The following is a 144,179-nucleotide window of genomic DNA, read 5'->3' as shown; positions in this document are numbered from 1 at the left end:
TGCCATTCCCCTCACCGAAGACTCAATCCAAAGACTTCTGAGTTCAGCAGAGCTCTTTTCAGTAGCTTTTTTTTTTGTCTGAGCTGTCCATTGGGAACCTGACTGAGACACAGATGTAGATCACTGAATGCTACAAGTTCTTTTAACAGCTTTGGAGAAATAAAACATGCTTCTGAACCAACTGGCCAAAAGACCAGAACTGCAAAAAACAGGTGCATGTATTTGCAAGGGAGAAGAGCACAGAAGTCAAGCACAATCAGTCTTTCAGGTACAGAGTGATAAATCTCTGCTATCTCTATTGTCCTCTCAGTAAACACAACCACTGAATTAAATAAGTAGATATTATAACTATTCAAAAAAATTACTCAGATACAAAATATGGTTTCAGTTAAAAAATTATCATAATGAAATCAGGTGCTCTCCTGAGTACAATGAATGCAGACAATAATAAAGACAAAGTTGAGAATGGCTGCCTTTCCCCCACTCTGGCTGTGCTGGGGTACTAGGGATATGTGGCTAGCAGAGTGAACTTGTGCAGGAGGGAGGGAGGAAGTGTTCATGGTGTCACTTGGCAAACAGAGGTATTGGGGAGCCCCTAGGAATGCCATGTCCTTACTGGTAGTACTGGGAAGAAGGGTGTTGCGTAGGGTAGAGAGCCTGGCAGGGCAGAGGGTCCCAGTTGTGCCACGCTCAGGCTGCTGGTGCTGGGGGGCAACCGACCAGTGGCTCTTTGTGCTGCAGGGCTACTTTCCAAGCACAGCCTGTTTCTTGCAGGCTGATCCCAAGCAAAGGCCTGTGATGGCCCCATTTGGCAACAGAGGAAGACACTGACGCTCACCAGGTGAGTTTTGGAAGGAAAGGCAATGCTGGGCTCAGGCCAAGCCGTGCTCACTTGACTCCTGAGTGTCATGCAGGTGTGGCACCTGGAGAGAAATCACCTGGACGAGCAAGGACACCCGCTGGGCAGCAGTCAATGGACATGGTCCTGCAGGGACAGAGAGCCTCTACTGCTGCCCATAGCTTGGAAAAGGGCAGGGCAAGGTTTGGGACAGGCTGTCCTGCTGACACTCCAGCTCTCAGGAGCCTCTCGGATGGATCCACAGTTGCAGTTGCAGGTTCCTTGCCTGTCCTGCTGCATCGCTCAGTATGGCACGGAAAGCAGGGCAGAGCAGGCTGTGGGAGAGCATTGTACTCAGGAAGGTAATAATATATGTGAGGATCTTAAAAATATACAATTCGATCTTCTTTATTAACAAATTTTATGACAGTGTAATTATGCAGAATTTTCTACATCTGAACGTTTTTTGCTTTAAAGACATCAATACACATCTTGCATATCTACTCCATACAGGTAAGAAATTCAGACTATAATTTATTAAACAAATTTGATTAATAATTTTTTGTTGCTGGAGTATAAGATGATGGGAGGTAAAAATAAGAAAGGATTTAGAGATGCTGAACTGAGCAGAGAGGTGTAATAGGTTATGGGTTTTTTTCACAGAATATTTTGCTATGGATGCAATATCAGCCAAAATCTTACAGGCTATGATTTAGTTCACAATTTCTATTCAGGTAAGTTTTCAAGCACATTTGTAGTCAACAAAACTTTTAAGGATGTGCTTAATTCTCACTGCCTTAAAAACTGTAGTCAGTCTTTATTTCAGCTCAGTATCACTATAAGAATCTCACTGGAATGCATCACTTTTCATGCCCTAGATAGACGTTGCAAGATGAACTTCTGAAAGGATTATCCTTTGAACTGGTTGAACTTTGTGTATGTTTGTACTCCTCTGTCTGTGCCAAATCTAGCCTTGCAGATCTGACAGAACAGCTGACTGTCTTCATGTATCTTTGTTCTTTCTATACTAAAGCATCAGGTATAGTCAAAGTAGTGATTTAAAAAAGGTCTTGGAGGTTTAGGGCATAAGAAAGGGTCCATTATTTGTTTCCCTTTAGTCATGTTTGGATTTTAACATTGAATTACAGGGGCGGTATGACAGATGAATTTAGTCAGCTATTAGTTTACTGAAGTTAGAGGGAAGTCAAGGATTCTGCTTTTTCCCCAGAGATGACATGTTAGCTTTAATAAAAATTTGATACTCAATATAGACACCTGACATAAGTGAATTTGAAGTGCTTGCCTTGAAATGGCATGAATTGGCATTCTCATAAGGAAAAATTAAACTAGTGTTAATGACTGTAGCCCCAGATAAGCTGATGGTGCTAAATAAAACCTTAGTAGCTGAGCATAGTGTGTATCTTAGTATGACCTCAGGCATTTCAGTCAAGTATCAGACCTGAGAAGATGAGTTCTGTAACTAATGGTAGGTGCTTCCTGTTGTAGGTTTGATTGGTTCATGAGTGTATTGACACCAAAAATAGCGGAAACTATGAAAGGCCAAAAAACAAATCCTGCCAGAAATCCAAAAATTGTGACCAATCTACACATATCCTGGAGAAAGATATCAGCCAACTGGCCTAAGCCTCATCAAATACTGACCGTTTATTTATCTTAGCCATTGATAGGACTGTTCAAGGCTTCTGTTTTCTCATTTTGACTTTTATGCTTTCTCATTATGATATTCCTGAATAGATTATAAGAATACAAAGAGTTAGATACAATAGCCCAAATAAGCACTTTTGTAACATGAAAGTAAGCTATAGAGCAAGCTGTTAAATCTCCCTTGGTAGGGCCATTGTTCAGACTCCAAAACATTCTTATGCTTCTTTCCTAACCTCACACATTTTCACCATCCATTTCAATGCGAGAGTACCTAAATTCAGTGTAACCCAAGTCACCAGAACAACCTAAATGAGTAACTGTGGCTTACAGGCAAGGCTGCTGAGGGTCAGGCAGCTGCAAATAAATACTACCACACTACAGACAATACCTGCAATCTCCACAAAACCCTAAAGCAAACAATGGCCACTGCAATACAGCAGAGTGGCATATATCCAAAAAAGTGAAGCCCAAGAAAGCCACTGTACTTTTAATCAACCTAACCTGGGCTCTCAAGCAATTTAATTAAGTACATTTGACAAGGCCGATTTTATTTTAAGCCCTATTGACTGTCATTAATTCTGCTTCAATCTTTCAGCCATTCCATCTTTTGGCCACAAGTCAATGAAAGGTTGACCTAAAATTACTCAGGTCATTTCACTTAACTTTCTAAAAATATTGTCATGACTTTCATTCTGTCTCTAGATTCTTGGAACATATGCGGTTATAACTACAAGAAATTGTAGGCATGGCCCAGATACATCTACTGCAAATACAAGCATTTTTCTGTCATTTGGTACCCTAGTTGGAGTCAAAAGGATGGAAAAGGCTGGAGGAACTTGGATCTCCAACCTGTGCATTTCTGTACCTAGGGGTGTTTATCTGCTCTAGCTGGAGGTGGTATTTCATTAATCCCTACTACTCCCATACATCCCTCCTGGCTATGCTCTCCTCAAAATCTTAATGCATATTAGGGTGCAGTTTCCTTATACTAAGGAATTTGCAATGGGCACTTCTACAGAATTCCTCAGGCTTGTCACTTGTCACATTAGCAGAAAAGTATGCCTTTCAAGTAGCCAAGAAATAGAGTAAAAAGAAAGGGCTAAGAGCAGGGGGGCCCCATGTTCCTTGGCAGAATTTGCAGATCACCCGAAGAATAAATAGGGAGTAAACCACACTCCCATACTCGATTGACATGTGTTACATCGTGACCCTCATCCGTTTACTTGCTGCGTTATCAGGTGATCGAGTGCCAATAAACAAGGGGAATAAACAAGGGGTCTGTACACTTGTAGACATGGGGGTGGAGGTCACAATAATACATTGCAATCCTGACAAAATGCAGAGTCAGAGCACCCCCGTGTGGGCTTAGGCAATCAATCCATAGTGGGGAAGCTTAATAAACTGAAAATGCAAATTGGTGATTGAAACCCTCATAACTATTCTGTTATGGTTGTCTCGATTACTGAATACATCCTAGGTATGGATGTGTTGTAGGGCCCTACATTAGAAATCAACAGTACCTATTGGGCTTTCAGTACCATGCCATGGCTACATGCCAGAGCTATCACTGTGGGACTGATACAGCAGGAAGCAGATATTCCCATAGCTACAGAAATTGTAAACATAAAACAGCATAATATTCCGAGAGGAAATGCAGAAATCCAAATGACTATTAAAGATTTTCTACAAGCAGGAGTTTTCTGTTAAGCACATTCCCCTTTCAATAGCCCCGTCTGGCCTGTGAAAGAAAAGCAGATGGCAGCTGGAGAATGACTGTTGATTTTAGGGCAGTAAACAAGAAAACACCCCCCCATAACTTCTCCTGTTCCTGAGGTTGCTACATGAGTACACCAAATTCAGGCACATCCAGGGACATAGTATGCTGTAATTGATGTGGCTAATGCATTTTTTACAATTCATATTCCTTGTATCACTCAAGATCAGTTTTCTGGGGAGGAAACCAGTACACTTTTACATATCTTCCCCAAGGCTGTAAGCGCAGTCCTGCTTTTTGTCACTACGCAATACATCACACTTCAGTGCAACATACCTCACCTGCTGAGGTACAAATTTTACAATATGTAGATGATATTTTGATTCAAGGATTTTGTTTGGAACAGGTACAACCAGAAGTAGATGCTATTCTGTCATTATTAGAGCACTCTGGGTGGGCAGTCAACTCCCAAAAAATACGGGGTCCAGCTCAGAAAATTAAATACCTGGGCATTACATGGACTCAGGGAGTTCAATAAATCCCAGAGGAAGCGCTAACTAGTGTCCAAGCCTGGCCCACCCCACGGGATAAGAAGGGGGTACAGCGCTTTTTAGGGTACTGGCAATCATATGTGCCTGGTCTAGCAGTGTTACTTAAGCCTTTGCACAGAGTAACTCAAAGAAGGTTCAGTTTGAATGGGGACCAGAACAGCCTACCCATTAGATTTCCAGTCACATCAATAATGTATACTAATGGTGAGGTATATCAGGGCCAAGCAGAAAACAGATATCTATCTGTGGTGCAGGAACCTGCACTGACATTTCATCCAGGAGAAGTAAAGTGGTTAAAAACAGACCTGGTGATAAAAACTTCAGAGGACCAATAGGTGTTTTTGTATTTTCTACTTACCCCTGCTTTAGTAGCAAGTGAGTTTGTGGTGTTAAATCCTGTACAACCACGTCCTAAGGGACCACTCTCTTTAAGTGTTCAAAACACTGTGTAATCTACTCATATACTTTCCAGTGGAAAACTTCGATCAATTTTTTTAGGGGTTATGCCCCCCATCTCTATTCAAGGTCCTTCGCAATTTCACTTTTCCGGTGCAAAATATAGTATCAACCTCCTATGGAACCCGGCCCCATTGCTGTCGAAGTTATAGTGGCAGAAACGAATCCGGCAGTTACTATCACAGTTCCAGAGGAGCGGCATTGGTGCCGAGTACCCACTCAACACCTATGCTGGCGAGAGTAAAGGAAGGGAGAAGAAGGTGGGGGAGGGGAATAACAACTCTTCTGTTTATATCTTAACAGATTATTCCAAACTCATACTCCTTTGGATCGAAATGTCTGGGTTACTCTGGCTAATGTGACCAGACAGGATACCTTATGCCTCAGTACCGCCATGGCCCAGAACCTGTTCATGTGTCTGATCAGCGTCCCACTCACCGCGCTTGAGCTGCAGCAGTTGTGCAGCAGCACCGCTGCATCTTTGGCTTGTCCAGACACCAGACTGTGGCCACAGCTATCGTAACTTGGGAAATACCGAGCCTTACCACCACAGGAGTTGCACCTGTAGTGTACCTTGAATGCAGATGACTGCACCACCTTTATCTTTACCAGCACAAAGAATAACACTCTGTCTTTGTGGGTCAATGCCATGATACCATGGTATAAAAACACTTCACACTGTGTAATTCAGCCACAGAAAGTCCAAACATGAGTTTAACACACATATGCAACTCCTGCCAGGTATCTTTTTAGTCTGTGGGGACCAAGCCTGAGTCAGAGTACCAGAAGCAGTCAAAGGTGGCCCATGTACTTTGGGAAAATTAACCTGCTTATCTCCAAACACAGTTGTTGTAATATAGCTTCAACAAAACTGAATCCACCATTGTAACACACAAAACATACATGCTTTTACTCCTGATTGCAAAGATACAGTCGAGTTTTGGGATGCTGCCAAAGCAATCACTGCCTCTTGGCTGGCTCCTGGGGTAGCAAGTGCGCAGGACCTCACTAGCTTAAATAAACTTGGTTGTTGGTTAGCAAAGTTTAGCAATGCCACTAGTACAGTTATATCAGATTTATTAATCAATGTAGACAGCATTAGACATGCTACTTTACAAAATTGAGCAGCAATTGATTTTTTGCTTTTAGTGCATGGACATGGGTGACGATTTTGACGGATTATGTTGTATGAACTTAAGTGACTATTTCAGCTCCTTCCGTGCACAACTACAACACATGCGGACACTCACTCCACACCTCATCAAGAATAACGGCTGGAATCCATTTGCTGGTTGGACATGAGGCTGGGATTGGCTAAAGAAAGGACTGGTATTGCTTTGTGCCTTAAGTGTTGGGGTTTTATGTATTATATGTTATATTCCCTGTTTAGTGTCATTAATATGATCTTTAATAGTTAGTATGTTGCATTATACTGTTGTTCATACAGCAGAATATCGACGTGCTCCAACCATGGACCGCATGGTGGCATGTGTCAGGGACCTGAGTCATGTGTGAGGCCCTACCACAGTTGGTCCGTGGTTGTGCTCATCAATGTGGCATGGGAAAATATAGTATAGTTTCACTGTTGGGAACTAAACCTTGGAAGGAACAACAGGAGATTAGGACAGGAACTGAACCTTGGAAAGAGAAACAATAGGTTGGGTTTACTGGTGGCAACTTGACTTTTGGAAGAGAAACAACAGAGCTGTTGTTGGCACTGAGTTGTATCACAAGCCATTGTGGTCTTGGTTCGCACGCTGGCCACGCGTAAGCCAATGTCACAACTGGAAAATGCCACTCCTGTGAGGATATAAGAGGTGGTTGTGGGTTGGACGGGTGAAGAGGACGAGACGCACACTGCTTTGATCCAGGGGACGCCCTGGAAGGTGCATTGCCTGCCTGTCCCTCCTGCCGAGTGCCATGCTCTGTGTCCTTCTCTGCTCAGCGGCTTTTCAGAAATCCAGGGGTCAGTATGTACTAATTGCTATCGTGAGTAATAGAATAAAGTCGCTTTGCTTCGTGTCTCGGTGTCTGTGATTTTGGGAATCCTCACGAACCTAGAACAATGACTAACAGGGAAGCTTACATATTCATTGGCCAAACTGAAAGTATAGCATGATATTTTCAGGAATATAAACCTTCAGGAAGCACTTCAGCCTTCAGAGCAGTTTTTTACAAGAATGAAAAATCATCCGAGGACACTAAATACTTAAAAGGCATCTCAGCAAAGTGAGTGTCTCTATCCCATGAATCTTGCTCTATCCATAAAATATTCACCTTTGGAAAAAGGCCCCAAAGATACAATGCGAAGTACATCAGCAAAGCACTAAGTGACTGAGATGAAGTACTGAAAAGCGCTGCAGCAACCCATTTCTGAGCATGATTAGGCAGGTGCTTGGTACACACAGGCATTTGATTATGGTACTACAGTCTAGTGTTTGTCTAATCTGAAATACAGTCTCTTGTATTTGAGATGTGAATATACTCATTAAGAAACTGATAGGGATCAGTTGTGCATTTGTCATTCAAAAAAAACAACATCTTTGTGAAGTCTTTCTTTGTGGAAGCAGTACAACACTGAGTGGTGTTGGGACACAATTGTTATTCAAACAATGAACAAAGGTTTATGATGCAAGATTTATTTTTTTTTTAAATATCCATTTTTATTCCACTTACCAGCTACTTTCACAGACTAGTAACATGATAATATCAAGTCCTGAAGCAGAGAAATAACATAATGTTTATAAAGTCTCCTTTGCCTACGGGTCTGGAATTAGAATTTTCCGATGTTAACTGAATGGTAGCAAATAGCCCGAATTGCTAATGGAAGCAATTTATAAACTAAGGATCATTATGAAGGCATCTTTATAAACAACCAAGAAGAAATACATCTCAGGGAATGGTTTTCTTAAGTGACACACACTTATCCTCACACAAATGTGCATATTAAACGTCTGCATTTATGTACAATATCTGCAACTGTGTAAGAAAATTTGGAACTTGGCAAGTATTTTTTTGTTTCCTGCTGTTTTCTGGCTGTAAGGTCTCATTCGTGATGTGTGCATGTGAAAGCGTGGGGATCTCAGAACCGTCCTGAAAAAGAAACCCCACACTTCTATGCAAAGTCCCACACTGAGATGTTACAGGTCAAGCTTACTGAATTTTTCTGTTGTTTTACCTCTCTATCACACATACTCTGAATGAACCTTGCCCTCTTGTGGAGAGTGAAAAATCTCTGCAGTATGACATTAACTGTTGCTGCCAGATTTCCCAGAGCCCTGTACCATAACTGTCACTCTCTGGTGCTAAGGCAGTGCTCCCAGACAGGGTGGCTTCCTGCAGCCAGCCTTGTCCAGCCAGCACTGACACAGCCACTCTGCTACCGCTGCACCCAGGAGCCGGCTGACTCAGTTTACTCTGACTTGCATTGGGTAGGCAGGATTCCCTGGGAAGGCACCTGTAGAGGATTATGAGCTCTTCTGCCGCTCTGTCAGGACTATTTTAGTTATACTTCCGAGGTAAAATAACTACTCTGCTATCTGTGGAGGATATCCTCTGCTGCACCCTGGTTCTGAAGCAGACACAAAACTGTAACAAAGTTTTCCACTACTTGATGAGTTGGCATCAGCAGAAGAGTTAGCAACACAGCGCTAAATATCACTGCCAGAATAGACTTTCAAAGCACCTATAGAATCAGTTAGGCGAGTAAAATTATTCCCATTCTATTGAGTAATATATAAATACCTATTTTTAATTAGATGCTGGACTTTCAGGCTGCTAGAAGGGACTCTGGTCTGAAGGTCAGTGTTGATCACTAGATGCTAAGGCTCCCAGTAGGCTGACTAGTGTGGCTATCAGAAAATTGCTTATTTAGTTAAATTACAGCATAATGATGAAGAGAATTCCACAAACCTGATAGCAATGCTTATAGGTAAAGACAACTAGAAGAGATCAGAATATAAATAAATCATAAAAAAAAAAATGAGAAAGAAGAAATCACTGCATGCCTGTACTGGTACTTGATTACAGAGTAATTTGCTCATAATTGCATGTTACATTTTCATAATATGGTTTCATGTTCAAAAAGGTTTACCCTTTCCCATAACACATTGCTCATTCTCATCCATTCAGTATCAGTCACCATCCCTTAAAAACAGTTGGCTGAGGGTGTGATAAAAACAGTCAGGCAGCTGGTGGCAGCGTGGCCAGAAGGATCTTAGATCAGCTTTGCTGCTTAAAACTGTAATACGGGATTACATCATTGTTCTTTGCACAAAATGTCACTTAGCAGCCTTGACCTGAAACAGATCCCTTCTTCACTTAATCATGACACAGCACTGGTGGCATAATCCTTAAATAAGACACAGATGCTTCAGGGAAACCGGTGTGCATGTGTCAGAGAGGAAAAGATTACTACAGTTTCTGGGCTGACTGTAGGGTAAACTCAGGATGCTACTAAGTGTGGCTAATGTAATAATCCACAAACAAAAGCACAAAGACAGGAAAAGCAGGTAGAACACCTAGGGAAATAAAGAGTCAGCATGCTGGGTCCCATGGAAATGGCATAAAATAGCCAGGGACATTGCAATAGCTGAACTTGTTGAAACAGTCCATTCTTCTGCCAGGACCCTCGTCAAGCACACAGTTTACAAAACTAGAGGGTATAAAGTCCTAAAAGGTGTGAGAGTGGCTAAGTAATGCCAGGTGAAAAAACAGTCTTCTGGTCAACACCTTCAAAAATGATAGTTTTATAACTTCGATGCCTCTAACTAGTTAGGTTTCTGCACTGCCTCCAGAGAAGCAGTTTCCTTCTTACATTAATTTTGTTTCCTTTTTAAGAAAAATAAAATATATATATCTGCTGAAACTTACAGGCAAGAAGTCAATAAGTTTGGGAGAATAGGGACATATGTAATTCAAACTTTACCCCACACGCTTGCATATATGAGACATGTGAAACAGTTGTCTGCTGTAGATTAACTTTTGAGGCTGTCTTTCCTTAAAAATAGGAGCTGCTTGAGAGGGTCTTGGTGAGGGTTGGGGAAACAATCAACAAACTAGAAAGCAAGACTTTTAAAGACTGAAGACTGATAAAGAAGTTGGCGCAGAAGATCACACTTAAAAAAAAAATTACAAAGGAGGAAGGGATGTGATAAAGATCTTTAAAAACTCAGCACAATCCTGAATAGAAAAGAGGGTGATTTGTTAAAGTCCATTATATATAAAATTTTATCAGGCAAGCCATACTGCTGCAGGAGAGGGTGACTCTACCAATACTGTCTAGGGAGTCTGTGGAAATTCCCCTGTGAGGGCAGGTTCAGGGCACGTTAGGTAACCCTGTGTCAGGGCATAGTCATTAATGATCACCTCACAGCATGGCACGGACCCTTCTGCATCAATTATTCTGGTATTATGAAGGAATCATTTACTGAGCTGATCAGGGGAAAAAAATTATCTCCCCTGTGTTGTATAAAAGAAAGTAAAAAATTCAAAAATACTCTTGCTGTTATACTTGGCAGTAGACAGTACCATGATGGTGTCCTTTCCAAACTTGAATAGTTGTACTGCTTAGGAGGAGATTCGGAGATTCAGATATACAAGGAAGTGCTTTAGATGCCTACAGCCCCATCTAGACAACAAATTTAGAAAATGTTCTCTTGCCTGAGCAGCCTGCAGTGTAAATGGGTTCTGTGTCATCTTTTCTCCTATGTTTTCATTACCAGTTTAAGAAATGGTAGTGTGGTCTTCTCTAAGCTCTTTGGTTTTACAGTTATTTATAGTCTTGGACACACAGTGACTGCAAATTGAGTGTTCAGTATTAGAACAAGTTGCATGGCCTTCTGGGAACATAGTGAACATATGCCAAGAACAGCCTCCAGCTGAGACAACCAGAGCTCAGCCAGAGGAAGGCTCCACTTTGTTTCACCTGGGGCACCTTGCTGCCCACAGACCATATTGTCCCCTCTGCACAGGCCTGGGGGAACAAGGCAGTGCGTAGGCGTTGTAGGAACAGTTGGCACCAAGAACAGGACATGATCTCTTTACTACAAATGTGGGAGGGATGCAGAAGAGAAGGTAGTTGTTATCTGTTCAACTTTACTCCTAAGTGGGAAAAAAAAATGGTGTTTCAAAAGCTTACTCAGAACTCAGCACTTGCAGGAAGAGAAAGAACTCAGCACTCTTTCGGGAAAAGATGTGCATGCTTGTGTACTCACACAAGCAACCCTGATCACCCACTGATCCAGCAGTTGAGAAAGCAGATCTGGTGCCCAGTGCAACACTCCATTTTAGTTGCTCCTGCATATGGTGGCAAAAATCTGAGTTATTTAGGCTTTTCTAAAGAGAGCACAACTGTAAGTCTGAAGCATGTTTTCTAGATGCCTTAACCAAATGCAGGTAGGAATCTCTTTTTCTCTTCGTAGACCTGATCCTCAGCACTGCCAGGTGATCAAATTTCCTTCATTATATTTTACTGCATCTGTCTTACATGTTCGCCCACTGGGTAACCTTTAAAATCTCACTTTATGAACTAGTAGGGCACAGGATATTTTTAACGCTGTATGTGCCTAATGTGTACAACCTGCCTAGTACCTAGTGTATATCTGGTGTATACATCTCAAAATTTGTTCTTGCACTTTGCAACAGCTGTCTTAGTACCAGTGCAACAAAAGCAGACAGAGTGCAGGACTGGTAATCCTGCATCTCCTATCGCACCTAGATGGCCCACCAGTGTCCACACCAGGGCAGTGACCAATTTTGGCCAGCACTGCAGAACACAGATTCACTGTGGCCCTTCTGCACGGGGGACCCGGGTTAGCCAAGATTTGGCTGCTCTTTGGCAATCCAGCGGTGACTTGGCTTTGCTCTCTTCTGCTCTGCTCGGGAACCTGCTGGCAAAGCAATATCTCTTCTGCTTCTCAGCTCTTGCAGGGGCTGAAGGACTCCCAGGGACTGCCCATCAAGGTCGAGATCTCTCCAGGCATCCGGCAAAAGCAACTGTGTCCGCACCTGTGAGGCTTTGCGAACCGCTGCCCCCGCTGCGGCCTGCCAGCTGCGGGTTGGTGCGGGCGCTGCTCTGCGGGCACAGCCGATGGGGTGCCCCGGCTGTATTCCTGGGAGGTGGAGGCGCCTCTTTCACTCCTGGCAAAGCTGCCCGTGAGAGCTCCCGCATCCCCGCGGGCTCCGCGCTGGCCCCGCAGCCGCACCGGCACCGCGGGAGCTCCGCCGGCCGAGGGAGTGCGGCAGAGCTGCTCCCTGCCGGCAGCACCGCGGCACGGCGGCAGCCAGCCGGGAAAAGGGGGCGGGATGGTTCTGGTCGTGGGGTTTTGTGGTGGGTTTTTTTCATGGGGGGGTGGGGTGGGGTGGCTTGGTGGTTTGTAGTTCTGTTTTTTATTTATTTTGTTCTGTTAGTTAGTTTATGTTCTGGATTTTTTATTTGTTCGTTCGTTTCCTTTTGTGGTTTGGTTGGTGGGTTTGTTTTGGGCAGTGAGGGTTGTGTCAATAGGGGCTGCTGTACCTTGCTGCTGGACAGGAATTCCCACTATGCTTACAAACCTGCCGCTAGCTCCGATTATGGCAGGATTTCATTTTGGGTGCTACTCAGCAAGATTCATTTTGAGTCACACCTATACATGCACTGTTCACATGACTCCTTCCAAGGTCACTGGGAGGGTCACATTCCTAAAAAATCCCATGTATCTCAGATGGATGGCCAGATACACTGGAATTGAAGCAAATATCTTATGCTTTAAAGCAACAGAGTTTTAAACTGATTGGTACTGTGGGTGCTTGAGACCAGACATCCCTTGGCATGGAGTATTCAGACATTGTTAGTCTTTGACCTTCTTTTTTTTTCCTCACTGACATTTAGAAATGCTTTGCCTTTATAGCAGCTAATTTATATTTGCTTGCATTGAAATAGACCCTAACAGAGTGTATCCATACATCACAAATTAATACATGTATATCTCTACAACCTGCAGCAATCCCATAACTGACTTTGAGCAGCACAGTGTATTGACTGCAGCTGCAGGTTTTCAATTTACTTCCAACTTTCCCCTTTCTTAACCCGGTCCTGTTGCCTGTCATGGCACCCCAAGTAGAAATGCATGTTCCTTGGCCTTTTACATGATCTAATCCGACTTTTTTTTGTGGCCTTTCGGTCTGTCATCAGGTCAAAAAAAAAAAAGGAGACAGATCTGAACCTCTGTTGCTTATCTGCTCAAATCCACATCCTTCCTTTGGATCTCCAGGTGGCCCCTGTGTGGGTGTCCCTGGCCCCGGCCCAGCAGTGCCCCTCAGCTGGCCATGCAGGAAGGGCCCCACTAGTACTGTTGCAGAAGGGTTCCCTGTGCAGTCTCATCTAATCTGTCCCTAACAATTCATCCCAGGCATCTTCCTCACAGACAGTCTGGGAGGGCATCCAGTATAATCCCTCTTGCCCAGCGTGTCTGGACAGCTCTTCCCCCTGTTGACCTTTAGATTTGGTAGTAAAATGGTAGAAAAAAACAAACCAGTCAAAGGGCTGCAACTTTTGTGTGCAAGATGCAATGGACAAGAACCCTGCCAGTGTCCCAGAAAACAGACTCTGTTGCTATAGTTTCATGCATTCAGTGGATCTCCTGCAACTGACTTCGCTGCTCGCTTTCCTCAAAAACTAGGAAAACTAGGAGAAGGCACTATCTTACAAAATAGGGGAAGGCACTAACTTAGACCTTCTACTTATTGCTTTCCAGTGTTTAATGAAAATATAAGACCTCTGAAGAACAAGGAACTGAATGCTTTATGTCATTAGAAATTCTGTTTAAAAAGGGTTCTGGCTGCACTGTACCCACAGCAGTTCACAAGAAGTGCTGTGACCATCAGCTGCATGGTTTAATGGCAATATCGTAAAGGAACTAAGTTCATGACTTAATGATATTAATTTTCATATCTGGAAGACTGCAGACTGCACAGTGCTTCTTCAGCTGAAGAAATCCTATTTCAAACTGAATCTGAGCTTTTAAGTAGAAGCAGAGTGATCATGCTAACCACCATGATCTCAGAGGTTAAAAGTCCAACCATGTGATATCACTGTGTTTAAAAATGGTCATGCAATGAAAAGAAAGCATGCAGGTGAGTAAGAAGAGAAACAGAAGAGATTTCTTTGCAACAAAAAGAAGCCTAAGACTATTTCTTTGCAGGAATCTAGGTTTTCTTCATAATACGCTATATATGTGCTTTCACATCTATTGTTATGATCTTCATCTTTCTGTGGGCATACACTTGCATCTCTCCAGCACAAAGCTAATTTGCAGTTGAACAAAATGTGTTGTTCTTGGCTTCTTTTGGGGTCTGTTCTGGAATTTATGAAGCTACGGAAGTACAGTGATGGGGTCTTGAAACTAATACAAGAAAGACGGGTTGAAATTACGTTCTCAAAGCTGGCTTTGTTCTGTTTGCTTGGCTTTATCTTTGACAGCCTTTTTGTGTGGAAGATATTCTGCAAAAGGAAATGATCAGTCAATGTTTTGTCAGTAGAGTACACTTTCTTAAACACAGGAGAGCTGAGCTTTCCTGGAGGGGATTAGCTATTTCAAAATGAGAAAAATTATTTGGTATTTTCCAGCTGAGGCTCAACACATGTTCTTCTTTCTTCTATTGAATCCAGCAATAGGTTTTAATAATTAAATGTCCAAAATTTAGCATAAAACTTAGATAATCTCAAGCTTGTTAGTGTTAACTGTGTCAAATGACAGCTACGCAAGGATCAAATCAGGGCTTGTTAATGAAGGTGTAGAACAGGGCTTTCCTTCCACTTCAACAAATAGTTTGGTACTTGCAATATTGTAGTCTTAGCACTTTGCTAAGATAGAAAGCCCTAGCTGTTAAACGAAGCAAACTAATATTAACTACCTGTTAAATATTTCTGCCACTATCTATATCAGCATATAAATTATTTTGCAAGCATTTAGACTAAACTTATTATATGAAGTGGAGGGGCAGAGAGATAAAAATGTTCCGGTAACTCAGTTACAGAAAAAAGAATTAAAAATTGTCAGGCTCTTGTAGGATGAGGTTACAACACTAATTTTTTTTGTTTTTTCCTTTTCCAATATCTTGACTTAACGCTGTTTTGCTCTGATTTTTTATTTGCTTCAGCAAACCTTGGAACAAAGTCCATTTCATAGCTTCAACCAATTTGGGGTTGAATATGTTTTGGCTTAGTCACACATGAAGTAAACACATGTGAATGAATCCTAAACTTGCTTTGGGCACTGGATAAATTCAGGCCATAAAACCAGATATGCCGGGTTAAAGAACATGGTTAAAATCCTGTCTGCACTAAAAAGAAGAAATAATTACGTCTGCATCAGACATCTACTTTGTTAGTTCAGGAACACAGAACCCATAGGTCATTTAGAGTTTTGTCTTTTTTAAAATAAAACTTAATATTGTTTTATAATTAGAAAAAGTTGTAGATTTGTTTTTTGGGGATTTTTTTTTTTTCTCAGTACCACTTGCTTTCCTTTTTGGTATCATTAACAAATGAGGGAAGCACAGGGAGAAAAAAAAGTTTTGTATCATTTTAAAAGGAAATAACCAAGTGTAAGAAGTTCAGATTTTGCTAAATCCACAAAGCAAGCACAAATGTCAACTAGTGATTAAAAAAATCTTTTTTGTATTGATAAAGAACATTCTTCTTAAATCAGAGTTCACCCTACAGACAACTTAAGAACTTCCAGCAGATTTCTCAATGTTGAAGCTGGCAGAGCCAAACCTAAATTTGTTATAGCAAACACATTGCAAATGTGAACCATATTGATGTCAACTTTGAAACACAGTATGATCATTCACTGAGTCATACTGGGGAGGTGCAAGCTTTTAACTTAATTTCCAACAAGTTGTTCTCTGCAGACCTACTTGTTGAACTCTGTTTCAACAGGCTGTGCATTGCTTAGCATAACAGCCATGGAAAATACAAATATGTTCTCTCTCCTTCTTTGCTTTTCAAAGCCTTTTGATTGTTGCTCTCCAGCATACATTTGCATTGTATGTGTCATATCAAAGGGAACAGAATGGCAGCCACTGAAGCAGTGGCTTTATCTTTGGGTTTGCATTTCAAAGCAGAAGAACCATTTCCCATATTTACTTCAAAGCAGCCACCCCTTGTGCCTTAACACTTCTTGTATGTTCTGTTGAGGACAGCCCGATGCTACCAGCAGCACTGGAAAATACATTAAAGCTTAGGTTGGTCCCATGTCAAAGAGCACTTTGTGCAAACTTAAATCTTTCACTTCTCCCTTGAGAAGTAAATGGGTATTTGTGATACTGCAGACTGTACAAAGCAAAGCACACACTCACTATACATGAAGCAGAACAAAGCAGGCTCAGCCTGTCTCCCAGGAAATACTTCCAACAGCTGTGTGAAACCACACAGACCATCTCTCCCAACTATTTTAGTTTCTACTTATCCATCAGTATGTTTTGAGTATGCATTCTTATTAACACCAGCATTTCTTCCTTGCTGCCCTACTGCATGTTCCAGGCTCACCAATACATGCAACTGACTTTATTAGGATGAACCTGGAGCTAGCTCTGGCAGCAGTGTCCTGGAGCAGAGGATCACACCAGAGCACCAGGGGGAGTTTTCCTAAACCAGCAAAACCTCAAAGTTAGCACTGACAGAGGGACTCTAGACCCTGGGCAGGGAGAGCTGAAGCTCTGAGGGACAGCAGCTATCCCCCTCATGGACAACAGCCCCCAGTGGAGCATGAATGAGCAGGATGGGCAGCCAGAGCATCTGCTCACTCTGCCTGAAAAAGCAGCTTCTGAGACCCAACAAAAAATGGTGGCAGGGCCCCAAAGAAAAGCCCACCAAAATAATGTGTGCTGTTGTACTGACTGGTCTCACTGAAAGCTAGAAAAAGTGTGCTGGAAGATAAACTCATGTTCAGTTACTCTTGAATGCATTTACACCACAAATCTGAATACTGTATGTTACTGCCCTTTGATTACAGCAGTAATGCACCAATATGGGTGCTGTGACTGCTGGGTGCTGGCTGGTGCATGGGGAACTGGATGAGGCTCAGAGATGGCCAGCCTGCTTCCGTGGACAAAACACAAACTGGATAAAGTAAAAAAAAAAAAAATAAAATAAAAAAATATATATCTATAAATGAGCAATAGTATTAAAGTATTGGAGAACAAATAGGATTTGCAAAGAGAAATCTTATTGGTACATCCTTTTCTCTCTAGTGTCTTGAAAATAGATTTTCCATCCTTTTTTATGATGTGACCGTAACAAAGTGCTCTGAAAGAAAATTAAAATAATACAAACCTGGTACTATACGTGATTTTTCTCTCATAACAACTCCTAGTCTTATCCTTCTTCATCCTCATTTTTCTGTCTCAATAGCTTTCTAAAATGGACTCTATCATCATTTTAAAAAAAGATAAACAAACAGTTTGAGTTACATTTACTTTGTGTAAGAGTTCGCCTGTTCCCCTGTGAGGCAGGAAGGTTTTAATAAAACCAGCATGAATGAATTCACACCTGCATAAACACCCTGAAGTATCAGAAGGTGCCTGATATATAGCACCTTCTAAATAAGGGAAGAAGTGACAAATTCAACTCGGGCCTGGAATGTCTGTGCAAAACCTGCTTCCTTTGCTAGTTATCTTCTGGGTAGTCTGTGAAGAAGGGTTCTTCCCCTTCTTCCCCACAGTAGATGCTGTGGGGGTCCACACCCTGAGTGGGTATCCTGTAGACATGGCCATGGAGTGTTCCTGCCAGGGCAGAGATACAGGAACTGGGCTTGAAAGGTGCCCCCTAACTTCATTCCCAACTCTAGATCCTTATAGTAAGTCCCAAGAAACAGTAGGGAGGAAGGTGACAAGTGTCTGTGTTGTCTACAGATTTGGTGAGGAAAAAAATGAGGAAAAGTAATCCTGTCAGCTCCACTGGAGCACGTCACATCATCACATCTTCTTCTGACTTAGTGTTTGCACATACAGGAGATGTACCATCAGCACCGGCACAGGTCCTTCTATCCTACAGTAAACAAGCCCTTCAGCCTGTACACTTTTGGGTGCATAGGAAATGACCATCCCCTGCTACCTCAATAATCTAAATACCTGGATGCAATGAGCACACTTAATCCAGCACTATGCAAAATCCTGAATAAACTGGTCCTAAGAACCATTCTCAGTATTATTTGAATGAGTCTCGGTGTCTTCTGACCTTCCTAAAAATTTCATGAGCAGTCAAGAAACTTTCTGGAATAAAGATACATGCACTAAAGCACAAATATAAATGCATATATCCAGATGTCTATAATATAGGTAGATTCAGTGAGGAATTAAATGAATCGTTTTCCCCAGCCAAGTAGTTAGTTCAAATTCCTGCAATTCTCTTCTGAAATGACTTCTCAATGAATTCTCAGTTTATAATCATCATTCATTGCTTACCTCAGTTTTGAAGGAGTATTTATGAGACTTTTTCTTAAAGGAAATTTTTTCCTTCCACCAGTTCAGTCATGGTGGTTTTGCGGCATACTATATAGCAAAGTAGGATGACTCACTTAAATTGCTTTACTAAAATTTCTACCCTTAGAAGCTATGCCACAGTTCTCTTTTTAAGAAAGGATAGATAGATATGAAGACAAGAGTTTTTTTGAGATGGACATCTTTTAAATCAACACAGAGTCTAAATATAATCTTTTTTTTTTTTTTCTAAGCTCAGGCAGAAATGAAGTCATTTGCACATCGTGCCATTTAGGAAGAAACTGGGAGAAACACACTGAACGTTCCCCTGTTTTAGCCCACCAGGTAACCGTGGTGGGCTGCACCACCCCCACCAATCTGAGCAACGGCCACTTCTGGACCACATGCCAAGTGGTTCTGCAGGGTGTCCATATTTAGCAGCACCAGTGGGAATTTCCTCTGCCTGCCTGGCTCCCTTCCCTGCTCAACCATCCCGGGAGAGCCACCAGATAGTTGGAGAAAGAAAATAGTTCTTTTTCATTTTCTCTGATTTTTTTAATTTTTTTTTTTTATCCCAATGTGAGTTTTCTGTCTACCCAGGGCACTTTCTCTCCACCTTCATCTGATAGGTTGTATCTCTTCAAGTATAAAAGTATAGCTCTGTATTTTTTTTAATTCCTTCCCATATCATTACAGTGAACAGAGGAGGAGAGGATACTGCTGCTGTAGTTGTTTTCAGGTCTGAGAAGAGAGTAGCAGGAAATCCAATAACTGCACCAAAGCTGAGCTGATATGGGCATGATAGAGAGAAAGAGAGGCAGAATTTAAAACAGTGACAGCAGAAAATTAATTTCGAGAAAAGCAATTTTTTAGACTGCTTGAGCCCCCCACTTTTCCATTGCTAATGTCTTATGGGAGACAGCAGGCAGAAGGAATAAAAGGGTTAAGAACAAGGACTAAGCCTGTCAAACCAGGCAGGCTAGCTAGAACAAATGGATCCTTTCAGCCTAAGTTGAATTTGCTCAGTGCAATGTTTATAGTTGGGCAATAAATAAACAAAAAGCCTTACAATTTTGCCAAGGAGCTAGAAATATCCTTCAGGCCAAGTCAAAGCCTCTTCTTTCTAATTTGAGACTCCAGTGCAAACTGAAATTCCCTCTCACACAGATGCACCGTTTTTTTTTCTGAATCTCAAAATAAGCTTTCAGGAACTTGGTACTGAATAGGAGCTGAGCCAAAGACCATCTCAGCCTTCCCCTGATGGCAAGCACCCCAGAAAGCAGGAGACAGCTCTGCATTCATGTGCTGATGGGGCACTCAGAATATTCTTCAGCACAAGCCTTTTTCGAGAACTTCCTCAGCCACCCTTCTGTCTCTATAGTGGCAGTTTTACTATGCCTCAAGCAATAAACAAACCTGTCATTTATACCTTCGAATTACACACTTGAGGTTGGCAGTCAAATCAAAAAGTTGCTCGTGACTCTCTGTTAAGGAGCACGGAGGCACTCATCTGCCAGCCTGATAGAGAGGCACAAGAAGTATGCTGCCTACCAGGGCCTAAGATCTGTGATGCTGCCAAGAGGGTACCCCAACCTGTCAAGACCATGGGCTACTACCCACTACTACTGTTTCATGTGGGTACAAATGGTGTTGCAGGCCAAGAAATGGCTAGGATCAAGGAAGATTACAAAGCCCCAGTGAGGCAGGTGAAAAATATCAGTGCCCTAGTCATCTTCTCATCTATACTACATCTATATACATCTATACTAGAGAAATGGGGACAGCCAGAAGTAGACACATAGTGCATTGACTGCTTTAACTGCACTAGCACAGCTCACAGGACATTGCCCGTGAATACAGCCTCCACTGCAGCTCACACAGAGGCTGGAACTTCAAAACATCCTGCAAACAGCAGCATTGACAAATGCAAACACTGAATTTTTCAAAGGTATGCCGATTTAAGCACTGGTACTAATTTTCAGAACTGCAGTGTAAGGCAGGTCCATCCAACCCAACGTTTCTTGGCAGAGCTGCTCAGGTTGGAGAGCCAAGTACCATCTGCTTCCTCTGTCAGGGAATGTGTAGGTCCCCCTGAAAATGCCCAAGAGCCAAGTTCCTTCTGGATGCACATTTTCTTTCCCCGACTGGGGAGGGAGGCTCAGGCAGTCAAGTTCCTAACATCAGCATCTTAAGTAGAAGCCTGGTACTTAGTCCAAACTAGACTCCTTAGTCCTCCTAAAATCAGAGGTACTGGTGTATGGGCAAACACAAGAAACAAAAGCAGTGCTTTCTCCCCTCAAGTAAGCTATTGTCATGTATTGCAGAAAACATTATTTCAACAAGGGTATTTCAGATGTAATAATGTGAATTACTAAGATACTGTATTTTCAGCTTTTATTAAAAAAAAACAAGACATCACTTTTACATTTCAGAATATGTTTTAAACAAGGCCCTTCTGTTAAAGCTTTAGATTATCTAAAACGTGTTTACACGATTCACACCTGCATGAAGCTTTGCAAGTCACACCATAGTCACCAAACAGCTATATTGCACAAAGATCCACACATTATCACACTATTTTTAGCTTAGTCTACATTGTAAAGTGCTGTTTCATAGGGATAAACTTGAAAAAATAATTATCTGGATAGGCAAGTACTGCTGAACTGCATTTTTGAAAGTTGACGCTTCCATGGTAGTGGAAAAAATATCACAGCATGTTGTCAGTGCCTCTTGACAGTGTGTTTTTTTATTTAATAAGCTGAAGTAAGCACCGAAGAGTACTGTCTGGAATGCATACTAAGTATTCAAGTAACACCAAAAGCCAAACCAATTTTTAAACTCAGAATGAGATAAATTCAAACAGATATATCAAAAGGTAGATAAAGGTTTAAAGCAGCGTCAGTTTCTGTCCCATAGAGTAAGTAATTGCATAGCAGAACACATCCTAAATGAATTTAAAACTATAGTAGGAAAAAAAAAACTTAAAATTTTAATTTCTTACTTCTGTATTCTCAACCAGTAATCCCCTTTTTTAAATCAATGAGTCTGAGGCACTGTCTTCATATCTAAGATAGAGTGTTCCATTTATGAATATTTCCATAAAGTAGCAAAAGGCCTGGTGATATCGATCCAGATGCTTATAAAGAATCTAAATGTGGAACTGCAGAGTGCTAACCACAACATAAACCCTCAAATTTAGACCAATTTCTGAAACAGAGGAATCAAAAGTGAAACATTTCTCTAAGGAAGGAGATTTGGTCTGGAAACAAGAAATCAGAAAGTTCAACCCTATGATATAGCTTTAAGCCAATGTTACATTTGGTAGATGAACCAACAAATGCCAATTATACAATAGGAGAAGTCACAGCTACTGAAGTGAGAATCCCTTCTCCGGGGTCTACTTGACTGCTGCACTCAAGTGTCACCTACTCAACAGAGTGTATCAGTATGTAAGAGTTTTCAGTGTTTGACTCGTGGTTTAATAAATATTGAAGGGTAAAAAAAGTGGGAGGAAGGAAAAGTTTTAAAAGTAGATAGACTTGCTGTGTCTCATTACAACTTTAATTTAATCCAAGACCTGGAAACAAACAAACAAACGGTCATGTTTGTGTTACCTATGAAGCTACTCAGGAACATCCAGGTCTAGAAGTGATTGACGAGCTGCAGAAGGCCCTCAGAACTTTGTGACTAGGTAAACAAGCATTATCAACATTAACAAATGCAAAACAACACACCGGGTGGGGAAATCCCTATGTGCAAAGCTTGTTTACAACTAACCATCAGGACTGCATGGAAAACAAGGGAGAAGCTTCATCAACATCAGCTTAGTATCAACGAAAAAAGGCAAATACAATTTTAGGGCTATGGAAAGAAGGAAAACTCAAAATGTTTTCATCCCTCACAGCAACAGTATCTTATGGAGGGCTTCTTCAGTCAGCCTCAGAAGACGAGAAGAGGGCAATGGCTTCAATCCAGCAAGAGGAAAGATGAAGGAGAAGGAATGACAGAAATGAAAGGCTATGATGATAATCACCTATCACAAAAGAAATTACCTAAAGGATAACTAGTGGGGGACAACTTGCCTTTTCTCCTGCAGGAGAAAATTCCAGAAGATATCCTCTGCTTCACATCTGCTGCCTGGGACAGGAAAGTGTTTCTCACACAACCCCACACTGAAGCTGGGGAGTGCACTTCCACACAGACTTACCAAGATAGAAATACTTGCAGATGGACCCAGACAAGAAGTTGCCCTTGCTGGGCCTTTCTAGCCCCAAGTGGGCTGTTATGCTCACCTTGGAGCAGATAACATTTCTGCCAAGTTTTTCTGACAGTGGCCACCAGTTAGAGGCTTAGGAGAGAGAACACTGGAAGGGGTGGATCTGTACAGATCAGATTAGTACAACAGTTCAGACAGTAAAGCCTACAAAAGTTTTGCATTATGGCCTACATTCATTTAACTGTATTGTGATTTTCAGGTCTCATTTCACAGCTCTATACACAGCTCTCATTTCACAGCTGTATACATGTACTTAGTAAGCATACTTCACACACATTCATCAAGATGAAACACTATCCCCAAATTACAAAGCATATCCCCAAATTACAAAGCATATCCCCAAATTAGAAAGCACCAAGTATTTATCAGAAACATCCTTCACTTTAGATCCTTACTTTTCCACAAGTTGACAGTGCAAGCAACCTATTCTTTTATATATAGGTTTCTATAAATAGAGGCAGTTCACCTCCATGTCTCGTAAGATCATGTAACAGATTCACCTGGAAGATAAGTCAAAACTTATGGAAGACAAGAAAGTAATCAGGGACAGCCAACATGAGTTCACATGCCTGATTCACCTGGTGGTCTTCTGTGACCATGTGACTGCATCAGTGGATAAGGGAAGAGTGACAGAAATCATATACCTGGACTTCTCTAAGGCTTTGATAGGATCCCCCATAACATTCTTACCTCTAAACTTGAAAGATATGGGTTTGATTGGATGGACTGTTCAGTGGATAAGTAATTGGTTGGATAGCCACATCCAAAGAGTCACAGTCAATAGCTCGATGCCCAAGTGGAAACCAGTAATGAGTAGTGTCCCTCAAGGGTCTGCACTGGCACCAGTGTTCATGTGGATCTCATGAGGTTCCCCAAGACCAAGCACAAGGTCCTGCACCTGGATCCAGGTAATCCCCAGTATCAACACAGACTAGGGGATGGAGAGCAGCCCTACAGAAAGGTCTTGAGCATCCTGGTGGATGAAAATTTGGCCATGAACCAGCAATGTGTGCTTGGAGCACATAAAGTATCCTGGGCTACTGGGTGGCCATCAGGGTGATTCTCCCACTCTGTTCTACCAAGATCCCACCTGGAGTACTGCATTCAGCTCTAGGGCTCCCAGTACAGAGGAGAGACACAAAAATTGTCAGAGGGCTAGAACACCTCTCCTGTGAAGACAGGTTGAGAGAGCTAGAGTTGTTCAGCTGGGAGAAGAGAAGGCTCTGGAGAGACTTTATTACAGCCTTTCAATGTACAAAAAGGGCTTAAAAGAAAGATGGAGGAAGGGGGAGAGAGAGAGAGTTTTTACCAAGGCCTGTAGAGACAGGACGAGGGACAATGCTTTTAAACTAAAAGAGCTTAGATTTAGATTGGATATAAGGAAGAAATTTCTAACAATAAGGGTGCTAAGACACTGGAGAAGGTTTCCCAGAGAAGCTGTGGTTTCCCATCTGTCATAGTTTGAAATTGGCCCCCCCTGAGAGTTCAGGGGCTCAGAGGTGATTGGGTGCCAGGGCAGTGTTCCCTGGAGAGTAAATCACCATTCATGTTGTTCGCTTCTGCTGAAAAATCATATATCACAGCACCAGAAGCTGCTGGCAGTGTTTCTGTTGGTGTCTGCTGCATGTGGGTGGAGAAGGCCAGGGGGTGGCTGGGCTCCTTCTTTCCCCCTCCCGGGGGGAGGGGGAGGCCTGCAGCCCCCAGCTCTGCCTAGGCCAGAGTTAGAGGCAGCATTTGGAGTGAGTGTTTGTGAGGGACGCGACTCACAGCACCTGAGGTAAGAGGAGAGAGGCAGGCTTTGGAGCCAAGCCCTCTCCCCTCTCCTTTCTGCAGTTAAGCTGTGGAGGGGGGCTTTTTTTTCTTTCCCTTTGCTGTAAAGTGGAGGAGAGGCTCAGCATTGAAGCTGAGCCAAGAGATGGGCCAGAGAAGGAGGCTCGGCGCTCGGGAGAAGAATCCCAGGTGAAATTGGAGATGGGCCAAGAGCTCGGTAGTTGCCCCGCCAAAGCTGACCGGGGGCAGCTGAGAACTGACTCGGAGGACGCTTGATAAGCTGAACTACACTGCAGCAGCCTACAGACCCGAGGTATGAGACTGAGAAAGAGAGATCACGCAGCAGACCGAGGAGAAAAGACTCAAAGCTATCTTCTTGGACTCTGTGAGGAGGAAAAACTTCCACAAACAGCTAGAGCTTGGTGAGGGGGGAGCGTTGGGGTTCCCCGAACACTCCCACAAGGGAGAGACTGGTTACTTAGCAGCCTGAAAAGGCTTCTCCTGGACTAAAGTTAAAGAGAGGGGCTTAAAAGGACTGATAGAAATGTAATATATATATATAGTTGGCGTTAGTTTGTATAGTATTTATTTGTGTAAAATTAATGTATATACTTCCCCCTTCCCCTATAGAAGCCTCTGGCCTGAAAGTTTCTCTCCGGTGTTGGGATAAATTGTGGGAAGGGGTGGGGGGAAGCCTGGAAATTGGATTTTGGATTTCTAACGTGGCTCAAACTGCCATCCCTGGAAGTGTTCAAGGTCAGGTTGGACATAGCTTTGAGCAACCTGGTTGAGTGGAAGGTGTCCCTGCCATGACATGAGCACTGGAACTAGACAGTCTTTAAAGGTCCCTTCCAAACCAAGCTATTCTGTGTTTCTATGATTCTAGGAAAAACTACTGTGTGATAAAGTTTTTAACATTACAGGAACTGAAAGTTGAAGGGAGACATCCTTTAAGGCAGAAATTAGGTCTCAAAACTTAATCAGTGCACTTTTAACATTCTTACTAAGAAAAACCCAAGCTGCTACTAGATAAAAAAAATTAACCTATAAGAGTGAGTATTAAAAGAAATACCTGATTTTTTTTTCAAGTTCACATATGATTACTCATGTCAATAACCCCCTTGGTTTTGCTTAAATACCAGGTACTATTATTCACAAATGCAAATACTTCTGATTTTTTACTCCAAATTCTGACTTTTAAGGTTAAATTGCACTTTATTTTAAATAGCTTATAGTAAAAGCATGGAAGAGTAAAGAAACTTACCATTATGCCACCAACTATATGACACCATGTGTCAGAACTTGAGTTTCAGCTTACAATCACATTAAAGGTATACAACATGCAATCATATTCAAGTTTACCCTCCTCTTTCCAAGTATAACTTAAATGTTCAACAGCATTCCTGATTTCTCATTTCTTCCTGTTTTATATTGCATTTTTTTAGAATGCTATTTTGTGCTGAAAGGCCCAACTGGTGCTCAGGGGTTAACAGGAAAACATTTGACCCCTCAGAGGCATTCAGGTAGATTTCTTAAAAGAAGAATAGCAATCACTCACTGTCAGCTTTGACTTCATTAAATACAAAACTGACTATGTAAGGATTTAAGTTAAATAAAAGGCAGATTTCTACCCCTGAAGAGTAAGTTTTGGTTGCTAGTCCTGAAGAGCAAATTTTGGTTGCTAGTCAAACTTCTTCCCTGCTTCCCCCAGGAAAAAAATCTGTGGAGGACAGCATTGCACAGATCACAAGAAAGGCAGGAGAATTCCTTTAGTGCGGAAAGTGCCTGGACTGTTTATCTCAAAAAAACATGGGCCAGAGGCTTGTGAGCAACACGTAGGTAGAATATAATTAATCAGGACTGAAAACTAAGGTAGAATTCTTCTGCTTTCATTTTCCATCTCAGAACAGCAATGGGAAGAGATCACCGCACTAGATGTCGTCATTGTACTCCCTGTACTTTGCTGTGGCAGCTTCCTCAAGATGAACTGCAGCACCACCCATTAAAGCAAATGCTGGGTACATTATGCCAGAGCAATCCACCTCACACTCATAAAGGCATTTCATACGGCCTGCATCATAAAACCCTACCCTGCCTCTGTCACAGTCAAGGCAAATGCCCAAGCATGACGGCAGGGGAAGGATTCTGCTTGCTGGATCCTTGAGAGCAGCAGGTGTAGTGGGGATAAAGAACTTCTTCATGCCTAAAGTGACCAGTGTGCAAGGCTGTGATGAGTCAAAGAAGGCATCTTCACTCCCACTGTCATGACCACTGTCTTGCTCGTATCTGGAACAGAAAAACAACCATGTGCATTTGTCAAATTCTGAAGCGATGTGAACTGGAGAAAACATGTTTGTAAGAAAGGAAACACCACACGATCACCCACAAAAACCTCAAAGAATATCAGAGAATCATAGAATACCCTGAGTTTGAAGGGACCCACAAGGATCATCAAAGTCTGACTCCTGGCCCTGCCCAGGACAACCCCAATAATCAAATCACGTGTCTGAGAGCATTGTCCAAACACTTCCTGAACTCTGTCAGGCTTGGTGCTGTGACCACTTCCCTGGGGAGCCTGTTCCAGTGCCTGACCACCCTCTGGGTGAAAAACCTTATCCTAATATCCAGCCTAAACCTCCCAACACAGCATTATGCCGTTCCCTTGGGTGCTGTCACTGGTCACCAGGAAGAAAACATTTGTACCTGTCCCTCCGCTTCCCCTCAGTTTCCTGTTCCCCAGGCTGAACAAGCCAAATGACCTCAGACGCTCCTCATACAGCTTCACTTCTAGACTCTTCAACATCATCATAGCCCTCCTTTGGATGCTAACAGCTTAATGTCTTTTTTGTATTATGGTGCCCAAAACTGCACACAGGACTCGAGGTGACACCACAGCAGGGCAGAGCAGAGAGGGACAATCCTGTCCCTTAACCAGCTGGCAATGCTTTGCCTGATGCCCCCCACGACACGGATGGCCCTCCTGGTTGCCAGGGCACTGCTGACTCATATTCAACTTGTTGTTGATCAGGACTCCCAGGTCCCTTTCCATGGCACTGCTTTCCAGCATCTCATTCCCCAGTCTGTCCGTGTATCCAGGGTTCCCCCATCCCAGGCTTAGAATTCAGCACATCTTTCTTAACCTTCATAGGGTTGGTGATTGTCCAGTCCTCTAATTCGTTGAGATCTCTCTGCAGGGCCTTTAAGGAGTAAACATCTTCTCCCAATTTAGTATCAGCAGCAAATTTACTTAATGTACCTTTGAGTCCTGCATCCATTTGAGAAGATATTGAAGAGAACTGGGCCGATGAGAGAGCCCTGTGGAATCTCACTGGTAACCAGTCACCAGCCTGATGCTACCCCATTCACTAAAACTCTTTGTGCCCAATCCATGAGCCAGTTGCTCACCCAACATACAATTTATTTATGCAGCAGTGCACTGGGTGTTTCATCCAGAAGGATCCTGGGAGAAGCAGTATCAAAAGCTTTACTGAAACACAAAGAAATTACAAGTGGCTTCCCTTGGTCAGCTAGGTGGATTACCTTTGTCATGAAAGGAAAGTAAGTTTTTCAAGAAGGACTTCCCCCTGTGAACCTGTGCTGGCAGTGACTGATGACTGCACTGTCCTTCAGGTTTTGTTCAATAATTCCCAGAAAAATCCTCTCCATAATTTTACCAGTCACTGAAGCAAGACTGACAGGCCTGTGGCTACCAGATTCATCCTTCCTGCCCTTCTCAAAAACCAGAACATTTAACAGCTTCCAGTTGACTGAGACCTCTAAAGACCACTGAAATACTAGCGAGATCTCACAATGACACCAACCAACTCAGTACCCTAAAGGTGAATCCCCTCAAGCCTCACAGACTTATAGAGATTCAGGTGGAACAGAAAATCCTGCACAAGTTTGGGGTTGGTTGGGAGTTGATCATTCTCACAGTCATAGTCCTCAAGCTCTGGGACCCCTAGAGCCCATCACCCTGGTGTTGAAAACTGAGGTGAATAAAGCACTAAAGACCTCTGCCTTATCTATGCTCCTGTTAGTGAAGTGACCATCCCCATCTTGTAATGGGCCAATGTTATTTCTGACTGCCTTTGGGTATTAAATTTTTTAAAAAAAACCCTCATTTTATTGTCCCCCACAATATTGGCCAGCTTCAATTCCAATTGGACTTTGGCCATGTGAATTTTCTCCCTACAGTAGCAAGTGGCAACTCTGTATTTCTCCCATGATGCCCAACCTTGCTTTCATTGGTCTTACTTTCTTTTTTTGCCTTAAGTCTAGAAGATCTCTGCTCAGCCAAGTCAGCCTTCTGCCTTGCCTGCTTGACTTCTGAAATTTTGGAATTGCCTGGTCCTGTGCCCTTAGCAGGTGGTGCTTAAAAAATGATCAGCATCTTCAATAGCATTTTCCCAGGGGACCTTACTCACTAGTTCCCTGAGCAGCCTGAAGTCTGTTCTCTTCCTGTCCAGAGTTGAAGCTTTGCTGGCACTTTTCCAGCAAAAGCTCAATTACTTTGTGGTTGCTGTGGCCAAGACAGCCACCAATCACCAATTCATTCATGAGACTCTCACTGCTAAAAAAGAACAAATCAAGGAGGGCACCTTTCTTAGTCAGCTCCCTTAGTACCTGTACCGTAAGGTTATCATCCATGTGTTTTAGGAGTCTTCTGGACCTGTTTGTGCCAGCTGTGTGATGCTCCCTATTAACATCTGGTAAGGTGAAGTCCCTCATAAGGACAAGCGCAGTTGATGGAGAGATGTCCCCTGGTTCCTTAAAGAATAATTCATCAGTGTCATCATCTTTGCTGGGTGGCCTGTAGTAGACTCCCAGGATGACATCTACTTTGTCCCTTAATCCTTACCCAGAGGTTCTCAACTGTGCCATCACCAACTGCAAGCTCCATACATTCCAGCCCCTCCATTACACACAACACCACCCCACTGCCTCGCCTGCCCTGCCTGTCCCTCCTGAAGAGCCTGCAACCATCCAAGGTGGCACACCAGTCACAGGACTCCTCCCACCAGGCCTTGCTTACACCAGTGATACACACCTAAGCCAGGAAAGAAGACACATTTAGTAGGTGGAGAACACTCACTTGGGCCACTTCAAATAATAAACTCTAATAAGGACAAGACCACAAAAGGCTTTACTAAGGAGCGGATGTGTCTAAACGTAGTTTTGCTGGGCAATCATTAATGAACCTACAGGTATAGTAAATTAGCTAACTTGAGAAGTAATTTAGCAGAAATGACTAATTCTTACAGATAAGATGATGTCCAGTGAGTTTTCCATACTGCTGCTATATTACAGTATCTTTAAAATTCACAACAAAAGATAGTGGCTTAGTGGTTTAATTTTTGGGGCTTTTTTTTAAGTGCTCTGTCTGAAGGCTTTTCTGGACCACTTCCCATATGGTTACTGGATAAGGTCCTAGCCATATCTGCTCAGTCTACATGTTTTTCCCCTGACCTCTGTCCAATAAAGACATACCAGAAAAGCACACATTTTTCAGTGCAGGCAATCCCTACCTAGGGATTCCAGGGGTTTCAGTTTCGGGGGCTTTGAGCAGCAGTTGGATATGCGTTGGCTAAAGTTTTGCAGATATATGTGTCGATAAGGAAAAAGAAATCAAGAAATTTGGATCTAATTTTTCACTTTGCAAAAATGCTCCGACTTTAATCAGCTCAAGATCGAGTTGACACACTTCCAGTGTGCTACACAGGTGGAAGCCAATATATTTGTTAAATTTCTGAAAAAGAGTCCCCAGGAGATAGCCTCCCAGCCTGCAGTTCCTACACACATCCAGGCTTGCTACAACTGTAATTAAGAGATGGATATCTTTTTATTAGTTTGCCCACTGTACTTTGGCTTGTGCTTAGTACTGTAGCACTCCAGTACTGTATGTAAGCATACAGCCTGGGATAAGCCAGTGACTGTGAAGCAAGCTACTGGAAAAATATGCAAATATGCACAGTGAACATTGTACCTCTGAATGGCTGCCAAATCCAGTAAAGGGGATTCCCTAAGGGAATTAAGGCAGAGTCTTACCACTGATAATTAAGCATTGCTTCGAACTTACAACTTTCGCTTTTTTTTTAACCTTCTTGCTTTAACTGACATGCCTTTACATCTACAGGAATCTGACTTCTTTCCTAAAAAGAAACAAAATAGGACTCTGGATATCAGAACATCTTCCTGTTAACAGTAGGGATGAACAGGACAACCTGCTTATACCACATTCTTCAAACCACTTTTCACTGGTTAGGCTCACCTTGCATACTGAGACCAGACTTGCCCTTAATTTACTTTTTAAACAGCCATCTCCTTATATAGAGTATACATTAAGCAGAGTCTGCAATTTACCTTGGACTGGTCACATCAGGGGTACTGTGGAACAATTTCTGTATCTTGTTGCTAGGAACAACTCCCACTTTTACCAGGTATGAATAGGCTTCCACACGAAAGGCCCAGAAGTGCTTCCCTTTGGCAATCCCAGTGTCACCAATGATGTAATCCAGGGTTGTGTAACATCCAACCTGCAGGCGCTCAGATCCCAGCAGTAAAGGAAATCCAGCCCTACTTTCCACAGAAGTTCTTCTTGGGTTCAGCTGGAGATGTTCATTGTTGTACCCACACTTGTCATCAAAAAGAAAACTGAAAACTGAAAAACAGTATCCCAAAAAAATTCTGCTTAGTTAACTATTTGGCCTTCTGTGCTTATAAACTACATTATAAGTCACACTGGCATTAGAATTTCTCACTTTTAAACGCTACCAGGAATGTCATGCAAGCAACCAGTCTCTGTATGTTACCTACTTAACTTTTAATAGTGCTTCTAAACATTTATGCAACTGGTAACCATGTAGTGGACATCTGGGAGCTACTGGAAAGTACTTACAGCTCTTAACACTGACAGACATAGAATCACCACATAAGAAAACCCAATACCTGGAGCTGGAGGTGTACGCAAAATAACTTCTCGGCTCCAAGGGCTACAGATGGACCCTTTATATCCTCGAACTCTAAAGGCATAGCTGCTGTCATCATCTAGATCAGACACTACTTTGCTCTTGCCACAAACTTCAGTCTTCTGCCATGTCACATTCTCCTCTTCTCTATTAAGCTTATGATACTCAAGAACATAGATGTCAGCTGAGTCTGTCTTCCCAGGGCATTCCCAACTGATCAGAGCTTGGTTGTACATTCTGCTCTGCTCCTCATTGATTTCTGGTATTTCTAGACCTGAAATAAATGAGAAAAAAAACCTCAAATTTAGATATACTTTGTTTTAGAATTAACCATCCAACCCATTTGTTGAGTGGCTATAGCCCTGTGTAAGGAGTGAATCTGACTCACTCAGTTAAAGAGAGCAGATGAGGGTGGTTTTCTGTTCATGCACTTAAGTAAATCTCTTAATTTTTGTTTCTACTTTGAAAAGCTCAAGCCTTTATTTCTGGCAGCCAAAAAATAAATGTATTAAAACCTAGTATTTTCTGCCATGCAATAAGAAGCTTCTAGGAAGACCGAGTATGATGTAACTACAATATTTTGGAAGCAAGTGTAAACTGGTACTGAATCTAGTGGCATCTTAGCTTTCTTATGAAAGCTGAAGATAACACTGCTGCCAGGTAATGTTTTCAGGATTACAGACACAGAAGGGACAATGCAAGTCACATCACAAGACTGAGCTCTGCAACTGCTGCCCTGTGTAAGTTTTGCCTTTCCCCAGAGAAGCCCTTAAAGCCATAAATTGAGAAAGATTTGATGCCCTCAGAATTTACCATTGGAATGGAAGGACAAGTCACCAAGGATGTCTTCTTGCTTAGCAATGTCCACCACAAAGTCTTCAAAAGTAGTTTCAGCTGCTGGCCTAAAGGTCTTCAGAGATTCAGTAGCTTTTTGGATTCTGAAAACAGAAGCAGCAGAATAGCAGAAGAGAGAAAAGGGAATTCAAGTAGGCATTCCTTAAAGTAAAAATGCTAGTTTGTGCTTAAAAAAAGTTCCACTTTCATGTACTTACTGATGTCTCCCAGAAATTTTTGTCTCTCTAGACAGAATTCAAATGCAAAATTTAAAGGCCTTTTGTACATCAGCGTAAACATAATGCACAGGTAATTGTTCAGGTGGGAAAGCATTTAAACAGTTTGGAGCATTATGTTCAAAGAACAACATAGATGTGAAGGGCTAGTAGAGAACATAAATATCAAAGAGCTTAAAGCCAGAAGAAACCTGCTAGATTAACTTGCAAGTACCTGATACAATCTCTGAGCAAAGGAATTTGTCAGGGAGCCGAACAGACTACCCTTCCACTGCAATCCCACCAAACAGGGCTAGGCACTGTTTGCAGGACAGAGTTCTTACTCTCCTGTGTGTTGTTTCCTAATGCACACTCTACTGTAGCAATTTTGACTGAACAGTACCAGGACCATTTCCTGAGCCTCTGAAGTGTAAGGTACTGTGTTCAGTACTTTGCTAGCAGGTGCCAAAAGAACACAACAACATGGAAGCCCTGGAACAGTACCTGTATCTCAAACACAATATATTTTAAGGTACCTGACATGAAGTTGTTTTGCTGTTTGAACAAAACAAGAGGGATCAGTTTCTTTAAGCACTTCTTGAGCATATCCTACAAGGCCATTATTTTCCAGGAGCCCTTGATATTCTTCCACCTGCGTTTGCAATTTTTCCAGCCTTATATTCTTAGAAGTTTCAATTGCCCTAAGAGCTGCAGATTTCTTCTCTTCCAGAACATGATATAATTTCTCAAAGCTCTGAGATGCTTCTTGTTTAGCTCTTTCACTGTTGCACTAGGAGCAAACAAAAGACATTTTAGACAGATTCCACAGCACTGTGGCTCTGTACAGAAACATACTTAAGTTTGTTCAAGATATCATAGTGATCTAATCATCCATTTCACAGACAACACTAATGAGCTTTGTTATGCTCTTTAGCACTGAAAATGAGATCAGCACTGCACCCAAGCTAGTCAGCATTTACTGTCTTAACACAGAGAATGAAGAGCAGGAAGGTATTCCTCTGATTATGTCTTGAGTTCTACATTACATTTGTCAAAATAGCTCATGAAAAAGCACTTAAAAACAGGTCAGTCTCTGAAATCCTCATGCACAAGAGCTATGTGCTCTTCCACGTTCCCCAATAACTCTGAACCGAGGATCCAGCTGAGTTTCTCATGTATACCCTCTGAACTGTAATGTCCTTTCCGACTACTGCCCTCAATAAAAGGAACTGCAAAGCACAGAGGCAATCTGTGATCAAGACACACAGGAACTCCTCCAACTTCTCTTTTGCGTTTTTCAGCTTGTGTGTGAGGTTCCAGCTGTGACTCTTCTGCAGGGAGATTTTGCCCTTAATTCTGACCTCCTCAAGGTAAACAGGCAGTCTTAATGGTGCAGCACCTTTAATACACAAATGCCGTAAGTCCAACGCACCTGCCTTTGGTTAAGGTATCAATTAAGCTTTGTTTTATTTACATTTACAGAGGCACGCAAAAATTACCTTTCCTCTGTATGCTTCCCTATTTCTCACATTGACAGGGTTAGGTCTCACCTCACTGTTAACACAATTTGTTCAGAAACTGCTTTACTACTTAACTGAAAAAACCCAAAGTTTGCAACACTTCACTGAAAACAGTTTTGAGTCCTTGCTGTGTCTCTAAGGGGCATCTCCAGACAACCTGCAAGCCACTCTTACCTCTGTTTCTTTCAGCAGCAGATCCAGCTGTGTGATGTGAGCTTTCACCTGGCTTTCCTTACTGATGAGGTACTCGATATCTTTTGAAAGCTTCTCCTGTTGAAATAAAACAGTAAGATGGCAGAATAAGGGTATCCACCACAAAGTGACAACCAGCACAGGCAGGTCATCAAGCTAGTGCTCAGTTTACATAGTCACAAGGACAACAGCCTACAACCAGTTATGAGCAACAACCCTGTGGAGAATTGCTTGGTGACCTGAGGTGACTGCACAAGGACAGCAGGACTGGGGACACAGCCTTGAAGGACAAGAGGTAACAGTGTCAGCAGGCTCATTCCTCTCCAGCCACCCAGGAGTCACCCTCTCTTAGGTTAGGAACTTGAGGCTTCAGGACATTAATAAAACTTACAGAAAAGAGTTGTTAGTTATTAACTCACTTGTAGTAAAATATGCTAGAAAAATGAGTGGATCAAATGACAGTATTATGAGGGTGTCTGTACTTCCTTAGCTGCAAGAGTTAGCAGTTGTACAGGAAAAGCCTTGCAAACTGCTGAGGAGGCCAAAGAGCATAACGCAGGCTAGTCTGTTTTGTTTTTTTTTTCTCTCCTGTGAGCAAGGGAGGAAGAAAAGGAAAAGGAGGAAATAGGAGCAATCATCATTTATTAACAAAGCAATGTTTGCAAGTTTTCCCTGTTGTGCTTTGTTTAGGAAATTAACAGCTATGCAACTTCAGAAACATTCAAGGTCCCAACAGATACTTCTGATGCAAACTTTTCAGAAGTGCTTCTGAAATATCAGCTACCCCAAGCTACCAGAATATTTATATTAAAAAAAATTGACTGCAAAGTATTAACTGCTTAAACTTTTTGCATTGTACGTACTCCTGTACAGTTGGCTAAGATTAGATGAAAGCACTTGTAAGGGTTTATGTTTCAAGCCTCACAGAAAACACAGTGTAGTTTCTAAGACATGAACTACGGTACACTAATATGTACATTAACCAATGTTGCACAAGAGCACGCCTCAAGAGTAGTTCAGGGTCTCCTAAACACATGTCCTGGCTTCCAGCCAGAGGGAGTTTGCCCTTACACCAGAAGCTCAATACTCTTCCTCGTCTTAAAGCCAGGTCCAATGATATTTACTTTTACCTTAAGGGTTTTGTAGGCAGTGCTCATGGTTGTTACTCTATGGTTTGCATGACATCCACCCAGTTTACAGAGATGACAAACAGGCCTTCTGCAGATTTCACAGTACATGTTTACCCTCTCCATTTCATGTTCTGGACACATCAAAATCTGTGGGAGGGGGAAAAAAGCAGAAAGAATAGAGATTTACTTTATAAAACCGAGGTGCTCAACAAATCATCAAAGCAATTAACCCAAAGCAGCCTGAGATTTCATCAGTGGATTTTCTTTATAGTCAGTTTATCTTCCACATATTATATTTGTCAATGTCACATAGTTTCACAAGGTTTTCGTCTAACAATGTCTGTGTACCCAACATGCCATGTAGCCTCCATACCGCAACCAACCCTTTTGCTAATCCCCACCCAAGTTGTTTGCATGCCTCCAGCTCCCTACACTCCTGATCAGAGATGTAAATGCAATGTATAACATACCCAGCCTGTCAAGCAAATAAACAAACAAAAAAACCCGAACAAAACAAAACAAACCAACCCAACTCAAAACAAATCAAAACAAACAAACAAAAAAAAACCCAAACCAAACCAAACCAACAAAAAAACCCCAAACCAAACAAAAAACCAAAACAAAACGAAAAAACCATAACAACAAACAAAAAAACAAACAACAAAAAAAAATGGAAAAAGTTCATGCCAGCCTCTCTTGAAACAGCTATGAACTGTTTCTTAACACAAGAGCTGACATAACACCGCAACAATTTATATGATAAACCACATAGTCACTGGTCTTGGAGCAACAAAGTAAACCATCACCACCAGCCACAATTATTTTAAAGACAAAAGGCTCCAGTGTTTCAATCTTTCTGTCTGACTCCAACTACAAGTTGTTCACACTGATGCTAATTCCAGGATCAGCTTAAACAGCATTGCAAAAAAAATGGTGTTCGCTAAAAATCATCTTTCAAAAACTGAACACATTGAAATAATTGCTCAAAGAGAAAAAACTGTGCCACTCAACTCCAAGTTCAAGCAACAGATAAAACCATATAGAAGGGGGGGTGTATGTGTATTGGTTTAAAAAAAGAAACAATGCTTTGCCTCATTCCAGAGCACTACAAGGCAACACTTGGACCACCTATTCCATAGAAGTTACCAAAGAATAGCTTTTGAGAAGTTTTTCAGTTTCAAGATGCCCATACACAGAAAGGACAGGAAAGGGCACAAAAATAGAAAACTGTGAGTAGCACAAATATAGACAAAACAAGCTAAACTGCAGACCGTCTCTGAAACCAACTTTCAAACCTCAAATGTTATCTTAGGGTATGGTGAAAAGCCCAAAGACACCAGTCTCACTAGTGCCTTGGTACATTGAGACTATCATTAAGCCAAATATGCAATAAGCAATCCCGTTTTCATTGACTACTGGATTTGGAAGGAAAAAGAAAAAAGGGGGAAAAAAAAGAAAACTGCCAGGAAAATCAATTCTGCAGGCAGATATCTCCAAAAACTACAGTCATTCAGTTAGTCTGTGGAAGTTATTTTTCCACAGCAGCGTATAACCACACCTAACAGAAAACATGTATTTTTATTCATCTCCTCAAATAAACAAGAATTACAGCCTGAGAGCTAGAGACAGCAGAGGTCAGCAGACTACCTTGTCTAGTTCTCTCAAAACTCAAGAACAATCAGCCCAGTATGTTCTTCTCCCATCCACACCACACACACTACAAAGTGCTCTCCAGTCTGCTGGTAAATTAAAGTGACAACTGTCAACATTGTTTAGGAAACCAACAACTATGCTTTCAGCTCAGGTCTTCAGAATGCAGGGCAATGAAAAATGCACTTTTCCTTCTTTACATAGAACTCAAACATTCCTCAAAGAAGTCTCTATAGGAGCAAAGTAAAGATCAGTTTACTGATGTTGGGAAGCTTTTCCACAAAGTAGACCTATCTATAGTTGATATACCTATACTATGTTATTCTTCTTTCTTTCCCCCTGTTCTTCACATATACTTAAAAGAGCTAAACCTCACATGCACAGACATAGTCAATACGTCCACATCAGAACAATATAAACCACTTCTTCCCCCTTTGCTCTGCTTTAACAAAATTCAACTACTGATTTTCAACCCCACATTCAGTCTGCATGTAGTATAAGATCATCTGGTACCTTTAAGAATACCTAAGGATCACAAGATGCCTCTGGCATTTTCAAGTAGCAATGTTGCAGCTGTGAAGGTTTAGATACCGTAGAAGCAAAGATTTTAAGGAGCTGTACAGCATTTTAAACCAAGAGCTAGAAGACAGCATGGAAACTTTCACCTTTCTCATTTATCCCATAAAGGGACATTTCATACAACGTATGTGCTAGCACATTTGAAAGCATATGAAGGTCCAGTCTCAGAAGGAAGGTACACTACTAAGTCAAGACCTTATTACACACCGCACATTAATCGAATTTACTTAATTTAATCAAAATTAATCAGGACTCCTTGACCATCAGCATTTCTGTTATCTGTGGCACCTCCAGCAAGGTCACCAGCCAGAGGCACAAAGCATGTGCTGGGACATTAAGACCTGTTGTGGTCCTTTGTTAGAGAGATGGCATCTGTGACAGTTTCTCCTGTTGTGCAACTTGAATTCAATAAGGCACTGCCATGTACTGCACTACACTTAGAAGGAGAAGCAAATTTAACAGCACTTTGCAATCACTCTGCTTTGAATGCAGCAACAGCAGCAGCAGCGTGTAAACTAGAAAATTTGCCATTACATTTTTCTCTTCTAGATGCTAGGAAGGAGAGAAAGAAGATACTTCAAGATGGATCAGGCACAAAGCATCCAAGGGGAATGTGCCTTAAGGGGGCATGGAGGAAGCCAGGTGTTTTGGTTTTTTAAGTTTACCACACATCCTCCCTATGGCAGTGCCATTTTAGATGCTCTTCTGCAACTCAAATTCTGTAAGATATGGTATACTTACCTTGGGTCTGAAGTTGGTGGTTGGTCCTACATATTCATGCTGGGCTTTCAGAGTTCCCCAAGGATGGTGTATTTTGAAACATTCATTGCAATAGCTTGCACTGCAGTCCATGCAGCTCTTTGTAGACTCTTGAGGCGGAGGTTTGCAGAAATCACACATAATAGCAATGGCTGCCCTGGCTGCCTGTCTGTATCTTTCCACAATGGTTTCCAAAGTAAAGTTGCGAAATAAGCCATTGATGCCACGTTCTCCAAGGTCAATATCCCGCTGGCAACCCGGACAAGGAAACAGAGTTGATCTAGGAGTCAGTGAATTGCGTTTTCTGCCTGTGTAGACACCAAATTCCAATTTAAAAGCAGCATAAACAGAACTGGTTTAGATTTTAGAAGACATACAGGTATGAACCAAACTACTGTAACACATTGTCCAAACTAGTACAACACCAATTCATATGCAGTCTGCCAAGCCAAAGAGAATAACCATGACAAGGTAGTTTAATGTCTGACTCCAAGGGACATTACTCCTCAAAAATGTAATACTGTGTCAAAATAAATTTAGCTGTTCCAATCCTATCTTCTTCATCTAGTTTTGGATGCACTTAAGTTGTAGTGTTTTGAAACACTAAACACAAAACATTGTGGAAGCCAGTTGGTTTTTAGGCTGACTGCCCATATAGAGAGCAACAGCTTTGTAGCATATTGAAGTGAAAGACACTTATTCCCAGAGCAAAACTACTTACTCCCAGAAAAAATATAGCCAACTTTGAGCTCCCTGAAGTTTGCTTTGGCTTAGTTAAATTTATCTTGCTCATCCCAAGAGACATCATAAAAAAAGGGGAACAAGAGAACAGTATGACATGTCAGCCAAATCATTTTGTCAAAAAATACAGAGGCTGACTTGATGCTTGTTAAAAGGCCTTGATAAAGGATGGCTGCTAAATAAGCCCAGCACACCACAGAGGATCCTCAGGTATTTATGCCTGAGAGATTCCTCTACCCTGAACTGAGAAACCACAGATCTCCACTGTTACACAGGGTACATCCATCTTTATTCATTTCAAAAGGAAAAGATGCCGAGCAGATGCACTCCTACCAAACAGCTACACCCAAATTTCTTCTCTCTCCAAAATAAAATCACAGGTTCAAGAAAAGCCACAGACCTAAGGAGCCTTTGGAGTCTGTCAGGGGGATGGCTCACACAGACTCAAAGGCTATTTACAAGGTAATGTTGTTGAGTTTATCAGACAGGGAGTGCATCCCATGTCTCACTCATGAATGCCCAGGACGCAACTATCAGAAAGAATCCTTTATGTAATTTAGGAGCAGGCTAAGCCAGTCTTTAGGCTTAACTTGTACTCTTCCAGCTTCTCCATACAAAGAAACAAAAAAACTCCATCTTCTGTAGCTGGTACGTTCTTTTAAGACCCCTTTGAGAGCACTGCATATTGGTATAACTAACTGTTCTGGTTTCAGCTGGGTTAGAGACAACTTTCTTCTTAGTAGATGGTATAGTGCTGTGTTTCAGATTCAGTATGACAATAATGTTGCGAACACACTGATATTTCAGCTGTTGCTAAGTAGAGTTTGCCCTAAATCGAGAAATTTTCATTTTATCATGCTCTACCAGTGAGCAGGTACACAAGAAGCCATGAGGGAAAACAGCCAGGACAGCTGACCCAAACTGGCCAAATGGATATTCCGTACCATAGAACGTTGTCCAGTATATAGACTAGGGGGATTCAGCCAGGAGTGGTGGATTGCTGCTCTGAAACACGCTGGGCACCTGTCAGTGGATGAACAATTGCATTGTACATCACTTGCTTCTCTTGGGTTTTATTGCTCTCTCTCTCACAACTAATTTTTTTTATTATTGTTGTACTCCAGTTATAATCAACTCTATTCCAGCCGAAACCAGGACGATAACAAATTCGTAAATGGAGGTATGACTTTAAGGTGAATTCTTAGAGTTGAAACTGGTTCTTCTTCTGAAAGGGAAATTTGTTCTCCACTGTATTTAGTCAGTATTTTCTCATTAGAAAGGCTGATGCTTTATTTCTTTCTGAAGTGTCCTTTGATGTTACCCAAGACAATTGCCTTGTGCTGTTCTCCTGCTGGTGTTTCACCTAACAATTCAGAACCTCCATTCCTATCATGCCCTTTCCAGTCTCTTCAAGAAAACACCAAACCAACACTCCCATAAGGAATTAGTTCCTTTAAGTATCTTTGAAATTTGACCCATGGTAGTTATACATGATTGTCAGCTAAGAAGCCACAACCAGAGCATAAGTAAGTGTGTACTGACAGTCTCAAACTCAGCTGGTCTTGTGCCTTTCTGCAGGTTCTGAGCAGAACAGATAGACTGCATTACGTAACAAGGATGGTTAACACGAGCACAGGTGTATAACTGTCTTGCTAAGGGAAGATGAGATTTTTTTCCTAATTTTATTTTTTCTTCAGTACTTACTTGAAGTGAATTAATTACCCAAACTGCACATCCTTCAGTACCTGTAACTTGGCATACACAGCAACACAGGCATGCAAGGCACAGTAACAGCAGTGAAACATAGACTGTATTTCCAATGTATGCTCCAAGCTAGCAGTGCACACAGGAACACAGAGAGAGATCTTCTACACAGACTTCTACAATTGCCTAAACAAAAAGATGACTTTGCATGCAGTGTCATGCAGAGAACAGCTACAAAAAAGGATCTGAAACTAAGAAAATCATACATTGTGGTGGTACATATGCTATAGCAGAGAGCAAACAATGACTAAGCAAGACAACAAGAAAAAAAAACAAACATGGTGCAGTGGTCAAGTTTAAAAATACAATCTGAAATTCATATTTATCCCTATGGAGACATTTTATTCTGCCCATGGTGGACCAAAATGAGACTGCCATCATGAGCCATGCTCTGCAAAGACTGGTGACACTGCTTATGGAAAGCAATCCAGTATCAGGGAAGTCCCATGCACATGTAGATGTCTCATCCCTTTTCATTGATAGCACTCTGAGGGTCTAAGTTGGGGGTTTTTTTCTCTTTTAAATCCCCAAAGTTTACTTGCTAAGCTCCTTGGAGTGCTCTAGCACTTTAATACTCAAAAGAAAAGAAACATCCTCTTTCTGCCTAGCAAGTCTTAAAATATTATTATGCCGTAAGAATTAGTCTGCTTTCTGTTTAAAGGGTTTCTACACTTGTATTTAAAAAAAAAAGCACTGATTAAGTAATAAATTACTTTGAGCACTATCTTTCCTATCTGTCTTGTGTCCAATTTGCTAAAACGAAATTCTAATTATACATGCAAAAAAAAAAAAAAAACAACAAATAAACAAAAAACCACATGGAACAGAGCAGCACAACCCCTGGATCTTTAGACATGTCAGATATGAGCTCAGTGAAACTTAGATCCTCCCCATATTCTCTTTTACACTTTGCCAATTCAGGTTGCAACAAAAAATATGTATTTTGTGATGTATTTTTGTAAAATATTAGGAATCATCACAAGAAATTTTCCACTGTGTTTTGTAAACAGATTGCTCCACTTGCAGTAAATTGCTCAATCTGTAACAAAAAAATTATCACAACATATGTTCATGCTTAGATTGCAAACTCACAAATATTACCATATAGATTGCAAAGACCAAAGACTCAAGTCAAAGAGCAATCTTAAGTATGTCTTTTAAAAGCAATGTTCAAATGTCCTCTTCCCAAGGAATTGAAAAGTCCAAGCTGCAGTGAATGGTTAGCAAAGGGATAAGACATCTTAAAGACAAAATTGTGTTTTCCAAGTAAACAGTATTACCAGAATTCTATGGTTGTGGAAGACATGGACATTAAATGTGTGAGAGTTTAAAAAAAAATAAGATTTTAAAAGTCAACTGGATTCTTTTAAAAGGTTGGGGGTTTTATAATATAACTGTATATTACCACCCCCCCCAAGTCAGTTAATGCTTTTGGATGAACTTTGAGGAACAAAAAAAAAAAAACAACAAACCATGACAGAAGTCAGTAGCTCTAAACTGTTACTTTCAGATATCTTAATTTTTCACAAAACAAGGGTGGTTTCTGCAGAAAGAGCAGATAAGGATAGCTTTCCAAGAGCTCTGATGGTATCATATGGTATCTTTGTTTTATGACACTTTCAGCCTTCAATTGAGGCACTTTAAACTTCCTCTTGTGATTAGCTGCTTTGTCCTCCACTGAGAGTGAAGTTCAGATTTGTGTTTAGCTCACATCTTTCTTGTAGGATAACATATTCCTATGGATTGCTCATGTGCCTGTGAATACTGTCACAATATGGAGTTGAGGGATTTTTTTCCTGTTTTTGACAGAGTATCACATTAAAAAAAACCCCAGTATTAATGTTAACAAGTCCACACAGTGGCTGAGTTGCGCAGACGAGCTGACTTTTGGAAGTGAGATGTACTCAAAACACTGGCTATCCTTCAACCTAACTGTTTCATTCATTAAGCACACCAAACATTACAAGTCTGGAAGTTTAAAATGTTTAGCTTCCCTTGTATATTCATGTGCTTTGCAAAATTTTCAGATCCAGAACTAGCTACTCGTATTAACATGGTGTAAATTTCAGTCTGCTTCTTTACCAAATTGAGCAGGCTCAAATACAATGAAGAACCAGTAATACCTTCCATTTAAAAGTGATGGCCAAACATGACCTTTAAAGGTTGGGAAGATCAGTCTAATAATTACACTTCACTACCAGTAAGACAGCAGTTTCACCAAAACTTTAGAACGTAAACTCATGAAAATTAAAAAGTAGGGGGTGGGGGAGGTGGTGTGGTGACTACTGGGGTTTTGTGTGCATTTTTGCACTCATCAATGTATATTCAGTCACATACACACACAAGGAAAAAATATAATGCAACTCTTAACTGAATTCCAGTCCAGTTGACCTTTAAATCAATGTTACACAGAATGAAAAGCTGTCCTTATAGAACTTCTTTGCTGTACCTTTGCTCACTGAAAAAGCTTTTTTGTGGACTTGACCACTGACAAAAAGCTATATGCTAACCAATAATATTTAACTCGAAATCTAAATGCTAGACTATCTGTAGCCAACACAAGAAGTGAAGCAATTCTACCTCTCCACCCAAAAGACCTCCTCTGTGAGGCTGCAAACAATGAACAGAGAGCTGTTTAGACACCAAAAAACAAGATATACCATTGGTTTACAATGGTTCAAACAAAAAGCATCAACTGTTTTCTCTCCTGTGGCTGTCAAACTTCTGCAGGGCTGAAAGGCAAGAATGTTTAGTTTCCTAGCACATGAAACAACTCTAGTATTTAAGCAGAACAGAAAAAGGGAGAAAGAAGAGATTGGGGGGGAGGGGCACAGGGAGAGATATTTCAAACATTCAGTTTCTGCATTACCATCAGTGCTGCACAAGCGTCAACATAAACACATTACATGCTTTAATTACATTAACATTGTAATTACAGTAACATTACAGAAAATTAATTAGCAATAAGAAATATCCTTCATTTTACATGCAACTTGATTTTTTAAATTAAAAACTATTTTAAATATAATATAAACAGGAGTGTTTTTAAACCAACACACTGGATTTTAAGCAGCACACACACTCCGTGTGAAAAATACAGTTCTACCAGTTCCATCCTTTTTACATTAAGATAAACTATATTTGTAAATGCAAGCTGTGTGTGCACAACAAATACAGAACATGAACCATTCCTCCTAGAATTTCAAGAATTTAAATGCCAAATCCATTTAAAAAATAGAGTATATTCCTTACGGAGACAACAGGGATTCCCTAAGTGGAAAAAAAAAAACAAAAAAGAAAAAACACACAGTGGGGAGAAAATGTCATAACCATTTTCAAATGTGACACTGATGTCTTGACAGTGATATGCTCTGCAAAAGCCTACGAGAAGTTATACACGTGAGACCATACTTTGGATGTTTTCTAGAACATTTTCTCTACTATGGAGGTATTCTATTACAAATTCCCCCATGGATCACAAAACAAATTAAGCAAGGCAATGCACATTATGAGTACCTCAGGTGCAAGATGAGAAACGTGCAGATGTAAATTGCAAGCTGGTTCACCATTACTGGTACCAAACTGGTCTGAGACCAAATCCCACACCCCATACAGCAATGAAGCTATAATGCCTGTAACATTAGAAGTGAAGATACTACAACCTGAATTTACAAATGTATTCTTTAAAGCTCCCATTTCCATATGCTTTTCATTTTGCAAATTTGAACTGTTTGAGATGATAATTTTCCTGTGATGTGCATCTGCCCAACGCTCTTTGGGGGCAAGTCCATTATGTCCAAGTCTCAATAATGAGACACCTGCAGATCTCAGGAAAACCCCTAAAGGCAGATCAATAGAAGGGACTTAGCATGCCAAGAATGATTTCAGGTCGTGTGGACAGAGCACCAGGTCCAATAAACTGAAAGCATGAGACGCGTGCAAAGACTGAGCTAACCACCTTGTTGTAAGCATGTACCCAGAACAAACTAAACTGTATAAAAGTTAACTCATTTAAATAATAAATTGGACATTTTGCCGATCAAATTGGTCTCTGAGTAATCTGTCTGTGCCTCTCCATCGATACTTTAGTAGCAGGAAATGCAAGACAGAGCTTTAGAGTTTGCCTTGTGGGTGACTCTTCCAAAGCTCCAGGGAGTGTGGTTTTAAATGGATAATTATGTCGGAAGAAACCCTAAAAGCCAAGATGAGGTTTCTTTCAAGAAGTACAGCATGCACAAAGCACTTTCAATGTGTCTCTGTAAAGAAAGACCAACTCATCTGTGAATTACATGGACACCTGTAAGAATCTTTCTAATATGATACCACAAAGAGCATGAGGAGTCCTATAGCTAAGTGCTCTTTAAAGCTTTGAGCAGACCGCACTGAAAGAGATCTGTCCTCCAAATCTGCAACTGTGCAGTAATCATAATCAATGGGAATTTATTTACTGTAAGCATAATGAAGTGGGCAGGTGTGGTAGTTTGGTCTAGGCCTTCCTTGGTGACCACTTTGTAACCAAGGAAGGGCCCAGATTTACCCAGTATTCCCTACGATTTTTACGTAAGCCAGGCTATAAGAAGAAAGGAGAAGAGGCCTTCGCTCTCTTTCCTTCCGGCGGCTTGGAGGTGCAGGTTCCCTGCTGTTGAGTCTGCCGTGTTGGGGAGCGAGGCCTGGTAAGGCCTTGTCGATCTTGGGAGACAGAGGTTGCCGGCGATCATTCCAGAGCGACTCTCCGTTGTCCCAAGGAGAGTAGTAAGATAGTTTTTTAGCCAATTCTTTTAGTTGCTAGATATTGGGCTACTAATCGGGATATATATATATATTTTATTTTGGTTTTGTTCCTTTTCCCTTCCCCCTTCCCTTTCCCTTGTGAAATTATATATATATATATTTCAATTGTATATTACTGTAACGTAAGTGTAAATATATTTATATATATTGCTTTAGCTGTCTCTCTCTCGTTTTGGATTTCTTGGTTGTTATTTCCCTCTCCTCCCTGAGGTTTGGGGGGGAAGGGGGACTTCTTGTGGTAAGATTTGGAGACTTGGCAGGGAGCCAGCTTCAAACCATATCAGCAGGACAAAACTATAACTTGCAAAGTCTCTCTAAAAGCTCAGAAGGAAGTAAGAACTACTGCACTGAGGCTGGCTGAAACACAAGAGAACCACCTCAACCGTGCTACTGACAGGCAATAAAATCGCTGAAATCTACATCTCTACGCTACTGAACATGATGCTATTGCATTTCGGTGTAACTGAATTACAGAAAAAAACACAATGGTTATAAAGATTTACAGGATGCCACAAAGACAAATCTATATGAAACAGAGCGCATTGTCCTTAAAAATATTCCCATTGTTATTGACACAAAATGAACAAGACTTGCACTATCCCTAAGTCATCTCTCTAACCGCAGCAGGAGTAATGGGAAGCCATTTTACCAATCCAGATACCAGTCATTTTAAGCCAGTATACTAATAAAATTAGGAAAACATGCACAAATTCTTACATACCTGATCTACTAATCCTGTCAATTCTGTCCATGCTAGAAGCAGAGATTCTGATTCGAGGGCTACTCTGATTAGAGGATTCAGAGCCTCCATCAGCAAAAGAGTCTTCAAATGCAAAAAGTATTTCTTTCACACATTTGTGACAGACATTGTGCTGGCATGGAAGGATCAGTGGATGGGTAAACAACTCCTTGCATGCTGGGCAGATAAGCTCTCTTTCGATACCCTTAATGGCAACCTTCATGATAGAAAAAGGGAGAAACAAGTGTAAGCGCAGGAAAACACAAGCCATTAAGATTTATGGCACTGCTCTGTCACCAAAATTCCATCTCTGTAGAATAAATCCACACAGTTTTATCTGGTTTGAGGCACTTCTCTGGCTAAAACTGCAAACAAATCTCAATTAACATTTATGAAAGCACTGACAGTGTTCATTTCAACTGAAGTGAGCACTGCCACTAGGCAAACTCAGTTCATCTTTAGGTCATGTCTGCATTGCAGGGGAGGAAAGGAGGGGAGTAGTCTTAATTCCACTCAAGGACCTAGTGGAATGAGTGCAACCATACTTCTTAACAATAGGAGTCCATATGTTTAGCTTGCTTGCTCGCTTTTCAGGAAGAGAGAAAAAAAAAAAATGATACTAAGTGTCAGATACTCAGTACTGGTTAAACAACAGGCTTTCCTCACGCGTAATTCACATTTAAGGGCTGAAACTATTAGGACTATAGTTCTGAGTGCGGAACACCATTTATTTATTTGTTTATGCGTTTATTTACGTCCTTATCTGCCGCACAAAGATCCGCCCGTGGATCGGTGCAGCTCCAGTAATTCCGTGGCCCCCACGGTTCCCCTTGGCCCCGCGCCCCGCTAAGCATCAGGTGTCGGCGGGCGCGGGCACCGCCAGCCCAGCCCAGCGCCGCTCCCCGCGCCAGGGCCGCCGCCGCTCCGCCCGGGCTCCCTGCGGGACCGCTTCCCCCGGGACCGCTTCCCCCGGGAGCGCTTCCCCCGCGCCCCGTCGGAAGGGCTCCGAGCGAGCCCTGCGCGCCGTCCCAGCTCCGCGGGGCTGCCGCCGGCGCCGCTCCCAGCTGGGCGGGCACGAAGCTGTCGGCGCACACCCATGAGGACGGACAGACGGACAGACAGACAGACAGACAACCTCCAGCCCCCCGCACCTCAAGCGGAGGGACGACGCACCCCGCCCCGGCGGCCGCGCTCCGCCGGTTCCCCCCGAGCTCACCGCGCTCTCCGGCCGATCGCCCTCCATTCCGGTGCCGCCTCCTCCTCCTCCGCCGGCTCCGGCGGGCTCCGTCAGCCCGGGCGGGCGGCCGGGACGCGGACGGGGAGCGCCCACGGCGGCGCCCGGCGCAAAATGGCGAGCGAGGAGCGGGCGCGGCTCGGGCGCGGGGCAGCGCGGGCGGGGCGGGGCGGGGTAGCCGCGCCCGCGGCAGCCGCCGCAGAGCGGAGCTGTCCAGCCGCTCCCGTCGCTCCGGTCCCCGCGGGAGCCGCCGATTTCGTGGCTATTGTTTTGGTTCTTGTCTTTCGCCGATCGGCACCGGAAATGCCGCCCGTCCCGGCGGCCAGGAGTATCGAGTGCTCTCCCGCTCAGCCCCTGCCATTGATAGCCTCCCTTGGTGCCCATGTCAAGGAATCAATGAATCGTAGAACACTTTCGGTTGAAAGGGACCTTAAAGAGCACAGAATCAATTAGTTTGGAAAAGACCTCTGAGATCATCGACTCCAACCTATGAGTGAACACTATGTCAGCCAGAACATGGCACAAAGTGACATATCTAGTCTTTTATTAAACATCTCCAGGGACGGTGACTCTGCCATCTCCCTGGGCAGCCCATTCCAATGTCTAATCACCCCTTCTGAGAAGAAATTCTTCCTAATGTCCAACCTAATCCTTCCTTGGTACAGCTTAAGACCATGTCCTCTCGTCCTGATCATCTCACTCCAACCCTCCACTATGGGCAGGAACAACTTCCACTAGACCAGATTGCTCAGCCCCCCATTCAACCTGGCCTTGAACACTTCCAGGGAGGGGGCATCTACAGCTTCTCTGCACAACCTATGCCAGTGCCTCACCACCCTCATACTGAAGAATTTCTTCCTAGTATCAAATCTAAACCTGTTATCTTTAAGTTTGAAGTCATTCCCCTTTTTACACTCTCTACCCACTTAAAAACTCACTCTCCCTCTTTTTCATAAGCTGCCTAAGTACTGAAAGGTCACAGTGAGGTTACCACTGAGCCTTCTCTTTTCTGTCCTGTGCAGTCCCAGCTCTCTCAACCTGTCTTCACAGGAGAGGTGCTCCAACCCGCTCATCATTTTTGTGACCTTCCTTTGGACTTCTTCCAACAGGTCCATGTCTTCTTGTGCGGAGGACCCCAGAGCTGGACACAATACTCCATATGGGGTCTCATTAAAGCAGAGCAGCGGGGAATAATCAGCTCCCTCACCCTGCTGTTTTGATGCAGCCCAGGATAATTGGCTTTCTGGGCTGACAGCACACACAATGTTGGCTCATGTCCAACTTTTCATTCACAAGAATTTTTCCACAGGGCTGCTCTCAGTGACTTCTTTTCCCTGTTTGCACTTGGACTTGTTGAACTTCATGAGATTCTCCTGGGCCCATTTATCCAGTTTGTCCAGGTCCCCATGGATGGCAACCCTTCCTTCTTTTGTGTCAACTGCGTGACTCAGCTTCATGTCATCTGCAAACTTGCTGAGACTGTGCTCGGTCTCGCTGTCTGTGTCACTGATAAAGATATTGAAGGGCATTGACCCCATGACAGAGCCCTGAGGGACACCACTTGTCACTGGCCCCCACCTGGACATAGAGCCATTGACCACAACTCTCTGGCTGCATCCAGCCAGCCAATTCCTTATCCGCCAAATAGTCCGCTGCCCAGGTTGCCTCATATCTTAACCTTTTTAATGAGCCAAACTGCACTGGTGAGCACCAGGTTCAGTAACCCTTCTCCTCCTATGGCTGCTTTTTCTAATATTTGCACCAGGAACTTGTCCTCAATGCACTCCAGGAAACTCCTGGACTGCTTACAGCCAGCTGTATTGCTTTCCCAGCAGATATCTAGGTGGTTGAAACCCCCCAGCAGGACGAGAGCCCGTGAGCACAACGTAACTGAACCGAAGCAAAAAGTCCTCACCAACAGGCTCCCCCTGATCATGCAGTATGCAGTAGACCCCAAACACAGCATGCCCTTTGCTGACCTGGTCATTGATTTTTAGCCATAAACTTGTTCATGGCAGTTTCTCAAAGGCAGCTCTTCACAGTCTATCCATGTTAGAAAAGTGTGTGGCTTTCTTTGGGAAGAACACCACCATCTTACATGTGGTGTGGGAAAGGCAGCTGGACTGTACAGTTTAAGGGTGCAGGAGGCACACACCAGGCAGCTTTTGTGGCAGCCAGGATGAAAAAGAGGTGGGGAAGTGGTTATGACTGTCAGTATCCCCTACTCTCCACTTACAGTGTATTTCCATTGGAAAAGGGATAGTAAATACCCTTTTCACCGTCTGCCAGAACAAACAAAAATACTTTTAAATCTCCAACATCTCTGGGTTTTGGGAAGGGTGTGGACACCACCATTGCATATGCAATAGTTAATATAGCATTAAGCTAAGGGATAAAAAAAAGGAAACTTGGAATGAAAGCATACACTGTATGTACATTACACAACGGAAGGAGGTTTAGTTAATTAAAACAGATGAAACCTGAGCTGTGTGAATGATGAAATGCTGTCAGTTTGACAAACCCTAAACTTGACCTACTTGCCTATTTAAAAAACAAACATCAGGATAATAAGTTCATTTTCCCTCAAAATTACCCTTCCTGTGAGTCAATAAAACAAACATACTTGAAATGTCTTACTTGGGTATTATTTATACCTGGTTTTTGGTGGTCTGGACATGAAATTCAAAGGGAAAATTCCACTCAGAGATCATGAAGGCAGGTGATTTTTTGCATGTCCAGTACTACAAAGAAGAACTTTCTACAGAAGACTTACAATGTTTCACATTTACTTTAGAAACCACCTTCATAAAAATAGAGAGTACTGTGCTTGAAATTGTTCTGATAATGCCAGTAAATGGACAGTATGCATATTCAAATTGAAACATGTCACTTAACTGAGAAGGGGGGAGAACGTGTTGGTAAGGCCATGGGTTGTCAGCCTTCCAACTACATTTTGACTAATGATTTGCAAGCCTCTGAATCATTATCTTTATACTATTTACTATTCTTTAACCACCTCTACTATCCCCAAATGATGCTACAGGCAGGCTTTAAGGTTGCAGCTCTTTATAAGCCCTTGTCTACAACAGCACACTACCCATTGCTGACACTGGATGTCGTCGATTTGGGGCCAGATAAACGATCAGCTGCAGATTAGAGCAAAGACCCCTTGGCTGCCTTTGAAACAGTAGGAAAAAATTTTGTCTTTGGTGGCAGAGCAAGGCAAATCATTTTGCATTCATTTCAGAGGTGGAAGTGCCAGCACAGGTGGGTGTTACTGGTGTGGCCAAACCTGGAGCACACATTTTCCTCCTGTCCTCCCACAGCCTTCACGTGGGCTACAGTGCCAACAACTGTTAATGCCAGGACTTGTGAGTCCTGATTCTTTTTTCAATCCCTTAATAGATCATTAAGGTATTATCTTGTTTGTGTGCCTGTTTGCTCTGGCTTCAGGGTACTTTACAGCAGGATTGTAATTACCACCTCCATCACATTAAGATGTTACACGGGTGAAAATGTCCTTGAAGGCCTCCAAAGGTCAAAACTTCCCCTTCTGCACTCACACCTTTTTAGTAGCCTCTGCCAGCCTAGGACTACTAAATTTGCAGTGCCAAAATTTGCATTAGCTTTATGGTACTGAGAAGAAAACACAGCAGTTAGGAATCACTGATACATTAAAAAGATAAGAGCAGGAACCAGTGTCAGAAAAGGCTCCTGTCCTTAGCCTCTGCAGAAGGGGTTAGTAAGACCAACATTGCCACAGAGCTTGGACCTACTCTTCTACCTTGCTTCCAGCTAAAGGCACATTTCAATTAGACATCTGTTCTGCTCTCAAGGGACTCCCTTTGCATGGAGTAATGTCTGTGAAGTGTCAAAATAGTTCTAACACATCCTTCAGGAGGCAGGGTCTGACCAGGCATTATGGCGCGCCTTGCATTCACAAGACAGCAGAAGATAGAAACTGGAATGGGTAGGGATTACCATCTTATTTTCCCTCCTCCCTCAGATTAAAAGTGGTTGTTAATTTAATAATTGTTATGCAACAATCTCCCAAGTGCTCATTCCCATTAACTATCAGCATAATTTCAAGAAGGATGCAGCACTGGTTTTCAACCAACTGTAAAAATCCCATACTTGTTAAGCAGTGCAGTTGCAATCCTACTGCGTGAAGCAACACAAGCCTGTCCCAAGGCACCAGGGAGGTTCTGCCAACACCTCCCCTGCCTTCAGTAGTCAGGTCCTCAGACCAAAGCTTTTCAAGATATTTATTTTCATGCTGCTTTTGCAACCATGGCTCAAGACTCAGTCAGTTTCCTGATGGTCTGCACTCCTCTGACTGAAGAATAGAGTCAATGTATCACAGCAGACATAAGCAGGATGAAGATGGATTTTTTTTTCCTGAGCTAACATGACTGACTTGGGGATCAATCACAGACACTTTTCTCTCTGTGCAATGTAAGTATTTACTTTCAGGATGGTTGCAGAGGGGTTTTAGCCTGCATCCTGCTCTCTGTAAATTGTCAGTGATACAGTTTGCTTCTCTACTTAGTCCTGAAGATGACTCCTATCCAGAGGATTTTCCCAATCATCCCAAGATCTATTTTTAGCTCAGCAATAAGGCAGGAATTTATGTTGCCTGAGAGAAACGTGCCTGTTTTGGCTCAGAAACACAGGCTTAACTTTGTCTTTGCAATGGTTACCCTTCAACCGTGTGACCCTGAACAGCCAGCAAGGATCTATAGACCTTGGGTGTTTTAAAGTTATTATGACTTGAGAATTTCTTGTTGTAAAACAAAAGTATCAGTCCCTACTCCTTTGATTCAGGATTGTTTATCTTCTCTGCAAAGATGTCCTACAGGCCCATAACCCTCAAGTTTGGATGGGATTCCTAACAGATCCCATAACCTGATCTGCTGAACTGAACAAGTTTTGAAGGTCCCATATGACACTGTTATGCACAGAGCACTGAGTCAGTAAAGGCTATGCTCATCAAACTCTCAGAATATTGGGGCTGCAATCAGCTTTAGGTAGGATTTGTAACAAGGACATCTCAAAGTATCCTAAGTTGGCTCAGAATATCTTTACTTTTTCACTTACTGCCATATGTACAGTACTCTGCTTCATGTCCAGGACACCTGGAAAGCAGTACTTGCGGGAGACCCAAGGAGCAGCTACAGGCAGCAGTCCACACAGAGGACTCTGCTCTTTCCCTTCACGCATTGTAATCACTTGCCAAGCAAATAAAAAAATTATAATGAAAACGCTTTACAAATATACATGATATTCAGATCAAAAACTTCCAACTCTGAATTAGGAGAGAGTCATACCTGTGAAGAAATGACTACTGTTAAGTAGTCATTTACCTCAAAAGGATTTCAAATATAAAACATTTACATTTTTTAAAAAATAATAAAATCAAATTTACAGGAAGACCAGTCACAGACTACATTTCTTACACCATAAAGGTATTACATGAAAAATAAGGACAGTACACATGGAGCACATGGGGAACCTTCTCTCCTTCACTTCAGATTGTAGATACCCCTGTCACAGAGGACAGGGTTGTCAGCTCTCCCTTGCCATGTCATATCCCGTGCATTTGAACATGCTTCAGGGAACCAGCTACTGGAAAGATGAGGACATGTCTAAGATGTGGAAACACATCTTTGTCACACAGGCTGACTAACTCAGCTATATAACTGTGATTAAAAGCTGTGAAGACAGGCAAATTGAATTCCAATTGCTGGGTTTCAAACTCAGATCCCTCTGCAGTATCTAACTTAATATTGTTACTTAAAGTTGAACTCCAAGTTATCTTTACGTGCTCTTTCACCAAAGTTGTCTTTTTGTGCAAATACCTTTCACAATGTATACACAGTCTAGCACGCTGTAAATCAATACTCTGTAAATTGAATAATTCACTCTTAAAGGTGAGGTCATCCTCATAGGCACCCAAACCCCAAAGAAGTGCTTTTCTACACACAAGCAAGAAATACGTAAAGCCTTATCTTCTTCAACACGAGGAACAGATCTCCAGTTCCACTGAGTCAGGCAGCCCAGAGCAACCTGCCAGCCCCCACTATTAAATTATGCTGTATTTCCCTTCTCCAGCTTCTCATGTGGTTTGGATTTGGACCCCTATATGGCTCTATCCCTTAATTTCACCCCAATAAAAGCTGAAATGCTACCACAAGAGAATTTTCCATCAGTCTTTATATGAACCAGGCTGAAGAAAGGGACAGAAATCAGTGTCACCTGCTGGTTCCAGGAGGAAAGCATGCAGAATTTCAAATGTTCTTAAAATTATCTTTATATATTTCTCATGTCCACATCATGTGGGGTTTAGGGCTTGTTTCTAGTAGTGTTTATCTCTCTACATGCTTTTTCTGGAGAATTGTTTTAAAGCTGTTCCTCCTGAACCACAAATTGTCAGTTTCTGCAAACAATGTGGAGGGTAGGAATAGATGGTAAAACAAAGCAAACAAGTGAGGGAAAAAAAATTAAAAATAGGGCAAGAAATCAACAGTTAGTGCACAAGGATAGTGTCAGTGTCATTAGTCTGTCTTTGAAACTCACACATGTCAGCTTATTGATTTTATTAAGTTACAGAAAAATGCCCAAAAATGGTTTTACAAAACAGATAGCAAGCATTGGTGTCATTTACCCCATCAGACATGAATATTTCTTTACAGCACCTAAAAATTATTTGAAGTTAATATTATGAGAGAATCAGATTCATTAAAAAAAACCCAAACCCATACATCTATGCAAGTAAAACAGTTTGAAATGGAGCTTGGGTGAATAATTGGGGGGGGGTGTATGTGTGAGTTTTGACTACTGCAAAAGTCAACTTACAGGGAGGAAGTTGGGGTTGGGACAGGGAAGATGGGGCATTGGAAGAAGCCTAAGACTGTGTCTGGAATATTACATCATTTCGAGATGGCTGAGTGTTCGTCCTTGCTGTTGTTTGAGCTGATACTTCAGAGTCCAGAAAAAAGGTCATATAATCTCCTTCTGCCCCAGTGCCTCCAATACAAAATGCAGTTAGTTGTTAATCTGTCTCACAGGGGTATTTTGGAGTTCTCAGATGCTTCTGTGACATTCGTGACAGGTGCCTTGGAGGCCCAGAATATCTCAGACATTGTGGATATATAACAGATGTTGTGGATATATGGATTACACAAGGACTGTTTTATTGGGACTAAAAGTGCTACACGAACCTTTCTGTTCTAGGTACAATATGCAAGTTGTGTATGTGAAAGAGACTCACAGAGGAATAATTAGCATAGATCATTAATAGAGACAATAGGTTTTTGAAGTGACATTCCCTGGGGAAAAGTGATATATAATGATTTGCCCTGTTTGAGAGGCCTGACAGAGGCTGCAAGCTAAGTGGAAAAACAGCATGCTTGCCAAAAGATGTCACATGCCCAGCATCTAAGAGCTGATGCATCGTACCTGTTGGGACCCATCGGGACCCTACGTATGGAGAGCTGAGTGTGCAAGTGTAAAGTATTCTTTATTGATCCTGTTGTTCTAATAGTTCTTTGTTCAGTGAAAGACAAGATGCTTAGCAGTTAACTCAGAGCACGTTAATGGTTCCAGGTTTTATGGTAAAAATTTTGTTGATGTAGGGGAATGGGAAAGGGAAAATTGGAGTTCTGGAACCTCTAAGCAACAATACCCTGGCCTCAAGCAAATACAGTTTACCATACAGAAGAGTCCTTTTACAGACATGATTTATGTCATCTGAGAAAGCAGTTTAATTATCCCAACAGAACACCTCCAAGCTGCTGGTTAACATCAATAAATTACAAAGTGGATGTAATCTAAAACCCTGGTATGAAGGGAAAAAAATGCAAAAGGCAAATGTGGAGAGCAAGAGGTCTCAGAGCTCGGCACTGGAGAGGGTCAAGCAGTGACCGCCACTATGGAAAGTCTGTGAAGGTCACAGAGCTGGTACGTCACAGAGCTGGTACTGCTCCTCTTTTCTTCGAGTACATCAAGTGTCTGTGATGATGGGACTTGGCAATATTTTTGTTCATGTATAAACAACAGCACTGTTTGTGATTAACTTGCATATTTCACACTACTGTGCTAACTCTGCTGTCTACCGAGCCATATGCTCTTCCAGAGGGTGTCTGATTAAAGTACAAACTGTCTAACTGTGGGAAAAGGGACACACATAGCACGCCATTACAGGCTAAGGTAGTTTCTGGCCTGAACCCCTTTATGATTTTGTTTGTTATGTAAAATGAACAGTAACAAGACTTGTTCATCTGAATTTTCCTTTAATGCCACAGGCGTGGTTACTCCTGGGCAAGGAGAAGAAAATTATGCAGGAAGCGCTTCATTCGCCTGCTCTAAAGGTTCATCCAAAACTTTTAGAAGAGGGAGGGAGGAGAGGGAGGAGGAGAAAGACATGCACAAAGAACAGGCTGTAAAGGCAGCCTTTGGAGATATGCTAGAAAGTCACCAGGATGCATTTGAAACAATCTTTCCAATAGCACCATTGTTTGCTACACTTGTTTTTAAGTTTAGAAATATTGTGACTGCTTCAGTGTTTTGAAACCCACTGGCGGAGTCTCTGGGGCTCCCGGGTTTTAATATATGCCAGCAGTTCACAAGTACAAAAAGTTGGATTCCCTCCTTTTTTCAACAAAAGATACGTACAAGTCTCCCTCAAAACACTTGCCAACTCTGAATCAGTTCCTCAGAGAGACACTTCAGCGTTGCTCGCAGCCAGTTGCTCACAGCAGAATCCCGCAGGGACAGGGGTGCTCCGGCCGTCGCACCCCACATCCCTGAGCTGGCAGACCGCCGCACACGGAGCAGGGGCACGGCTGTGAAGGCGCCGGATGCCCAACTGTGCTGTGCTGAGGGACACTTCGCATTGAAATTTAATTTTTTTCTTTTAAATTTTTCACCCCACAGCTTCGGAAGTATGTGGCAAATATAAGTCGAGCCTCCGAAGACTAAAGCTCTAAAGACGAGTCATTCATCCCCTCAACCTCCCTCCAAAAAGCCCCCCCCCCAAAAAAAAACATTTCAGGAGGGAACCGGCTCTCCCCTCGGGCTGTGTTCTCCTCCCCGCGCGCTGTCCCGGGGATGCCGAACCACGCTCCGTCCTTACCCTGTCCCGCTTCAGCAGTTCCAAGATGTAGGAGAACCGGCTGCTGTCCGCTGCCACCTCCATGGCCCCGCAGCCGTGCCGCGGGATCACGCCGCCCCTCCGGTCCCCTCGTCCCTGCAGCGCAGCCCTTGCCCCCGCTGCTCTCCGGGGGAGGGCCGTCGTGCTCCGCCCGCCCACCAGCTCACGGGTCTGAGGATGCCCGTGAAAACCTCTCACCCTGCAGCAGCGCGGGACGACTGTCAGGTACCTGGAGGTGCTCAGGCACACCGCCTCTGCTCAGACGCTGCGACCGTAAAAGCTGCGTTAAGGCTGGAAGGGTTACACCTACTTATGGTCTCACCAGATCCGAGTGGTACTGTACAAATCATTCTCATCTTGCACGGAGCTGATGGTGGTGCATGCCCACAAGGCCAACACCCAAGGTGGGCATGCCTCTTTTCAAAGAATGGCTTGATGTGGGATACATGATGCATTTGCCCCCAGGCTCCATTTGGTTTTCTTAAATTCCAAGTATTTGTTTAGATGAAAAATTGTGTCTAAATACATCTGCAGAGAAGAGCATCTACTAATATAATGTATGTAGGTGTGTGTATGATCTGCCTCATGTGTTTGCGCCTGGCTAGTGGTGCGTTTGTGGGGTAACTCAAACAGGAGTAAAAGTTCCTATCATCTCTTTTTCTGCATCCCAGAAAAATTTCTCATCTCCCACTAGAGATGAGGTGGATACAAGATGCCTATATACAACTGTGACAGAAAAACTGGTCCCAGCAACTCAAGTAACTTCTACTCCTTGATTAAGGCAACCCTAAGGTCCCACTAAAATGTTCACACCAGAGGGGAGAACCAGCTACCAAGAAAGGCAGGCACAACCACCCAGACTCAGTGGGCAAAGGGGCCCCAGAGGAAAGCTGGGGAATGGTGATTGAGACATGGCAGACATCGCATTCCTGATCCCTGCCTGTCTCCACTCCATGATGCTGCTATACCTTCCTTCTGGTTGAGGCACTGCAGGTCACTTCAGCCAGCAGCTGGCTCATTTCTTCCTCTTCTAATCTCAAACCTCCCTGAACCCAAAGGTGCAGCTGCATCCAAGACCTGGGGGAGAGGGACAGGTGAATGGCCAGTACACTGCTCTCTCATCAACTCTATTCCAAACTGAGAGGTGGAAGGCAACAAGCCCTTCTTATGCTGTAGCTATCAGGTAGCCCATGGAGCATATCACCTCTTTGTGGTGAAAACATACCAAAGAGTATTTTATAACAGTATAATGTATCCCCTCAGAGGCTGTATTTCCTAAGCATACTGATATAGTAGTAATGTTATCCCAGATTCTTCCTTCAGGTTACTCACTGAAACAGAATATTCTGCCTTTCTCAGGAAACAAGACTCATGAATAGCTCCAGACATTTCTGTTACTAGATACTGTACAATTATATGTATCAAATGACTCATTAATCAAATAGCTTGTTATTATGATATAGACAGGCTTTCAGTGCTCCACTTCTTGCTTTTGTGCAAACACCCTGGGAATAAACAATGGGCAGTGGTGCTGGGGACAGTCAGCTGCCATCACCCACATAGCTGAGAAGTCCTCAATACATAACTCAGCTCAATGTGAGATATTTTGCTTCTCTGATCTAATTTCAGCTCACCAAATGGCAGTCATGTAGGAAATTTTCAGTACTGTAATTTCTTTGGGTCAGTGTTGGGCTCTGGCAGAGAGCAGGGCTGGCCAAGGCTGGGACAAGGGACTGCCTGTAGGGATGCCTTGTTTCTCCCAAGCTACTCAAGTCCAGTAGTCATCTGCAGGAAACCATGCTGGTTGTGGCCTCAGCAGCAGTGGCACTCCCACATCCAGGAAGGTTGTGTCACAGTATCAGTGTGAATCTCCGGATGATAACCAGCACCAAGCAGCAAACATACCTTTGACCCTACTGCTCCGTAACGACAGGCTTCGTGAAAAGCCAAGGAATTTACAACCCTTTCTGTTCCACAGTGCAAGAACACAACATGTAGCTGTTTACTGGAATCCTTTCATCTGGAGGCACACCTGGATTTGAATCTTGTTGCAGATTTGTTATGTTCGTGTTAAGTGACTCCCAAGAACAACCTGACAAAACCTGTGAGACAAAGGTCTTCTGTGGTGCACAAACCATGGGCCTGCTCCAAATCAGTACTTTTGTCTTGCCTTCTTTGGCCATTAACCACACTGTTTCATTTTGAACTATGTGCTCTGAATTTCTGGCTCTTGTCTCATCTTCTCATTTTTAATTTTTTTTTTTTTTTGGGGGGGTTGTTCTGTTTCTGCTAGGTGTTGTAGATTATGGACAGCCTGGGCTGTAATTCAAGGACTTGGGACAGAAGGGATGATTTCTAGTTCCTCTCCCTTCACCTCTTCATGTCCCACTTCCATAAATTCATTAATGTAAATGTAAAGAGATGTAAATGTAGCTCAAGTCATGAACTCGACCAGGGCAAGAAGGATATAGTAGAAGATGGAAGAAGCTGATGGTTCTTTCATGATCTCCTCTTGAAGTGTTTTTGTTTCAACATTAGTGCTGTTACTGGTCAGATTATGTGACCAATACATCTGTTCTAGAACAAGCAGCAGTCACAAGTATTGAGGTCATGTTACTGAGAACGCAGCTGCGATGGGCAGGGCACGTCTCCAGGATGAAGGACCACCGCCTCCCTAAGATCCTGCTCTGTGGTGAACTTGCCACCGGTTGCCGCATGAGAGTAGCCCCGAAGAAAAGATACAAGGACTCCTTGAAACAACATCTCAGCCTTGGCCATATTGATCACCATAACTGGTCTATTCTGGTCTCAAATCGGGAGGCCTGGAGACACGCCATCTATAACGCAGCTGTCTCCTTTGAGAACACACGTAGGATCACTCTCGAGGAAAAAAGGCAGCGCAGAAAGAACCGTGTATTGCAGAATACTCCATCTAAGGAGTCTTTCTGCTGTGCCTTTTGCAATCGGATATGTCTGTCACGTATTGGCCTCATAAACCACCAGCGTGCCTGTAGCAAATGTGGATAGAGCCTTCCCAAATCTTCGTTCGCGAAGCCTAGCCATGAGTGCTGTTAGGACTCCAAGTTCAGGTGGCTGCCAGTGATATTTAAGCAGGACGACGCCACAAACCACTTTTGCATTAATTTCACAGCTTCAGCAATGGTATCCTCCTAAGCAGTTCCGGTTAGGATGATCCTGGCCTCTGCATGATAGCACTCTCTTGCCATCAAGCCTTTGACACTGTCTCCCACAGTATACTCCTGAAAAAGCTGGCAGCCCACGGCTTGGACAGGAGCACTCTGTGCTGGGTTAGGAACTGGCTGGAGGGCCGGGCCCAGAGAGTGATGGTGAATGGTGCTGCATCCAGTTGGCACCAGTCACTAGTGGTGTCCTCCACGGATCAGCACTGGGCCCAGTCCTGTTTAATATCTTTATTGATGATCTAGATGAGGGGATTGAGTGTACCATTAGCAAATTTGCAGATGACACCAAGCTGGGGGAGAGTGCTGATCTGCTGGAAGGCAGGAGGGCTCTTCTGAGGGACCTGGACAAGCTGGAGAGCTGGTCTGATTCCAACAGTATGAGGTCCACAAGGCCAAGTTCCAGGTCCCGCACTTTGGCCACAACAACCCCCTGCAGCGCTACAGGCTGGGTACAGAGTGGCTGGAGAACAGCCAGGGAGAGAGGGACCTGGGAGTTTGGATTGACAGGAAGCTGAACATGAGCCAGCAGTGTGCCCAGGTGGCCAAGAGGGCCAATGGCATCCTGGCCTGGATCAGGAACAGTGTGGCCAGCAGGTTCAGGGAAGTGATTCTTCCCCTGTACTCAGGCTGGTGAGTACACAGCTGGAGTGCTGTGTCCAGTTCTGGGCCCCTCAGTTCAGGAAGGATATTGAGGTGCTGGAGCAGGTCCAGAGAAGAGCAATGAGGCTGGTGAAGGGACTCAAGCACAAGTCTTATGAGGAGAGGCTAAGGGAGCTGGGGTTGTTCAGCCTGGAGAAGAGGCTGAGGGGAGACCTCATCACTCTCTACAACTATCAGAAAGGAGGCTGTAGCCAGGTGGGGATTGGTCTCTTCTCCCAGGCAACCAGAAGCAGAACAAGAGGGCATGGTCTTAAGCTCTGACAGGGGAGGTTTAGGTTGGATATTAGGAGGAAATTTTTTACAGAGAGAGTAATCAGACATTGGAATGAGCTGCCCAGGGAGGTGGTGGATTCTCCGTCCCTGGAGTTTTTTAAGATGAGATTGGATGTGGCACTAGTGCCATGGTCTAGCAACCACAGCAGTGCTGGATCAAGGGTTGAACTTGATGGTCTAGGAGGTCTTTTCCAACCCAGTTGATTCTAAGATTCTATGATCAGCCCCGCAAAAAAGTGTATGTCTGCAGAGTCGTGCAAGCCTGAGCAGAACCCTTTGGACCATTCAGTATAATTAACACAAGTTGCGTCCATAGATCCAGACTAGCTAGGAATTTGGGACTATCCTCTGCAGCAGATATCAATTCCTGTAGCCATTCTACTGGCTCACGTTTACCTTCCCTTGGATGGAAGACACTTGTGCTAGCTTTTGTCTTGAGTGACTGAAGGCTGACAGGGGAATGTGCTCTCGGAAGGCTGGAGGTGGATGGAGAATCTTCACGTTGCAGCTGGTGGCCCAAGGACTTTCACCCTTCTTGGTAATGATTGCTGTGTTTTACACAACCTTTACTGAGATGGGCCGTATGTCAGAAGTAGCTGGGAGCTCCTCACCTGTTCCACAGAATTGCAGATATGCAATTTGTTTTCACATTTTTCTTCCTTTTGTTTTATCTCTTAGCTCAGTTCCTTTCTGTGGAACCAGGATGTCTGAAAATTAATTTGAACTTTCTGTTGTCATGAAATTATCAATATCAGACTGTCATATTATGTTAAAATGAAGCAGTAGGATTTTATTTGTTTTCTATCACTTCAACTTGAAGCAGATCTCCAAAAAACCAAGGATCCCAGTCAGATTATCAACTGATGTAAAGTAAGTTGTATAATTTTATATCAGTAGAAAAACTGGTTCTGTATTGCAATCCTGAAATACCATGCAACACATTGTTCTGTCCTGGCATGTTGGTATACAAATTAAAATACAAAGGAAATTTGTGTGTCCTGACCTGTGAATTATATTAATTCTCACAGGACAACAACGGCTCTAGATTTTCTGTTTGATCTCCTTCCCTGTCTTACTTTCTAATTCTGAACCAAATTGAGCAGTGAAGCCTATTCAGATGTTCTTCTGTTTCTGTTCCCCTAGGATGGTAAGATATTTTCCTACTTCCATTGCACAGGGAATCCACTCAAGCATGCACCCTTGGCAGCTGTCTAGCACCATGGTGGGGTGGGTCTTCTCCCTGTACACCACACTTGAACTTGTTTGCTGTCACTACCTGAGGAAATCTACTTAAAGAGTGTTTGAAACCAGTTGCAGGTGGTGATATGAGAAGAGTTAACACAAATAATTCAGTACAGAGGAGAGAAAGAATGCTTCAATTTTATAGTATGCATGGGGAAAATGGATCTGGGTAGATGTACTTTCATCTCAGACAACTCCGATATCACTGAACGTTGCAATACTAGAGCAATGCAGATACAAGAAAGATGATGTTAAAGGTAGTAAAAACCAGTAGTGGTGTTCAACATGAACTGCTTCAGTGTTAAATTGCACATGTGAGCAAACACTGCAAGTCATGAAAAAAACACCTCTGAAATGCATATCCAAGTGTGAATGCTTCTGAAAAGGATTGTGACCTGCTTTTATTCTCTTAACAGCATTCAGGCCTGCATCCAGCTTGAACAATATGAAAGAGAATCCATGTAAATAGTTTATGAATTTTAGATAAGCTGCTTCCTTCCACAGGGAATGATGTAGATGTGAACTGTCACTAGCAGAAAAAACTACCATGAAACAGATGAGACCTTCTGATGGTTGGAAAGGTATTGCAAGCAGAACAAATGAGACCAAATTATTTCAAAGATCACTATATTTGCATGCAGACCTAAACCTTTTCCTGCGTTAAACCCCATTCCCTCTTGTTCTTTTAGGTGCCACAAGGGGATTTTTTCCCCCATTCTCACCTGTGCTGCTCTGGGTTAGAAAAAGAAGCACAACTCTCTGGACTCTCCTAATGAGCAGTCAGGAAACCATCTTCTTCTCTGTCTCTTCCACAGCTTGGTTGAGGTCCACCTTTAGCTGGAGAACTCCTGCACCTTTGCCCTGTCAACTGTGTTAATAAATCCTACTCAGGATTCAGATTTAGCCTGTGATTGCATGGGATCCCCAGATCTCTGACTGTGATGCATCTGCCAATTCATATCTTCACTTTCTTCTGGAGACCGTGATTTTTGCCCTCTTAATATCTCTAGATTCCTTAGGGATCCAATTTTTTCTCCCCATCACCATAGACTGAAACAGAGTTTTAGATATTTTTATATACCTTGTTCTAATAGACACTGCCAAAAACATGAAGGTCACTAAACCCATAAGATAAAATAGGGCCAACAAACAACATGAGATACTGAAGCAGTTTGGCTGCTGCTATGTGGTTAAGTCAACTCTATTGCTAATGGCCAGAATAAATGTTCTCACCTTCACCCATACCTCTCATTTCCCATACTTCTGGCCTATCCTCAGCCACAGGCAAATGTAATAAAATCAAAAAGTGAATTTTAAATCCACAATATATTGGAGCCAGATATTTTGTTCTATTGTGCTCAGACCTATTTGACACTGGAGATATCAACCTCTGGGCATTTTGTCTCCCTCCATTTGAGACCTCTATTCAAGTACTATAAGCATATTCATTCAGTGTTTGTGATACATAAACACACAAAATAAAATTATTTGAAAATTACCTTTATGCATGATTTCCTCCTAGCTTGTCCCATGCAACCCTACTACAGTACCACATGCCCCTGGGAACAAGCTCATTTAAGAAATATGGGTTAAGTATGTAGACTACTATTAATATTTAATTTATTGAGTAGGTTATTAGATATTTATGAAGAATAAGCTAAAGTACATAATGATGCATACTATGAATATATAATGTAATTGCCATTTTTTGTTGCAACTACAGTTAATCAAGTTTGACAATATAAAGAGAATTTTGGGTATCTAGAGTTTTAACAAATATTAATTGAGCAAAACACAGCAAGCTTGAGTATATTAATTTACTCATTAAAAGAAAGTTGTCTAATGAAGAAATCAGAGACATGCAAATCAGGGAAAGATAAGGTAAAGATAAGCACTGCTGAGATCTGCATGCAAATGTTGTGATGTATGTTTTAGTGATTTTGTGTGTTTTGCAAAAGGAGTAGATCTGTAACAGTGAAGGCTCTGAAGAGGGAAGCATAGATACAAAAGCTTTTCAGATTCAGTTGGTCTTCAAGGATTATTACGCTCCTGTACAAAGGGGATAAAGCTTGTCCAGCTCTCGTCTTCAAGGTTTAAACATGTCATCTGGGCTCCTGCAATTTTCTTTCAGCTTAACTATGCCAGGATTAGGTTTGAGTTAATTTTCCTTTTTCAAAATGGCCTGCCATGTTCCTGTAACAAAATTCTTCCCCTGTGTTTACCCATGGGTTAGTGAAATCTTTAATACCCATGAAAATTGGATTAAGCTCCCTGTGGATTGACTTTGCACAGAGCAAGACTGGTGCAGAGCTCACTATGCCAGACAAAGGCTGACCCTCCTGGCATCACACGGCACCAGAATGAACTCTACCCCTTTACAGGTGCGCCTGTAGCAGATGTCACCTTGCTGGAGCACCTGCCTGCAGGAGCACTGTCTCTGCTGGCCTGGGCAGGCAGCACTGCACTGGTGGAGTTCCTGCATCTCTTTACCTCTGTGAAGGCTGACAAAGGTGCTGGTGACCAGTCAAAGAATGACTGGCTCAAACAAAGTGGACTTATGTATACAAAGGGACATGCATCACAGAGCAAAAGGTCAGAAATGTCACTTTGGGGAATTTATCTGAAATCACAGCAAAGCAAATTGTTCCTTGTAGTGTTAAGAAAAGCTGAGGGTAACACACAGAGACACTCCTGCTCCCTGGTCCCTTGTGTGGAGCATGAAGAGGATCTGGGCCTGCAATTTTTTCTGGACCTGAGACTGATGCTAAGGCTGGCCAGCAGTTTTTGGGGTCCAGCTCCTCAAATCATGACTCTGCCTGATTCCCCATGTGTGTTGCAGTGCAGAATAAACAGAGCATCAGGATGTAGAGCCACAGCAGCAGCACTGCAGCTCTGAGTGCTTGTCCCTCACACTCTGCAGTGCAGAGTGAGCTGGTACAAGCTCTGCTGCGTGAGCCTTGTTGCTTTCATCACATGGGCCATGTGCAGAAGCACGGTCTCTCACAAGCACCTGTGCACTGTACTGGAGTTTCTAGAAAAGGAAATTTCTCTGGCTTTCCATCCAAGTTCCTTTTCATTCCTTTGACCTCTAAAGGCTGCTCAACAACTTCAGCAGTTCTCACTGGCACACTTAAAAAGGCCTCCCAGATGCAGCAGCTCAACTGAGTGGAACAGATTTCCCTCCAATTCAGTTATGACACACTAAATCCACAGAGCCATGCTTGCTCTGCCCCGTGAAGGAAAGTCAAATGCATGTTGGAGTGCTAAGGGTGGCTCCTTCCAGTGACCTCCCCAAATAACTTGTCAGCTGAAGATTTCAAAAAGGTTAAAGACAAGATAAACTCCTACTAGTTTTGAATATTGCATTGTTTATTACGTATTTACTGGTTTTACGTTGAACTGAGGTATGTGAAAGGACATTGGCAAAAGGACATTTTAATCTCATTTAATTTTTTTTTTTTTACCATTAGTTTAAAAACATAAAGAATAATCTGTTCCCAACTAACTGCAGTAGATAAGCAGAAGTGTTTAGGCAAGAGCTGTCTCAAACCACAAGACAAAACACCTCTAAAGTGTCTGAATCTGCATTTGCCAGTGTTTGCAGTGCACAGACCTTCACTAGAGTGATTGACGTCGGGGCATTTACTTATGAAAGCTGTTAAAAAAAAAGAAGCCTTCCTTTACACCCCCGTTCCCTCGAAATCTGGCTAGCATCAAAAGCACCAGAAAGCGCAGCTTATTCTAACAGGAGGGATGGTCTGTGGGTAGTTGAAGTAAGCAGTAGGGATGGGAGGGAGGTCCAGTCCAGGCTGGCTATCAGATCAGCAGCTGCTGCAGACTTTGACTTCCTTTTATAGAAGGGAGACTGTGGGAACTGTTGCTCTCCATAGCCCGTGGAGTCTTTGGTTTAAAGAACTGCTCCCTGGGGAACAGACACTATGTAACATCTCAGATGCCGGCCTGAGTGTTTGCTCAGGTTTCCACTGCAGCCCAAAGGAGTGCTTGTGTTCACTGCAGGCAGGGACTGTGAAGTGTCTCTGTTCTGTGCCTCCTGAACCATGACCTGGAGTCACAGGTGAGAAAGCCTGCAACAGTCCTGAGGGAATATAGGCAGATGGTAAGGGAAATGCAGAGTTAAAGCTGTCCGGGGGCAGAAGGAGAAATGCGCTAGGAAATGTGCTGCTGTGCATGGGGCCCCCTGGGATGGAGTTCAGGCTCTGGTGCCTGCCTGAGCCCTGTGCTGTTGGCCACTGAGCACAGGAGCACACTGGCAGCTGCTACAGGGCTGGGGAACAGCTTTCCCACCGATAGCTGTCATTCCCAGCTCATACTCAGAGCTGGCAACACCCCTCAGCAGCAGAGTGTGCATCTTGGGCAGAGTAAACATGTGCCTCTGCTGTTCCCTCATTCCTGTGTTTAATAAAGGCTAGGATAATCCAGGGGCAGCAGAAGGGAAAGAGACAAGGCTTGTCTTATGGCCAGGGAAGTTCACTTTTTTAACATGGTTGGCACCTTCCCTTTAGATGCCAGCTACCACAGTCCTCACTTGTACCAGCAGCTCCTCATTCTGTAGAAGGAAGTTGCTTCAGGTTGGAGGTTTTTTTATGCTAAAAACAGATATCAAGGCATGGAGCCATCAGAAAAGTTTGGTGGTAGCGGCAGTTTGCACGGTCTGTGGAAGAAGCTATCTATAGAAACTAGGAAGTCACAGGGGGCACATGTTATCACTGCTCCACAGACTCACTCTGGCCGTACGCAGAGAGTTATATATAGAGCCATATACAAAAATACAGAAGAGCCCGGTGCCTGTGTTGGAAAGCCTCATCAACACACCTCTCTAGCAGACTCCTCTCCTCAGCCTCACCAGAGAACTGCATATTTCAGAGGATACTTTGGAAGGATGCTGGACAGCCAGCACCTCCCGAGGACAGTTGATCTGTCAAGTATGAGCATACAGACCAGGGTGCGAATATACCCAATCTGTCCAAGATTTCTCATTTTCTCTAAAGTATTTTTGTGCCATTTATAGAAACATTCCCCTCGTCCCACTTCCCATCTATGTACCTCGCAGATTGGCTCTATGTTAAACTGACCCACCAGCAAAACTTTCCTTAATTTAAGAATGTAAAGGCAGAGGAGGAGGGGGGGTGGGTGTGGTGGTGTCGAGTGTAGTGGGGAGTGGTGTTAAAAAAACTAAAATGTTAGAGTGGAACTAAAGAACTGCAAGAAACAGTCCAGGAGTCACCAGGGCCCACCAAAGAGCCCCAAGGCAGGACAAACAAACTGTCCCCATGCCATTCCCAACAGTTGTTAGTCTGACAAAGAGCTGTGAAAGAGCCCCCTGACAAATGCTCCCTGGACAATATGTTTACACATGATACCTTTCCATATGATGCTTCTCCACAATGATTCTAAGTTTAAAGGAGGCTTTAAGGCATATAATAAGCAGTATGAAGATTGACAAAGATTAAAATGTAATTCTGTAAAATGAGCATATTTTAGTGGCCATAATTTGAAGACGGTTGTTAAATGAAGACTCCTGGACAGCACAACAGCAAATAAATATAGCTCTGTGCTTAGGGAAACCTTAAAATTTACGAAAGGTAGCATGCAATTTCAACAGCAATCTTGCATATTTAGCTTTCTAGGCAGCATAAGCATCAGTCCTGTCCTACAAGCACTCAGGAAGGGTGATGAACAACAGAGAACTTGCCTTGACTTCTATTCTGTCATTTTCACTTCAAATTGTCATCTTCATTTCAAATTATCCTTTTGCAGATTTCACATAAAGGGATAAAGTGGGGTCCTCCCTCCCAGGGTGATGTAGAGCCAAAGGGAACAAAGAGAAGGTGGGGACAGTCTTGAATGGAAACCTGGGGATGCTGTAGAAGCAGCGTCATGAAAGCCTCCATGCTCTCTCAGACTGTGAGCATGCAGGGCAGTTGATTGAATGGTGCACACATCGCTCCTGGTCCTTTTACCAGAGCCTGGTTATCACCCTTTTACAAGTTAACATGGAAGCCACCTTCACAGGCATACCTGACTAAAACTGTCAAAACACAGGGAATATCTCCCTCCTTACATTTTGTGAGTTTAATATAAAAAACCTAATCTGGTAAATTGAAAGCTCCTTCCCTACCCACAAACATTTCCTCTCCTATGCACATTTCTAAATTCTTGAAGTGAGAGGTTGCAGATGGTTCTCAGAGTTTTCTCTTCCTTGATGGACTTCCCCTTTTAATCATGAGTCAGGACTGTTTCCTTCCTCAGAATCCAACTTGTCCTCCAGTAACAATGGCCATTTCTGTCCTGTCCCATTCCCAATACAGAGCCTGTATCAACACATAGACATTTTAAGGGACATCAGTCTCACCTTAGTGCAAAGCAGGATCATGGAGCAGATCCTCCTAGAAACTATGCTAGAGCATGTAGAAAATAAGTTGGTGATTTCTTACGGCTTCACTGTGGGCAAATTGTGCCTGACGATTTTGGTAGCCTTCTAAAACGGGCTTACACTGGTTGTTGTGGGAAGAGCAACTGATATCACATACCTGGATTTGTGCCTTTGACACTATCCCACACAACATCCTTGTCTCTAAATTGGAGAGGGTGGACCACTTGATGGATAAGGAACGGCTTGGATGGTCTCACTCAGAAGAGTTGTGGTGAACAGCTCAATGTCCAAGTAGTGATGAGTGGCCCTTCTCAGGGGTCAGTGTTGGGACTGGCACTGTTTAACATCTTTGTGGGCGACAGCACCAAGCTGAGTGGTGCTGCCAACACGCTGGAGGAGAAGGATGTCATCCAGGTCCCTGGACAGGCTTGAGAGTTGGGCCTGTGCAAACCTTATGAAGTTCAACAAGGTCAAGTGCAAGGTCTTGCTCCCGGGTCAGGGCAATCCCAAGCACAAGTACAGGCTGGGCAGAGAATGGATTGAGAGCAGTCCTGCCAAGAAGGACTTGGTGGTGCTGGTAGACGAGAGGCTGGACACGACCCAGCAATGTGCACTTGTAGCCCAGAGAACCAATCGTGTCCTGGGCCATATGAAAAGCAGCATGGCCAGCAGATTGAGGGAGGTGATTCTGCCCCTCTACTCCACTCTGGTGAGACCTCATCTGAAGTGCTGTGTCCAGCTCTGGGATCCTCAGCATAGGAAGGACATGGACCTGTTGGAGCAGGTCCAAAGGAGGGCCAAAAAACTCATCTGAGGGGTGGAACATCCCTCCTATAAAGATAGGCTGAGAGGGGGATGTTCAGCCTGGGAAGGACAAGGCTCCAGGGAGACCTTATAGAACCTTCCAGTACCTTAAGGGAGCCCACAAGAAAGCAGGAGAGGGACATTTGACAAGGGCATGTAGTGACAGAACAAGGGGGAATGGATTTAAACTGAAACAGGGCAGGTTTAAATTACATATTAGGAAAAAATTCTCCACTCTGAGGATGGTGAGGCACTGGAATAGGTCGCCCAGAGAAGTTGTGGATGCCCCATCCCTGGAAGTGTTCAAGGCCAGGCTGGCTGGGGATTTGAGCAACCTGGTCTAGTGAAGGGTGCCTATACCCATGGCAGAAGAGTTGCAACTAGATGATCTCTCAAGTCCCTTCCAACCCAAACCATTCCATGATTCTATGATGTCTCACAATGTAGTTATCAAACAAGGCACTTTGCCAGTGCTTCAAAAATAAAGCAGTAGTGTGAGGGTTTGCTGCTGTAGGTGGGACCAGCTTAAAAACCTTTGGAGGTTGTAATTTTCTGCACCCTTGAGAAGTCAGTTCCTCACCCAGAACATGTAACTTGCAAAAAATGACATCACAAGAGTTACAGCTCACAAGGAATTATACTTTTCCCTCAGTTTCCCAACAGTTCATTGATCTTTATTGAATCCAGAAACTAATCAGGCAAACAGAGATCAGGAAGACAAAAGCTTTAAAATGGTGAACTGAAAGTGTAAATCTGTGACACACTGTAACCACTCAGTGGAGAAATTTAATAACCATTTAATATAAAGATGTTGAGACACTCTTCTTTTTCACCCTGTGCTTGCTAAAGTGAGGAAAACTTAAGTAGTCTCTACCTGCAATAGCAAGAGCTTTTGAGAATCACCACAGTATCTAACATTAACCTTAAGACACCAATAATCTCATTCAACTGATGAATTTTTGAAATGTTTTATATTTTAGTTGCAGCAATAGCATCTTCCTACCAGGGGTCTCTCTCCTCATGTCTTGACATGTCTTCTACCTCCACAGGGACACCGAGAGCAGGGTTCCTCCAAAATGCAAGGAGATGGGGTCTCCACAAAGCCTCTGACTTTGGAAATCATTGCTTCTTCCCTTTTGCGCTAGGCAAACTCACACTGAATGGCTGCCTCAGTACAAAGTTGAAATGCATTTTTCAGGGAACTCTACAGTTTCCATGGGGTATTTAATGTTGTTATTGGCATCCATGGAGAACAGCATATTTGATGCAGCTTCTTCAGCTCCTCTCAAGTTGTCTTTTACCTTGTTACAGCACATTTAGGCAAGGAGCAAGGTACTCTTAATAGGTGCTTCAGCATACATATTTTAGTTATTACTGCAATGCCTAATTTACTTGTTAACAGCTGATGATTGTTCCATTTAGGAAAACAATTATTAAGACGAAAAGTTCATAAATATGAACATACTTAACAATAGTCTTCCAAAATGGTGTTAGCATATCTGCCAGCACCTACGTACAAATCAAGTTGCTGTGAAAGCCCTAATTCTCATGGCTGGGCTTCGCGAACAAAGATTTGGGAAGGGCTCTACCCACGTTTGTTGCAAGCGCGTTGCTATGAAAGCCCTAATAACACTTTTTAAACCCTCAGTCTTCAGATCCTATTGAAAGGATACTTTTAACTTCCTTTGGTGAATACACCATTTCAAAGCTGTTTTTCTGGAAGAGAAGCTAGAGCCACAGAAATAGGTTGCGAGCCTTTCAGATAGGATAGGGGCACTCACACATTTGTCAGCCTGAGCCAACACCAGCAAGCTCTGAGTGCTTCTGAGGATTATATAAGGCAACAACTTTATAAATACATTCTCAGTAAACAGGAGAAATTAGGCAGGGGGTCTCCTATATACCACCAATGCAAGAACATTTAAAGGTTGTGGCAGTGCAGTACAGCTGCTCTACGTAATCCAAGCCCTGATAGCCAAGAGGTTTTACATCCTTAAGCACATGGTATTAATTTATTAATTTCTTAGGTTCAGCCTCAGCAATGTAAAGCTGTGGTTAACACAAATTATTTGAGCTGGGCAGTAATCACTGCTTTGCTTTTTCTAGCTACATTTAAGCTTCACGATTCACATTTAAGTTTTAGCTGCATTTGGACGTATCCATTTTAAGAGAGATCTTAGGTCGTGGACTTCTTATCTGTGAAACTGTTGTCCATTGATTTATCATTTAACATTTTTCTAGTCAGAAGACATGATGAACCACAAAAATGGTAGAGGCAATTCAATACACAGTCAGAATCAAAATGTCTGCTCCACAGCAACATTCCATGTTCATCATTTGTTTGCCTGACATCAGCTGGGGCACTAAAAATGTCAAATCATGCATAGAGCGTTGGTTGTTAATACAGATTTTTGTCAACTTAAAAAGATTAAAGATTTCAAACCAATTAAAGTAATTAGATACTCAGAGTGGGGTGAAGGCATACACATTTTGTTGGTTTCATTCAAACTTTGGGAGTTAATGCAAAACAAATACGCCTCGTGCAACCTTTAGAAAAGGGTAACTCTGATGTCAACATTCAGCCTGAAAAGATGCTGTTCTTTACTTGGGAAAAAAAAAAAAGGGGAGTTGTAGAATAACTGCGGGCCAAGGAGATTGAAAGGTAAAATCCATGTAAACAACTCAAGATAGCTTACAGATAAAGAAAACAAAGCAAGAAATATTAGCTGCTTTTTGAAGCAGAACACTGTTAAATAACTTGCCATGAGAATTGAAATTCTTGTTCACATAATGTGATTTTTCACTGTTAGCCCTTATTTCTGCTTCTCTACTCTGATGAGAACCTCAGCCCTCACAGATGAGAACCTGGTCACAGACACGAAAACTCAGGAACCATAATTTAGAATTTTGCAAGTATGGATTTGCCCCACAATAATCAAGTACACAATTCCTCATGAAGCTAAGTAAGAATCAATATTTGGGCTGTTTCCCAGTAGAGCCTAAGAGTATCTTATTCAACTCTTCTGAAATTCAAAGCTACTTCCTCTAACAGGGTATGTAGTAAATGCTAAAAAACTTGTACATGGTTCACCTCATCTTCATTGTAACTACACCATGTTCCACCCCACCCTACCATGATTCAACTTGTGGCCACCATCTGATGTCAAGACAAACAAATAACGTGCTGTTTTGAACAATTTTTACTCCAATATTTGTTTCGGTTTTCAGCTAAGGTGACTGCCCTGATCTGAGAGTCTTCTGTTCAGGGAAGCTACTTCAGTCTCCGCTGACCAACATCCCACTAATCCTCTCCAGGAGAACAGGATTCCCACAAGAACCATTGTAGTGAGCTCCCAGCCTGGTAGTTCCCCTCTTTTATGTATCTTACTATTTCTGAACTTCTGGTCATCTCAGCATGTGGGAAATAAAACCAATCCCCAAGCTCTGTCCTCCTCCTTTGATTCCCTCATGTTGCTTGAGTCAGTATCTCTCTTTTGCTCTTGCTCCCTTAATCTTATCCTAGGCAGCTCAAACCCTTTCCAGCAGTGTGGTTTCATTCTTACTCCACATTCCCTTCTCTAGTTTTCTTTTGCCTCCACCCTTCCTATCTCCCAGTTTTCATTTCTCTTACTCTGCACCAGTCCTACTCAAGCACATCATTCCCTCTTAGCAGTACCAGCCCCACAGTTCTCTTGGTTTCAACGCTCCCAACTTAGTTTTTACAGCCATGTAGCCTCTCCTCCTCCAAGGGAAGTGTCCACTGGGACATTTCCAGACCATGTATTTTACTGCCCCCTGCTCCTCTTCTGCTTTTCCAAGCAGTTCACTTGCACTACTGATGTTCCCAATGCTGCCATGCAAACTAATCTGCTATAGAAATAAAAACAACTTATTTAGGTAGGAAGGCTGCTACAGGATTGGACACTGGGATTGTTCTGGTAGCCTGAAGATGCTTACTGGATCTCTTTGACATGTGTGACAGAAGTACAACTATGCTACCCTTTTCACTTGCCTCGCATTGCAGAATCAGGACAATGGTTATCCCTGAAGCTCTTTCTGCTGACTGAAAGGGTCTATATTCTGTCTCTTTGGGCTCAGCAGTGGTAAATGGCATACTTAAACTGTTTTCAGAAGTCTTCAGTTGTCTGTGTTTGGAAGTCCTTTAGAAAAAAGAACGTGCCCTAACAACTGGCAAGCAGAAAGACATCCTGGGTGTCTACTGAACTGGAAATGCACAAACTGACTGGCCAAAAATGCATCAGCTGCAAGGTTACTTCCTTCAATTCTGAACAGCACTTCACGCATACAAAGTAAAGCACCACTACTAAATGAGAATGTTCAACATCACCCTAACAGTACACCACTGCTGCTTACTTCAAAGCCCAGTGTTTCGCTCTTTACACAGAACAGTTATGAAACTTGATATTACTTCACACTAAGAGAGAAATATATATGAAAAAATCACCAGAGTGCAGTTGTACAATTTTAATGTATTGCAAAGGCTTGTCTTTGGAAACAGGTTCTAATGCTACTCTTGCACACAGGTACACTTCCAAAAGACTGTGTTGAGTATCTCTTATTGACACACATCAATATGCCACACTCTTATTGAATTTCACATGAAGAAACTATTTCAGATGAGAACTCTTTGTTTGCCTAACAATGCACTGCAACTGTGTAAAAACTACTCAGAAGAATTATGAAATCCATTTAGTAAGGCCACACAACATTAGAAGTCCAGTATATTGAATAAAATAATTTTATTTTTATTTAATTCATTTGTTTTTTAAAAGAAAGTTTATGGAATCTGAAAGTTTATGATAAAAGGTAATTTTTAACTGAGACTTAATATGGGAGATTCTCTAGCCAAAATATGTCAAATAGTAAGATCATAAAGAACTCCAAGGTTCTGTGCTATACTGCATGATATGTAAACAGATTTTGAAAATATTTCCCCATTATATATTTTGACACAGTATGCACAAATTTAAAAAAATAAACTTGAAATGAAGTTTAAACGCCTCAAGGGATTTCCTAGAAGTAAAGCCATTTGAAAAGCCATTTACAGTCTGCGGTGACAAACTTCTATATAATCAAAATATCTCCTTTTTTCACAATGCAGAATAACCTGCTGAAGGCAACTCCCTACTGAAGTGATGCCAGCAACACAGATCTGATTGTATGACTCCAGCACTTAAAAGAGCACATTGGTTATACATGGCTTTTAACCCTGGGCTACAATTATGCTACCAGAACTAAATTCAAGTCTAAATCAGTCACATAAAGAAGTGTGTGTTGTCTGAACACTGTTTAAAGTCCGTGTTTTCCAGATCTGATGAAGGTGGTGAAGGCGCTCTGAGGTTCTTGTGCTTACATTCAGGGCAGGATGAACTTTGCAAATACCAGATTCTCCAATTAATGACAAACCACAGATCCCAAAGTAGGCATGTAAAGCATCTGAAAGAAGGACAGAAAAGGAAAAATAAAATTATCTCAGGCTGTAATAGCCAAATGTTCCTATATTCAAACACCCCTGAACAATTACATCCAAGGAAAACAAATAATCAGGTGCTATATTTTAAATCTGAGTTTTGATAGAAAGAATCAGTTTTTGTCCAAAGCAGAACCAGCATGAACTAGTGTCTAGTTTTGCTTTATAACTACTTGCACACTACTTTACTTTTTCTGAGTGCCATGGCCAAAGAATTTAAGCATCTGGAAACAACTCCAGTCCAGAAAACAAATTTTTTTCATGAAAGCATTTTTTGGCTGATAATTTTATGAACAGCTGAACTATTATGAAGTATTATGAACTACTGAAACACTAAAATTAGTGCCAGTAGCTGCCAATAGCAAGATTTAGAGAAATGAAAGAAATAATTACTTTTTCTAGCTTCACTCCTTCCTGAGAGAATACCCTAAGGATAGGAATTCATGCAGCTTGATCAACTGCCACCATTTCTTGTTCTGTGTTGCTCCTGCTACCCACCTTACACCAAGCACTACAGCTTGCCAAATCTGCCTCCTCTGGGTAGCAGCAAGCTATCAGATTGGATTATCTGCCCATGGAATCATAGGCTAAAATGGAAAGAAGATGTGAACTTCATACGCCCCTTGCAAATTCTCAACATATATTAATCTGTGGAGGTGTCAGTAAATTCATATTTGACTAAAACGACCACAGAATCATTTAGGAAAAGACCTCTAAGATCAGAGTCCAACCCTTAACCTAACACTGCCAAGTCCAGCACTAAACCATGTCCCTAAGTGCCAAATCAACACATCTTCTAAAAACCTCCAGGGATGGTGACTCCACCGTTTCCCTGGGCAGCCTGTTCCAGTGCTTAACAACCCTTCTGGTGAAGAAATTGAACTATACCTCCCTCTTTCCATCTCAATCATGATATTCCCATTACATTTTGAGGGATTTTTTTCCTTTTTTTTTTTTTTTTTGCTGAAGGAGACAACTTCCTTTGTGCCTCTCAGATGTCAGACTGCTGCAATGTATTTCTAGCTTAGAACATACTCCCCATTACATTTTGAGGGATTTTTTTCCTTTTTTTTTTTTTTTTTGCTGAAGGAGACAACTTCCTTTGTGCCTCTCAGATGTCAGACTGCTGCAATGTATTTCTAGCTTAGAACATACTCACCATAATATTTAAAAGTAATTTTACCTGGATGGCTATCTGGCCACTTGGCAAATCCACCAACAAGGCGATCTTGAGTTGACAGGATGTAATTTCGGTTTTTCTCAAAATTTGTATATTGGAATATATTCAAGAGCTGAAATTAGACCATAACAGTAATATAGCAAATCTTAGTATATTTTTAATACTAAAATATAGCGCTTATTTTAGAGGCAAGCAGTGACAGCACAGAAAGCACTAATCTGGTAAACCTCTATTTCCTGCCTTTTTGCAAGATGAAAGATCTTTATAATCATCGGTGCATTTGTGTTAAATATCTAACTCTTTCAATAGGGAAAATGATGCTTAAAGAAATCAAAACAAGTCAATAACTATCCTGTAGCTGTTCTGCACACTACCTTCAATGTTGCTCCCACCCAGAAGGAATAGCAAGTGTCTACAGGTTTGTTGGGTCGTCCATGGTAGCCATTCTGTTGTCTCATTATACACCATCTTCTTATTCTGTTCAGTTCTTTTTCTGAAAAAACTTCTTCCAGTTTACCCATCAAACACAGCGATGCAATACCACAAAATGTAGAGCCACCTGTGAAAAGAGAATCTTGTATTTGCAATGCTTTGATACCCAGATTTTCACCAAAGCCTGTATGATCTCAGTCAGAACTTTAGCTAAGGCGTTAACAATTAAATCAATGGATTTTTAGGAGTATGAAAATGTTAAGTTTAAAATCCAAATAGATAGAACACTTTAGTTCAGCAGGTATGTCAAAGAGGAAAAAATGCCCTCAACCCAGCTCTTGCACAAATAAACCTGAAATAATTTTCTTAAAGCTGGTTTTTCTCTCAATGCTGTGCATTTCTTCATATGTAACTTAAAAAAGAAAGCTATTGGGATGCCAGCAGAGAGAAGCAGAGATGCCAAAGCCAGTCTCAGATACAATCCCCCAGAGGACATAAACAGGCAGAAGTGTCTGGTGAGCAGAAACTAAAAAAAAATTCATAGTTAATACTGTGAAAAGACTCTTGGACTCTCATGTTTGTAATATGTACAAATTGTGCTTCTAAGGAACTTTATGCTGTCAAGGAAACTCCATGGTAAAATTTGGAATCAGAAGAGAAACTCATGTTCTTTGTTTTTGTAGCATGATCATCACTTTTTAAAGCCCACCTACACTTATTATGAGTTTATTCCTTGATATGATAAAATTAGAGGCTGGGAAGGACCATAAATAAGCTGTTGACAGATGATCTGGGGCCCAAAGTTCCTCACACTATCCTGGTCCTGGAAGACCCCAGGAGCTCTAAGGTTATGTTCATTCTGATGCAAGAGAAGGCTGCTGCCGTAATGCTATCTGTTATCACTAGCACTCTAAAGAAATTTAGTTAACCAATTGTTTTAACATGTAGGGATATAATTTAAGTTTTTCAGCTTTATCAATTCTGCAAGAAGAAAACAGATGAAATCCTATCAAAGCTCAATAATAAGGATAAAGATAGCAAACATTTGATAGAATCATAGAATCACTCAGGTTGGAAAAGACCTCCAAGATCTTTGAGTCCAACTTTTGACCAATCCCCACCTAGTCCAATAGACCACAGCACTAGATTTAGTATCACTCATATAAAAGTCAGTAGTTTCTCTGCCACAAGCAGACCACTACTTCATGGCATAGAAACATTTTGCTAAAAACCAGCAGTCTCTTAGAGATTCCTATCTTCAGAACTGTCCACAAAAACTAACTGCTGCTTCAAGATCTGAGCTGACAACAGATGCTGTGACTTATGAGAGGAAATGTTTCTAGATTTTACTAATAGCTTTTGAAACTGGAGATCATCAGGTGCATTGCACAAAATCTCTTGCAGATAAAATCCACAGAGCAGCAATGGCACGTGTGGAAAAAGTTTGATCTGTCAGCAAGAGATGAGAACCACAGCCAACACCTTTCAGTAAAACATTAATGAGGTAAAATTAATGGAGTTGATATATTAAGAGCCAATCTGTTCTGATATTAGGCTGGAACTAAGGGAAGAAGACGTCATGTTTTGGATTTGCTCCTCCTCATCCCACTTCCTCAAAATCAGAAAAGAAGGAAAGGTATATCCTGCACCTCTTACAGCATTTTCAATCCCAGTCTTAAAAACAGGTTTAGAACATTTTAACATTCTTACCATGAGATTCCAGTCCAGCTCCCTGGGCCAGGCCGTTATCATAAGACTGAAGAAAAAAAATCCCACACACCAGTTGGTTTAGTACCACATCACTTTCACAGACATTGTAATTTCTCAGTTTACTAGCAAAATTGTCATCAGACCATAAGTACCATTTAACTTGATTAAATTCTGGACCTCCAAAAGCTCTTGGCCCCAAGCAGTTAAAAAATCAGACTCATTTTAATGTAGGCAGCTTTTATGACTTCCATGGAATTAATTTTAGTTGTGACGTATGTTAAAAGTCTGAAAATGGGTAAACATATCTTTGCCAAAAAGTAAAAGCATGTGATGCAGATAACCATTAAAGAAAAAGCCAAACCCATTTTTTTGTCCTTATAAAGAAAAAATGGGTACGTAATCAAAACAAAATTAAATGGATAATGTAATCTGTCTCTAATCCAAGAGCTGGCCAACATGCAAAAATTCAAGGTACTACTGTGTGTACAATACTCAAATCCAAGAAGTGCTTTAGTAAGAAGCAAATGTATCAGGCTTCAAAAAAAAACAAGGGGGAGGGAACCAGAAGAAGTAAGACAAAATCTTTCCCCCATCCCCTCTACCGACTAAGAATTTCTCATGTTTTCTCCAAAACACTCAACAGTGGCTATAGATACAGGACTCCTTGACAAACCACTAATGAATGACTCCCACAGTCCTAACCAAAGAATGGCTACAGGACCTATCATGACTTTAGGAATTACCTAAGGATTGTTTTGTAGATCTGCTTTTAAAGCTGACATTGAGAAGAAAAAAGGAAACAGAAGCAGACAAAGAAGTTAGATTAAAACTACATTGCTCAGTTTTTGAGTTGTTGCTGCAAGTTTAAGCAACTAAAAAGACTAACATCTGACACATACACTTCAAGCTGCAGCTTGACTTTCTAAAATTTGAACCAGTTAATTTTAAGCAATCCCCATGAATGTCTGAATGTTAAAGCACACGGTGTGACCTCTTAGGCACTGCCTTTTGAGAAAGCAATGCAAATGTTCTACCACACTCCACAGACCCATTAATTGCTATGCAAAGGCAAGTTGATTAGCAAAGCTATGCCGGTAAAGCTAATTAACTCTACAAACAGCAACTGTAAGGGGAGGTGGTTTGCTTTAGTATGACAAAGTAATTAGCTCCAGAAAAAAGCTGTTAAGGGTTGTAACCCAGGCAGTCTACTATACTGGGCTGTTCAATTAGCTTGAAATTCTAATCGACAATAGCTGACCTTTGGCTTAACTTATTTATTTACAGGCAGCAGGTGTTTTTCGGGGCCTTGTGTGCATTAAAAAACTAGGGAAATACTTTTATTTCTTTGTCCTTCTGAAAGAAATCAAGAAGCTATGCAAAAGAGGTTCTGGGTTACTGCAACATGAAAACTTCATAACTAAATACTATCTTCAGAAAACGTGTAAATCCAGTTGGGATTTGAAGCAAATCTTTGCTTCCAAGTCTGAAAGCTTCACAACCAGCTTAATTATATCAACAGACTAATATAATTGCATTTCAAGGAGACTCTACGATACCGGCACAAGCAGATGCTATACTTAAAGCTTCTTGCAATATCTCTACTTTAAAAAAAAACAAGTAATGTTGCAAAAAGCAGTATTATAGAGTCTCTAGAAGTAATGTAAAATTTCAGCATTTTAGTGTCTGTTGTGTTTTGATTAGTGATATACCTGACTTTGGAACATAAAAGACAAATATCAACCTGTAGTGATAAAAATTGTGTGATTGAAATTCAACTATTTTACTGACAATAAAACTGGTCTAGAATTATTTTTGTGATCAGCATTGCATAAACACTTTTTAGTCAAGCAATAACAATAAGGCTATCCATTCTGTATAAAGACTCAATTCTTTTAAATATTTTAAATCTTATTTAATGTACAAATCTTCTGCTGTTCTTGATATGCCTAACTACACAAACATGCTCCCTCCTTCAGCTGTATTGAATTGTATCTGTCACAATTCTTATGCTGCATCATGGAAGGGAACAAATTTCAAAGAATAAGCTAAAAAATTCACAACCTTATTACAAAGATTACTGTGTTTAACCAGCCATGCTACTCTCAGTCCATATTAGTTGCACTTCACATGTATGCCAATCTGGAAAACTGGAAAAAGTTCTGTTAACTGTCACGTGCTTCATTTATGTGCAAATGATGACATACAATAGTAAATCAAAACCACACCATTCTGTCAAAGCAGTTTACTACTGAGCAAGGCAATCTCTTTTGTTCTATAATTAATGAAAGTGACAAAACAAGGTGATACTGTAGCAAAACAGAAATAAGCATTTGCAATAGTCTATACCTATATGCACTGCATAGTTAGCTACACAATGAGTAACAAATGATATAATCTCAAATAGAATTTCCTTTGAATTGTTCTATACATAGGTTATTTTTAGCATCATCTACAAAATCTTAAAGGGAGAAATCGAGCTTACATTCGTGGATGCCACATTTCAAATTCATTGTATTTATTTATGAGATACACTTTCAGAAATACTGTGTTCATATGAGAGGTAATTGAACTGGAATACATCTCAAGGAGAGTGGTGGAAAGAGATGAATGAAAGGAAGGAACAACCACTGCTGTGAAATGATTTTCACAATGAATGTCTGAATCCCTGAACTTCTGAGTCTTCTTCAGACACATCTTTAGCTCTAAGTGTGACTAAACAGGAGGCAAAGATTGTGTGTAGTTTCCTAGAAGTACCAGACACCTTGCAACTGAATTAATGCATTGAAATACTGTCTGACCAAGCAGTCCAAACCCAGAAAACACAGATGAAACTGGTGCACACGTGCATACCAACCCTAGAGTGAATTAACAGCACACCAATGGTTTTAAAAAAGTCCTACTGAACGAAGTGTATAGTCAACTTACCAATTCACAGTAAACCTGGACAAAAATACAGCATCTCATCACACATTTCTACATGCTAAGATTACTGCTGTCTACAGAATGCTGCTGATAGGATCTCTATAAATTACTCTCTGAGCCAGCCAGGAAAAGACACAATCTTCATTATAAGCCACAGTAGCTTCTCAGCTTTGACCATGCCCAGACTCCAGTTTTACATTACTGGTCAAATGAAGTATTAGTACAAGCCCTTCCAAGAAGTCATGCTCTGTTCAGGCTTTAATTATTTTAATTATTATTTAATTATTATTTTAACTGGTATCAATTATCCCAATAAATAATGGCCAGTCTTCGCGAGCGAAGATTTGGGAAAGGTCATTAACCCTTCGAGCCTGCGCAGTGGATTTTTTAGGTGAGACACAGCGTGCGCTGAACTGAGCCCACCCTTTAATCCTGAGGTTCATCTGCCGGGGCCGAGCAAGCTTGGACAGTGGCAGTGAGGGTCTCAGAACGTAGGTTTGTTTAGAGTGACCTTCTCTTAGATGGATTGCCTCACAGGGCTGACGAGCTCCATCTGCCCGGGGGGCCAGGAATCGAACCCAGGTCGCAGCGGTGAAAGTGTAGCACCCTAACCACTAGACCACCAGGGGCCCCAAATTATCCCAATAGGAACACAACAATTGGAATTTGCAGGTATAACGATTAATGCTAAGTTCTAGAAGCAAAGCATAAATTTGCTTCAAGATCACTGTAGACAGTAAATCTCCAGTGCCATTTCAAAGCTCCAAACTTTCAAAGAATCTCCTCTTGCCTGCTCTATTAATGGCCTTATATGATACTCTCTAGCTTTGTCTTAGAAAGAAAAGAGTTGCTTCCTCCTCCCTTCATCTTTTCAGTGCTACTTATTTCTTTACATACCTCTGTCACACTGCACTTAACAATCTTATTTCCAGAATAAAGAGTCCTGGTATATTAAATGCTCCTTTTACACAAGCTGGATCGTACTTTCACAGTTCAATTCAACTTTCTTTGTACCCTGTCCAGTTCCATCTTATCTTTTGGGACCAAAACTGCACTCAAACGCTCAAAATGCTAACTAACAGTCAATGTGATGTACAGAACTACAAAATGAGGATTTTGCTCTTCATTTTCTGTTCTTTCTTAGTATTTGATTCTCCTATTCGATTTCTTCTAAGCTATTTGACTAAAGGCTAAACTCAGTAAACACAAAGGTCCAGAAAGGATCAGAGGAGAAAAAATCCTCCTGACGTAATCAGTAAAAGCTAGCACTCTGCCTTGGCTCCTCCCTCAGACTGTGAAAGGAGAATGGATAAATCACTGTCCCCAGGTGAAACTCACCAAGAGTATTCAGGGGGGATATTCTCACCCTGGGAACCTCTGCTACTAAGGTGAGTTACCACCCACTGGGGTAACAGGGCTCTTATGGGATGCAGGGGAAGAAAATTGCAGGATTATATAAAAAAACCCACCAAGTTATTATGGAGTGTTCTCTGGGGAATGCAGGAGTGTGCATAATTTATTATGGGGTGTCTAGGGAAAGGATCAATGGTGAGAAAGGGAAGTATCAAAGCAGACTGAGGAAGAACAAGCAAAAGAAAACAGTGGTAAAAGGTGCTACTAGAGTGTGAACAGACTGCAGGTCCATATGCTTCTATGACTGAGCCCTGGCCTTGACCCCTTAGTCTGTCCAAGACCATGGCAGTGTGTCAGGTACAGTAAAAAAAACTTGGGCATCCAACTACCTCCTTTAAAAATAAACAAGAAATAAAACCCAATTTGGTATGAAGCAGGAAATTAAGCCTTTTTTAGACTTGTTTCTCACATAAATTTTACAATCTCACTGCTGGCAGCAACTACTCATTTACAGCAGAAGTTGTATGTTGTTATAAATTTGGGTCTTTTTTGTGGATTGAAAGAGTTTACTACACATTTACTCACATTCAAGGAACTGCAGTTTTCAAGCTTGCTCAGCTTCTTTAAACAAAATTTATTTTAACCTTGGAAAATGAAACTCAATTAAACTAATGAAATATCACAGGGGGGAAAAAAAGGAAAAAAACTCCTTTACTCCAACCAAATATGAAGACAGCACACAGATATAATCATGTGTATTTTCCTTCATTCCAAGTATCTAATAAATAAATAATGAAGAGCATAATTGGAAACACTTATTAAGTATGAACCGATGTCAATAATTAGTTTTTCCTTTAAATCTGTGTATCTTTTAAAAATCAGGCCTACAGGTCAATGAAATGTGAGGATTTTATTGATACAGTGCTTTATATACTTTTTTTAAGTTACAGGAACATCAGGCCCCAGTTTTCAAAAACTTGCTTTAATTTTTTTAATGATTTTATATATTTTTAAAAGATTTAATTTGAAATGAACAAACACACCAAATAAAATTATCTTGATAGCACACCCATTACAATGAAAATACAAATGCAAAAAAACCAATGTACTTTGTCAATTTCAATTTACTAAAGCAGGAAAAGGAAATAAAGGAATTACCATAATACAAAAATTTGGAAAAAGAGATTTTTTAGCCATAATTAAGAAATAAAGCTATAAATGTTAAACTGTAGAAAGAAATAACATTTTGTGAATACTCACCATACTTCTTCTGATGTAGTCTATAGCTTTCTTCATATCCATGCCTGACCAGTTATCGAGCATGTAGCAGATACAGGAAGCACAGTACACAAACCTCATATCATTCTCACTTCCTTCCAGCACAGCACAGAAACTGAAAGAAACATTTCTGTCTTAGACACTGTGTCGCCTGTTACACCAGAAAATATGAAAAGCAGTTCATAGAATTGCACTGTGTTTCCTTTAAAGATTAGTTACTTCTATTTACAGTAGTCTCATAAATATAACCCAAAGCTATGCTAGATTTTGTTTTTAGAAGATGTGACTCTAAGCCAAGGAAAATGAATAGAACTACTAACATTTCAGGGCCTGGGTGACTGTTTCCAGCAATGTAATGACACTGGTCTTTACTTATTCATTAATACCCTTTATAGTATATACTGATATATGAGTTAACATTTTGACATTTACTGTTTTGGGCAGAATTTTTTGCCTTCCTAGGAATCCTAATAGCTCACAAAGCTTTCTTTCCTGATTTTATCTTCAGGATCAGTTTCCAATGTATGTGTAAATGTAATTGCTAGTACTAACACAAATGGTGAAAATAGCCTTCAATTCAGTTTTTCATTTCTTATGGTTATAACCTTTTCAAACTCCATGAACATTTTAAAATTATTGTATCTGGGTTATTTTGGCACAATCTCAGAAACTCTTAAAATGATGATGGATTCTATGATTGTGATACTTGTATAAGAAAGTGGCCAGCAGGGCCATGACAGTGACCACCTCGCTGTTCTCAGCACTGGTGAGGCTGCACCTCAAATCCTGTGTTCAGTTTTGGCCCCTCGCTACAAGAAAGACACTGAGGTGCTGGAGCATGTCCAGAGAAGGGCAAGGGAGCTGGGGAAGGGTTGAGAGCACAAGTCTGATGACGAGCAGCTTAGGGAACTTGTAGCAGTCAACCTGGAGAAAAGAACACTTGGGAGACTTATCACTCTCTACAACTACCTGAAAGGAGGTTGTGGCAAGGTGAGGGTTGGTCTCTTCTCCCAAGTGGGACAGAGAAAATGGCTACAAGTTGTACCAGGGAGGTTTAGATTGGGTATTTGGAAAAATTTCTTCACCGAAACAGGTTGCCCAGGGAAGTGAGGGAGTCACCATCCCTGGAGGTATTTAAAATACCAACAGATGTGGTGCTTAGGGACACGGTTTAGTGCTGGACTTGGCAGTGCTGGGTTAATGGTTGGACTTCATGATATTAGAAGTTCTTTCTAACCTAAATGATTCTATGATAAACAGAAGTAGGTAAAAAGTTGAATTACCTGCGACAATAAATAATCTTCAACTGTTTCTTGCTGCCTGACAAGCCTCTGGTTCAAAGAGCTAGTTAATATACTTTGATGACAACTATTTGCAAGAAGTCAGCACATGCACTGGCATGTGTTCTGTGACTGATATTGTTTCTAATAGAACAAAAAGATCATACAGCTACTTTCATAAAAAATGTGTTTCTTATGTTTCCTTCCACATGTGGCTTACTATTAACCATCCAGAGAGTTGCAGACTACAAAATATCTTTTACCTTCCATCCTCCAGCTGGAGAGCTCTCAGTCCTGTCAGTATGGCATCTTTATTTACTCGACTTAAATCATCTCCAAGAATAACCAGACATGATAGACCTGTATAAGTCATTGCTATGTGCCCACTATCATAGGGATGAGATATACCTGGACCCTAGAAAAAACAGGAAAAAAATAAAGATATTGAAACATCACAATGCCTTCTATTACAGTCAAGCTTTTTTTTTCCAATTAAGAGGTAAACAAATTTCTTTTCCCTTGACTCATTATGGTTAAACTGAAGGCCTCCTGCTCAGCTTTCCTCATCAAACGAAGCTACTACTAAGCTCTGTTACCCTTGTAAACACTTGGTCAGAAGGAAGCTTTGGAAAAAGCTCTGCCACGAGTTATATTTATGCAACAGTTAAGCAAAAAGATGGGATGTCCTCAACTGTACCTAAGTTTATCCTGACACAACACTGGGCATTAGCTTCCCGGCAGCTGGGTAAGCACTGTTAAACAGCCAAACCTCTGGAGGTCCCCTCAGCAAAGATTTTACAACCTAATGATCTACAGGTACAAAGCAATATGAGATTATTAGTAATCTCTCTGTCAATTGAAGTAATACCAAATTAGCCACTCATCTGCTTTCACGTCTATTTTAAAACAATAATCAGATCTTAAACAAAGTATTTACATACCAAATAATCAGAGGAATATAGAATATACTGTGTTGAACGGATACACAAGGATCATTGAATGGCAATTGAGAAGCTAAACTGAGAGTTAAGTGCTGACTAGTCACACAATACAAATCACAGAAATGAGCAGGGGATTGATACTGCTGTGCTAAAACTATTATTTGTCTTTCTGGTATTTTACAGGCACATCTTGAACTGTACAACTTCATGAAAACAGACACTACATGTAACAAGATACCTGTGGATACTTGGGATGGTTCAGTTTGGAGCAACTGGAAGACAACTATTTTAAACAGGATAAAAGCTATTTCAATACTGAGTAGCAGATACATTTTTAAATCATATTACTGGCATTACTGCCTAATCAGTTGCCATTTTTATTTTGCAAGTAATTCTAAAAAATTCTAAATAAAAAAAAAACAGTATAAAACTGAATTTAATATTATGCTATTGTAGTTGGTATTTTTCAGGAAAGTCATGCTTACTTCCAAAGGCAAAAAGCTTTGTTTCTAATAGGAAACTGGAAGAAAAATAATTACCCACTAGACAGCAAGGGACTGCTCTCACACTAGAGAATCAAACACAGTTGGGAAAGCGAGGCTGATGCCAGCTCAGCTGATGCTAAGGAAAAAACTCAGGAGCAGTTAACTGAGGATGAGATAAGGAAAGGGTTTAATTTGTGCCAAGGCATAGATGTTACAGGACGCGCACCGGCTGTGCCTGAGATGTTACATTTTATAATACTGCTTGACCAATCCAAGTTTTGCCCACCCCGTAGCCTTTGCTCTGGTCTGCCCCGGGCCCACCCCCTGGGAATTAGAGTCTAGGGTGTATATCAGGACCCCCTCTTCATCATTCTCATCATCCTCAGAGCACAAAGGGCACACGGTCATTCAAGAACAACAGTTCTTGACTCTGTTCTGTTGTTCAGGCCAAGATATGAATGTTCTCTAAAACAGCATAGGCCTTGCCTTGACAAGAGACTAAACATTTCTACTGAATTCAGGGGTAGGACTGATATAGGGAGCATGGAATGGGGTAGGAGGGTTGAGGTATGTGTAAACTAAAGAGTGCTAAAGGGTGAGGAATACAATATAGCTGCTTCTAAAATTTTCGTTTTCTTTTATTTCCTTTTAAGGTTTTTAAAATTTGGCAAGTTAAAAAAAAAACTAAAAGGGTCTTAAGGCATCAAGGCAGAAAATGAGGTGAAATGACTGCAGCAGTACTGGAAAAGCTATGGAACAGAGAAAACCAAGAGACTTAAGTGCTGAGAGCTGCACCTTTTCTCCTTCATTTCTGCTCCTGGACCCTGTGATGACAAGGGGGCACAAATCTCAGCACTCCCACTCCATTCCCTGTGCTGCCAGTACCCACATTGCTGTCTCCTGTCCTGCACATCCCCCAGTCACACACACACAACCACAGAGTGGCAGAGGCTGCAGGAGCTCTGGTGTTTGTCTGGTCCAACCTCCTGTTCAAGTCCTGTCACCTACATCTGGGCACGCAGGCATCCAGATGGCTTCTGAACACCTCCAAGAATGGATATTCCACCAGCTCCCTGGGCAACCTTACTAATGCCTGATCACCCTCACAGTGACACTGTTTCTGGATGTTTAGAGGAAGCTTCCTGTATTCTAGTGTGTGCCTGTCACTGGGCACCACTGCAAAGAGCTGGCTCCATCCTCCTTGCACCCTTCCTTCAGGTATTTCTACACATTCATGAGAAACCCCCAGACTTCTCTTCTCCAGGTTAAACAGTCCCAGCTCTCTCACCCTTTCCTCCTAAGAGGGGTGCACCAGTTCCAGACAGACTTCCCCATGGAGCACCCCACAAATGGAGAACAGCTGTGCCCTTAAACAGCTTAGAAAAAACTACTGCAGTAATGAAATGCATTTTTCTATCTTGAGTGGATGACAGGCTCTAATCCCAGAAGGAACAAGTTGGCCTACCATAGCAATTTTAGGGTTTTTAAATCAAACAGTACCAAAAAATTTTTTTTCAGAATACCTTCACCTTAAAAATTTTATTGTAAGCAGCTTCACCCTTGTGACGCATTAACTTATTTCAAATCTAAAATTCTGCTCCAAACATACAGACATATAGGGTGATACAAATTTGCCAACACACAGAACTATTTAGTTCAATGAAACTGACTTACTTTTAAGCAAAGCAAGTCTCTATTCTAAAAAGCCAAATTTGAACCGGTTCTTTCCCTAAAAGGATTCTCAATGTCCCAGTTCTGCCCCTAAAGTTTCTCACAGTTTTTGTCAAATGAAATAAATGACACACACTAGGCAGTAAAAATCCCCGGAAAGGTCATCAGATATTAGGACCAACTGCTTACAGTATGTCCCAGCAGTTCCCATCAGCAACTATGAAGAAAATTAAGCTTCCAAACATCTACATAATTTAAGTTAAAGTAGAATCAGAGGAGCACTTGATTTCTTCCTCCTTGGACTAACCTAGAGCAAGGGAAATGCAGAAGATGCCTCTGCTGATTTCAAACAAATACAACTGAGCCTGCGAATCAACGTTAACTGTTCACCATGGCTGTTCACACACTTTTATAGGTAGTTCATCTCCAAATAAGTACTGACATCAGGAATAACTGAACAGTAATATGTACATGTAAACAGTAATATGTGAAAGAGTTTGCCTTTACATTTGAATATATTATTTCCACAGGAAGACTACACTCACTAAGCAAGGAAGGTTTACAGAAGTATATTGAGACTTGCTTTTTAAAACCATATTTATAAAAAGTCTACTCAAATGTTCTAACTAAAAGAAATATGCCTGACTATTCAGGAAATTTTCTAAGACATCTACAGTTGTCAAACAACGTTCTCCTCTAAATGACAATCTTTTCACAGTGTCTACATAAAGTAACTGAAAATTACCGCTTCACTAGATATTTTTATTCTACTTTTCTATATACACGCTAATTTTACATTGCTTTTAAAGCCTTAGTAGCCTACAAATATGTTTAAGCAACTGAGCTGTTACTTTTTAGCGAATTCTTCATTTTAGCATTTCTTTTACACCACTAGTTGCTGCAGCAAAAATAGGCTGCAGACAAAGTGTTATAAGCACATATACTGTATGCTCACAAAACACACCACCATTCCTCCTCTAGCAAATTGCATTAGTCACGACAGCACCTGAACAACATATGAATTCTATCTGTATTTGTTTCCTATGCAAATATTTCAAAATGTAGCAGTAGCACACTGCTTTTCCAGACAGAGGTTTTCAGAAACACCTGAGCTGTGAAAAATTTTGCAAGTCTGGTATTTTTAATAAAGAACACAAATGATACTGGTATGACACATATAAAGCAAACAGTAGTGTCTGGGGCCTGTACATGCAATCGTGAAGTCCACAGCTACATTAGTACTGTCACTCACTTCTGTCCTTGAATACCAAACAAATCCTTATGCAGAAAAGACTGCTAGGATAGATGGGTTGTAATGTTCTTTTGTGGGAAATCAGGGAGATGGTGTCAGCGTTCAAGAACAGCTACTTGTAAGTCACAAAACTGCCTTTGCTACTAATAGTTTTCTCTTATCACAGGATTATCATGTGGCAAGTAATTAAATTCTTTATATGATAAATCAGTATACTGCTAGGTATCTTGATAAGTAATTACTAAAAAAGCCAGGGGACACTACAGAGGGTCCAACATACTGGTATGCATCCAATGTCTTGACAACTCTGGGTTAGGCCCAAAAATCCTAACAAATACAGTCAATATTTCCATAAAATCAAGTTAAACACAGGAGGATCAGCACGAAGTATGAGATCATACAGGAATTACTGTATGACATACTCATAGAGGCCAACATGATGTTTCAGATGTGTAATTACTGTAGGATTTTGGAAAGTTTGGAGAGCCTAGCAGATCTTGTTCACCACACATGATTTTAGAAAAAATTAAAACAGTATTCACCATAAGAATAATATACTCTTAAACTTTTAAGTCTACTGGAATGCACTTTATCTTCTAGGTTCCATGTAATTATGGCAAGATCACTGTGATACTACTTATAAAATTTTATAAGTACCTACACACACCTATATATACTTCACACACTTATGCAACAGAACACAGAGCCCACATGTCTTTGAGGGGACAACAATCAGGACAATTGGATGTTTCAGACAAAAAAAACCCCTCCAAAACCAAACCCCCAAATTTTGCATAAAATTGAAAATTCCTAAAATTTGTAGTAACTGGTCCTGTGACAATTTGGTACCACAAAACAGGACTAGAATGGATTCCCCAAATGCAAAAAATTACAGCAGATCTCAAAGGTTTCATGAGATAACTGCCAATATGTCTAAAATTTGCATGGGTGGGAGGAAGTGTTGCTAGACTGCCTCTGCTATGAAGAACAAAGTAATTCAGAGATTACGTAGAAATCTTATCGAAGACAGCATAGTCAAAGCACATGATCAGGTTTGGTAAAAATAAGTTAACTTTTAAGTTCTGTATTATGAACAAAAAATACTTTTAGTTAAATCTACCTATTTCTGCCTCATAGACGCTGGCGACTGAAGTGACAGCCGCAACTAAGCAAACTGTCAGCCTAAATACCAAAAACAATGGTTGCCAGCAGCTCAGATTCATAGGCCAAGAACACAGATAAACAGAATGAAGTTATTTTAAATGGTAGAAGTTACATCTCAAAAACTAGCAACAACAAACCTGCAGAGGAGTGTGTTAAACACTTGAACAACCAGAAATACACTTGATCCAGTATAGTTATGTTTGCATGAAGGAATAACGCAATGGGAGTGGGTCTGGAGGGTAGTGTTGAGAGATAGCAGATGTTTAGCATAAATTAAGTTTTAAGTAGAATGTGTCATACAGAGCTATAATACTGTGATTTATGATGTTGTTGTTTGCTTACCTTTACTTGCTTAGCATGAGTAGCTGGATAAAGCCTCAGGCAGCAAGCTTTGAAACTACACCTAGATATGCTTTCAGCTGACACAATGTTAATTTTCATAGAAATTTTCATAGTAGCTGGTACAGTGGTTTGGTTTTTTATGACAACAATATCGATAACACACTGCTGGTTTTGTTGTTGCTAGGTAATGTTTATCCCGTGTCTAGGTCTTTTTTAGTTTCCCATGCTCTGCCAGGGAGCAGGTGCACTAAAAACGCAAATGAGGAGACTACAACCATCAATTGCAGAAGCTGCAACTCAACAAGAGCAGCCTGTCTGCATGGACAAAAAAAGAACCCAAAAAGGTGTTATAAGATCCCAGACCAAAAATTACCATCAGACCAAGGGGTGCATGCAAGGTAGGTGAAGGATGAATGAGAGGCAGATGTGTAAGTTGTAAGGGTATAATTGCCCATGGATTTCATTGTTCTGGGTCCCTTTCCGGAGGTACCCATCTTGAGCTGACCTGCTGCTGTACCACTCTCTTAAATTATTTAATTTTTATAAATCCAATGGCTGAGACTCTGCTATAGGAAACCCAGGGTTCAGCCTGAAGACAGAAGCACATCTGAGAGTTCATGTGTGTGTGAGCAAGAAGTCGAAAGGGGCACCCATCAGCTCCCTGGGGCTGCCCACTGCGGAAGGACTCCAGTACTGGCACCTAAAGTCTTGGGTGGAGTGTGTGTGTGGCTCCTTGAATGGAGCAAGAATGCTCAAGCAGTGGCTTCTCCTTTAACAGGAAGAGCAAGGACTGCTAATGGGGAAGTTCATCTGGAGTGCACTGTCTGGCTCAGTTTCATTTAAAAGGAGCCCAGTCTTGCTCTTTTGGAGCAAGCACAAGAAATTGCTTTTATAAAGTGCTCTCTACTGATCTGAGCTAATGCACTGACACACACATACTCTGAGAAGACAACAAAAGGGGATATGGTCAGGGTGTGTTCTCTATACATTTCGTTCTTTGTGGTAATTAGTTTGTAAGTCTCACAGGAAACAAATTTACTTGGATCTCAGAGATAGAGTAGTAAGTTCTAGTTCTATTGGCATTACCATCATGGTCTCCATAATCTGAGCCTTCCTTAAAAGACTTAACACTAAAAGATGCAAGGTGAGGGGAAGCTTTTAAAAATGGTTCAGTGACACAGCAGTGTTCCCTACCATATTATTTAGAACTGCTAATTAAACATAACTCATGGTCACCAGAAATTCCTGCCAACTATTGCAGAGAGAACTAAGAAATTCTCTTTGCTGCAAAAGCATGGGAAAGATCTCTTCAAACACTAATAAACATACACCTGCACAAGCAGAGTCCCACTTTCAGAAAACTTTCTTCTCACACCTGGCACTGCTGTTCCAAGAAAGGATTCTTTTACGCAGTGTGCAAGGAGCCAATCCACACACAGAGTTAATTGCTTTTGACATGTCTGCACAGAGATGGGTGCTGGATGGTAAATCTACAAAACCAGCACACCTGGTTACAGCCAAGAAGCATAATTATACTTTCAAAATACATAAGTATTCACTAATCTAATTTCTAAATAAACGTGTATATAATAGCTATTGGACAATCTTTTGCCTGCTTTGATTTAAAGGTACAGTGTATTTTAAGTTTTTTGCAGATGTTCAGTGGGTAGCTGTCTTCACTTGGAGATGAGTAGCCTAAGCTGTAGAGGTGTGTTTTTCACATTACAATGACTGAAGTTCATCTAAAGTGCATGATTTCAGCTGATTTAGCCAATTTGAGTAAAACTTACAGTCCAGTGGTGAACACAGTACCTAGACTCTAATTTGAGGTGCCTGTGCTATGGTAATCTCTTTACTTGTTTCAAAACTATTCTGCAAGACCTTGCAATTTCCCATTTTGTAGGATCACAGAATGTCCTGGGTTGGAAGGGACCTTAAAGATCATCTAGCTGCAATTCCATGCCATGGGCAGCAACACTTTTCACTAGGTCGGGTTGCTCAGAATCCCCAAAAATAAAATACAGAGATGTTTGCTTAAAATAAAAGAAATACGCAATACAGAGATGCTTTGACCCAGACTTACCTGAGTCTTTATAGTATTTATTGTTATCTTCTGTTTATTTTTATATTCTATTTATTGTTGTCTTTTATTTGAGTCACTCTGCAAAATAGTTTCTTAAACTATTCATCTTTCATCAGTATCAGTGTTACAGCCTTGAGAAAATACAATGTTGTGTCAGGAACACAAAAGAAATCTTTTGTCCCCCAAGTGAAAGCATATGTTATTTACCACAATCTTACAAAGAAGTTTCAGGTATTGGCTTTCAATCTAGCCCTAAAATTGATTTATAACATTTTAAAGAGATTGAAAATATCTAGGCCCACCTGAAACTCCAAGGAGACTGCTCACCCCTAAACTTAAAAAGCTAGTTCAAATCAGAGAGACTGCAGAACTTGGAGCCATTTCAAAAAATAATTATTTGCTAATTCTGAAGGAAATTATGTTTTAAATGTGGTGACAGAAGAGTCACTCTTACGCTTCCTTTACAGCTAAGACTGTTATGGTTCGTAAAGGCTGTAATGCTAAGCTGGTGAAGTGGATATGCTTTTGTTTTAATTTTGCTACTGTTCCAAAGAACTGCAAAGACATTACTATCAAACATTAAAAGGGTAACAGCTAAAAAAAACACAACCCCCAAACTAAACCCCAATGAGCTATCCTTGCAACATTTAGTAAAGTTGGATATTCTAACATTTGCCTTGACTTTTTTCCTATTATTTTGAAGGATCCCTAGTGACAGAATAGATTTGGCTACCTCTGGTATGGCACTTTTTCAGAGTTCAAGAATGAAATCACTCTAGTGGCACGTAATAAATTTTATCAAACATCAATGTAAATCCAAAACACAGGCTTTTTCATAAATTATTGTTCAAGACAGATTTCATAGAATGTTTTTAAATGATGAATAAAGAATAATGACAAGACCGTAAACATATCTCCAAGTCATGGCAGTGATTTCCAAGATTTTTTTTCTGAGTTATTTCAGAACATTTCAGGGCAACAGTGCTGAAAATGCTTTAAACCTTTGCATGCCAATAAATCAAGCAGACGTAATCCTTCTACTGCAGATAAAATGAAAAAAGTACTGCAGTGTTTGAATAAAAAGCACATCCATGTGCGAACAGTTTTCTAGAAATAATGACCTTATAGTTTATTTCCACAGGTTACATGGTTCCACCCCTTTTTTCGTTCTGCAGATTGGCTAACACATTCCAAGACACTGATGGACTGCAACACATTTCCTATAAAGAGAATATTTAAGTATGAAGCACATACTATTGGCGGTTGATAGTTAAATTAAAACACCAGAAAGTGCTGGGAAGGGAAAACAACGCTTTGCCAATCTTACAGACTTTTTGTCTTCAGGGTCCATTATAAGATCTCAGAACCAAATCCAGAATCAAATCTTCTAGCTTTATACACTGACTTAAGGTACTACACCACATGGCAGTGACCCAAATCTTCGAGGAAACATGAGACTGATATATTTTTATTATCTCAATTTGCTAAAATTATGTCTTTATCCATTATATAGTTTATCATTATATAGTGCTGTTATGCCATGATATAAGTATGACAACCTCAACCTTCTTTAGGTGACTGTTATGAAAGGTAATCATCTTTCTTCTGAGTAAACTCAGTCTTTTCCTTATAAAACTATATTGAAATTATCTACTATTATTTTGCATCTAAACTTTATTTTTAACAAGTTATCTCAGTAAGTCACCACTACAAATCCCAAATCAATTTAGGTTTTAAGCAGAATTTTTTCCTTGTTTCCTTCAAGCTCAGTGGGTGGTTGGATTGCCATGGAAGTAAATTCCAGCTGAAACTTGCTACTATGGTGAGATCTCACTGCAGACATCACCTGTAGTGTGTAACAGGATAAATACCAAAGCAAACCAAGAGACAAATTACCTTGCCTGTCACATGCTGCCGAGCGCTCAACATAGACATGCAAAATACTGCCTTCACAATTATTTTCAGCTTATTATAAAGTGTAACTTCTGAGTATTACTGCTATAAGCACTTTGCTGATTTGCCATGCAAAGAGGCACACGCAGTTATTACTCCAATGTAAATTAGCATTTCCACAAGCTAGACAGAAGCATAGAGTTACTCTCAAACACAGGACAGAACTACTGTATGTTTTCACAGTTCTTCCTGCTGGCCTCTACTTTCCACATCCAACTACATAAAACCTTCTGCAACACTTTTAGCAGCCTCTGCTAACCTCCTTTCTCTCTTTTATTAAGGGCACTTTCTTTTCATATGCAAGTTTAACTCTCTTGAACCTCAGTTTCCTGGGCTTCAAAGCATTGTCTCTTAAGGGATGAACAGAGCTTTGCCTATGTGTGAGTGGGTATCAGGAGCAATCAAACACATGTGATTCAACACAGGAAGGGGAATACCAGTTGCAGACAGTGATATCAGAAGAAACAGAGAGGCCTAGTCTAATAATATGTGGCTACATGGCTGGTGACACCGTCAAAATTTTGGGGTCTTTTTTGACAATGGGATGGCCTACATGGCATGATGCATATTGGCATCAGATAGGATCTACTTTCTGAAAGATGCAGGACAGTTAAGGGGATCCACTGATAGAGCTTTAAAGCAGACCTGAGACCTCCACAACACCCTTCTCTCTTAATTAAGCTATGGATTTGATGGGGGGACTGTTCAGTGGATAAGGAATTGGTTGGATGATCACATCCAGAGGGTAGTGGTTAATGGCTCAAAGTCCCAGTTGGCATCAGCGACAAATGGTGCCCTCGGGGGTCTGTACTGGGACCAGGGTTACTTAATATTTTCATTAATGACACCGACAGAGGCATCAAGTGCACCCATTGCAAATCTGCAGATGACACCAAGCTGAGTGGTGCTGTTGACACTTCTGAAAGACAGAACGCCATCCAGAGGGACCTGGACCAGTTCAGGAAGGGGATTCTCATAAGGTTTAACAAGACTAAGAGCAAGGTGCTGCATCTGGGTTGGGGCAATCTCAAACTGGGAGGATATAGTGGGAGTAAAAGTCATCGACAGCAGACCTGCCAAGAAGGACTTGGGGGTGCTGGTGAAGGAAAGGCTGGACATGAGACAACAATGTATGCTTGCAGCTCAGAAAGCCAGCTGTATCCTGGGTTGCATCAAAAGCAGCATGGACAGGAGTGGGAGGGAGGGGATTCTGCCCCTCTATTCCACTCTGGTGAGACCCCACCCAGAGTGCTGCATCCAGCTCTGAGATCCCCAGCACAAGAAGGATGTGGCAAGATGAGAGCAGGGCCAGGAATATGATTAGAGGGAGCACCTCTTCTACGAGGAAAGGCTGAGAGAGTTGTGGCTGGTCAGCCTGGGAAAGAGAAGGCTTCAAGATGACCTAACTGTGGCCTTCCAGTACCTGAAAGGAGTCTATGAGAAAGATGGAGAGGGACTTTCTACAAGGGCATGTAGTGACAGGACAAGGGGGAATGGCTTCAAACTGAAAGTAGGTTTAGATTAGGTATTAGGAATAAATTCCTCACTGTGAGGGTGGTGAGGCACTGGAACAGGTTGTCCAGGGGAGTTGTGGATTCCCCATCCCTGGAATTGTTCAAGGCCAAGTTGGATGAGGTCCTGAGCAATCTGGTCTAGTGGAAGGTGTCCCTGTCTGTGGTGAGAGGATTGGAGCGAGATGATCTTAAGGGTCCTTCCAGCCCAAACCATTCTATGATACCAAAGAGAACAGTATGTTCTGCACCACTTAATATGGGGCTGTTCTGCCCTTCTCTGCCATGTGACAGTTCTTGAGCTACAGAAGTTTCCCTAAGTTAGCAAAAGACCAGAGAAAGAAAAACTGCACTGAGACAAGCTACAATTTGTATGCCAATTTCTTCACTGATCTGGAAACTCAAGTCCTAGGTATCATTTGAGCATGTTTCTTATGTATGTTTCTTAAAAGCTCTGCAAACGTTTTAGTGTATTAACAGTGCAAAAATCTCTGCCTTCCAGATAATCTGTAATTGTGAAGTTTATATTATAAAAAAGACACAAGATCATTTATTGCCTAATTGAAAATATTACACACACACACACACATGTTCTTAACTGACCTTGGAGGGATTGAATGGCATCCCTAAATATGAAGAGCCTCTGAATCCACAGCGATGCAAGTTTGATCCTGGAAAAGATTAAAACAACATTCAACTAACTTGTTTAGTTAAAACACTCATTATAAACCATAATCCTCTACTGATATCAAGACCCACTAGTCCAACACTATTCATAATATAACTAGAGTTTGCATGTGTCTCTCAGTTTTTGACCTTAGTTTGTTACCCATGATTAATTAAAAAAAAAAACCAAAGAAAACTACAAGCAAACCTAATTCTGCTGTAATGACAAAGCACAAAGCACACATTTTTTTTTTTAATTTGGTGAAAATATAGCCATTGGATCAGCAAAGAATTGTCTTCCATGCTCTCCAGAAAGAAAAAAAAAGGATTGCTCCCCTGGGAAAATGCCCAGAGTTAACATATTTTTTTATTCTTCCCTGGATTCCTGCCTGGTAATACCGTCTGTTCACAAGCAGAACTGTCTTAAGATACTCTGCAACATGTTCAAGGGCAAACAAATTGCACTTGTAAGCACATTGTAGCTATCAAACATTTCTGTCAGTGATTCAGTATAATTTGTTTCAAATGTCTCACAATACCTGAGCACGTTGCATACAGAAGTGTGAACCACACACTGTGCAAAGTACAGGTTTGTGGGGCTCAACTGTGGTTTTGCATGGCAAAAACTCAATTGTTTACTGCTCAGTCTCTGAAAGTAAAAGCCTAATGAATGCTGTAGTTAAACAGCACCTGGGTGTTCTTGAATTTCTTAAATTCTCTCCCCCCCCCCTTTTTTTTTAATTCTTCAGCCTTTAATCTAAAAATCCTCATGGATATTAGGGAAAATTGCACCAGACTAAAAAAAAAAATGAACAGTTATAAAGCTGAAAGTTCTAAAAAACTCACTGTATAATGTGGTCTACAAGTTCTTGTGTAATTTATCAGCATATTACCTTCTAATTCTAAACATGTTCTCCATATATGCAAAATTTAAACTGGAAAGTTTTTACTAGCCTAGGAACTTCAACTTGGCTAAAGTACGCAAGTTTCTCTACAAGACAAGTCTTTGGATCTAACTGAAATGGAGCGAAACACCTCCAATTCTCCACTTCCTCCACAGTTCAATCAAAACCACTTTTTAATGACTCTACACATGTAATGAAAGCAACTTCAGCCTTCACTAAAAGCTGATATGGCATAGTCATACCCACAAAGAGGAAACAGAAACAGTATCTGTAATTGTGGACAAAAAAAATTCATAACTGTTTTATTTTGTTATAATCTAAACATTTGCAGCAGAGAACATTTGTCTGGTTGCTTCCAGAGTCAAATACTTGAATTTCACGTTGCATCAGCCTTTGGAAAGCACAGTAAATTAAATTAAAGACTAATCCAAGGTCCTGAAAGACATTGTCCAAAAAAAATCACAATTTCAAAAATGACACAATATGAATGAATCAGTAAGAGAAGAACTAGAATTCCAGCCTCTTAAGTACCAAATTTCCCAGGCGACATTGTGGAAAAAAATCACCATTCACTTGACCCATTTTCAACAAAAAAGAATCTGTGTTTTAAGTGCTTAAGCAACCGAGAAAACTCACTTTGAAATGGTCCTAAAGTGGAAACCCTTCATCCAGAAAAGTTGCTAGCCTACTAGCACACAGCTGTTCTGGGCTGCTGCAAAGGAAGACACACTACAATTAAGACAGCTCTGCAGTCAAACAGAGCTCAGCTGCTAGCTGCTAGATGGAAGGATTAATCCTGGAAATACTGATCCCCATCCTTTTAGACTGTAGCTTATCATTAATTATCAAGATAGAAATGGCAGCATGAAACCCAAGTGTCATGTACTTTTAGTGTGTCACCCTGATTGGCTTCTGAATTCACAGCTATTATGAAAAGAGATTAAAAATTAAGTACATGAATGAAATCAGGATCCATTACTCCCTTTAGCTGTTCAATTTTCATATAGTATTTTAAAACCTTTCTTGTACTACTAAACTGCTATCAACTACAAAACAGCATCTGTAATTTTAAAATGGATTTTTAACTATATTGCTATCAATTTAAAATCTGGTTTGACTCTTTTTGTCGGTACTTCTGATCCCTCATTCTAGACTTTACATACTGGCTCCTAGGAGAAACAGAAGACCACCATGACTCTCTAATGCTCTTACTACTAGAAGAGAAACTTTAAAGAGAATTTTATCCCCCCCTCCAATCCAGTAATATGCATGTAATACATGCTACCTAGACCTTCAATATTACAAGAGAACTGCTGCACATCTGGTCACAATACATGAATTAAAAAACAGAATTCTAAGTTGATAAGGGAAGCATTAAAACAGGAATTGAAAAACACTCATTTTTAACCAGATGACTCTGGAACATTGATGTCATGTCTAGAAATTTTTTTTAGCATCCTGTGAAGACACAAGTTCAAAATCAAATGGGAACCAAAGAGGAGTCAGGGAAAACTACTGTCTTCCAGCTTATGAAAGAAACTTCATGACGTGAAACTTCACCTTCTGTGAAGATCGTTTTACTACACTGTTGCAAAGTACTTGTACTTCTTATTTTATGATAGCTTAGTAGTATTAGTCAAACAAATTGCCACAAATGTGCTGTCAGAATCAGAAGTAGAAATTAAATATACCCTAATTACGAGGGTGTGATCATAGTTTATTACCCTCCTAAAAAATAGCTGGAGTGACCAGTTCAGCTTCAGCACAGCTTGCTGAAGTTCAGTCCAACTGCAGCTATGAAACGGTACCACCTAGTGTCCACTTTCACCGTCGACCTAACAACCACTTTCTGAAGGAGTTTAGGACAGAGCAAAAGTAATAAACATTTCATCAACTGCTGCATAATTATTGCAAGCTGAACATGACCCACCTGGAAAAACTTTCACATTTGACAACTAAAGAAAACTGACCCTTTTTCAAAACAAAAAGACTCCATACTTAAATCAACAGCTGAGACTTTCCTGTGAAAACCTTATTACTTATGTGTGCTTAGGCCAGAAAGTCCTTAAGAGAGGTTACAGAGCTTCAATGATGACCAAAGATGACTTATCATAAGAGCTCTTTTTTTACAGACAAGACATTTTTGTTATTTGTGTTTTATGATTTCTCTTGCATGGAAGGATTAATAACTTTTAACAGTACTTCTTCACATTTAGATTACCCATGCATTCCTCTGTCTGCAAGGCTTTTCGCATTTTGCCAAGTACAGAAGCAAGCTTACACACATCAATAAAATCTTATTGTATATATAAAAAAGTCACAGCTTTAACAAAGGCTGACCCCAACAGCACATCCAGATAAAAACACGCATAAGTTCTTCTTACTGAACTAGGGCTAAAGATGTAATCATTCCTGTAAATCCAAGCACTAGAGGATGTCATAAAATGCAAAGTTGCATTCTCTAAAATGGAAGTCCATTATACATCCAGATAAATATTTCAAATGTAGCCATTAAAAGAAAGTTATATTGGAAGAACATTCATATTTCTCCTCAAGAAACTTATGATCAAAAAGCACACAATGCAACAATAACTTCAAAAAACAGTCAATGGCATTTTATAAATTTTTTTTCAGTACTGACAACACAAGAAGAAATAATCATTATTACAAATCTAAACCTAGTCTTTGACAGAAGTAAGTTTTAGGTCTGTGACGTAGCATAATGGTTTTCAGTCTGCTATGCATGGGTTCTGTGGGTTCAGTCCTATAAATAAAACATGTCTCAGTGTTCTTTTTGGTTCCATTTCTTAGTACGGCAAAGCTAGTGAAGCATCCAGTCGTCAAAAAGTACAATTTCCTTCCCTCCTCTTCTAGTGGGTTGGCACTGGCACTCCCAGTCAACACAGCTCACCAACACAACACAAAGCTAACCTTCTGTTAGATAAATAAATACATGTTTTCCTGCCATTTCAGCAAGCTCTCAAGCAGGGTCAAACAAATGCCAGTGTTCCTATGTGGGAGGATGGTGGATGAATATGGCCAAGCAGTGTGCCTCCGCTGCCTGTAATTAGATTAGTTGAGCACAAAGCTCTGGATTCACTCTCTTTTAAAAGTGCTGAACTGGCTTGCAAGAAAGTGGGATACATCTTTCTTAAATTGCTATGAGTTGCGCTTTAAGATAATTATAATAAATTTGAAATTCTGTCAAAGAGCTGTACAACGAGAGGAAAAACATTAAAACTCTGACATGATAAGGATCTTAAGAACAAGCAGCTAGGAGAAAGAGGGTCTTCTGTGAACCCTTTTCCAAAGTTTCACTAACTTTTAAAAAAATTACATCTTAGTCTAAATACATATAATTTCTGGTAAGGCTTGTAAAAGAGCACCACCTTCCTCAAAATGAAAAAAGTACTTTTTCAAGATTCCCACTTCATGCAGTGAACACACAAACAAACCAAAAATATGTATTAGCCACGCACCTAAGCAGAGCATTTCCTGAAGTGAAGGAAAGGTAACCATGGCCAAAATCTATGCAATATAAAGCCTAACTATTTAGCACGAGTTACAGAAGGCAGGGGTCCTTCAAACAAGCAGAAGGCAGCAATAAGTTGAAGGATGTGTTTCTGTGTGAGAGTCAGCTTGCATACGTGACATGCCATTCCCTCGTAATTAAAATTAGTATTGAGCCAGTCTCTGAAACATTTCAGCTAAAATTATGGTACCTAAAGGACATTATTTGTTTGAATCACAGTTGCAATAAACCCACAGAAGAATACTATCCTGACAGACCTTAATCTTTATCTTCCTTTAGTGCATTTCAATTAGGCTGACAGAGCATACATTTGCTTTCTTACTCAGGTAGATCAAGATCTCACCACTTTGCATTAGTGAGCTTTAGTTTCACATAAAAATTTCAAAGACTACAAACCTCTGAAGCGAAGCTTTCTTCAGCCATAAGATACATTACACAGCAGTAAATACAAACATGTTACTTAAAACTACCACAGGATATTGGGAGACCCTATCTAAGAAGTGCGCTAAACCACTAAATTCTCAATTTTCTGTCAGGTTCTGTAATGTCCCGCTGTGGTGGGTTGACCTCGACCAGCAGCCGAGCACCCACACAGCCACCCACTCACTTCCCCCTCCAGTGTCAGGGCAAGAAAACAGAGATAAGGGGAGAAAACACAGGGAGTGAGACAGAGACAGTCTGATAAATGAAGCAAAAGTTGTGGAGGGATTCATTCACTACTTCCCATCAGCCAGGCAGGTAAACAGCCACTTCCCAGAAAGCAGGGCCTCAGCAGGTGTAAGGGTTACTCAGGAAGACAAATAGCAGATCCACAAACATCGCCCCCTTTCTCCTTCTTTTCCCAAGCTTTTATTGCTTGAAATGATGCCAGATGGTGTGGAGTATCCCTCAGGTCAGTCCTCAGGTCAGTCCGGGTCAGCTGTCCTGGCTGTGTCCCCCAGCTGTATCTGCTGGGGGAAAAGGAGTGCAGAGGAGAAGAAAAGAGCCAGCCTTGACGTTGTGTAGGCACTATTCAGCAACAGCTAAAAGACTGCTGTTACCAACACTCTTTTAGTCCTAGGCCCAAAACACAGCAGCTTAGGGGCTACTATGAAAAACAGTAAATTCTATCCCAGTTAGTATACATACTACAATAGTTATTGATAAAAATGAACGGGTACTAAGTTTGTAAAGCATCAACATCCATTGGAAAAATGACTGTAAGGCAGCAGCAGTTCTAAAAATAATAATTCTAAAAATAATCTGAAAAAAATGCTTTTAGCAAAAATCAACTGAAGTGCTATAGATAATTTGAGGAGAAAAGACAACGCAGAAAGAATCGTGCCTTGCAGAATATACCACCTAAGGAGTCTTTCTGCTGTGCCTTTTGCAGCCGGACTCGTCTATCTCATATTGGCCTTTTTAGCCACCAACGCGCCTGCAACAAATGTGGGTAGAGCCCTTCCCAAATCTTCATTCACGAAGCCCAGCCATGATGCTATAGATAATGGAACCTTTGGAGGGACAAACGTGAAGAGCAGAGAAATTTATTTATTCTGAAAAGAATTACAGAAATTCTCTTTTTGCCCATTTTAGAAATTCAACCACTGACATGATCAAAAACAAATCCCAAGATTCTGTAAAAATATATTCCAATTTAAAATGGAGGTTTTAAATTGGTTTTCAGTCCCAGAACCAAACTAAATAAAGACTTACATCAAATATGATACAGTTACTTTAGATTGCTGGAATTTGTCATTGCAAAACTGCACTATAAAAAAGTGGTATAATTTAAATGTCTAAACCCAATATTCCACAGAAAGACAGATTTATCAGAATGAATGTAAAAAAGCTGCAATAGTAAGTTTCTTTAAAAGCAAAGTATTGTGGTTGCTTGTTTGTTTTTTTACCCAGAAGGATTCTGATTCACCTAGCAGGCACCCATCTCTAACTAGAGATGCACAAGCATTTTGAAACCAAAAACTTCATTGCTGTAGCCTACAGGAGTTTAGACACTTCTTCAAACAGGCCAAAAGAGGGAGTAAGAGCTCTGTTACTGGGAAATTGCCAATTAACAAGCATTGCACACGACCAGGATTAAAAACCAGAAAGTCAATACATTTTGTTGAAAGTAGACATTACAGAAGGGTAGACATTCTCTTCTTCACATTTAGTGATCCAATATTCTACTTTCTGCTGTTGGCATAATTTATATTTTACACTGTCTATTTTCTAGTAGATGAAGTAAAAACTAAATAAAAATAATGCTGAAGCTTTAGGGGTCAAATGACCAAGATAAGAGCAGTGTTATTACCAAAAGTGTAAGAAGAACAAGAGTTATTACAATGTGATATGAAAATACAGGATTGGAGGGAAGCTTGTTCTTATGGTAAAAAGCAGAGATTTATTATTTAGAAAGCACAGAATGCACTGCCAAAAGTACCCTCCCCAAAACTATCCTCCTGTAGTTTTATGAGGAGATGATAGCTAGAAAAAAAAGGAGCACATCTCTACTGCACCATGGACTGTCAGCCTCCAAATCTGTGTGCTGAGATTTTTACTGCCCTCCCCAGGAGGTTCTTGACAGTGGGAATATTCCAAACATTGGCCAGGTAGAACCCCCTGAAAAACTACTGCATACTATCAATGACAAACAAATAAAAATGCCCATTTTAATCTCTCTAATCTTGCAAACTTCCCTGATCTTTTGGAATACACTTCTGAAGGCTGGGATAAAGGTCAGAAAGTGAGGAACTCCTGAAAACAAAGCATATACACAGGGGAAAAAAATTTTAATGGTAAGGTATAGGCACCTCCTCATGATTAAAATGTTGCAGGAATAATTAAGTGATCCAAATTCCTAATTTTCTATAATCGGTCCTGGAATACAACAAAAGACAAAAGAAATCCATTAAAATTAATTCCTGGAGTGGATCCTGGGGTGATCTTTTTATTACTACATAAAGAAAGCATCAGCTATCCTGACTTCCAAATGCTTACTTCATATAAATTTTTTTATTTCACAAAACTGATTTTAGAGACCCTATATATAGATTTTAGAGACCTGATTTGTAGTATATAATTAGACTAAATAATAGAAGAAAACACACAGTTTTCTTTCTACATCCATCCAAAGTACATGTTCATGATTTTACAGACAGGCACCTGGAATTACCTCTTCTCTAGAGAACCACCAGCCTGGAGCTATTCCCACACCAACATTTAACACGCCTGTTGTAAAGCAGCAGCGCCTCACCCACATCTCCCTCCCTCCCACCCACTCTACTGCTGGTCACCACTCACCTGCAGTGCCACAGAAGAAATTGCCAATACCACCTAGCCCACAGGAAGAGCACCTCCCTAACTTCTGTCAAGTCACCAGGAAACAGACATTTCCTGTGGGCTCCCTCTCCAGCTTGGATCTGTTATGCACCTTCCAATCTGAGGATAGCTGGGATACAGCAACAGCATTATTCCCTCTAAAAACCTTGGGTAAATTCAGCCTTCACAGATCTAAAGAACAGATTTTATTTTCTCAAGCAGGGACTGTGTTTATCCTTTTTGCTTCTTACCCTTACACCTCCAGTTTTCCAAAAGCTGTTCCAAATAACCACACCTGTGGTCAGAGTTCCTGGTATAGGAGCGGAATTCAATATAAACACTACTAGACTTGTAATAGTTACATAACATATGCATTTCTTTTAGAACCAGGTGAAACATTCCTCTGAGATGCCCAAAGGTGCAACTTCATTATACTATTTTATACTGGTTTATCTTCAAATTAATTTCTGCTTTTTCTACCTTTATTATTTGTGAGGGATCTATTTCCAAGATTTGCTTGACATCACTATCTGAAATTATCAGGACAGCACTTCAGGAAGGTCAATCTTGTATTTTATAAAAACTAGAGCCATCCACTATTCCCCAAGTAGAAAGCAAAAGTAAAGATGTTAATATCGATAAAAAAACTAAAAACTCACTCACTGTCTTCAGTGGGAAGGACCTGCAGGGAATAAATCCATTCTATTATATCATCTTTGTTCACCACATCTAAGGAATCCAACATATCCAGACCAGAGAGCGCGAAAAATGCAATTGTCAACCTAAAAGAAAAAGATAAGACTTACACTTCCCACCATAAATATCACGGGGAAATTAACAAAATGTTGCAGAAACAGATTCATCTATGAATTCTCAGCCTTTGACAGTGGTGCAACCCAGAGACTAGCTCAGAAAACATGAAATGTATCTACTGGATAAAATAATGTCCTTTGTACTGTAGATATTTCTCTGTCTCAACAAGGTTTTTTATTTAAGTTGCCCCTTCTTTTATATAATAATGATATGCCAATTCAAAATTAACCTATGAGCCTGTTTACCTGAAAAAAATACCCAACAAAACAACTTACTACAAAGTAAACTAGGTTATGTTATTAATATATGGAGCACTAGTTCTCTGTGAAAAATTCTTACATGAGTAATCCCCTAAATATGCATTAAGTGCATATGCAAGGTAACCCTTAACTACAGTAAGCTGCTTCTCATTGTGCCCCAAACCCAGTTTCAGACGTTTAGAATTCAAGTGTCAAACAGCAAAGCCTACTTTGTAAGCAAACAATGTAAAAATATGCACACAGGATGAATTAACATCTAGAGCTATTTATTTCTTGTCCATGGGATTTAAACATCTAAAATTGAGTAACCAAATTCAAGTATTCAATAGAGTAGTGGAGAAGCTAGGACACCAAAAGTCCTTCTTTCACACAATCTGTCTCCTTCCATAAACTTATCCTACCAAATCTGCTAACTAACACTTTTTTTGCAGGGTTTGTTTTTACCTCAAACCACTGCAGCCACCCAACAAACAGCATGGCCCTTCAAACCGCTGCACTGCTCACTCTGACAGAGCACCAAAGCCACACTACCCTCAGAGAGTTTGCTATGAGAGAAAACGCTCATGTAATGGTACCTTGGAAGCCCAAAGTTCTGACTCAGATTAAAATTAGCTAGATGTATATTTTTGCCACCCACACTTGTGTCTGGCTATCCTCCTAGAAATTCTTGCTCTCCTTTCACCAGATAAGACGAGGGATTGTGAAACAACCGGTACATATGCAGAAACTACAATTCAGCATGTCAAGGAAAACCAAAAGTTAATAGCAGCTTTCCTTAGCAGATCAAGTTGTAACTTGCATTTTCCTCACAAGGTGGTGAGCCACCTTGGCCACCAGCAGTAGGCACCTCTGAAGAAGAGGAGACAGATGTGGATAGGCACCTCTACAACCACCTAATTTCTGCACGTGGTTCTGCATCAGAAGTCCAAACAGTAAGACCAAGGAAAAAATGGTGATGTGAGTCAGCCCAAAACACAACTCCACAAGAATTATTCTAGTTAAAACACAGCAGCCAAATGACAACGAAGGAGACACTAATCTCAGCACAGTGGCATAACCTCCAAGTGACATTTCTACCAGTGGGCTGGTAAAATATGTTTCTTTACAATTATTATTATTACAAATACATTTTTTGAGTAGAGAAAGCTAAAAAAAGTATGTTGCACAAAAAGGTACTTCTATGTAGAGCAAGAATATCTTTTAACTCTTCTGATAAAAAAAATTGTTTTTGAAAGTGGAAAATTAATGCTTCAAGGCTTTTATCAACTATTGCATTGATCAGATCTGTTTAACCCAAAATCTGACCCTGGATAATAAACCACTAATTCAAACAAAATCACTATTTTTATAAAAAAACTCCAAGGAATTTACTGTTCAGCTACAGGAAATTATTTATTTGAAACACTGCCTATATATTCTGATTTTCATGAACACTGACAGTCTTCTACTAGAACTACTTAAAACACATTTTCACACTATTTTACTCAGCTGAGCTACTTCCAGTAAGGCACAAACAACATGCCAACATCAGCACTAGAAACTGCTGCAAAGTAGGTCCCAAACCACAAAGGTGTGCATACAATACAGACAGTAATTCTCATCTGTAGTTAAAAATATATGTCAAATATATGAATTTAAAAAGTGGTTTTACCTGGGCTGGGCTTCACTTTACTTATTCGGAGTTGATTGTCTCCAGCATTACTAAGGAACAGCCTTTGTCTGTTGGAATTTTCTTGTGATGGGCAAGAAGATCTGGCACCACTGGACATAGAGAGGTCCCAGTACAGCCACTTAGATGCTGCATTCTTACTCCATAGGCTATCCTACTTCACAGAAACTTAACAGACATATGTTCCTACGAAAAAAACTCTTAGCGGCATCTTAGGTGACACATGCCATGAAGAGTAAGAATTTTATCTACAGTCATTTCCATAGAGGATGGTCAATAGGACATCTCTGATGACATATTCAGACCTCTTTATCTTCAGCCATGAACAAAGACTACAGTTTCTCAGCAGAGTTCAAAAAGCATTTGAAATGACTGATCTGAGAAACTGATTAGGTGTGCTACAAGGAGCACCATGAAGTACCACAATCTGAAGGACTTCAGAGACTAGGAGTTGACTTTCCTGCAAAACCTGACGGTACTGGCAATCTAAGTATGAAACACTGTCAATCAGAACACTTAAAAAGCACTCTTGTTGCAACTACTGTTGCATGCAATAACTACAGACAAAAATAATTATGAAGGCTTTGAGCCAAAAAGTTGAGTAAAGAACATTAAATGAATTTTCTTTATTCTCCCTTATTATTTGACAATCTACAGCTTAAGTCAGAATGGACCAGCAGAGTGTGGAAAATTTCAGTCTCTACCACCCGTGTCTGGCGACAACAAATGCTGCACTGCAGCGAACAAAAACCATCTCACTGACAAATGATTTTATTTATTTATTTATTTAACGTATCTTTAATTTAATTGAGTTTCCCCTCTAATTCACAATGGAACCATGCAAAGGCAGGAACAGGGGAAGCAAGAATAAAAAGGTTAAAAGCATTTCCTTCTGCAGCAGTATCAGCTCCAGAGGTTTGCTTAAGGTTTGCTGAATTCAGTGACCTTGACCTTGGCAAAAAGGCAAACTTAGTACCCTCGAGGTCACACTGGGGATGGTGCATTTACGGTTTAATCTCCCCTTTTGTCAACAGTCATGCATGCACACCTGCAGAACACTGATCTAAAAATCACTGTAAGAGAACCAAAAAATCTGTAGCTGGGTAAAAACTTCACAACTACAAAAAACGCATAAATTTACATGGCCATTATTTTTATTCCAATTGAAAGCTTAGACTGTGCTGATTAACCAAAAATTAAAGCATCATGAAATAGTTTCAAATTGATGGTTCCAATTTTCAGAAAACAAGTGTTTTTCTACTACTGCACAGCTATTACGTGCAACACACTAGGCACTGGTTATTCAAGGTACTGAGGCTACTATGACCACACATCAAATTAAAGCTCAGACATCTAATTAATTTCTCAACAGTTCTCAAACAATCATTGTTACTATTATTCAGTAAGATTGTGGAAGACTTTTTGTAAACTGGAACTTCTGTTTCAGATCAGTGGCAAGCTGCAACAAGCTTGACAATGCAATCAGAGCCTCTCACTGATCTCACCTTCTGCAGAACACAGGGTTTCAGATGAGATTCCCAGGACCCTGACAAGCCAAGTCCTCAGTGGAGACTCCATCACTTCACTGGGCAAGCTGTTCATGGTTAACTGCTCCAATGGTGAAGAATATTATCCTACATCCACACAATTCTTTCTGAAGCACCTTATTCCCATGGTCTCCTGCCCCGTCACCATGGTGCCTTCTAAAAAGCACACCTCCATCTTTCTCTGTAGTTAGTTTCTCAGTAACAGAAGACTGTGATCAGATTCTTCCTCTTCTAGACCAAAGACATCCCATTTCTTTAGCATTTTCATATGTCAGTGGGCTAAGGTTAGCTATTTGTTATCATTCTAACACATCTCCATGTTATTGTACCTTTAAGGTCTAAAAGCTGTTAAAAGTATAGGAGGCCTAGACTTCCTCTTGCTGTCATCTAAAATAACTGAGAAAGTACACTGAAATACCAAATAATTCTTCATGAATAAATTATTTGCAGCTCTGAAATAAAAAATTCACAAAATTACAGAATGGCTGGGGTTGGAAGGGACCTCTGGAAATCATCTAGTAAAACCCTCTCTCTGCTAAAGCAGGTTCACCCAGAGCAAGTTGCACAGGATCATGTGCAGGCAAGTTTTGAATACCTCCAAGGAAAGAAACTCGACAACCTCCCTGGGTAGCCTATCCCAGTGATTGGTCACCCCCACAGTGAAGAAGTTTCTGCTCATATTCAGATGGACCTTCCTGTGTTTCAGATTGTGTTTGTGGCCCTTTGTCCTGCCACTGGGCACCACTGAAGAGTCTGGCCCAATCCTCTTGCTGCTCATCCTTAAGATATTTGAATGCATTGATAAGATCCTCTCTCAGTCGTCTCTTCTCGAGGCTGAACAGGCCCAGCTCCTTCAACCTTTCCACACATAACAAATGTTCCAGTTCCTTAATCATCTTTGTAGCCGTGTGCTAGCCCCTCTCCACACACAACCTGGCACTGCTTGTGCCAGTCCTTACATGGTTCTGCCAAGTGTTTGTGCTCTCAACTGAAATAAAGCTTGATTCAGCAGGGCAACCTGATCAAAGCCATTGAGCATTTTTCACAGAATGACTTGCAGAAGATGATACTGTGAAAAGAATCTGATGATTTTATTGGTTGACTAATATATCAAACCATCTGCATATCTCCACGTTTTTATCAGGTAAAGCTTGACAATCAAATTATTGATCTTCTTGTGCCTCAGATGTAACCAATTACCTTACATGAAGACTTCAAAAACATGAAGTACATTCTCAAGTCACTACAGGGACAAATGTCCCTCTAATTCATAACATACTTCACTGGTATTTTATCTCTTATACTAACAAATGAAGACTTAAAATATTTCTCTTACATGAACAAGAATCTTATGCGTGTTGACCCAGAGCAACAAAAAGCTTAAGTAACTTATTTTAAAATGGCTTCCAGGGCGGATTAAGCAATGGACTGAAAACAGATTAAAAGGATCAACAAGTCTTCCCGCGGGGATATTGGGCAGTTTACGCGAGCAGAGACTACGCCCCTACATCAACCCGGTTTTTTTGGGAGCCTTCTGCCAGTGGCCGGATTTACAAGGACGCTTTTCCTTCCGGCCACGGCGGGGCTGCTCCCTGCCCACGGCCGCGGGAGGCCAGGCAGCCTCCGGCAGGGACTTCCCGTGGAGGCGCCCGCCCGGCGCGGAGGGGGTGAGGGCGGCATCCCGGGACGGGCGGGGGGCGCCGGGTGGGACACGGCGACGCGCCGCCCGCCCGAAGCACGAGAGCCCGTCCCGCTGCTACCTGCTGGTCTCCAGGGACGAGTAGCGCTCGGGCAGGATCTGGAGGCAGCGCTGGAAGAAGCGCACGTGCCGATCCCGCAGGAAGTCCAGCCGCTCCGGCTCCCCCGCGCACGGCGCCGCCGCCATCTCCATCCCACCACCGCTGCCCGCGCCCGGCGCGCCCGGACCGCGTCACCCGAGGGACCCGCCCCGGGGCGGGGAAAGGGAAGGGAACGGGGAAGGGGGAAGACGAAAGAGGAGAACAGGGGAAGGGGAAAAGCGGAAAGGGAAAGGAAAGGGCGGGAGCCAGTGTGACGACCCCCCCACCCACCCCGAAGGGATTGTCCCAGGCAGCTGTGGGGAAACGTGCTTTTAATGCCAAGGGACATCACGCCCGGCCGGTCCCACAGGCGGCATTCCCAACCCGACACTCTCAAAATACAAAGGGAATACACGTCATGTGTCAAGCCAACTCCGTGCTGGCTCCCGAAAAGTGCTGGCTGATGCTTCCTCTTGCGGCAGGGACAGGCTGGGGCGCAGCTATAGCCCTCCTCTCCAGGCTGGGACAGCCCTGACAACAAAGCAAAAAGGCATAAAGAGCTCGTACATTAACTGCACCTCTGTCAGGCTACACGTCCAGGGCTCCCTCCTCACCTGTGAGTAACACGTAACAGTGGTTCTGAAGCTGCTGGTGCCATCTCCTTCCTACGTTCTTCCCAGCCCTTGGTAGCTTTGTGCAACTCGGATCGGTCTCTGGTTACCTGAATCTCGACCTCAGAATGAAACAAACAACCCCCCCAAAAATTGATCTTTTTCCTCGATCACAGGAGTTACATTACACTCCTCGGGTCTTCATCACAGAAACAGGTGCAGAGTAAACATAACAGAGCTGGCTAGACAGAACGAGACACTTCCCTCCATACTATCACAGGGAATGGGTGAAACATGAAATCAGTAAGAGGGGCAACAACTGCTTGCTGTCACTAAATTTTAGTAATTTAAAAGGTTAAACTCTTTCAAAACCCACTGTACTCAAAATGCTTCCAGAAGCCAGTCTACTTATTTAACCAACAATAGAAAACCATTTCAAACAATAAAAGCCAGCACCCATATTGCAGCATTCTGTGACCTATAGGCTTTACCCAGGTAAATACTGCCATGAGATAAATAAATGCTCATCTTTCGTTTTGTTTTTAAACACAAGAACAACTATGCCTGCTGCATTTTTGTCTCCTGATAACAAGAATTACTTTATCAACCATTTAGATAATTAAAAACCACTGCTTTTTAGATCAATGAAAAAAAAAATTGTTTAAACCACCATGCGGCACGCACCTCAGATTACAACAAACAAAAAGTTACCTTCTCTCTCAACTTTGCCAACTTTTTTTCTTTTTCTTGTTCCTCTATTTCTTTAGCTTGTTTCTGTAAAACCTTTAGCTCCAGTTTATGTAGATCCTGAAATATAATTAATGGAAAATTAAACTTTTCTTTGGAAGTAAAACAAATGATATAAAGATATATATGTAGCCTTTTCACAGTTAATTATTTTTTGTTTTGAAATTATTGGCATAGTACAGGAAGTTTCACTAGGTAGCTACTTACTATAGCTTGTCCTGCACAAACAAATTATAGTTACGTGACTTTGAAAAAAATGGAGTAGTTTAAACTCTTTTTATAGAACGCTAGTTTGAATGCTGACAGTAATATCAGTTCTCCAGTAGTGGCACTTATGCTGATATGGGATCTAATTTTACCTAACAGCTACTGAAAGCTGTGAGGATATTAAAGTATCTCTTTTTATCTCATCTGCATCCAACACTCAGGTCCTCTGACGTTTTCTATAGCACAGAGGACAACACAGCCCAAGTAGTTTTTCTCATTTTTACACCGAAGTAAATAAAACCACTTCTACATGTAGAAAGAAACACGGGCTTGAGTAATCTTGTAGAATTTAGATATTGAGAAAGAGGAACACCTGTGTCTAAAATCAAGTTTCATACTACTTTTTGTCTGAAATAGATGCTGTTTTCATAGTGAACCAATTATGTGTATGAAACTTGGATTTTAAAAATGTTTAACATGATATAACATATGCATAAATGAAGATGTAATTACGCACACGCTCTTGAAACCTAGAAATTTTTTCTGCAGCAATTTTCTTCCCTTCCTCCTTTTCAGCTTCCTCTCTCTTCTCAATTTCAAGCTTTTCAAGTTCCTCCTTTACTTTCTTCTGCAAGGTATTCCTTTCCAACAGTAACTTCACGTGGCATTGGCGCTCTTTTTCCTGCCTTTTCTCTCTCTCTTCTAGTTTCAGTTGTGACGGTTGTTCCATTGCAAATGCTATTGCTTTCTGTTTCTTCCACGCTTCAACTGCTGCTTGTTTTCTTTTTCTTTCTTCTTCTGCTTTTTGCTTCTGAGCTTCTTCATGCTGTCGCCATTTTTGCTTGAGCATTTTTTCTGATTTCTCTTTCTCCTTCAAGTTTCTTTCTTTTTCTTCCTGCTGCTTTTCTTTCCACTTCTTAATTGACTGCAAGAGACCGGCAGGAAAAAAATCCAAGGTTTTAATGAAAATTTACAGATTCATATTGATTCAGTCTGATGGAAACATACTGCAGATAGGAATTAGAAGTTTACTTAAGGCAAAACTTAAGGCAAAGAAGCACCTACATATGTTTTCTCACATTTTTTTTTCTATTTTATGGATCACATGGGCAGGTTTAATAGATGTCTGCTAAACCTGTTTCAGTTACAGCAATTATAATAACTTTAGGTAGTTATGAATGTTGGTGTAATATGCTTTTTCTATACAAACATATTTCAGTTCCTATTTTTCTCAAATTAACAATTCAACCTATTATTTCATAATAGTTTTTATGTCAGTGCACCCTTTATTACTCAGATGGATAGTTTTTGAGAGAATCATAATTCTGTATGTCAGTCTGGTCTGGCATAGGTAGATTGTCTATAGAGAGGGGCCATCATTCTTAGGGACAAATGTAATAGGAACTGTAATTTCAGATAGGATCACTTGCTGCACTGGGATTGGTATCTAACTTGCCAGACCACTACCACCAGAAGCATTTATAACATACTTTGGCAAAGTATACATACACAGCCCACTTCAGTGTGTTATTAGGTCTATGCTTATTGGTAATTATTTATTAAAGACAAGTACTTTTGGCAAGTTGAGGATGCCGAAGACCTCAGTTATATACCAACAGAAATCCATCTAGCACTACCAGCAGAGAGGCAGATACAAAAATAAGAAATGTATGTATTTTAAAAATAAGTACTTTTTCTTAAATCTCCAAAAGCCCTAGAGGGGTTATTTTACCTCTTTCTTTCTTTCATGTAAAATTAGAAATTCTTGATACCATTTGTCATGCTGTTCAATATCTTCTTTTGTTCTTCCACCGAGATACTGAAGGGCTTTATCCATGTAAGACAGCCTTCCTCTGTATTTAGTCCGTACTTTCAGAAAATTTTGATGATCATAATCATCCCAGCCTCCTTGCCGCCCTCCTGTTTGCTGAAGGAATCTTTCAAACTCTACTACTTCTTTGGGTAGATGATTTTCCAGTGTTTTATCAACTGTAACCCTGGCTGATGGTAATTTCAGAACTTTTTCTGTTGTTAAGCTGCCTAATGCCCACAGTTCCACTTTTCTCTCAAAAAGATTGAGCTCATTAATGGTAGCTTTTTCCTCTTTCAAAAGCTGTTCATATCTGAAAGTGACAAACACTGCAATGTAAGAAAAAAAATCCAGTATTCATTGTCCATTCACCAAAAATGAATTTTGGAATTGTTCAATGCCACACAAAAGCTATTCTTCAAAGATTAAGAACTGGAGTGGTAACAGCACAGTTGTAATGATCTGATAATAAAGCACTACACAATGAGAATTAAGTTACCCTTTTTTACTGAAAGCAGACATTTATGGCACTCATACAACTAACTCAATCCCCTCCTGACACCAGTAGAGAGGAAGGGAAATCCCCACAAACCCACTCAGAAAACGGAACAACAGCCATCAACAAAACCCCCACAATCTAATGTCTTCTGCAGCCTTTCTCTAAAAAGCCTTTTCTTAGGCAAATGGTTGTTACATTGGAATGCTGGAATAGTCCGTCTGAAACAGAGTTTATCGGGATTCTAACGTTACAGCTCGTGCTTTGATTTATGTACCACAGGAATCACTAGCAAAAGAGTAAATCTAAAGAACAGTTTGCTGGACTAATGCAAAGTTTTCACTGTGTATTATGAAAGCACTTTTTCTTGTAGTTGAAGCATGTATAAACATACGTTTGCCTCTGTTCCTCTTTAAAAGCATTGATTGCGTTTTCAATTTCTTCCATCATTTCCTTGAGCTTGTCAACAACTAAAAGAGGAAAAGAAAAAAAGCATATAACTTAAGAAGTCTACAGTATTTACCAGCACTATCCAGAAATGCAGAGACTTTCAGGACACGTATTTCAGTGCACAAAAAAGCATGCATTTCCATCTCAAAGAGCCTTAAAAGACAGACTCTTATTTATTCAAAAAGTGTGTTTATGCAGTGACTTAGCTAACTAGATGCAAATCCCAGTATAAATGTTTATTTCCATTAAAGAAGTCTCATTTTGACTAACCCTCAACTGATTGTCTGAATAAGACAGCCTTATCCCTAAAGAGTTCTGCTTTTGTTTTTTTATAACAGTTTATAAACAGTTTATGCAGTTACTGACTTAAACACACTCAAATCTTTGGTTTATACCAGGCTGTAGCAATCCTATTTAGCCTGCAGGTCACTACTTTTATAAAGCTGACAAAAAACCATCAAAGTAAGACTGTCCTGTGCTCTCAGCATGCTGTAGTCCTGACTTTGAGAAAGAAGGTAAGACAGTTTTCCAGATAAGATTGCTTTTGTAATGGTAGAAAAAAGTTTTAGAATCTGTTTTAAACCAGCATAAATCTCTGTGGATACATACTGAACACATAGTTTAACTAACCTGGGTTTTGGTAAACTTATATAATCTGAAACTCTTATTTCAGCTTTCATGCCTTGCTAGTTCTTGGTATCTTCACTGACATCTTAAGAAGATAATAAATATTTTTTGTAGATAAACACTGAATAAATGAAATGAGATGCATTTTATCTAGCATCAGAAAGCCCTCAGCTAGTAGGAGGGCCTCAACTTAAGCTCCACACAAGGTAGTAGAGTATCACAAGCAAATGGTTCTTTTAGTGCTTATTTCCCAAAAGTTTCAAACCATCTTACCTGAATAAGTTGCAGCATTTGCTATAGAAGGACAACAACAAGCCCAACTATGCAAGAAACCTGTATGTAGACGAAAATGTTTTTAAATCTGTCACCATGACTTACATTCTGGTGTAGGCTTCACATCCTTTAATTGTTGCTGAAGTCTCTTCACATTGTTTTGTATTTTTGATAGCTGCTGCAGGATTTTAGCTTCTGTTAAACAAAATAAGGTGCTGATAGTTCTAAGTTTCTTTGTGCATTAAATTCCACACAAGAACAAGACCAATGAAGTATCCAAAATATACTGGGGATTTAATCTAAGCAGGGAGACAAATTGCGTTTGATCATAAGAAACTGCTGTAATATCTGTAACTGCATGTAGCTGACCACATGGTCCTTGCACCTCCCCACACAGCATCAACAGATTTTAAAATTAGTAGCTCCTGTTTCCAAGGGGGAGTCTGGAGAATACTGCCTATGTAGATGATAACTTCTCTAGAGTTTTGAGGACAACTTTGACCTAGGCCTCAAAACACTCGCCTGTGAAGAGAAAGCAAACTTGGAAAGTGTATGTGAATGAACTGCTTCAATGAGATTTATTTGTTTCCTGTGTTAAATAAGGTAGAATCAATGTTTTTGTGTACTCCAAGCATGCGTGCATTTATTTGCTTTTTTACCACTTGGCTCCTCCTCAGTCCATAAATAAGATACCGAGGAGGATGAAGTTCTGGATACATCTTAGGTACTAAGGAGCTGTATATTCCATCCTAAAAGATTTGGTTTAAGAAAGGGATAAGAGATTCCAAGACCTAAATGTAACAAAAAGTAGCTAAGACATGACCCTACTGGTTCCTGCTGAGACTACGGAAAGTGCAAAAGCACACAGATCATGCTGAAGTAAAAGGAAATTTTGAGTGTTCTTGTACATACTCTACAAGATCATACTCCAACATTCCTTCACATCTCACATGTAGTGTCTTACACCTCTCATCACTGTCCTCTTTGTTGTCTCATAACATTATCTCCATTCATACTTCCATGCTCCCTTCTTACTCCTGTAAAATTTTCTGAACTTATTAGCTTAGTCATTCCTTGAAAATACTTACATTTCTTAAGGACTGCAAGATGTAAACGATGTTGTAAGATTCCTTAAAGATGCATATTAAAACATATGCAAATTCATAAGGTAAGTGTACTTTTAGTTGTCTCTACATTCCTTTCCTTTCTTCACTTATTTTTATCTATATCAGATGACATAGCATGATTTATTTGATTACTTTTTAAAGAATCCAGGAACTGTCATCAGGGAGTAACTTTTTTTCTAGAATTATATTATTAGTCTGTAAGTGGAACAGATACTATAGGACAGACTGTGTACCATCTCACAGCACTATTTAAACTAGGAATAGTCATGACCCAAAAATTCAAAAAAAATGCAAACACAGAACTGTTTATATTTAAAGACAGCAATCAGTGTGTGAATGTTACGGTAAGAATGTATTTATTGTTCCTTAGCTAGACTACATTAGAGTTTGCAATGCACGCACAAAATTGATTCCAAGTTTCTGGAACAGTACCTTTCCACCAAAGTTTTGGGAGTGGTATCTCTTACATTCAAGATTAAAAGAAAATATAGAAGGCCCAAAATGTTTATACTTCTGAATTTTGCAAGTGAGTTGTGGAAGTGTTTATAAGCAGTACACATGGTGAAATTATCACATTTATCAGTACGTAGCTTCCACCTAAACTAATCTCTCTGCACTGCTGATTATTAAACCATTTACACAAACAACAGCAGATTAAAGAAAAAAAAGGCAAACAATAAACTGAAATAAAACCCCACTTACTTTCCATTTTTCTGCTGACAGTCATGCTGCGTTCCAGATCCTCTAGTATTCTGTATTCTACTCTGAAATCACTCTTCCTATTATAAAGAAGTCCACTTTTGTCTTTTTCTATATTTGCAAGCCTAGAAAAAAAGGGTGCCACAGTGAGAGGGCACGAACACTCAGCAAAGCCCCAAAATTTTCCAAGGTTAGTGTGCAGCTGAGGCTATGTCAACAGGACTGTCTGAGATTTTTTACATATCCCTGGTTTGTTCCTACAACTGTTTTCAAGGAAAATCTTTCTGCAGTTACAAGACTACACACCAAAGTAACTCAAGAACTTGAACGAGAGAAAGAAATTAACAAGGAAATCACCTCGCTGATAGGCAGCGGTTCACACACTGAAATAGCCTGAAATTCTATGTGTATCCTCACGATCTGAAAGCCTTATGAGAATTTTCCCAGAAAAGTGCAGGCAGACAGGCTGTATTAATACAGTGGCACACCTAGATGGAGCCCCAGCACAAACAACACTACACAGGGACAATGAGACACAGATGGCATGACTCATTTCAAGCTGCTTAGGAACATCTACATTACCTAGCAGTCAAATTTGGAGCCATATCCCAGGATCCAGGGTAATCAAGGTGAAGTCAATTCAGTCAGACAGTGTACAGCACTGCTGTGAGACTTAAGTGCCACTGTTCATTCTGGATTCACAACTACAAAGGTCTCCTTCAGCCAAGTGGCTACACCACTATTCTGCCATCACTATTCCTCATAAGGCTCATCCATTCAAGAAGAAAATTCCCTTTTCTTTCAGCCACCAGTGTAGTTGTTACCAGCACTTAGTCAAGATGTAGGGAAACAGATTTATATCACTTCTGTGCCTGAGCTGTCTTGAACCCTCATTTTCCAAAGCAGTGGCCTAAATATTTTAGATGAAGTCTTTCAGTTTTCTCTGAAGGAGCTGTTGTAATGCTGCTCCAATTCCCCTTTTGTTAGTATGTCTTAAGGGCTTTAGTTCCTTAGAAGTGTAAGCACAGCTGAGTAGGAAAACTGAGAACTCAATTGTGCCACACACACACTTCCTTTTTTGTGCACCTAAAGCAGTTCTTACTAAACAAGATGACTGGCCGAAGTCCAAATAGCAGTTGGAACAAGGCATTTTGGAGCTCGTAAGCCTATCCTGAACTCCTGTAACAACCACAGTAATTTTTCTGAGCTCCTGAAAAGGAAACCTTAGCCTGAAGATTTCATTACTATATATTCTTCTTTAAACATCAAGTTAATGCTACCTCCAGAACAGAATGAAGTGTTGAACTTACTGAGCTTTTAGCTTTTCTGCACTTCTTATGAATTCAACTTTCTTAGCTGGCTCAGCTTTCATCTTCCAGTTCTGAAATTGCAGACCAGCACCTGCAGCGCTGGAACAGCCCTCATTCTGTAGATAACAAAATAAAGTATTATTCACAACCAGTATTTTTTTAAATGCTCGTTCGTTAGTTTTAAGCAGACAACACCACAGTGCAGAGTGACAGCATCACTTCTGTTTTCTGCTGGCGTGAGTCAACTAATTTCCAGCCGCACAGGTACGAAACTGGAGTGACGAGTGACGGCGAGCTGGTGACCGCACACAAAAAAGCACTCCTTCAACAGAGAAATGAAACATCACCGGCTTGCTTTAGCAGAGGCTGCCATTCCGCGGCCAGCCCCACAAACCCGCGCTGCTTCCTACGTGTTCCTGTCGGAGGCTCATCCCTCCGCCCCCGCCGGGACACCGGGAGGCCTTTACCTGTTGCTGCCCGGCGGCCGCCGCCAGGGCCGTGGCCAGCGCGGCCATGTTGCCGCCGGCTGCGCTGAGGGGAGGGGCGGCCGCGCCTTTTCCTCACACGATTTAACTCTTTTTTTTCCCTTTCTCAGCTGTCGTAGGGCTGGTGTTACTGGCCCTGGTTTCGTCTGTGTCGAGATGTAAGGCTTTGTATTGATTGCTTTCTTCAGGAAGACTGGAATATGCCCTCATTGTCCTGTCAGAATGTAAAGAGTTCCACGTTATCCAGTAAATTTTTTTGAGACTCTCAAGATCACGTTTTTCACTCATGTTTTTTACGAATGAAACTTTAAAATGAGTTGCCATTTAACATTTATGTGGAGTAGAAATAATTAATCATGCAGTGGCTCTCCTAGCTAAAGAGATTTTAGGAACTGGTGTTTTCCCAGCTGCAGAACACAACAGCACTCATAGATGCTGGCTGAGCTGCCTAAGCTGAAGACATTTTTTTTGCCTAATTTATGTTTTTAACAGCACTTTCCTGATACATTTTCCTCTTCATATTTTTTGACTGTACTAATATTTGTTCTCTTTGTATTTGGTGAACGGGAATTTAAAAAGTAAAGGAGAACATTTCAAAACCTGAAAATAGTTGTCAGCATAAATTAAAGAGGATTGTTCTCACAGATTGTTACCTGGAATGGCTTGTAAAAGTATTCTCTCCATGGCAATGCTTCAAAGTCTTCTTTACCTTGACCTTCACTATTGGATGTAAGAGGAAAAAGTTAGTAGTGTTAGTATTTGCTTTCTTTTGGTGATTGTCAGCCCTTCCAGATTTTGTTGCTGTGATCAACAAATTGGCCACTGGCCAGGGACTGCCCCACTGGAAGCACCTGTTTTCAGCAAGCATTTAAGTAAGGTGTCTCCACTCATAGTGTAATTCAGATACTGCTCAGTTGTTCACCAGTTTCCAGATAGACAATCCCTATTATTATTTGCCACATGCTTTACTTGTGAGTTACTCAGAATCCTGAGAACTTTATGCAGTTGTGCTGGAAACCATTTGCAGGGATATTTCAGGTATCAGAGCAGAGTTAGACTTGGTTACTTCTGGCTTTGAGCACCAGGGAGTTGGACATCAAGTTGTGATGCTGGTATAGAGATGAACCCTGGCTTCCAGCTGTGTCATTCATTCCCTTGGTGGAGTAGGACTCATCCCCAATATGCCTGCAGTGGGTTGACCTTGACTGGGCACCAGATGTCCACAAAGCTGCTCTGTCACTCACTCTGCTCAGCAGGACAGGGGCAGAAATAAGATGAAAAACTCATTGGTTGAGGTAAAGGCAAACGCCACTATCAGAAGCAAAGAGAAACAAAAAGATTTATTCACTCCTTACTCTTAGTAGGTGATGTCCAGCCACTTGTGGAGGAGTGTGGCCCCAGTACATATTCAGTTGCTTTAGAAGGCAAACACCTTAATAAAAAAATACACCACACCTTAACTTTTGTTTTTACAACATCATATGGTATGGAATATCCCTTTGGTCCTTTTGGGTCAGCTATCTGAGCTGTGTCCCAACTTCTTGCCCACAACTCCTGGATGACCTCTGTGCCCTTTTTGTAAACAGGTAATCTAAATCCAGAAGAAACAAGCTAGATAATTACATAATTATCTCCTGACCTCTCCCACATTCTTTCTCAGCTTAGTTTGGTGTTTGAAGGCCATGGATCCCTGACTTTTCTGTGTGTTTTGCTTCATAAAATATTTCAGGATTTTGCGAAAATATGAAACATGGAAATAGACAAAAGATAAAGCTGTTAAGATTTAAAGTAACAGGGTATATATAGAACAGAAAAAAAGGACGAAATAACAGGGAAAAAATCCCATTAACCTAGAAGATGCAGTGCTAGCAGTCAAACAATTGATCACAGTCACTTTATTTATGCAGGAGGCCTTCTGTTGCAGCGTTAGTTCAGAGGTATCTGATATTTTCTGAAATTCTTCAAGCCAAATAGATAAAAAGGACTGCACCAGAACATCATATTCCTATCAGTGAGATCCTTGAGGAAACCACCTTTCTTACTGGGAGAAATAAGTATCCACTTTTTGGAGTGTTTTTTTTTTTTTTAATTGGTGCCTCTGAGACCTCGGCAGGAATGCATTAGGACAGTTGTATTAAGCAGAAAAGACAGACACTGTTAGAGAATCAAAATCAAAGCAATTTTAAAGAGAACAAGTAAATTAATGATCAGAAAAAAATCAAAACTTTTAACTCTCTGAGTACAACTATCAACTTGTGAATGTGTTCATAACATTGTCTAGTTATCCCACACCTAGTAGAAACACCTAGTTGCTGCTAACATGGGCTTAACTTGTGTTTTTGTTTCTGAAAATGGTATGTCCACTCTATCCTAGCCTTTAATTTGCAGATCAGAATTGAACAAACTCAAGACATCACTCATAATAAAAAAGAAAATATGGAAGCAAGTGCTAAACAAAAGCTATTGCTGGTACATAGATGATATGTGCTTATTCTGGGGACCTGTAATAATAGATTGGGAGGAGGGGTGGTTAAGCAGAGTTGAGAGGTCACCTGATAGGTACACCAGCAGTAAGTGCAGTAGTGCAGATGTGAGCAAGGATCGTACAGTTCTTTACTACGAAGGCAGGCTGCTTTCATTTCTTTAGCTTTTGTCCACCAGGTGTCATCTGAGAAGCATCTGATAGCTACTAAGGGCAGAGCCTGCGTCCCAGCCCTTTAGCTGTCTCTCTTTATGGGATGATCTGGCCACATATTGACACCATTAGCTCCCCTTTATTTGATAAGGACAGAGTCTTGTCGCTTCTCACTTTGAGACCTGGCCTGGGGTGCTAGCAGACCTGACAACCTGGACACACAAAGGTTTGTTGCTCTGCAGCTGTAGCCCAGTGTCAGTGCCCCCCCCCCAGTACCTTCTCCTGCCACTGCCTAACTTGCCCCAGAAATTGAGAAACTCCAGACTAGACAGTGGCATTATAGAAGATTCCTTTTCTGTTTCCCAGATGAGTCCCTATTCCACTCACCCTAACTCATTTTCTCATAAAGCTGTGCTTTAGTACCTGCTTGGTGGCATGAAGGCAAGGAATATAGGTGGCAGGAAAAATAATTTAAAAAAGTTTCCTCTCCTCTCCTCCCCTCGCCTTGCCTCACCTCACCTCGCCTTCCCTCCCCTCCTTCCCTTCCCCTGGTTGAAGTCTAGATTTCACACTAAAATTGAAGTGGAAGACAAAAGAGGAAATGAAACAAAAATCTGGACAAACCCAAGAGTTCCAAATGAACGGGAGCACAAAATTTTAATTTCTTCACTTTCTCCTGATTTATGGCTATGTAAATGAAAACTGGATAATTATTCATCTTATTCATTCCTTTTTTACTCTAATTCTATATTTCCTTTTTTGCTCTAATTCTATATTTCCTTTTTTTCTCCCCATTCTCTAGAACTTTTTAATGTACTTTCATGTTATCTCCCATTCTTGCCTCTTTTGTAATTATGTCCTTATTCATCTCCCTTTTCTGTTATAAAAGGAGAAAGAAAATGTTTCCCACAACTGTACTCAAGACAAACAAGAAGAGATTGCAGGCATGCCAGCAAACAAACAATTCCCAATGTGTTGCTTAAGCCTCAAAGGTTTTCTTGAAAATCATTTGGAATGTGATGAAGGTGCTAGTTCTGAGTTCAAGTCCTAGTGTTCCAAAATACTGTCCTTAGATCTGGCAAGCAGAGGACAGAAATGTGCTCTGGCAAAATTACAGAAAATTTTAGACTTGGCCAAACCTCAACACAGCAGAAAAGTTGGATGCTGTCCCTNTGTAGATTCAATCAACAACCTTAGCAGCTGCTTGTGTTTGAAACTGGCACAACCCTATAGGTCACACTACTATATCAATCATGCTGGGGCTTTAAGATGTTACTCAGCAGCTGTCTCTGCCACTTCTTTTTCATCATGAATTTTTAGTTTATCAGCACCTATGCTGCTCTTCTGTAATGTTATTAATGCAATCAAGTGTGAAGGACTTTCTTTTGGCTTTTCTTTGGCTTCTGCAAAAAACTGGCAGCCTACTTTGGGCTGTCAGGAGCTCTTCTTCTCCCTGTCATTTAAAGGCCAAGAGCCTACTAACTCAAATATGTCAGAGGCAGATAAATCTGAATGTGTTATCAGTCAGGTTCTCTAGGGAAGCGCATCCTTCAAAAAAGAAAGGGATTCCTAGATGCATGAGTAAAATGACTAGCTGGCAAAGCTGACCTATAATAGGAGCAAGTGCAAGGATATTTGTGCACAAAAGCAAAACTGACATACACAAATAAAGAGAACCGCCTGGTCTGTCACAAGTGCATGGACTAGCATTGCTACAACTGGAAGTGTTTAAGAGTTTCAGCACTAATTTTATAATGAGCACATTAAAAGTCCTAATTTTTATGGTTACTTTTATTTCTCTCAGTTCTTGTTGCTACAGCTTGCTGCGGTAGCTATGAGAGCTGAGTGATTAAATTAGTAATCAGAGTTAAATTTTTAATCAGAATTAAAAAGATACAGTTTAGAATGTTGTACTGCTACATTTTTTATTTGTAGTTACAGTAAGTCCTTATGCTTAAGCAGCTGAATGAGCATGAGTGTGACTTGGGACTCTAATTGCACAACCAGTACAGCAACACATATGTCAGTCACAGTCACAATTTTTGCCTTTGTTTTTCTGGATATATGACTGAAAGATACAAGACACACTCACTGCTAGTTGACATGGAAACAAGTCTTTGTGGTTTAAAAAGGGAACAGATAAACAAAAAGTCCATTTACAGAAAATAATAAAAAAAGAAATATTGTCCAAATTCAGATTAAAAAATAAACTTGACATGGGGACAACATTTACTATTTTTATGGCCACCATAAGGCTATCCCAGTTTCACAAATTATCCTGGATTTCAGTAGCACAGAGTTAAACATTGTGGGTTTCACAGATCGACTCTTGCAATGAAAACTAGCAGTTTGCTAGCAGATTTTCTCTGACCAACACCCATTTATCAAAGAGATGCAACTTCCAGACCATATTAAATATTGCCTCTACTTTTACACCTGGCTTCAGAACAGTGTACTCTAAAATGTGACAGTACCAGTCCGTGCCAATATTACATCAAGTAAAGGTTTGGGCAAAAGATGAAGTAAAAATTTGTAGGCATAAGATAGGATCTATTTAAGAGGAAAGGATATGGTGAAGACCTTCAACACATTGTCCTGTTCCCGTGCTCTGTCCTGCTATCTCTCATGTGGAGTGTACAGTCTCAAAATCATGTTTTGCTGGGATAAATACTCCTGGTTTATGTCCTGCTCATGCTCCAGTGAAGTCAGTAGAAATGCTGCTGTATGAACAAGTTGACACAAAAAACATTTATGTGTAACTTGATGCATTTTGCTAGGGTTTTTGACAGGTTTTTCACCCCCAAACACTACAGAAGCAATATTGACAAGCAATTAGAGAGGAAATAGAGAGCTCCGGAGGCTTTAAGGTCTTTCATATTGCTTTAATTTTTAATTTTCCTTGATTTTAAAACAGTGCTTAGAGTGAGAAGACAACCAGTGGAAAAACTTGAAAGCAGGCAAGAGGGAGACGACTACCTGTTACATACACAGGAACTGATCTGGTAGCCTGGATACCATTGACACCAGTCTTGCGGTTCTCAGCATAGCTGCAGGAAGCTGAGACTGTGAGAAGAACCCAAAAATACTCTGTGTAGATGATCTGCAGATGTGTTTGAAGCCATTGACCTCTTTCATATTTGTCCAACAAGATGCACAACGTAACATAAATATTTTTTTTCTCTTGGATTGCTACTACTGCATAGCTACCTTAGAATAATCTCCATAGGCATTATTGATTCCTGTCTGCAGTAGCCTGAAATTAGAAAAGGTTTGAAATGAGCCAAAAGGGAAAATTAATCCCATGAGCATTTTTACTCCAATGAACGTTTTACTCTTTTTTTGGAAACGTCTAATGTCAGGCAAGTGTTGTGCTAACAGGGGTTGAAAATGGTATAACAGTAAGTGACCCAGGGTCAAACTGAGATTAGCAATTACATTGTGTTCTTGTATTTTTTATTCTTTCCTATTTGTGCTTTTTGCTTTTCTTGGGGTATTAGATTTTTGTGCCTTTTAAAGTAGAAAATGACAGCAAAGCACTTTTGATTAGTTCCTGCCTGTTCCTGCCAAATATCAAGCTGTTGTTTTCAGTGAAAATGAACAGACTATCAAGGTGTACGAAACACAGTCACTCGAATGTAGGTGAAGATAATTGTTACATGTGTAATGTGATATCAAATGTGTAAGGTGCTGGAAACAGCTGGAGTGAAATAGCTCATGATGGAGGTGCACTGACAGAGGATGTCACTCCTGCCTCCAGCACAGCTGCTCAGGGGGCTTGAGGCAGGTCACGTAGACACCACTGGCCCCTACACGGAACATGCATCCAGTGTGTAGTGCTTGGGGAGCTTGTGTGGATAGTGCTGGGGCATTGCCACACATCTTAGGAACAACTGTGTTGAGAATTGCATGTCAGCATTTGTTCAACCACTACTTTGGAGCACACAAGATCAAATAAATAATCAAATCTGCATTTGTGCTGGGCCTGCTGTTAGACACAACTGTAAAACTGATTTAGGAAAAAAACCGTGCAAACATATGCAAACACATGGAGTGTGCGTATAGTATCTTAACCTTGTTAACATGGACCACAAGCCTGGAGGTCGCACTAGTCTTCTGTTAGATAATCTACAGAAATTGGATTATCTATTTTTTGCTTGGAAAAAAACCAGCATTGTGGGGCACAACAGAGAAAGTGAAGGATGCATGCTTAATTTCTCCTCACAAGCAAGCTCTTATATCAGGCTGAGCCATGCTTCAGGCACTGATAAGGAAATGCAGGAAGTCATACAATGAGATCTTTTCCTTTAATGAAGTCTGTAAGAAGGGGTAATGCTGCTGATTACACCTCTGAGAGGAAGCAGCCTGCCATACGTACTTTTGGAAGATAAGAGGCGTGAGAAATGCAAGAGGCCTAACTATATGTTACAGAACTTTCTGTCAGATTGGGGAAAGAATACGTAGTACAGTAGATTTCATATTTATAGAATAATACAAACAGATGGGACTGTTAGCAGCAAGAATAATTCATCAGCAGACAGGCCAGGATAATTAGACGGTTTTATCTGTATATGAGCATAACCCAAAACCTAAAGGTCAAGCTGAGATTACAGGTGGTTTTAATGCTGGTGAGAGTAGTGTGCTCACAAAGCCAAATGGGTGTCCTGGTGTAGGCTGTTCTGTAACACTGCTGAAAATAGCAACCACAAGTTTTCACTTTTTCCTGGGTTTTCCATGGATAGTAATCACAGGCACCATCTACTTGCCACATAAATCTTCACAGGACACTTCCAAACTCCACTCAGGTGGGTTGTATCTAGAGCTTTCCTCCTTGCCTTCTGGCTGGGTGGTACTTCAGTACCCACAGGAGAAGGAACCAAAAATGAGCTGTAGGATGCCAGGGCTTTTCTCTTGTCAAAAGGCGCATGTTCGTAAAGTGATGAATACATACTTGTGAGTGGTATATTAATAAACAAATGGCAGTTACTACACAAGCCAGACAAAATATAGATGGGCACCTTTTACAGATATTTAGCTGAAGCTATGTTGAGAGAGATATTAAACCCCTGAGTATACAGTAGTCCATTTAGAAGCATATTATCAATTGGTATATGATGAAGGCTGGAAAACATCCCTAAAGTTCAACATTCCCCTTGGAAACTATTTCACTGCACAATTACACCATTAAGCAAACTGTTATATGCTCTGACAGAACTTCTCAGGGGATTTTCTCCATTTCCAAGCAAAGTTCATATTTCTCTTTTTTCCCCTCCATAGTGTCATTTTATTCATTGGAGAATTCCAGTAGGATTGATAACGCTGTCTCTCCTTCTGACTTCTGTCAAGAGCTATTTCCATTATGTTTTCTTTTAAGGAGACCAAGTGTGGATCCTGACCATTCCTGCAAGTCAGATTACACTATCAGAGCATGCCGCTCTATTGAGAACCTTTAGTATCCCAGTTACAATGCTGAGGATAATTACAGTTTATGACAGGGTACTATGAATTGTCTGACCCCTGCTGTGCATGAGACGAATTGTCCTTTTTTTTTGACTGTACCTCTGTTGACCTTCTCAGGTTTTTGTTTCTAAACTGGTGTTTTTCTGTCACAGCAACACAATGAGCACTCAAATGAGTACCATTTGCTAGGATGTGGGAATACCCCTGTGGCAAATGAACGTGCAGTGAGTCACACTGATGCTCTGACACTGCTGATGTAACGTGATTTGAAAAGTTTCCCTGCTTGGAGAACTACAATGCAGTGAGATGCATGGCTTTAGCATCTTTGCATCTTTGTGTTGGAGGCCTCTATTAACACAGCAGCACATCCACACTAGAATTTCAGTACCTCTTCAAAACAAAAGCAATCCTTCTAACACCCTGCCTGTGTGTTTTAGATCCTGCCGTGCGTTAGAGGTCACTTTGTCTTCTCCCAAAGTCAGCTAAAATGACCCAGAAGGATTTTCCCCATGTACCCATCTCTCAGGTAGCAAAGAGCTGACATTTTGTCTCTTTCATTCCCCGTCTGCTCATTGCCCCCAGCTGGGGGACAGAATATTTGGAAATGTAAAAGGCTACATATCTGGAAACTGCTGTGTTTGTTGGGGATCTGGCATGGTGAGTTCCACCATGCGAAACACAGTTTACCTACAGACCAAAAGCTGTGGTTCTCCTTTCCATTCTGCCCTCAGTCTCTTTATGGGTGCAATCAATATGGTCTGAGTGTCTGCCAGGTTATTTTTCACATCACAGTTGCTTCTATTGTGTTTGCACTAATAAAGGCTCCTGCAAAGGTAAGGAGAAAGGCACAATGATGTGTCCTTAGCCATGAAGTCAAAGGGAAATGCTGAGCTTTTCAAATCTGACTCTTAAGTGTCGTGTCACAACTTACTCCCAGAAATATGCAAATGGAAGTGACCAAAACATATTTAAAGCTCTTACATGGCTTTGCTTTTATCAGGTGAGATTGTACTTGGGTGGATGAAGAAGCAGGTGCTGACATTGCCCTTCCTACCACTGCTACTGGACCATCTGCAGGAAATAAGAGCTGTTTCTTGGCCATGGGGACACTAGTTCAGACTGGGCCTGTGCCTGTCTGCTATGTCATGTCACTTGTAGTGTATGTTACTATTAAATCCTAGTCCAAGTGTCAAATCCCATAACCAGGTACATGCACAGATAACTTGACATGGCTGAGTAGGTCCCCCATAAAACAAATACTTGTGGTCTAAGACTCCAAGGTACTGAGGAATATGTTACACAATCCCCATCCCAGTACTTCATTGGTAGCCTCAGGACACATTCTTGTGGGAACCTACTGATACACATATATGTTCTGGTTTTAAACACTTCTAAAAATAAGCTTAACTATCATTTCTTATCTGACAGTTCTATCTTATCTCTCTTTATTGTACATTATCAGAATGCTTTCCTTATATTGCTATGTCTGGTGTGCCAGAAAGGTTAAAACCCTGTTTATAAAGGTTGCAGAGGAGCAAGGAAATTAAAAGAAAGATAACTGCTTGGGTCACAATCAGCAGTTAGAGGAAAGGGAATTTACAGGTGCATGTGCAACCCCAGTGCAACTCCTGAGACTTAAGGCACAGGAACTAATGTTAGTCCAAAACATAAACATCAAATTCTTCCAGTTGGTTTTTATTTATAATAGCAAAACTTAGAACATTTCAATCATGGTGTGGTTCAGTGTGCTAATTAGTGAGTCAGGCCATGGCTCTCAATATGCACTTCTTCTGAGTTAGGCTCCATCTAACCAAAAAAATGTTGCATTAAACACAGCATCCACAAGTAAATGTGATACAAAATCGTACTGATTGACCAAACCCCAGACCAGTGTCTGAGATGTCTAAGCATTCCTCCCGATGTGTGGTAAACCTTCTGTGGGAAGCACCTGAGATGGCAGGAGCTGTCAGAGCTCATGAAACATCATCAAGCCTATCTGTTTTCTCTCAGTAAATGCCATTTTCTCTCATGCTACAACCAGTCCTGAGGACATTTTCGCACTGACTGCACACGTGTATGCCATCTGCTGGGTGCTGACTGGGAGGCATGGACACTGCCTATGCAGTTTCCCTGCACCATGGAGGGTAGACCCACCTTGGGCTCTTTTGTTCCAAAGCCAAATGCTCCCCATCTGAACTAAAGCAGGTGTTGCCCTTATTATAAAGGCTAGTAATTAGCAATATTGATAAATTTACCTGCATTTGCATTAGTACTCCCAGTGGATATAATTGAAAAGCTGGTTTAAAGCAGTTACTGTTGCATTTTCATTTGAACTGGCTGAGCAAAAGCCCATTGTCTAAAAGCCAGAGGTGGATCAGTATTACAAATTTTATGCATTGCTTGCAGAACTGTTCCAGAAAACTGCACACTCTGAAAATATTAATGACGTAGCCAGAAACCAGATCGTAAACACTTTTGATGCATGTGAAATTAGGGGGCTTTACTACTGTTATCTTCATAACTGCCTAAATGGTTAGCAGACCAGAGCATAATTGTGTTTATGTTTTGAATAAAATACAATCCAATGTAAAGATTAACATAAATATTTAAGCTGAAAAAAGTCTTAAATGTCTTCTGGAAAATAAAAATAAGTAATATTGATAGAAAAATTAATCAAATAATCTAATATTGAACTGGTCCTATAGAATGCCTGTTCACATTTTGGAAGTTTTATGCACAATCCAGAAATGTGTAGGCCTCTCACTCTTGGTAATATTGGCAAAAGTTTGATTTCTAAGTACAGTTTAAAGTTCTGTCTGTAGAAAAGTAAGAATGTAACACCTGGACTATTCCAATGTAAATCAGGAAGAGAAACATTAATTCTGCTGTCTCTTTCATTAGTCTTAAGGACATTTTCGTTTTTCTTGCCTTTTGTCAATATATTTAATGTCTTCCAGAAACTTTCCTTAAGGAAGAATGTTAGCACACTTCCACAGTATCTAGAAAAAAATCAATATTGTGCTATAATGTCTGCTCTAAAATGCATCAAATATCACAATGCCTGAGCAGCAGCTCAAATTATCTAAATAAATACATGGACCTCTGTTTTCTAGTTTTTATTTGTTTTTACTGCTGCAGTTTGAAAGTATGTTTAAATATCAATTAAAATGTTAAAAGCATTAAATGAGTCAACCACAGAAGTCGGTGTCCCGTCAGAAGAATGACATGAGAGGCATGCAAGGCAGTTCATAGGGGAAGACAAGACTTGTCCTCTGCTCTTGCATGTGGCAAATCCCTTTAAGGTAATGACTGAGCTTCTGAGGGGCTGCCTGAGGGGGAAATAAGACAGGGAAAGGCTGCTGGAAAACCACAGCCAAAGCTCACAGGGGAATAACCACCCTGCAGCAGAGTGCCCACCATGACCTGGAAGCTCCAGTCGGGACAAATGCAGAAGTTGTCTCCAGAGGCTGTTGAAGGGCTGCTGTTTTGGGATTGTGGTGAGAACCTGCTCGTGGGATGGTGACCACCTGGAGACACATGGCTGTCCCAAAATAGCTTCTAAAGCTGACAAATGGACTGCAGACATGCTAAGTACATGTGCTTGTCAGGTACCTCCTTACTGGCATCTGACAGATATTTGCAGAAAAGGACTCCATTGCTGTTCTCTGCGTCATATAACTCCTGCTATGAATTGCATGCTTTAAATTTAGCTTATTGATCTCTTTAACAGGAGAGGATTTACCTTTTATCTTACCTGTTTTTTTTTTATTTTACCTTTGCCAGCAGAGGCCAAACATGTTAGATATTAGAGGCCAAACCTGACTTTCCTAAGTAAAATAAATTACTTTTGGCAAATAAAGAGGTCATTAGGTTAATAGGGATTATTTTTATTTCCTTCGATTGAGTGCAGTTCATAGCAGACACAAAATGATTTGGTTCAGCTCAGCCTTTCTGCTGGCTTAGGAAGCTGCAAATGTACTCCTACAGCTTGACTAACTAATATTAGAGTTTTAACTTTTGGGTATCTATTTAATTTCTCTTGTCTCCCAGAATTTTCTGCATGTAGTAGGCTAATTCTGTTTTAATCAGCACCTTTTTTGGCTGGTGTTCTCTTGTTGACTTCTACACAGTTGATCTCGTAGACCCAGCTACGGGTCCCTCCCTGCTGTTGAGGGACCTACTACCTACAGCAGTACATTTGCAGTAGAATATGTTTCAGACAAGCACAGATCTGCCAGGAATCCTATTTAAAGACCCAGGTGCTGGAGCCCGAGGTGTTAAAGTAATTAATTTCTTTCTGGTTAGTTAGAGCTAGTTTAATGTTAGCTGGGGAATGAATAGACTGCCACCACGAAGAGAGCTGGTGATTATATAGGCAGATGTCATGCCAGTGAGACAAAAAAAAAAAAGAGCCAGGGCTGTTCAAGTGGTGCCTCAAATGTTATGGTGTGGGAGAATATAATAGGAAGCCTGATCCAGCACCTCTGGACTCAGTGATGATCCTTTTATGGCTTTACTCCAACAGGGCCTTGGATACAAATAAGAGCTGGAAAGCGTTTGAAAAACATCACTTTGACAAATAACAATAATAATATAATCCCTTCCTTTTCATAGCAGGCTTTCCTTTATGCCGTTTTGCTTTCAGTGCTTGCTAAAGGCACCTGTGATTTTGCACCTTCTGTGCAAATAAATTCATGGGACCTTACTGGAAATGTGTGCATGAGCTCTAGACATGCCCATGCAAAGACTAAGCCTGAGCAAAAGTTAGGATTTGTAAAGCCACTTGAAATGAAAGATATTTGCAAATGCAAATGTATTTCTTTCCTGATATTGCATGACACTTTTCTCTTAGGAAATTTCACTTCCTCACAAAAAGTGTGTAGATATCCCATTTATTACAATCAGAGAAGACAACATAAATATAGATGAAGTTTTCCTTCAGATACCAGGACCTAAATGCAAAGAAGCAAATTGTTCTGTCCTGTTCTTAATGGGAGGACACTTTAAAATTAATCTGAAAATACTTGCCAATAAATTTGCAATTGCTAAGACTATAACTGCATTGGGACTTTAGTTTTGCAACATTTCTATGGGCTGAATGTTGACACCTCTTTAGAAAAGCATTTTTGTGACTTACATTTGAAATTACATACAGCCAAGCTGACAGTGCTACAGACACAGTCTCAGCTGTTAGAGCTGCCTGCAAAGCTCCAGACTATGCTGAAATGTCTCTTTGATAATGAAGGGTGACCATCTTACAACTTAAAATAGAAGACATATATGTTTTGTTTCCCATATGCCTTTAATACCTTTTTCAATGTAAATACTGTGAAATTACTGTCTGCCGAGGAAAAAGTCACAGAGGTAGAAAGAAGTCATCAGTTCTCAAATTTCTTGGTAGTAAAGCTGTAGGTGCTTGCTGGCTGTTTGCTGTGCCCAGAGCTTTTGACTGCGTGGCTGACAGAGGTCTGGCTGTGCACAGTTTGCCTCTGAGAGCCCCGCAGGTCACGCCCACGAGAGCAAGCTGGTAGGTGCTGCCCCGCGGTCTGACCTGTACACGTTCTGAAGAGGCGTACAGCACCATAAAGCACATTTCACAGGCCTACACAGGGTATCTACATGTTGGCTCATCATTAGATATATTTATTTTGTATAAAAAAAGAAAGAATCAAAAACTAATTTTCAAACAAAAGAAACTTCCTCAGCTAACGGGGAAACTGTGAAGACTTGCCACAAGAAAAAATCTCAAGCATGTATTTAGGGTTTAAAATACATGTTTTCCTATGTCTCTGTCCAGAAGGGGACTTTTTCTAAAACAGTGTGGAAGTTACTGAGTGTGGCTTGGGCCAGACTGGGAGGCTGATAATCTTATCTGGCAAAATAAAGGCAGTTTAAGAATCTCGCGGGAAGGGTCTTGCAGTAACTTGTGCACCAGAGAGCTGTTGACTTTGACAGTAAAAAACATACATTCAATGTGATTGAGTGGTGAGGGTGAATGTATGTGATAGTAGGCCTAGAAAGTCAGTTATCAGTAGGATTGTTATTAGAGATGTTGGGATTAAAACTCATTTGTGTAATTTTGTAATTAGGTGAAAGAATCTTAGTTCAGGGGTGGAAAGGTGGTTGGCAATTCATTGGTTGTCAGGTGTGGGAAGTAGTAGGGCAGGGAATAATATTGAAAGAAGAATTAGGGGATTGTTAAGAGGGATGGGCTTGTGAATTGGTCAAAGAAGCTTAAATTCATGGTCGGGTTCAAGGGGTAGTTTTTGTGGTTGTGCGGGTTTTGTTAGAGGGGAAGTTGTGGGGGGGTGAATGATGGGATTTTGAGCTGAAAGATTAATGAGAAGGCTAGTCATGATGTTAATATAATGAACAGACCAGCTAGGCAAAGTCCACATGAGGTGGATATGTGTGTGCAAATATGTGTTACACATTCTGTCAGTGTTAGTTCCCTTTTTATGGCAATCCAGTTTTGTATTGATTTTTTTTCCAGGATCTGTTATTTATATGGCATTCGTATAATTATGTGCTATTATTGTTATTAATGTGGTAGCATTATTATAATTATGGTATTATTATCACAGGGTAATATTCCAACACCTGATATTTAGTAAACCATAGATGCATTTTTGGTTTAGTATGGGAACACAGCTAATCACTATACTCCCTGCAGGCCTGCTACTTTAAGTTTCCTGCTCTGAAGCCAAAACGGGGGGCACATTTGGTTCAAATGATGATACTCTTGACTTGATTCCTGAATTTGTTTGCATCACACATGCATTCCATATTTACACATAAAAAGGCAGGATAGAAGAAAGTCCTGTGACTTGTCAGGTGGGAGAATGATGTACCATTAGGCTACAAAGCTCAGCTTTGCAGAAAATGAGTTTTACGTCAGTACAAAAACATGTTTATCAGATAGAATGTTCACCCACAAGTATCATTGCTCAATTTACCTTGCTTTTATCACATCACATCATTTACCAAGCTTATCTAGTGGGTGAAACAAGTGATTGACATAAAATATTGCCCAAACAGAAAATGAACTTTGATCAATTATCGGGGAATACAAGCAAGTTACTGGATTTATTCATATCACCTTAAAGTAAAATAAATTATCTAGATTTTTGTCTCTTCTGTGGGGACTTGACACAGTTGCTATCGAACTCAAATGAAGAGATATGGGGGTTTTTTAAACCCACAAATCATTGTAAACCTGGATATAAATCAAGAAAAATAAACTGCAGCAATATATACTGCAGTGACTAAGCACTCTAGATTACACTTTTTCTATACTTCAAAAATCAAAAAAAGTGGTTGTTGGAAAGAAAGTCAGTAGTGTGAATGAAATAGGCCCATATGGGTTTTTTTGAGCAGTCAAAAGTTATAGGTCCGTTTGGTTTTGAACCACCAATAGCACTATCTTATTACACTTGGTTCCGTTTGATTTAGTTGGCTATGATTTACTCTTCAGCTGTTCTCCCATTCGTAGATGTGGCTTGGGTAACTAATTACAACATGTAACTTTTTAACATTTTTTTTTATTTAGCTGGATTGTGTTCTCTTGCTTTATTTTATCCCGAGGGATTTAAAACTCACCAGAAGAGGGGTTGAAAACCACTTGGATTTCTAAGGGTTTGGGGTCATGTCCAGCCAATCCCTTACAGAGGTTTTAGAGGACCCTAGCTCCTTACATGCCGTAGCATTTGGAATTTAGAGCTCGAGACAGTCACTATCCTGACTTGCACCTGGCTTCTGAGGTGAGTTCACCTCCATTCTCAGCCCAGGACAGTGCAGTTTGCCGCTCTGTAGTCACTCTCTGAAACATTCCATTTCACTCTACCATCAGTCCTGTGAATGTGAATAAGTTTTCATAGGATCATGGAATGGTTTGGGTTGGAAAGGACCTTGAAGACTGTCTCGTTCAAGCCCCCTCTAATGGGGAGGGACACCTTCCACTAGATCAGGTTGCTCCAGGCTCCATCCAACATAGCCTTGAGCACTCCCAGGGGTGGGATATCCACAGCTCCTCTGGGCAACCTGTTCCAGTGTCTCACCACCCTACGATATGCATATGTTAGCTCATATAGGTAACATGCAATCCACATTCTCTACCCATACAATTCACAGATTAGACCTACAGTCATGCTAATTTGATTTGATTTGAGGTGATATTTTCAGATAAAATAAGGCAGGCAATTTCACCTTTAACCTGCTATCTTTTTCCCATTACTTTTAATTGAATTAATTGCAATGTATATTTGTAGGAAATAAGATGTGATGACGAGCTTTAGTAGTAAGAAGTCCACTACCCTCTTCCTTTTCATGAGCTGGGTGGGAGGCATTTTCCATCTGAATTTGACCATTGTTTAATGGTAATCTGATAAATTTTGTGTCTTTCCTGGATTAATCATCATCTGCCTCCCTATCGTTTCATTTGACACCAGGTTTGTGCAAATGGAAACTGATGACTCAGAAGGATTGTTCTGGGACTGGCTCATTAGACTCTGCAGAAAATACCACAATGGCTTTTCCAGAGAGGGCAAATGTGATTCCGTGAATAAACACGCTGTACTAACTGGTAAGACCCGCTTGGTGTGGCTGGGCTTTATGCTTTCTGTGTGTATGTATCTTCCTGCCTGCTTCTGAACCAAGCTTGTTTATGTAAAGGCTACTTGTGCAAATGAAAATGCTGTTGTTCCAAAGAACACAAGACGAGCAGTCAAACTGTGTATTGAATTTCTAGTTGGCATAAAACCAAGACCTTGGTGCTTTGCACAAAGAGTTCCCAACTCATGAGTGCACAATATGAGGGAAAGCAGCGACGGAGTCTGTGATCAAAAAGCTTTTACATAGTTTGGAGTCTTAATTACAAGAAACCCCCAAGAAGGTGCATTTACAGGTATACCTATCATTGTATTGTGAGTTTCTGTTGTCAGTACTGTAAATAGTTAACATTTGAAAACAAAGGTATAAAGGATTAGCACAGCAATAGTAAACATAGCAAAGCGGTGCTGTGGAGTGTCGCAAGGTAACAGAGTGGGAAACATATGAAATGAAACATCTATAACGCTGGAAAACACCATATGTTGCTTTGCCAAGAACTCTAGCTATGCCACTTAACTGTGCTGAGCATTAGTCATGAAGCAAACCATCCTCCTGGGAGGGAATTGGAGTTAATAATCCTGCCTTAAAGAGGCTTCACAGTGCAAGAACTCTCTCCAACCGCAAGCCCCTAGTCTTCTTATGCATCAGGGGTCATCACCCTTGTTAGGACTTCTTCTGTGGTATATCCAATAAAAATAAATTTTGCAAGCCTACTTAAAAAGTGATTTCTAATGCACTTCCTAGGATACTATTACTCCACAAGCCATGGGCTATTAATATCCCTTGATGTCTTTTGGAAACAAAAGACCGTCCCTAGTGGGTGGAAGGTTTCTCCCAGCCCACCTTCCTACATCATGGGCAAGAACACATCTGGGAATCCAGGTGGCTTTACCAGTGCCTTTCATTATACTGCCTTGATCCATGCTGATTTTTTTTCCCACTAGGCAGATGTTGCCATTGCAAAGGGGCTCCAAATCTGCCAGATTGCTTCTCGGAGTATCTCCCAGAGTTAGTGAAATCCCCAGGTAGCTTAAGGGGTGTGCAGGTGCCAGTGGTGTATTCTCAGTAACAATGTTGACACCGAGCACCAACCTTCACTGATGTGAAGAAGGAGATAAGATAAACCTCTGGTGTCACCTGTAATGGCATTTTGCTTTCCTGATTCAGTGACCACTGCAGAGCCTTGGCACTGTGTAGCTCAAACATGTTCCCCTCCCTCTGAAGGAAGCTGGAAATGCAGAGGTGGAGAGAGACTAAACAGTGAATGCTATTATACCACTATGTGTTTGGCTATGATATATCTGCGTCTTTGATGCTGCATTTTGTTTGAAATAGCTTAGAAAAAGTCAAAGAATTGAGAAGTTACAGAGAAAAAAAGTAAGATTTGTGAAGCTAGATAACAGCTTTCCTCTGATAGAAATTTGAACAATTTAAGACTGCAGACTGGAAAGGGGCAGAACTCAATGGTCTGTAAATTGTTGAGTGACTTAAAGGAGTTGACTGTTTGTCACGGTCTCTTCCAACACAAAACTTCAGGAACATCAACTGAAATACTCATAGGCAGATTCCAGACAAGCACAAGGAGGTGGCTTCTCACAAAATACACAGTTAACTTGTATCACTCGTTGCTGTAAGATATTGTAAATGATAAAAGTTGTTCGAATTTTCAGAATAACTCAGGACATTGATGGGAAAGGTCTACCTAGGTTTGCTAAACACAAAGAAACCACCATCTAAAATTAGAAGAACTCACCAGGTTTTTCTAGGTCTTCCCCGCCCTTTTATCCACACTAAAGAAGTCTCATCAAAAGTTATCTGGTCAAATTTTATGAAACTGTTTAAACCAGCTTGGCTGTTAATGATACCAACAGCTTTGAAATTAGTCAGTAATCTGTCCATTTCTGGAAAAATATTCATGACTGAAAAATGCTAGGCAGATATTCACAAGTGAACAAAAAAAAAAAAATTGAATTTGTCTGTGACCTGGATAGTAAGATTAGTAAATCAACCTGTACACCTAAGTGTAGCTTTGAGAGTGAAACTTCTGATTACTGTCACACACTTATGAGTGTGCAAAGGCTTATGAAATCTGGTTTTGAAATGGACTGGACTGGCCTTCAATCCGAACTATGCACATGGTCTAATTAATTATCTTTTGAGCTGCTAGTCAGGTAGATGTCAAAAGCAAAAACTGCAGCCCGAGAATGGGAAGGGAAGAAAATATTCATATGCAAGAAAAGAAGAGAGGGCCCAACAAGAAACCTATGCAGATGATGAACTTTACCCATCCGCTTCTATCTGACCCTGATGATAATGTTTCTGCTTGAGGTTACTCCTGCAGTCTTGTTCATGTCTTAACAATTTCTGGGGATTTTTCATTCATGTTCCAGGTGCTGTAATGGAATAGAAAATGTATGTGTAGCTGAACTGTGACATGAAATCTCCAGTATCCAAGGAAACAGAGAACATGTATGAGCAACTCATCTTGTAAAAAGTTAAACCAAATTATTCGTATCATTTTACTTGTCCAAGACACTTATTATCTTACGCAGATAAGCTAGTGTAAGGATATTTTAAATGTCAAAATAGAACCCACACTGCAAAATGTAGATCCTAGTCTCAAGCACCCTACTTCTTAAGAGGGTTTTTGTCCGTGGGTGTAATTTTGGCCTATTAAAATCACAAGGATGAATCACAGATCAATTATTTGTCTTCAAAAACCAGGATCATCTCTCAAGATGAGATGCTGATTGCAGATAGCTTGAAACTGGGCATATTTTCTCGCAGCTTGCTAGTTCGTGCCTGCCTGTAATAAGAAGGTAATAGTAATGAGGTGATTAGGCAAAAAATAAGATGTACTAGAGGGAAAATACTGAAATGCTATCAGTAATCTCAAAAGAACCACAAAAGGAAAATGTCCCCTCATGTATTCACTACAGTTTATCTGCTGCTGCCCAGAAATGAGAACTGCTGATGTACTAGGAAAGCTGGTTCTGTCTAGAGCTTCCCATTCAGGAGGGCATTCAGATTATGAGTAAAAATGAGGAGAAATATTTAGGTGAGTAGTATGGATAACTGGCTCCTTTTGATCTGCTTTGTGTAGCCAAGCAAAGACCATATAATGCTATTTGTTCTGTTCCTTGCTTTTAGATAGATATATCAAGGCAGTATCATTATCTGGAGTTGCTATTTCTGTGAATAACAAGGTACAGACAAACCCATAGGCGTAATGAAAAGGGTCCAAGATGGGGCACAGAAGCTGTTTCCGTGGCTTACTTTTAGAGTCAGGTAAAATAAGGAAAGAACAAATGTGAGATCTTAATGAATCAGTGCAAGAGAGAGGTCTTTGTGTTAGAGTGTTGGGCTTTAATATTGCCCCACAGCATGCAGGACTGCATACACACACTTGTGATGGGCTGACTGAGGTTGCCCTAGAGAATTCACATTTACCATAGGTTTTTGAATCCGGGGAGAGATTATAGTCTACTGAGAGTCCAAATTGCCCAAATACATCATGACTTTTTCTTTTATCACTTATTGGGTGAAAAGTGGATCAGTGGAGCTTGGGTACAGACAGTCCCAGCAAGTCCAAATGCATACATATACCTGTATGTGCACCTATAAGTGTATTCTCCTCTGAAGCAGAGAGCAGAAGACAAGGCTAAAAGGATCTGAATATAAACGTAGTCTCTATATAGGTATAAAAATTGCACTGTTTTTCAATGGGAAGAAGGTCAGAACCCCCTAACAATGGTGCTGGAGCAGTGCACAGTCCATCCAGATTGTGAGGAGTCATGCAGACCCCTAGGAAGTCTGCAGCCTTATAGACAAATGATAGCTGGTAATGAGGTAGCAATCTGACTATCTGCTTGCAAGTTAAGGCAATTAATTTCTAGACCTCCCTGGTGTGAGGGAAACCTAAGCATCTACAGAGGTGTGGGAATTCACAAGGAGATAGAATAAACCTTTGTAATCTTAATGACTTCAAAGAGAATCCCATTATTCTGGGAGGGGATTAGTTTTTACTGATCTAGGCTAGGTTCTAATTATTTGAAAAGGAATAAAATGGGTCCAACTGCATAGTCAGGACTTCCTTAGTCAGTACTCAGACCAGCAACCAGCTCCAGCAGCTGTGGAGGACACTGATACCTAACAGCTGCACCAAAATTAGCAATTAAACAGAACAAATTTATGTTTACCCCATGGAATTTGCTTGGCTTAGTCGCTATATGACTTAGAGTCAAAAAATGACCTATTGTGAAGATGCACTTTTATAGCCTGTGCTGAAGCCAATTCTCCTCCTGGACAACCTCTGCTTTTCAAACAATAATGCTCAAGGAATGGCATGTCTGAGAAATTCCTGTTAATGTTTACAGTATTGCAGAGAAGAGGTTGCTCATTTCTCAGAAGAGCACCAGGTTCTCATTTTAGACCAGATCATTCTGTCACTCCTCTCCAAGTGAGTGGTTTCACGACCTGGGGGATTGCTTTCTGTGTCCCAGAACACTTTAAGTAGATATGGCAGGAGGCCATAAGACCTTTATTGAAGATGATTTCCCTCATTTTCAGGGTGTTTCCAACTATTTCAGCTGTCTCTCCAATTTCTGCAGCCAGGAGAAAGAACACATGAATTAAAGGTGGTCTCAACTCTGTCATCATTTATTCATCCCTACAGTTTACCACATCTGATGGTATAGTCCAAGCTGTGTTATGAGACCCTGGTGTGAAGTGCATTAACTATCAGCACTTAAAGTACTACTCTGTCAGCTGTTGACCATAGGAACCCAGAAGAAAACCAGGCAGATATGTCTCTGAGAGTGCTGGCAGGAACCTTTGTAGCATGCAAAGACACAGCATCAGTACTGCTTCAAGGCTCTCCCTGTGGCAGCAGGAAAGAAGAAGACAGAGAGTCAAGATTCCTCCTGTGTCATGCTTCTTGTCACATCTCTCCTCACCTGGTGCCCCAAGAGGTGTGAGCAGAGACAGACTGCATGTGAATTGGGTTGCCTCACTTTCTGCTCTGACTCGAGCATCTTTGCAGGAGCTGATCCCTGAACAAAGCTCATTGGAGGGGGGTGAACAGTATCATAGCACTGTGGCTGGTGCAAAAAGGCACTGCTGATCCCAGATGTTTAAAAATTGCAGAAACTAGAAGAATAATAAAATTAGCTAGAAAAAATACTGGAAGATTAAAATAAAGCTTTGGCTCTTTTTAGTTGTTGTTTAATTTTTTTGACATTTAGAGTAGCACTTATGTTGTATTTTCTAACTTTATCCACATCTCTGGCAAATAGAAATATACTCTTATTTTCACCTTAAGAAAAAAAAAGAGAGAGACAGAAAACTACACTGTCATTATTTAATCCCCTGCTTCATCATAAATAAGGTGAGATTCAAGATTGAATTCTGAGAGGGATGGGAAATGCCCTTCTCAGCTGACATGTCTGCAAGGCACCCTTGCAGCACAGCACTGTCTCCTGTGCTCTCACACTCTTACAGTTCCTCACCTTTCCAAGTAAAGGGCCAAGCACCTTCACTGTGGTCTCACAAACTGAGATGATGGGCAACCCACATAATGGAAGAGAAACATTTCTTATCTTGTATTTTATGATCGTAGCGTCATAGCTGAGCTGGAAGGGACCTACAAGGATCCTCAAAGTCCATCTCCTGGCCCTACACAGAACAGCTCCAAGAATCAACATGTGCCTGACAGCATTGTCCGAACTCTTCTGGAGCTCTGTCAGGCTTGGCACAGTGACCACTTCCCTGGGGAGCCTGTTCCAGTGCCTGACTACCCTCTGGGTGAAGAACCTTTTCCTAATATCCAACCTAAACCTCCCCTGACTCAGCTTCATGCCATTCCCTCAGGTCCTGTCATTGGTTGCCTGACAGCAGAGATCAGTACCTGCCCCTCCACTTCCCCTTGTAAGAAAGCTGGAGAGAGTTATGAGGCTTTCTCTCAGTCTCCTCTTCTCCAGGCTGAACAGACAGAGTGACCTCAGCTGCTCTTTGTATGGCTTCACCTCCAGACCCTTCACCATCCTTGTGGCCCTATAGCTTTATATCCTTCTTATATTGTGGTACCCAAAACTGCAGACAGAACTCAAGGTGAGGCCACACTAGCACAGAGTAGAGCAGGACAATCACCTTCCTCACCTGCTGTGCCTGGTGCACCCCAGGACATGCTCAGTCCTCCTGGCTGCCAGGGCACACTGATGACTTATATTCAACTTGATATTGACCAGGAGCACCAAGTCCCTTTCCTGCAGAGGTTTTTTTGTTTCCTCTCTTCTCACTGACCACTCCTTCAAGAGTCTGCAGCATTCAGATGAGCTTTCACAGCTAGAAGGAGGTGTGGGCTGCAGACAACCCACCCCATGGTCCAAAGGGACTTTACTGCCTGTTACAGGCAGTAAAGGGGCCTCTGGTGGTCTAGTGGTTAGGGTGCAGGACTCTCACCGCTGCCACCCGGGTTCGATTCCCAGCCCCCCGGGCAGATGGAGCTCGTCAGCCCTGTAAGGCAATCCATCTAAGAGAAGGTCACTCTAAACAAACCTACGTTCTGAGACCCTCACTGCCACTGTCCAAGCTTGCTCGGCCCCGGCAGATGAACCTCAGGATTAAAGGGTGGGCTCAGTTCAGCGCACGCTGTGTCTCACCTAAAAAATCCACTGCGCAGGCTCGAAGGGTTAATGACCTTTCCCAAATCTTCGCTCGCGAAGACTGGCCATTATTATTATTACAGGCAGTAAATCAATACATTGATTTTAGTTCAAATGTTTCTTTCTAAGAAAATGAATGTCAGTAACTATAAGCTCTCTGATAAAATGTGACATGCTCAGCATTACATGAGCCAAGTTTAATTAAGCAAGAGGGAGAGTGTTTTGCTCTTGTTTGAGAACAGCGGGAAGAGAACAGGAGGCGGAGAGCTAAACATGCTCCTGTCTGGGGACTAACAGTGCACAGCATGAGGAAGAGGGAAGTTGAAATGCTGGAATTATAATGTGGAATTTTCTGAGCTGTGCAGTTATTTCCTTACCTTTTCCACCAAGGCTTTATTGCAGGACACCCAATTAGGTGTATGTAGTGAGGCAAGTGTGTTCTCAGACTTGGAGAGCTGCACCTTGCTTATGAACATCATTCTTATGTGCTGCTCAGTGTATTTAAAGGTCACCAAAAATAAAGCCGCCACACATTCCACTCTATGATGTTATCTGTCCTCAAGTTTGATGGCCATACTGAGACATGTTGAGCACACCAGAAATTTTATGTATAGGGAAGTCCCATAGGATTTCACTGAAATACATGCTTTTTTAGGCTTTTGAACCACTCTGTAGAACTTAGTAGACACCCCTCCACTGCAGAATGGGGTATTGGAAGGGGCACTGATGCAACATGCTGCAGCTGTCCCAGGGAGAGAAATGCTGGCTTTACTGGCATTGTAGGCTGGCATTATTGAATCTGGACCAAAGTTCATGGACCAAAGAGAAATGCTTGACAGGACACTGTGCTGAAGGACTTAGGGTAGTGATGGATGTGACCA

At 41.1% G+C, this 144,179-nt stretch overlaps 3 protein-coding genes and 1 long non-coding RNA gene across 8 annotated transcripts; 1 reads left to right on the top strand and 3 right to left on the bottom strand.

The window, feature by feature from the left end:
• Window positions 1–25,462: 25,462 nt before the first annotated feature.
• On the bottom strand, window positions 25,463–57,091 carry TRIM36 (tripartite motif containing 36). 4 transcript variants are annotated; one of them, XM_017807400.1, is made up of 10 exons: window positions 56,984–57,090; window positions 46,599–46,833; window positions 38,564–38,889; window positions 35,594–35,740; window positions 34,446–34,541; window positions 33,288–33,541; window positions 32,516–32,640; window positions 31,683–31,976; window positions 31,098–31,395; window positions 25,463–27,020 (listed from the first exon to the last, which is right to left on the bottom strand). In XM_017807400.1, exons 1-10 carry the CDS (start codon window positions 57,044–57,046, stop codon window positions 26,666–26,668), a joined length of 2,193 nt encoding a protein of 730 aa, XP_017662889.1. In that variant the 5' UTR covers window positions 57,047–57,090; the 3' UTR covers window positions 25,463–26,665. The 4 variants fall into 4 exon arrangements, with proteins under 4 accessions (XP_017662889.1, XP_017662891.1, XP_017662893.1 ...); XM_017807402.1 differs by lacking the exon at window positions 56,984–57,090 and adding an exon at window positions 47,833–47,880 and having other exon boundaries at window positions 26,666–27,020; XM_017807403.1 differs by lacking the exon at window positions 25,463–27,020 and adding an exon at window positions 30,832–30,886.
• Window positions 57,092–73,899: 16,808 nt separating this feature from the next.
• PGGT1B (protein geranylgeranyltransferase type I subunit beta) lies at window positions 73,900–111,219 on the bottom strand. Its single transcript, XM_017807260.1, is given in 10 exon segments — window positions 73,900–74,897; window positions 74,900–75,034; window positions 76,252–76,360; window positions 76,623–76,807; window positions 78,391–78,436; window positions 83,926–84,058; window positions 85,487–85,638; window positions 97,229–97,296; window positions 105,692–105,810; window positions 111,078–111,219. Coding segments are annotated over 10 exon segments (1,122 nt in total). The 5' UTR covers window positions 111,209–111,219; the 3' UTR covers window positions 73,900–74,853.
• A 191-nt stretch (window positions 111,220–111,410) lies between these two features.
• CCDC112 (coiled-coil domain containing 112) lies at window positions 111,411–120,088 on the bottom strand. The gene is made up of 10 exons (XM_017807259.1): window positions 119,920–120,088; window positions 119,453–119,568; window positions 118,146–118,267; window positions 116,422–116,511; window positions 115,361–115,436; window positions 114,393–114,783; window positions 113,178–113,585; window positions 112,418–112,513; window positions 111,710–111,828; window positions 111,411–111,626 (listed from the first exon to the last, which is right to left on the bottom strand). Exons 1-10 carry the CDS (start codon window positions 119,965–119,967, stop codon window positions 111,596–111,598), a joined length of 1,497 nt encoding a protein of 498 aa, XP_017662748.1. The 5' UTR covers window positions 119,968–120,088; the 3' UTR covers window positions 111,411–111,595.
• LOC108493641 lies at window positions 119,963–141,818 on the top strand. Of its 2 annotated transcripts, XR_001873551.1 has the most exons (4): window positions 119,963–120,095; window positions 136,477–136,610; window positions 139,576–139,694; window positions 141,206–141,818. It is a non-coding gene; the product is annotated as an uncharacterized LOC108493641 (long non-coding RNA). The 2 variants fall into 2 exon arrangements; XR_001873550.1 differs by lacking the exon at window positions 139,576–139,694.
• Window positions 141,819–144,179: the final 2,361 nt, after the last annotated feature.

This window comes from Lepidothrix coronata, unplaced genomic scaffold, assembly GCF_001604755.1.
Source record: "Lepidothrix coronata isolate B3197 unplaced genomic scaffold, Lepidothrix_coronata-1.0 Scaffold18, whole genome shotgun sequence".
Taxonomy (NCBI): domain Eukaryota; kingdom Metazoa; phylum Chordata; class Aves; order Passeriformes; family Pipridae; genus Lepidothrix; species Lepidothrix coronata.
The sequence above is the reverse complement of the archived record's forward strand: the minus strand, read 5'-3'. Positions and strand labels throughout refer to the sequence as shown.

Bases quoted from the DNA above. Each gene is read 5' to 3' on its own strand.
- TRIM36 (XM_017807400.1), bottom strand. From the start codon at position 57,046: ATGGAGGTGGCAGCGGACAGCAGCCGGTTCTCCTACATCTTGGAACTG. The intron at 46,834-56,983 runs GTAAGGACGGAG...TCTATCATGAAG, and splicing joins AACTGCTGAAGCGGGACAGG to GTTGCCATTAAGGGTATCGA. The intron at 35,741-38,563 runs GTAAGTATACCA...CCCCTCCCACAG, and splicing joins CCACCAACTTCAGACCCAAG to ATTTTGATGTGTCCAGAACA.
- CCDC112 (XM_017807259.1), bottom strand. From the start codon at position 119,967: ATGGCCGCGCTGGCCACGGCCCTGGCGGCGGCCGCCGGGCAGCAACAG. The intron at 116,512-118,145 runs GTAAGTGGGGTT...TTTGTTTAACAG, and splicing joins TGTCAGCAGAAAAATGGAAA to AAGCTAAAATCCTGCAGCAG. The intron at 111,627-111,709 runs GTGAGGAGGGAG...CTTTGTTGTCAG, and splicing joins CTGTTACGTGTTACTCACAG to GGCTGTCCCAGCCTGGAGAG.